The 137,169-nt window shown below is 41.3% G+C and overlaps 2 protein-coding genes across 8 annotated transcripts; both read left to right on the top strand.

Moving 5' to 3' along the window:
* The first annotated feature begins 513 nt into the window (after nucleotides 1-513).
* ADGRF2 (adhesion G protein-coupled receptor F2) lies at nucleotides 514-43,333 on the top strand. Its single transcript, XM_043591612.1, has 10 exons — nucleotides 514-741; nucleotides 16,066-16,166; nucleotides 20,953-20,992; nucleotides 21,697-21,848; nucleotides 24,290-24,523; nucleotides 26,122-27,483; nucleotides 33,457-33,498; nucleotides 36,347-36,406; nucleotides 39,076-39,152; nucleotides 40,591-43,333. The coding sequence occupies exons 2-9, from the start codon at nucleotides 16,095-16,097 to the stop codon at nucleotides 39,121-39,123; spliced, it is 2,010 nt and encodes a 669-aa protein (XP_043447547.1). The 5' UTR covers nucleotides 514-741; nucleotides 16,066-16,094; the 3' UTR covers nucleotides 39,124-39,152; nucleotides 40,591-43,333.
* A 1,405-nt stretch (nucleotides 43,334-44,738) lies between these two features.
* ADGRF4 (adhesion G protein-coupled receptor F4) lies at nucleotides 44,739-69,321 on the top strand. Of its 7 annotated transcripts, none has more exons than XM_043591615.1 (11): nucleotides 44,739-44,991; nucleotides 45,888-46,177; nucleotides 52,997-53,093; nucleotides 54,264-54,318; nucleotides 57,237-57,388; nucleotides 58,151-58,402; nucleotides 59,252-60,631; nucleotides 62,788-62,860; nucleotides 63,248-63,307; nucleotides 64,340-64,396; nucleotides 68,544-68,955. In XM_043591615.1, the coding sequence occupies exons 3-10, from the start codon at nucleotides 53,019-53,021 to the stop codon at nucleotides 64,369-64,371; spliced, it is 2,079 nt and encodes a 692-aa protein (XP_043447550.1). In that variant the 5' UTR covers nucleotides 44,739-44,991; nucleotides 45,888-46,177; nucleotides 52,997-53,018; the 3' UTR covers nucleotides 64,372-64,396; nucleotides 68,544-68,955. The 7 variants fall into 7 exon arrangements, with proteins under 7 accessions (XP_043447550.1, XP_043447548.1, XP_043447549.1 ...); XM_043591613.1 differs by having other exon boundaries at nucleotides 44,741-44,991; nucleotides 52,997-53,105; nucleotides 68,544-68,954; XM_043591614.1 differs by having other exon boundaries at nucleotides 44,741-44,991; nucleotides 45,888-45,927; nucleotides 52,997-53,105; nucleotides 68,544-68,954.
* The last annotated feature ends 67,848 nt before the right edge of the window (nucleotides 69,322-137,169 follow it).

Here is a 137,169-nt window from a genome sequence, read left to right on the forward strand (position 1 = left end):
ATTTCAGTGACTAAGAACAATGAGGAGTAACTTTTGCTCATGCCCATCAGAGGTCAGCAAGGCCCTCTGCTTTTCACAGTCATTCGGTGACCCAGGCTACCATTTTGAATTGCTGGTCCCCATGGCCAAAAACATGCATGACCCCATCGACCCACAGAGAGGTTAGGAACTGCAGTGCTACCTTGTGCCTGGATCTAGGGACAACCAGAAACAAGCAGAGACCCATAGTCCCATAACCCTAGTGACCAGAAAGTCAGCCAAAGACAGAGCTCCAGGCATAGATACTTGTGTTTTCCATTCCCCATTCTCAGGCTGAGGCAGATCCGTAAGGATGTCAATAGCTATAGTCAAGAACGAAGGATCCTGAGCCACCACTCTAGTCCTGAATCCATTGCCAAAAAGGGAAGCCTTTGCTTATTGTGAGAGTCTGTGAGTGTATCATCTAGTGTGTGACTCATCCATTCTCCGGTACTGTGCCCCTCCCACTGCAGGAGCTACTCCTATGCAGGACTCGTCTGTCGGGCTGTGGGGCCCCTGTATTTGGGGCTGGCACTAGGGCAGGGCCCAGCCTGAATGCCTCAGCTTGAGTATCCGCCATTCGGGGCTAAATTGACTGGTCAGAGGTACAGGAACGTGCTGATTTGTTGCCAGATACAACGGAGGAGAGCCATTGACACCTGTGTCTTCAGCTGCCACGGAGTGGGGCAAATGTGCCGGTGACTTTCCTGTTGGCCAGCCACAGTGAGTACTCCCACGTCCTCCTTCTCCCTCCAGTGACTTCCTTTGGAGAGGATTTCAGAGCTGAGCCATGCATTATGATTCTACACTTTAGAGGCTTTGTAATTTGGGATTTAATTAATAACATACACGGTGAATAAGTATTAAAAAGGAATTTGATCATTTGAAGGCACTTGACATAATTCATTAAGAGCTCCAGTCCGGTAGGAAAATATTTTGTTTTTATTACCCTCTGCTCCTCTGATTCCATCCAAGTATCAGAGTCCAGGAAATTGGATTCTTTGAAGACATCATTTTGTTTTCTAATGGCCTCAAAATGATTAAGTGCAAATAAGAGAAGCGAATTCACTGTTTATTAAATCATTATTTCCCCTCATCAACCTTTGTGATGTCTTCTCTATAATTTTACTTATTACTGGATATCACCAGCTTTCAAAGTCTCTCTGAAAACAGGAGTATTTTTACACTTTTTACAAAAAGGATCCTGCACTTCCAACGACTAACCTATGACATTGAGAATTTGATCCTGAATCTCACTTTCCTCAGATCAGACTTTCTCAGGAGGCCTGTAAACTTTGGGGACATTTCTCTCAGCTCATAAGCTCTTCTGCATTGCGTCAATCTCCACAGTGGGCAGGGGATGCCCAAACCCCTCTGTTTCCATTGACTTTCACATCCTGCTGTAAATTACTGTGGTGGCTGCTTAGCTCTTCCTGCCTTTTTCAGAAGGATTCTTTATCGCTATTTCTTGAATGTGAATTTTGAGAGTTTAGTTTTGCTTAAAAACTCCTATCCGTTGAATTTTGACAAAGTGTGTGTTTCTACAGTAAACGCACAGATGAAAGAGTGAGGCTTGAATTCATCTCACACTATCTCTGGTTAACTGCGTTAAATCTCTTTCAGAGTTTGTTTTTATTCTTCTAGTTTGGAAACATCAACTTATTTGTAGCTCAGAGAAATGATTTCAAGTACATTGCAGGGCAAATAATTAGCCTTAAAAGACTGCAAAACTTGTACGTTATGCCTGTAGGGCTAGTATCTTAAAATGGCACTAGTCCAAACCCTGTATTTGCATGATATACAGTTACAGCATCCTTGTTTTTTTTGCAAAATGAATGAACATCTGTAACACAAACCACAACTCTTATTCAAATGTATTGAGATTGGGGGGGGGGTGGGGGGCGGAGGAACAGCTCCAAGCCTGGTGACAGCTTGGTCTTTCTGAAACGTGATCACGAATGGGGCACCTGGGTAGCTCAGTCAGTTGAACCTCTGACTTTGGCTCAGCTCGTGAATCTCGCGATTCGTGGGTTCGAGTCCCACATCAGGCTCTCTGCTGTCAGCGCAGAGCCCACTTTGGATCCTCTGTCTCCCTGTCTCTCTGCCCCTCCCCTGCTTGCACTCTCTCTCTCTCTCAAAAGTAAATAAATATTTAAAATTGGACCAGGGAGCAGAGGTACAGGGTCTGGGGTGGGAGTGGTTCTGGGTCCAGGAGATAATGGGTTGCAATATCTATGGAGAATAATATTTCTAACTGTGTCTTAAAAAAATAATAGAACCAGCTAAAATTCAGTCTCCCTTTTATTATCAGCATGTTCTGGTGGTTCTGAACCACCTCACTGATAGAATACTTAGTTCCCACCATTGGGGCAGGGTACTCCCACAGCCACCACCCCCCTCCCCCTCTTTGGTACTGTGTCTGCATTGCACAAGACGGGACTTAATTCACCAGTGGAAAAACAGTCTGCTTTAGAACACCAGTGGCTTCTTCCACAGAGCCCTAGGTTAGCATGTGGCATTATCTGTGATCCCATTATCTCGGGAATTCATGACTTAAGTGCATGTGTGCGTGCGTCCGTGCGTGCATGTGTGTATGTGTTTTAATGTATTTGATCTCTCAAGTCAATAAACTCTGGTTTCATTTTTAGTTAGGGGCGAGTCTGTAGAATCATACTGTCTTTGCATATTATTCTTGAATTTTTTGATTGCACTGAACAAGCTCCTAAATCATACTACTTTAAGTCCCAAAGGTGATTTTATTATAAAGATACTAGGGTATCTCGTGGAACCCAGGGCATGAAATACAAAATTCTGAGCATTACCAGGACTCTCTTGTTTTAAAATCTTTTTCCTTCTTGGCGTATCTGCTTCATTTTGTACTGTCCTTTTTTGTAGTTGGATTCTTCGCAATTACAGATCGCTGGGCGGGGAGGGGGTGTGATCTCATTTCTGTATATTAGTATCAGCTGGGGAGTTTTTAAAAACTCATTCATTCTGAATATTAATAATTAATGTAATCTAAGTGAAGGGGTATATTAGTGTTCACTGTGTAATTCTTTCAACTTTCCAGTAGTAACGAAATTATTCAAAATAAAATAAATAGTTTTGGAGAAATATTAGTGCTGAGCCTTACTGCCAGAAGTTCTGATTCAATGGGTCTAGACTAGAGTCTAGAAATTGGCAATTTTTTAAAAAGTTCTTTTGGGAATGTGCAACCAAAGTCAGAAATTACTGCTATGGGTGGCTTTCTTTTTCAGCTTCTCTAGAAATGAGTGACTCCCATTCCCTTCCTCCTATCGAAGCCTGAAAGTCCCTGGGGTGAGGACTGATTGGCCCAGACAGGCTCAGCTCTGGCCTGGCCCATCTTCAAAATGGCTGCATGAACAGTAAACATGAATGACATAAGCAGTTTCCAGACATATGTGAGTGCTGTGGGGACGGCTAGGCAAATTATTAATAACAATAATCATAATAGGGGTCCAGTGTATTCCTCCAAAAGAAATGCACATTGAGTTCTGAAAGGCTACATTCAAGAACACCTGACTGTCGAGAAGTCAAAGCCATTATTTCCTATTGTTGGTATTTTTCAAATTATATGTCATTGTTTTAAAAGAATGGAATGATGGAGAATGATTCTGTTCTTTTGAGAGTTTTGTATAGGAAAGTACAAATTAAATCTATTTAACAACAAAATGAAAAGTCTGTCCATATCAAAGCAGGCCTTATAAGTTACTATGCATTAGACAACGTGTATGAGTAAATACCATTAAAGGCCCCATCTTGGGCACAATGTTCCAGTTGTGGCAAGCATACATTTTCCCCCAGAACACATCTGGTCTTTAAGATTTCATGTTTCCATATAGAAATTCTCTAAATTGGTTAGCAGTCTCTGAGTCACCCCTCCCCCTGCAATTGTCTTGCAGCAATTTCTATCTCAGCCTTGTCTTTGAAGGGGTTCCCTCTTGAAGAGTCTGGCAAGAATTTTGAAAGTCTTAAGCAGTCTTGGATTGTCTCATAGCTGGAAAGAGAGTGGCACCATCACTTCTGTGCAAGCTTTGTCGTGCAGATGTTTTGTGATGGCCCCTAATGCTGGGTATCTCAGCATTTAGTGCCCCTTGCCCCTGAGTACCCATGGAAGGTCCTGTCACCTCCAGGGGAACTGGGTTGCCAATGTCCAGGGAGTCTCTGTGCTCTGGGGCGTGGGGGTTGGGGAGGGAGAATAACTGATGAAGGAAAGCAGGAGATGCACAAAGCCAATGCAAAATGGCTGAATGGAGTCCTGCTTCCAGCTGATTCCAAAAAGAAGACTGGGCTTCTTCGAGCAAGAACTGGACCTTAGGGGAGAGAAAGATTGTGTTCTGAATCAGAGCAGGGAGAGAGAGGAGCAGTTCCCTGTGTCCCTGGGAAGTTGCAAAGACCGGACCTGATCTGGGTAGTTTTTGAACATTGAGAAAATAATCAGTGTGATCTCTGTGGACCTGGCTGCCAGAGAAAAGAGTGGGGCACAGATGTGCAGGCTGAACACCAAGGCCCAAAGACCAGCTGTGATTGTCCAGAGCAGCAGAAAGTAGCATGGCTGGAGGCTTAGCCTTGCATGCCTCTTTTCTGATGCTAGAATATCATCCCTGGGGAGAAAGGAAGAGGAAAAGAAGGAGCAAATGTTGAATTGCTCAAAAGAGACCTAGTTTAAACTGAAAATCAATGAGTTGATCTTGTATGGGCAAATTTTCCATCATTGGTTCAAATAGGGCTCCAGTGCTGTTTACATTCAATTGTAGTGCAAAACATAGTTACCCCCGTGCCAACCTGGTTTCATGACTGCTAACTGTGTGCCTGCTACACATGGTCATCACGGTCATGGTGTGCTTGTTCTAAATATAGAAAGTGCTGACTCCTCCCCGATGGATTTATCCAGAAGATCTTGCTTTCCTCCAAAATGCTGGCTATGCCTGAGACGTTCTGCCTCATTCACATGAGCTCCCTGTGCCTTGGTTCTTTTTGCCTGCTGTCCTTCTTGTGGGATCTCCTCCATGAAAGCCATTTCAAAACTTACTTGGTGCAAGTCTCTTTCTGTCCAAGAACCAAATTAGAAACAAATCACCCTTTGAATAGAAACACTGCTGCCTTAGGGCGCCTGGATGGCTCAGTTGGTTAAGCATCTGACTTCGGCTAAGGTTATGATCTCGCAGTTTGTGAACCTAAGCCCCACGTCGGGCTGTCAGCACTGAGCCCATTTCAGATCCTCTGTCTTCCTCTCTCTCTGCCCCTCCCTCTCCCCGCTGTCAAAAGTAAATAAACATTTAAAAAAAGGAAACACTGATGCTTTGATCATTACATTCATTGAATCATCCAAAATGAGAATAAAGTAAGAATATTTTTAGACATTCAAAGTTTAACAGAGTTTGCAATGCAGACATCTTCATCAAAGGAAATTTAAAAAGGGGTGCCGGGGTGACTCAATCGGTTGAATGTCAGACTCTTGATTTTGGCTCAGGTCGTGATCTCACACTTTGTGGGTTTGAGCCCCACGGTGGGCTCTGTGCTGACAGCCCAGAGCCTGCTTGGGTTCTCTCTCTCCATCTCTCTGCCCCTCCCCTGCTGGCTCGCTCTCTCTCTCTCTCTCAACATAAATAAATAAACTTAAAAAAAAAAAAAAAAAGGAAGTTTAAAAAGATACATTCCAGCAAGAAATGAAGTGAATATAGAGAAAAGGCATGTAACACAAGAAAGAAAGTAAAATGTAAGGAACCAAAAGTGGAAGGATTTTTAAAAAAATTTTTTAATGTTTATTTTTAAGAGAGAGAGAAAGACACAGTGTGAGTGGGGTAGGGACAGGGAGAAAAGGAGACATAGAACCTGAAGCAGGCTCTAGGCTGTCAGTATAGACCCGATGCGGGGCTGGAAATCATGAACTGTGAGATCATGACCTGAGCTGAAGTTGGACGCTTAACCAACTGAGCCACGCAGGTGCCCCAGAAAGATTTTTTTGTCCAATATGTAGAACTAAACAGGATGGAAATACCCTTTCAGGTTTCTTAGTGTTTTGTGTTTTTTTTTTTTTTTTACTGTTTTATTACTGTTTTATAGTTTTTGAAGATCTACTCAAGGACATTTTTCTTTTTCTATTTATGTTAGAAAAGAATAATTCATGACTCTTCCATACATATGAGTTATAGATAGTTACTTTCTTTTTTTAATTTATTATTTATTTATTTATTTATTTTTTTTAACGTTTACTTATTTTTGAGACAGGGAGAGACAGGGCATGAACTGAGGAGGGTCAGCGAGAGGGAGACACAGAATCCGAAGCAGGCTCCAGGCTCTGAGCTGTCAGCACAGAGCCCTACTCAGGGCTCGAACTCACGGACCGCGAGATCATGACCTGAGCCGAAGTCGGACGCTTAACCGACTGAGCCACCCAGGCGCCCCTAGATAATTACTTTCAAATATATGTAATATAAATGAGAGGGTACCAAATGTCAAACGTGAGACATGTAAAGAGCACCAAAAAAAAGCACGGACGTTTTTCATCTGAAATAACTATTTTCAGTTTGAAATAGTAATCAGAGGGGCTCCCGGGTGGCTCAGTCGGTTAAGTGCCAACTTCAGCTCAGGTTCTTGCAGTTCAGGAGTTCAAGGTCTGTGCTGACAGCTCGGAGCCTGGAGCCTGCTTCAGATGCTGTGTCTCCCTCTCTCTCTGCCCCTCCCCACTCACATCCTGTCTCCCTCTCCCTCTCTCTCCCTCCCTCCCTCTCTCTCAAAAAGAAATAAAACCATTCAAAAATAAATAAATAAAAAAAATAATCTAAAACTCCAACCTGTGATCTAATGAAAAATATCTCTGGTTGAATGAGTGTGCATATTTTAATGTAATTATTAAGGCACTGAGTCAAGAAATCCACATTTTTAATCCCTCCACTACCATGTTGATCAGAGTAAGAATGCTCTTTAAAATTTCTCACTTTAGGGGGCGCCTGGGTGGCTCAGTCGGTTAAGCCTCTGACTTCAGCTCAGGTCACCATCTCGCGGTCTGTGAGTTCGAGCCCCGCGTTGGGCTCTGGGCTGATGGCTCAGAGCCTGGAGCCTGCTTCCGATTCCGTGTCTCCCTTTCTCTCTGCCCCTCCCCCATTCACGCTCTGTCACTCTCTCTGTCTCAAAAATAAATAAACGTTTAAAAAAATTTTTTTTTAATTTCTCACTTTAATATTCTCATTTTGTGAAAAGAAAATGGAATTATTACTCACCAAGGAGCATAATTATGAGGGTTTATATTGTACAAAATTCAAATTTAATGCTTTTATTGACATCCATAGTTCAGAAATCATTCTTAGGTGATGAGACTTACGCTTTTTAACCATCTAAGAGTTGTTTTATAACGATTAGTTATTATGTGCTTTTATGCTGGGCTTGTTCACTTCTGAGCCTTCACTCTTGTGATGATACAGCTCTGGGAGGCTTTTGCAGAAGGATAAAGCATTTATGGCTCCATGTCGTCCACAGCCATGACAGTGGTGTGGCTTTTATAGAAAAAAATGCTGACGACTCCTGAAAGCTGAAAGCTGATAGAAGTGCTTTGGGAGCAAATTCACATTAATGGAAATACATAACTCTTGAGACATATTTTTCCAGGTATGTACTACCTGAATATTAGCTCAGCTGTCTCTTTTGTTTCTCTTGTCTTCCAGACTTGCTTCTCCTTCTGTACTTCCTCTCTTGATTAAGGTCACCCCAACCCACCCGGATGCTTAGTCTAGAAACATCCACCTCACGTTTTTCTCTACTACCTTTTTCACGAATGCTTTCTTTCCTAAACTTTTGCTTACTCTTCTAAACCTAAGTTTTAATAGTAGTCACTTCTTCATCCCTTCTTCTTGCTCTTTTGGTCATTGGGTTCTTTTTGAATCCATCCGAATGCTATTGCCATGGTCCTGGCTTTATGATTGGTCTCCTGGATTAAGGAACGGCCTCCCCACTGGCTTCCTGGCCCTCATCTCTGCCTTCTTTCCTACCCTCTACACTGTTGGTAGAATAATTTTCTTAAATGACTTCTGATACTGTCACTAAAAGATTTGATGGTTCCTCATTGTCCATGGAAGAATCCCATTGCTTTCCTGTGGCACATAACCCACCTCATTTTGGCATCAGAGCATCAGAGCTAATGAGCTACATATATCGCTTTTCCATCACACACCTGTTGTTTCAACTTTGTGACCTTCCCAGTCATCTCTGAACATGCCTGGCTGTTTCATGCTTCCTGCTTTGGACCTACTATTTCTCTGTCTGGAATACTGTTCTTCCTCACCTCCTGGCAAGATCCACACCAAATGCCACCTTGTTTGTGATGCTCCCCAAAGTCCCTGGAGGGAGAGCTTATGACTTTTTGCCATAGGTTTGTAAAGTATATTTTGTAGACCTCAGAGGGAATACTTACAGCATTAATGTATACCCTTTATATTTTCCATCTTCTGTAGTTAGACTTCCGATTCCCAAAGACCTTGTCTTGTTTGTCTTCCTTCATAACTGTCTCTGGATCCTCAAGTTTATTTGCATGAAACAGACCCAAGATAAATGTTTTCTGAAAGAATGAAGAAATGAGGCTCAGAGAAGTTCAAGATCTTGCCAAATTTCAGAACATGAATCATGACAGAATTGGAGGAAGAACACAGATCTTCTGACTTTCAACCTACTTCATGCTCTTTCTGCCACAATGCTAAAGAGTTTATTTTTCCCCAATTATAAATCTAATTAGTTGTGGAAAATAAAGAATGGAGTATGTGGAAAATTATTTGATCATTTTTTTTGGTAGTTGCTAATACTTTGGTGTCCTTCCAGTGTTTTGACAAAATATTATACTTGCCTTTATACAGATTTATCATACTTTCCTATCCCCTTCATTGTTGTTTGACATTGATACTGTTCCCATATTCTTTTTTCTGCTACTGTATGTACAAGTGCCATCAGCAAATTTGCACACCATGCTTTTTGCCTTACCAGCTCTTTCTATATGCTAGGGTCCCAGAAGTGTTGTAGTCCTACAATGATTTGGGTTTACCAGGCTTTTCAGCATTCCTTTCCACATTTTGTATACTTGTATGATCTCTTTAACTCATCCTGGCAGCCTCTGACTATTAGATAAATCCTCTCCTTGGTTTTGTGGTGACTCATGAGGGAGCTGATTCTCAGGGCACACCTATACCAAGTGCCTGACATCGATGCCCTCTGCACACCTTCATCCCTGTTTACTATTTATCTTTCAGGTATGAGTAATCATCCATTACTTAGCACTGCTTGAAACCTACATGCCTAAGGAGGAAAGCAGCCAGTTCAAAAAAGGTTTAGAGAAGCTGGCCAAGGTTTGGGGAAACCAATGAAAATGATTTAAAGTTTTAAAAAAAATTGGGTTTCAGGAGAAACCTGAGGGCTCATCTAAACATGTGAGTATGTAGCTCTGTGGGTGTGGTTTGGGGCATGGAGAGCCATCCTTACTCCCAAGAATCTGGCCTACTGACCTGGGTCCCTGCCTTTATTTCCTCCTGTGGGAGAGGTTACCTCTAGAAAAACCCTGTTAAAATGTATACTTACCTGGGATGACTAAATCACATCACCACTGGTATTCATTTTCACTTCACTGGGAGTCAGCTTATCTGATTGGTTAACTGTTCCTTCTTGTCAGTCAAATGAATTTCTTAAGACCTAGGAAAGAGGGCCTTGATGTGAGAAAGGTTGCTTCAGAGTGAGGAGTTTTGTCCAAGGAGGGAGCTTCTAGACTGCAGCTGAAAGCAAGAGCCTGAGCATTTGGGCACAGCATGGGACATGACTCAGGAAAAGCACGGAAGGAATTCTGAAGGCAATTCTATTTAATTTTTAAGTTTATTTAAGGTCATTTAAACCTAGATCTCTCTCATTTATCTGTCTATCTAATCAATCAATTAATCAATCAATTTATTATTATTATTTTTGCTAGAGATGATGGTCAGCCTTTTTATATCTTCATGACAAGAAGGAGGAAAGGACAGAATGATGTAGTTAAAAGAGCCTGGATTGGGGTGAAAAGAGTCAGGGTCTTCCAATAACTTGGGGTGCCACTGTGGGGAAGCTACTTGGTATCTGGACAATTTCTTCTTTGATAAAAAGGAAAATGATAACTTCTCTGCCTAGCTCATAAAATTTTATGATGGCAAGATGAAAGTTACCTGTGAAAATGTTCTGAGAGAATTAACCCCATACAAAGATCAACTCTTTCTTCTATTAGAAAAGCCATATGAGGGACGCCTGGGTGGCGCAGTCGGTTAAGCGTCCGACTTCAGCCAGGTCACGATCTCACGGTCCGTGAGTTCGAGCCCCGCGTCAGGCTCTGGGCTGATGGCTCGGAGCCTGGAGCCTGTTTCCGATTCTGTGTCTCCCTCTCTCTCTGCCCCTCCCCCGTTCATGCTCTGTCTCTCTCTGTCCCAAAAATAAAAAAAAATAAAAAAATAAAAAACGTTGAAAAAAAATTTAAAAAAAAATTAAAAAAAAAAAGAAAGAAAAGCCATATGACATACCAAAAAAAAAAAAAAAAAAAAAATCACAGACCTGGGTTCAAATCCCAAGTGTGCCACTTAGTACCTGTGAGGTTGGGCAGGGTCAACTTTTAGCCCCTTACTTTTGTAAAAACATGAAGTCACTTCAATGTCACAGAACTACTTGATGACATTAAAAGAGTTAATGCAGTGGCACCTTGGTAGCTCAGTCGGTTGGGTGTTAGGCTCTTGATTTCGGCTCAGGTCATGATCTCCCAGTCTCTGGGTTTGAACCCCGTGTAGGGCTCTGTGCTGACAGCTTGGAGCCTGTTTGAGATTCTCTGTCTCCCTTTCTCTCTGCTGTGCGTGCACGCTCTCTCTCAAAAATAAATAAAATAATAATAGTAATAATAAAAGAGTCAAGGCAGACATAGTGCCAGACACAGAGTAAACAGACAGTGACTGTTTTATTCTCCTCTTCCCTTCCATGATGTCTGATTCAGGCAGGACGGGTGGGATTGGTGAGTGACTAGGAGGTAAGACAGTGGGATGGCTAAATGACAGACGCAATGGGATCATCCACCCCTGAGATCATCTGAAGTGTATTCCCAGGCTGTTTGGGAGCTTTGACAGCATTTTGCAGATCTCACTGGAAGTCTCAGCAACTCACTGCAAAACCTAATTATGCAAGTAATAGCTGCAGACTGTCAGCTGACAGCTGGTGATTGAAATACTCCTGAGTGGCTGATAAAGTCCTGTCTGGACTTCTGTTTCCTTTTGTTCGTGATTGCCACGATTCGTATTCCAGTATACCTTTGTTTTTTCCTAATCAAGATTTGTTACTCCCTAATCAAGCTATTATAAAATAGCTCTGGTCTCCCTCGCTGATGTGTGTGCGTTTAAATTAAGCAAATGTTTGTTTCTGATGGAGCCACACAGAGAACATGTCCCAGCGTGCAGCTCACCTGCTCTTCCTGCCTGCTTTGTCTTTCATTAGTGACCTGTGCCTGTTGCCAGTCAACGCGTGGCTTTGGGCTGGAGGAATTTGACATAGAGATAGGAAGAGATATTTCGAAATTAAATTGTTAGCAAAGATGAGAATCTTTTTGTGAAATTTGGAACTTTGGAATCCTTGCTGTCATGCCTGTTTGACCAGCTTTGACTCCTAGAGTCTGCAGGACTTCTGGGAACAAAGCCCATCCAAGTTCCCAAACCCTTGGAGATGTTTCAGAAGCCTCATTAGCCTGTGGCTTCCCCAAGGTAGTGAGGAGACAGGGAAAGAAGTTATCTTTGTGGTTGTTTAATTTCGAGCTGTTAGGACATTGCTTGCAAATGAGGAGCTCATTTTCTGTCTGTTGAATAAACACATACATTAAACATCTTAGGCACCTTTTTCAGATTTCGAAAGCAGACAGCAGAGAATGGGAAAACATCTTCTAGTTTGGATGTTTTGGAAATACTATCTCTTTGCAGATCTAGCCAAGTTACCAGTACCTTTACTGTTCTCCTCCTCCTCCTTTATAAAGGAGAAGGGAAGTGGTTTCTTAACTAAACAATAAAAAAAAAAAAAAGTAACATTTTGTATTTGGCACGTTTTACCTTGTGAAATGTCAATGCTGATGTAATTGCCTTTTTTTTTTTTTTTTGGTGTGAATCGCATGAGATGACTGTTTTTTCAGGTTGTATGTTCTTGAGAGATAAGCCTCCTCTGAAGTCAATGTCTGTAGCAAATTGTTTGGCTTGGGCTACACGAAAAGTAACATTTACAAACATTTGTTTTAGAGGGAAGAGTTACATTCCCAACCCCCCCCCCCCACCCCCCACCTTGCATTTCAGAAAGGTGTGAGGCTGAGCTGGTGGAAGGAGGTCTGAACCATTAGAAACCAAAAACTTTTCAGAAGGAAATCGGAAGAAGGTGGGAGGCGGTGGGGGTCCAAAGATTGGATTCTTGCTGCTGTTTTGCCCCTATACTTTTGTCTTCTTTCAAACTTTTTGCTTTCACAGGATTGGAAAAAGAGCTAATGACTATGGCTTAATATCAACAAGTCTGGAAGAAAATTGATTTTATTGAAGTCCACTTTACTTAAAGAGCTGTGTTTAAGCAAAATGCCAAAAAAGCCAACTTTAGAAACTGTTTCTTCTAAGTAAAAGACTTAAGAAAAAGTTCAGAATGTACTTAAAGTTCCACTGTTGTTGAAACTTGGGCAAAGATAGCATTCCAGAGTTGTGGTCTCCAGTCCTTCCATGACAAGCTAGTCCCGGATAGCAAAGAAGTTGTTAGAAAATTCTGGGCTCCAAAATTTTTTTTTTTTAATTTTTTTTTCAACTTTTTTTATTTATTTTTGGGACAGAGAGAGACAGAGCATGAACGGGGGAGGGGCAGAGAGAGAGGGAGACACAGAATCGGAAGCAGGCTCCAGGCTCCGAGCCATCAGCCCAGAGCCTGATGCGGGGCTCGAACTCACGGACCGCGAGATCGTGACCTGGCTGAAGTCGGACGCTTAACTGACTGCGCCACCCAGGCGCCCCATGGGCTCCAAAATTTTAATAGCAGAATAACTATCAAAAAAGTCCATACTGTAAGGTCTGTGAAGGGCATTACCACATATAGCACAAAGTGCTCATTTTGCCATGCATAAAAATAATTTTATTAATAATCAAAATGCATATTGATAAAATTAAAACAGCTATGTTTAAAATTTAAAACAATGGGACCCTAAAATAAGGATCTTTTTTCAATATAACACCTTAACATTTTAAGCAAACAGTAGTTTTCATATTGTTTTGTTGAACTTATCTAGGTATTCAACTTCTTCCCAGCCCTTAAAAAAGAATCTATTTGAGTGTTTGGGCAGAACAGTGAAAGTTTGTTGTCTTCTATCATTCTTTAAATCTTTTTAAAAAGTAGTTTTAGTTAAAGAGAAAACGTTCTGTATAATGAGAATTTTAATATAAAACCAATGAAGGGGCACCTGACTGGCTCAGTTAGTAAAGCATGCGATTCTTTTCTTTTCTTGTTTTTTACATTTATTTATTTTTGAAAGACAGTGGGAGACAGAGCACAAGTCGGGGAGGGGCAGAGAGAGAATGAGACACAGAATCTGAAGCAGGCTCTAGGCACCAGGCTCTGAGCTGTCAGCATAGAGCCTGATGTGGGGCTCGAACTCACGAACTGTGAGATCATGACCTGAGCTGAAGTTGGACGCTTAACCATCTGAGCCACCCAGGTACCCCAAGCATATGATTCGAGCCTATTTAAAATGAAGTAAAATAGGGGCAACTGGATGGCTCAGTCAGTTAAGCATCCAACATGATCTCGATGTTCGTGATTTTGAGCCCCACATTGGGCTCTGTGCTGACAGCTTGGAGACTGGAGCCTGCTTCCGTTTCTGTGTTTCCCTCTCTCTCTGCCTCTCGCATGTTCATGCTCTGTCTCACTCTCTCTCAAAAATAAAATGAACATTAAAAAAATGAAATTAAATTTGTGTAAATCAGAAAAACATGGACTCCTGTTCTGATTTTATGAAAATTATGTTAACAAATTCATCAGTGGCTTTTAATTGTTTTTTAAATTTTGACGGTTTTACCCAAAGCAGTAACTGCATTGGTGATCATTGTGGTAAGACTGATGATTTTCATACTGAATTGTTATCCATTTGGAAGACTTGGAAAAAAAGGATGCCAACATGGCTGAAATTTAAAAAAAAATTTTTTTTTAATGTTTTATTTTATTTTTGAGACAGAGAGAGACAGAGCATGAGTGGGTGAGGGGCAGAGAGAGAGAGAGGGAGACACAGAATCCGAAGCAGGCTCCAGGCTCCGAGCTGTCAGCACAGAGCCCGATGCAGGGCTTGAACTCACAGACGGTGAGATCGTGACCTGGGCCGAAGTCGGAAGCTCAACCGACTGAGCCACCCAGGCGCCCCCAATGTGGCTGAAATTTATTTGAAATTGTATGCCCATGTGGGTTGCAACTAAATATACTTAAAACTGATGAGCAACAACATAATCCTTGTGCTTAAAGAACTAGGGACCTTCAGCAGAAAGCCTTTTTTTTTTCTTTTTATATCACAACATTGTTTATTATGTGAATTTTTTAAAACTATTTATTTTTGAGAGAGAGAGAGAGAGATAGGGAGTGAGCAGGGGAGGGGCAGAGACAGAGGGAGACAGAGAACCTCAAGCAGCATCCACATTGTCAGCTCAGAGCCCGACGTGGGGCTCAACCTCACGAACCATGAGATCATGACCTGAGCTGAAATCAAGAGTTGGACGCTTAGCTGACTGAGCCACCTAGTCGCTCCATTATGTGAATTTTTTACAATACAAACAAAAAAAATATATATGGAAATGCAATATCTGAATACAGCTAAATGCAGAATGTTGACTTTTTTTTTCTTTTCAAGAGGCCAGGATTCCATTTATAGTAAAACAAAGAGACTGCACATAGGTAGAAATAGGTTGGTTGTTAGCCTCACAATTAGAAAACCACTGAAAGAGGCTGCAGCAGGCAATGTAGAATATTGTAAATAACCTTTGGATTTCAGTGGAATTTCAGTTAGGTTAGTATTTCAACATAGGAAATATGGCTAAAAAGACATTTTGCCTAGTCTTTAAAATAATGGCCTTATTTGCTGTAGAATTATGCACAAATGGGATAAAAGCTATTCCTTTCTGGCTAAAAATGGTCAAAGAGCAAATATCAGCCATTGCAAAAGCTCCTGGCCTTTCTTGATGACGTCCAAGTCTTCTGAACCCTGCCGTCTAAAAGCAAAGAAATATCAAATACATTTCAAAGAGGATTTCACCCAAAATGAAAAATATTAAAATTATTAAAATTTACTATTAAAAAATAGAGATCTGATATAGATCAGATCTGATAGAGCACAGATCAGATATAAATCATCAGTGTTTCTTGCCCGCCTTGCCTTCCTCTCTTCTTTCCTCTTTCCTCAATGAGTATATTGTGGGCACCACCATGTTTCTAGCGCTATTCTAGGTGTCGACGAATCATTTTAGTTTTAAGATCAATTTTGGCAGAAATACCAGTAGCAGGACTTGTCTGAGATCAGTTTGGGAAGTTTGCTACCTACCTACAAAAATCCAGTTGGGTGGGAATGAGATAATAGGCCAAGCCTGGTGCTTACTCTCCTTTGAAAGATGTCTCTGGGCTGAGTTTGCACATAGGCACCCCAACTCAGCTTCCACCACAGCCACCCACACGTTTCTCAGGCCTGCCTAACCCAGGGAGTGAACCATCCTTCTGGATCCCTGAACGTGGGCTATTATTCATTACACCCCAGCAGGCAGCTTCCTTTGGAAGGATTCCTACCTCAGGTGTCAGGTTGCCTGTGCTTCCTGGCACCAGCCGCTCACACCTGCAGCCTCCTGGTGAGGTCCATGGGAGGCCACAGGGACGCCACCTCTGGGGCAGAGAAGTCTGAGTTGACAGCACTCAGGACAGAACCCAGACTTACGGGCTGACTGCAGTGAAAGACTTTGAAAGCTTCAGATTGGAGACACTTTGCTTTTTCATTTATTTTTATAGAAGCAAGAAAGGCAACGGTGTGGAAGACGATGACTCACATGCTTTTGCTCTACTGCTTAGTGTTTCTTTTGCCCACAGAATCCTGCAGGACATTATGCCAGGTAAGCAAAGGGAGGTGGGAGAAGGAACCGGTAGGGAGAGAGCAAATGGAAACGAAAACCCATCTGTCAGGCAGCTCGTAGTTACCTGTGCTCAAGTGAAGGGAGAAGATAGTGGTCCAGCCAGAAGAACTTACAGCTATGGGTAACCAAAACCTGTTTTAGCTAATAACCTCAGACTATTTTTCTTTTAATTTTTTTCTACAAGTTTCCGAGATGCAATGAGGCTCAAATGATTTAAGGGTGATAAGCTCTTTTTTTTTTTTTCATATCCTTTGACGGTGATGACTTTTCATTGCTCATCACTGGACAGTGCTACTTCCGTAGAGGCACTTGAAAGTGTGGGGGCAGTGAGGGATGTCACAATGACTGGGAGATACTTAATGGCATTTAGTGGGCAGGCCCTAGGAATAATAGGTCTGGCTCAATGAGGCATTGTCCCACCCAGAATGAGAATCGTGATAGTGAACACAGTGGATGGGCCAGAAGGAGAAATGAGGAACTCTGACAGCCAATGGTTAATCAAGGTTTAACTGGGGTAAGGTTTGTAGCAATGTACTATTTGTAAGTTTTGTGGGGCAGTGAGCCTTATGACTCTCTCTAGAATATTTTCACTCATACCATAAGTCATTTTAATGTCCTTAACAGTTACTTACTTCAAACTAGGTGTGGAGAATCATTGAGCGATTGAGAGAGGGAGAGAAGGACTAAGACTACTTTGACCTTCTTAGGAACAGTGTATTATTATTGGACTACAAGTTCTGGACAGGAGTTCCATCTCTTACATTCAGATAGGGAAACTGAGGCCCATGGTGTGGAATGTGATTTTCTTGAGGTTCCATATCTACCCAGCCACAGGACCAAGGCCAGGGCCCCGGTTTCTTCAGATTCTGTTTCCTGTTCTTTCCATTTTAATAAGTGCCTTCTTAGCGAAAGCCTCCTTAAAGGAAAGAATGACTTTGGAAATTCTTTCTGGGAATTTCCAAATGATATTTACTTTATCTTCTGAGTGGTGTGCCACTGGATGGGAATTTTCTCCATGACTTCCCTTTTCCCCAGCACTGAACTGGTGTCTGGCTTCTGGGAGAGGCTAAAGACCTCTTTCAGAAGACATCCCGACCCCACAGTTTGGTTCTCTTCCCCTTCTTCATTTCCTCATCCATATTTTCCCACAAGGCAGAACTTAAAGAGTAGGCAGAGCCTGGGAGTTTGACTTTGTCTTCTTGGTTATTGGGGATCAAGTTATGAGGATTCCATCCTTTTCTTCTCAATTTAGAAGTTGCTGGATGCTGAGTTTCTGAGTGCTACCCCTCTCCTGACCTGTCTACGCACTCAGGCAGCTTTTCAGATTGAGCAGATTACAGGTTTTCAAAGGGTCTTTTTCCTACTGTTATGTTGAAGATTGTAGACCTTTTTTTTTTCTTTTTGTAGATAGAGCACTAGTGGAGAAGAGGGGCAGAGGGATTGAAAGAGAGAGAGAGAGAGAGAGAGAGAGAGAGGGAGGAGCCCGACACGGGGCTCAATCCCATGACTCTGGGTTCATGACCTGAGCTGAAATCAAGAGCTGGATGCTCAACCACCTGAGCCACCCAGGCGCTCCTGAAGATTGAGGACATCTGAAGCTCAAGTGGCTCATATTGGATGCCACCCTAGAAATGAAATGACCAGGAGTCATATATGGATATGCTTTGGCAAATTCACTGGGAAGAAGTAAATCAGATCTTTCACTTAAGAAGGTAGAATTTCTAGAATTCTTTGTAAATAGCATGCCACGGTCTTCTGCCCACATATCTGATCAATACAATGTGACTTCACTGGAGTCTGTATAATGGGCCAAGTATTATCTGGAGTCATTCACTTTTTTTTTTTTTTAAAGGCTTTATTAAGTAATTTCTACACCCAACGTGGGGCTTGGACTTACAACCTCAGAATCAACAGTTGCACACTCCACTGACCAAGCCAGCCAAGCGCCCCTGGAATTTCACTTTTAAGTGCTTTATTGTGGTGTATTAGAGACCATGACCCTCTCAGGATGAGTTTAGAGCATCACCTCCCTACACCCTACATCCTCCTCTGCTCTCTCCACATGCATATGGGATGGCTTGGTGGAAAGAACAGTGTTGTAGGATTGAGAAGACCTGGGTTCTAGTTCCAACTCTAAGAGGAGCCCCCTGCATGGTTTTGTGTAAATCACCTCATCTATCAAAGATGCACTTTCTTTATTTATAAAATAAGAAGGTCTTTCTAAACTAAAAAAAAATATGCCATTTTATTATTTTTGTTGGGGTCAAAAGCCTTTGAGTCTCCCAGGTATGAAATAAGGCTTGAATCTGTAGACCGTAAAATGGGAAGTCAGCTTGCCTCAGTGCTTTGAAGGATATTGTAACTCATGAGTCCGCAGTGATACCCTTCACTTTAGACAGACCCTAAATGCTCAATTCAGATTCTCTTAAATTCTTATTTGGTAGAGAAAATGGAAGTGTCAGGCTTGCTTCTTGATAACACAGAGAGAAACAATATAGTGAAGGAGAGAGGGACATGACCTCTACATGTTAGTCACACAGTTGAGTCACTGAATTTCTAATTCCTTCCCCAGTGGTTTAGATCTTGGAATGCAAGTTGGAGAATTGGACCATGGCTCTTCCCAGCCACTAGAGAGCAAACTTCTGGTACAAACACAGGAAGTTTCAGTCTCTCTCTCTCTCTCTCTCTCTCTCTCCGTGTACACACACACGCACATGTATGCCAGTATATACATACAAGCTAATGTGTATATACACATATATGTACAAGACACAGAACTAGCATCTTAGGGGGGTATAAAAAACACAATACAACATCCATCCATGGATTTTGTTCCTAAGGAACATACAATTTAAATGAGATAATATGCATATATAAAAATGATTAAAGAGTCAAAGGCAGGAAGGTGAGTATATGTGAAGCATTGAATGAGACGTATAGTGGTGTAGACAACAAATCCTACAGAAGACAGAGAGGGAAGGATGTACCATTTGAAACTGGAAAGACTTCTTGGAAGGGACGAACTTGAGCTCTGTATGTAATAGACAGTAAGTTCATAGTCAGAGAATAGTAACAGGAGCTAAATCTTAAGTACCACTTACGATATTCCAGGCCCCATTCTAAGTGTTTTCCATAGCTGATCTCATTTATTCTTCATTAAAGTGCTCTGAGGTATCACACAATTCTAATAGTATCATTCTCACCCTGCTTTATCGATGAGGACCCTGAGGCCCAGAGAGACGAACTTTTTCAAGGTCTCAGGTAGTGGTGTTGGGATTTGGACCCAGGCGGTCTGCTCCAAGAGTATACCCTTCGACCACAATATGATACTGCTGCTCAGTGAGGGGTCTAGTCTGATGAATGGGTGGGCTAGAGAAGGGTTTTTAATCAGGAAGGGTGGGAAACGCTCAGGATAGGGGGAAGCCAGATGTGAAGAGAGTTCTGCAAAAGGAGAAGAATACAGGGGTTCCTGGATGGCTCAGTTGCTTAAGTGTCTGACTCTTGATTTCGTCTCACATCATGATCTCACAGTTTGTGAGATTGAGCCCTGAGTCTGGCTGTGTGCTGACAGTGTGGAGCCGGCTTGGGATTTTTCTCTCTCTCTGTCTGTCTGTCTGTCTCTGCCCCTCCCGCCCTCTCTCTCAAAATAAAATTAAAAACATTTTTTTTAAAGAAAAAGAATACAAAATGCAAATACAAGATTGAGGGTAAAGTGAGAATCTACTTAGGAAAGTGATTGCAACAAATTTCAAATTTAGAAATGCCGAAGAGAATTAGATTCGGTAATTACTCAGCATTATTCAGTAATAAGTCCAGTAAAATAGCAATATTTTAATTAATGAACTGCCCACATTTTTGTCTCTACATTGTTAGCTGCATACTTGCATGCCAATAATTTTGTAATATTTTTTCTAGAGAGAAAATAGAAAAATTATTCAGTTTTCTCTCTAGCATTGCTGATTCAATTTGTTTTTTATTATTGCTAGTTTAGAAGAATATCTTTCAGCTTCTCGTTTCATTATTGGTAACGCCATGTAAATATGTAAGACTTTTGTCAGCTTTGGGAAAACATCTAACGAGTTTCTTTCATATATGACCTGCAAAGTGTCCAGAACACTTAGAATTTTCTTGTTCTGTGACTGATTGTAACTACTCTTAAAGTAAATACCATTTATATGTTGATGTCCTCCTTGTAATGTGCTGATGACTGCAAATTACATAAATATATGCTATTAAATTCAAACTAGATGTATCCCCAACTCAACTGCTACTTCTCCAGATTCTCTAGTGCTATCCAGAATGAGGGAGAGTGTGAAGTAAGGAAAGGTGAAGTGGCAAAAAATAATGGTCTGAACAGATGGTGGTTAAGCTATTTTGCTTTTGAAATTTTAATAAAATACACGATCATGTGAACACATTGCTAAACCCTCTTTCAGTGCTTGGAAGGGGCCCATACACACAAGGAATTCTACAGCCTAACCTTCATTAATCTCCACGTAAGCTCACCTCTGCTCCTGGTGCATTTCTTGGATAGAATGTTGATCCTTCTTGCCAGACTGCTCCTGCTGAGTAGCAGTGGGAGAGAAAGCCGTCCAGGCTGATGAGGAATGGGGCCATTGGGGACTTACTTCATGGTCTCAGCTTTTGGAGGCATCTTGGCATCAGAGCTGAGTCCGATGTGGCTGTTAGTCTGTGACTACAATGAATCATTGGGCTGGCATATCAATAATTAATTTTCATGTGTATTTTGATTTTCCCTTTCTAGGTTGCTAACAAAAGCAAGGAGATGTCTCCCAGGCCACAAGGTATGTCGGCAGCGGTTAGTAATCAAATGGAAGTTTTTATGTTTATTATTGTAATAGCCAGGCTCAGCCCTCTGTTTATTGGCATGGCAGACGGGACGCCTGGATGGCTGGCATGTGGATTATTTATCTTTCTCCTATTAAATTGTACTTTTGACCCCTGCTCCCCTCTCCTCTCAGCACCTTCTGCTCCATCCTGGCCTGAGAGTTCTTTGCCATAAACTCTTTCAATTGAGCCAACTCAGATGGGAGCAGTGGCTAGGAACAGGTCTGTGAGAATTCGTTGATAACATACTCATTCCGGAGCTGGGAGCTTTCTCCAAGAACATCGAGCGCAGTGGCTTCCATACTGTGTTCTGGGAAGCTGGAGGGGTTACAGGACGTGTCCAGCGGGTTCCTGTGGAGTGTGACAGACCTAGTGAACTGAACACGGGCTCTTGCTTCTCACTTCAACTGGGATAGTTCCACTTTTATCTGCTTTATATGTGTGAGTTCTGGATAATGTTTTGTTGGAAGCAATAGGTGTTTGCCACCGAAATAATATGACAATCACTGATCTATTTCCATCTTCCCCCACTTTGCAAAGAAAACACACCCGATGTCCACAGGGTTTACGTGCCCTCGCTGTGCTGACGTCTTGGTGATTGTCCCGTGCAGCCCAGAGCCCCAGCCTCTCCATCTGATGCTGATACCTTTTATTTCCCCAGGCGTGTGCGATGGCGTCTGTGTGGACAATTCCCACTGCAGTCAACCTTGCCCTCCAGACTCGCAGGGAAATATGGGGTTCTTATGCAGGCAGAAGAAATGGCACAAGATCACTGAAACCTGTCAGACTCTTAATGCCTTCAACATCTTTGAGGTAATATCCTTTCTCTCGCACACAGAGTGGAGTCCCCACATTAGCAATGCATTGCATGGTCAATAAGAGAGAGGGAGAGCACAAGGCAGGGCTGGTAGGCGAGTGTGTTTGTACGTGAATACATAAACACACGCTCATCTTCTCTCCCTGCACAAGGAGGGAGATCCTAACTGTGGGCATCTAAAAGTTTGTGCTCTGGTCTCCCACACGCTTCATGACAAAAAGAAACCTGATCCTGAGGTCAGAGCTAGAAGGGCTTTCTGGAAGGATCATGGCCTACTTCTCCATCTTTGCTCATAGCTTTTTAAAATATTTTTATTTATTTATGTTGAGATAGAGAAAGTGCAAGTCAGAAGGGGGCAGAGAGAGAAGGAGAGAGAATCCCAAGCAGGCTCTGCACTGTCAGTGCAGAGCCCGATGTGGGGCTCGAATTCACGAACCGTGAGATCATGACCTGAGCCGAAGTCAGATGCTTAACCGACTGAGCCACCAGGCACCCCAGCTTTTAGCTTTTTAATACGGAGCTGTGATATTTAACATAGCTTTCGCTGACCAGAAGCACGGGCAACCCTGAAAACTTTTAGATATGCAGAATTCAGACCCCATCCCAGATCTGTTGAATCTGAATTTTCATGGTATCAATCACCTCAGGTGATTTCTGTGCTCAGTAAAGCATGAGAAGCAAGCTGACCTAAAGGGAAGGACTTCGTCATCAAACAAATGAGCACATTTCCATATATACTTAAGTAATTACACATTTAAAAAAATCACATGTTTGATAAAATCAGGACAAATACTTTCTGTTCTCTTTGTGTTTCATTTACTCCTCTTCTTTCTTGTTTTTTAAAATTTTTTTTAATGTTTATTTATTTTTGAGAGAGGGAGAGAGAGAGACAGACAGAGGGAGACACAGAATCCAAAGCAGGCTCCAGGCTCTGAGCCGTCAGCACAGAGCCTGACCCGGGGCTCAAACTCACAAATGGTGAGATCAGACCTGAGCTGAAGTCGGACCCTTAATAGACTGAGCCACCCAGGTGTCCCTTTTGTACTCTTTTTCTCCTAGAGGCTTTACCTTTTCTGAAGTGCAGCTCCTGATTCCTTCAGAGGAGCCAATGCTTTAGCATCTAGGAACATCCCCCTTCAGTGGTTTTGCAGGTGGCCACGGGGAGTGCCAGTGGATTCTTCACCTGAAGTCCCTGAGCAGACTTCAAAGGCTGCCCTCTCCAGGGTGTCTGTCACCGGCCCACCCCTAATTTGAGGGACATTTGCAAAGATACTCACAGAAAGCCACGTACCACACACTTTAATATCTAAATGCTTTCAATCAAGCTTACAGACCACTAAGTAGAATATATTCTGCTGACCTTTCATCCCAGATTCCGTCCTGCACCTGTAGGGTGGTGGAAAGCCAAGGCCACCTGTTCATAACCCTGGAAACAGAGGTCCCTGTGCCACCTGTCGGGCCTAGCGGCTAGCACCCCGGTGGCTTGGTCCATCCTTGGTAGCATTTCTAAGAAGTTCCCAGGGGATGTCTATGTTGTTGGATGGAGGGCCATGCAGGCCCTGGAAGTGGACTTGGGGTTGCTAAGCAGGGACTTTGATGCAGGGACATGAGTTCTGAGTAGGCGTATCCTCTAGGCCCATGCAGACTTTTTGTCTTGTGAAGGGCCAGGCTAGAGGAGGCCGGAAAGGGGTCCTTTGAAGTAAGGGCTGGCAGTTTTTTTTTTTCTTTTTTTTTTTTATGTCAAGGGCCAGACAGTTAATATTTTAGTCCTTGTGGGTCATGGGGTCTCTATTGCGAGTATTTGACCCTGCCATTGTGGCATGAAAGCCACCATAGACAATACTTAAACAAATGAGCAGACTGGGTCCCAATAAAACTTTATTTACAAAAAACAGGCAGCCAGTCGGGGGCCATGTTTGCCACTCCTACACAGAAGTGTGGGCCCCAGAGGCTGAATCTGTAGGCGATACTGTTGATCATTATGTTCAGTCATTCTTTTGCCTTGGTGTCAGTTGATTCATCTAAATCTAGTTCAGAATTTCCATTTTTTAAAATACGCTCGTGCCTCATGCTCTGCCCCTCAGGAATAGTAAAAATAAGCTTAAATGACACTAGAAATGTATCTACGTGCACAGGACATATATACGATATAGAGACACAGGAGGGGTCTGAAGTGGTATGCTAAAGATAACATTTACTCTCTGGAGGGAGGGGATTAAGGAGCAGGCAGCTGGCAAGCTGGGACTTTCATTTTCTGTCCGTGTGCCTTGGTATTGGGCAAGTTATTCCACAGCAGATGTGACTTTGAAGATGTGAAATTGAAAAACACGCTGCGACACACAATTGTGTGATAAGTCTGTCCTCACTTTTAGTAAAGGTGCTTTTATTTTCAAAACAAAAGTAACATAATCAAAACTTTCTTTTTGCCATTTCTTAGACAAATTTATATTCGATCCAACCACTAGGAGGAAATACAAAAGTAGATGAGTATGCCAGAAAGCCTGAGACCATCACAGACAGGCTGATGCAAACGTGTCCGAAGGATTTGTCCTGTGTAATCAGGAACATTCGGCAGTCTCCCCGGATCCCGGGAAACATCGCTGTCATTGTGCAGCTCTTACACAACATATCCACGGTGTTATTGACAGATGTTGACGTGGCGAAGATGAAGGTGAGTAGCCTTGATTTGGCAGAATGATACCTCAGTGGAAAGGAATGCAGGTTGATTGGAATATTCGGTGGGCTTTTGGGGTCCGAGGACCACCTCTTTCACATCAGTATCTGTAATGCGTAGCATAACAATAAGGGTTCAATAAATGCTCAATAAATGTTCACTGAACAAGGAACAAAAGACATAGAAAAGTGAACATGCTCCATCAGTAAGCATTTAGAGACAGCACTTATTGGGTACTGGATCAGATACCGAAATAAGCTTTCCAATGTGTATTTTAACTACTGGAAACCTCTAAGAACCATTCTGGTTCTTGCAGAGACTTTTCTTACTTTTATTTTTGAGTCAGAATAACAGATTGCTAAAATAGAAAATGACTGAATGCAAAGAAAACAGCCATACATATGTGCTGCAGAAGTGTGAAATGGAATTGGACTTCTTTTCTTTTCTTTTCTTTTCTTTTCTTTTCTTTTCTTTTCTTTCCTTTCCTTTCCTTTCCTTTCCTTTCCTTCCCCTTTCCTTTCCTTTCCTTTCCTTTCCTTTCCTTTCCTTTCCTTTCCTTTCCTTTCCTTTCCTTTCCTTTCCTTTCCTTTCCTTCCCCTTTCCTTTCCTTTCCTTTCCTTTCCTTTCCTTTCCTTTCCTTTCCTTTCCTTTCCTTTCCTTCCCCTTTCCTTTCCTTCCCCTTTCCTTTCCTTCCCCTTTCCTTTCCTTCTCCTTTCCTTTCCTGTCCTTTCCTTCCCCTTTCCTTTCCTTCCGCTTTCCTTTCCTTCCCCTTTCCTTTCCTTCTTCCTTTCCTTTCCTTTCCTTTCCTTTCCTTTCCTTTCCTTTCCTTTCCTTTCCTTTCCTTTCCTTTCTTTTTTTTTCAATAATGTGTTTTTTTAAAAGTTCTATCTATCTATCTATCTATCTATCTATCTATCTATCTATCATCTATTGAGAGAGAAAGTGCATGCGAGTGGGGAAAGGGCAGAGAGAGGAAGAGAGAGAATCCCAAGCAGGCTCTGTGCTGTCAGCATAAAGCTTGACGTGGGGCTCAATCTCACAAACTGTGAGATCATGACCTGAGCCAAAATGGGTGGCATGACTGTGCCACCCAGACACCCCTTATTTTTGATCTTTGAGGCAGAGGACAAAAAGCAGGTTCAGCGTCTGGGGTTACTTGTCAATTCGCTATGTTCCTGCACAGGGTCTTGCACACAGTTGAGATTTAATAGATGTTAATTGCATGATGGGTACGCTGAGCAGGGTAAGCGAGTTGCTGGCTTCACCAAGATGTGAAGTGGGACCGATGATGTCCATGAGCTGCCCACCTGGCTACCTCACAGGGAGACATTGCATATGTGACACGAGGGCAACTCACTCCTTGCTCTATCCTTCAGCTCACATTTTGGTGGTGTGTGGGTACCCTGGGGATTTCATTACGATGCTGATTATGACTCATTGGGTCTAGGGTGGGCCCTGAGATTGCGTATTTCTAAGAAGTTCCCAGGGGACGTCTATGCTGTTGGATGGAGGACCACACTTGATGAAAGTGACTCTTGACTGTTCTGGCAGATGCCCAGAGCAGCTCAGTACTAATGCTGGTTCTTCCTTGGCAGAGTTACAGCATCATGGCCAACCACATTCTTAACAGCAAAAGCATCTCAAACTGGACCTTCATCCCAGACAGAAATAGCAGCTGTGTCCTGCTACACTCAGTCAACTCCTTTGCCAGAAAGCTATTTATAAATAAATATCCGATTGACATATCAGATGTCTTCATTCATACTATGGGGACTGCCATATCCCCAGACAACACTGGAAAGAATTTCAGTTTTTCAATGAGAGTTAATGACACCAGCAGTGAGATCACTGGGCAGGTGTTGATCAGTAGAGATGAACTTCGGAAGGTGCCCGCTCCTTCTCAGGCCATCAGCATTGCATTTCCAACTCTTGGGGCCATCTTAAAAGCCAGTTTTTTGGAAAACGTCACAGTGAATGGGCTTGTCCTATCTGTCATTTTGCCCAAGGAACTTAAAAGAATCTCACTGATTTTTGAAAAGATCAACAAGTCAGAGGAGAAGAGGACACAGTGTGTTGGCTGGCACTCCTTGGAGAGCAGATGGGACCAGCAGGCCTGTCAAATAATTCAAGAAAACTCCCAGCAAGCTGTTTGCAAATGTAGGCCAAGCAAGTTGTTTACCTCTTTTTCCATTCTTATGTCACCCCACATCTTGGAGAGCCCGATCCTGACTTATATCACGTACATAGGCCTGGGCATTTCTATTTGCAGCTTGATCCTTTGCTTGTCCATTGAGGCCTTGGTCTGGGGCCAGGTGACAAAGACAGAGATCTCGTACTTACGCCATATATGCATCGCTAATGTTGCGGCCACCTTGCTGATGGCTGATGTGTGGTTCGTTGTGGCTTCCTTTCTTAGCGGTCCAGTGACACATCACAGTGGGTGTGTGGCAGCAACATTTTTTGTTCATTTCTTTTACCTTTCTGTGTTTTTCTGGATGCTTGCCAAAGCACTCCTTATCCTCTATGGAATCCTGATTGTCTTCCATACGCTGCCCAAGTCGGTCCTGGTGGCAGCTCTCTTTTCAATCAGCTACGGGTGCCCCTTGGTCATTGCTGCTATCACAGTTGCTGCCACTGAGCCCAGCAAAGGCTACCTACGGCCTGAGGCCTGCTGGCTCAACTGGGACATGACCAAGGCCCTCTTGGCCTTTGTGGTCCCAGCTCTGGCCATTGTGGTAGTGAACCTGGTCACAGTCACACTCGTGATTGTCAAGACCCAGCGACCCGCCATTGGCAGTTCCATGTTCCAGGAGGTGAGAGCCATTGTGAGAATCAGTAAGAACATCGCCATCCTCACACCACTGCTGGGACTGACCTGGGGATTTGGAATAGCCATGGTCGTTGATGACAGCAACCTTGCCTTCCACATTATCTTCTCTGTGCTCAATGCATTCCAGGTAAGTCTAGATGCTACTGGCCAAGTACTAAGTGAGAAAATTCAGGAAGAAGTTTTGTGATTGGGAGCTTTTGGAATCATATTTCTTTATTTCTGTCTTTTTAAAAAATTTATTTATTTATTTTGAGAGAGAGCAAGCACGAGCAGGGGAGAGGCAGAGAGAGAGAGGGAGAGAGAGAGAGAGAGAGAGAGAGAGAGAGAGAGAGTGAGAGAATCCCAAGCAGGCTCCACAATGTCAGTGCAAAGCTTGATGTGGGACTCAAATTCATGAACTGGAAGATCATGACCTGAGCAAAACCAAGAGTTGGAAAGTCAACCGACTGAGCCACCCAGGAGCCCCATAGAATCATATTTCTTTATAAAAGACAATAGATTTGGAATAGAATATTAAGTGAGGAAATAAACTCTTTTTCCCCAGAAAGGCCTGGATGCAAATCTTGACTCTCTCATTTACTGATATATAACGTTCTTTTGAGGTGTTTGATTAACTTTTCTGAGCCATATTTTTCTCACTTATAAAATGGGTATTACCACTGCCTGCCTGAAATACTGAAATAAAACAGTGGGTGGAAAGCATCAAGTTCAAAAATGACCTAAAGATCATGAATAGCACTACAGTAGGCTGAGCTGCTACTGTTCAGACACTAAATACCACTACTTCCCCCAAATCTAGGTACCTAACTGGAGGTATTAAAATGTGCACATTCATGGCATTTCTTTCCATTTAGAATTTCTGGTTCCCATTGGAAACCATCTTATTGTAATGAGGCAAGTCATACAGAGTGATATTAAAGATGGCTTCTCTTCTCCTCTCTCACCTCTATGAATTAAGCAATGTTCACAGTTTCACGGGTATCTTTGCCAAATTTTTTATGCTTATATACAAATATATTTTCACATAATACAGGGGTTAAAATATACATTATTATGCACCTTACTTTTTCACTTAAAAATACATTGTAGCATCTTACCAGGTTACCATGTAGAAATACGACAGGATAGTATGCTGTATTCAATAATCCTCTACTTGACTGAATTTTTTTCATTGTTTTTTTTTTCTGTCACAGGGTACCAAGGAGCCAAAATTTATTACACTGAATATTAAATATGTAGATAGGAACTAGTTGATAAGAAAGCTTTTATCTTTCTAAAGACCTTTAAAATAATCCTTTCTTCTGAGTGTATGCTTATTCGGAAATAAATGTTTTACCTAATGGATAATAGAGATTTTGGGTCAAATATTTTCTCCTCTTTCTATTTTAAGATTTGTGTATAAACAATTTCATTAAAAATTTTTTTATTTTTATTAAAAAAATTTTTTTTTATGTTTATTTATTTTTGAGAGAGACAGAGACAGAATGCGAGTGGGTTAGGGGCAGAGAGAGAAGGAGACACAGAATCTGAAGCAGGGTCCAAGCTCTGAGCTGTCAGCACAGGACCTGATGCGGGGCTTGAACTCATGAGCTGTGAGATTATGACCTGAGCTGAAGTGAGACGCTCAACCGACTGAGCCACCCAGGTGCCCCTAAAAATTTTTTTTAATGTTTATTTTTAAGAGAAACAGAGAGAGAGGGAGACACAGAGTGTGAGTGGGGGAGGGGTAGAGAGAGAGAGGGAGACACAGAATCTGAAGCAAGGTCCAGGCTCTGAGCTGTCAGCACAGAGCCCAACGCAGGGCTTGAACCCACGAACCGTGAGATCATGATCTGAGCCTAAGTCGGACACTTAAACCGACTGAGCCACCCAGGGGCCCCAGTGATTTCATTTTATAATAAGCATTTTGATGCCTTGGAGAACAAAGCTAATAATAATGATAATAATGGTTCCTTGTCTTTGGGATCTTTGTTTTTATGCATTTCTATAGAAAGTATGAATAGTATCCTATAATTTTTGTATAGCTCTTATCCATGTTTATGTGGCTAGTCATGCATAGGGCTGGGAGAACAACCTAGTGTTCTTAAATTTCTGTTCAGTATATCCCATGGCTATTTGTCAGGAACCCTTAAGGAGTTGATGTATCTACTCCTCAACATTTCCCTTTCCTTGTCACCCAGTGTTGGGGGCGCAGATCTTTACTGTGATTTTTGTTGGGACTAGGCTCAGAGCACTTGTATTTCGGTGCCATGAGTTCCTTTACCTGTCATGACAGGATCAACTTGTAATTTCAACTCAGTTTCTGTCTTGACTCCTGGCAAGGGGGATGGAGCTCATCCAAATGCCAGTACTGATGGAGGTGAGAAGCTGAGGGCAGGGTGTGGGTGAAGGGTAGACCCTGGGCACGAGGACTGGTAGGCATTAGGCACCGGTGTGCTGGAGCTGGTTTGTCCTGGCTCAAGAGAAATGACTTCTATTTTTAGGAATTTTGCAAAGGGACATCATTAAAAATTAAATATATAAACTTTTAATTAAATAAAACAACGGCTCTGTTTAAGGTCCTACATCCTCCAAATGCATTACTTCCTAATTATTTGTCTACATTTTACTATGCTTGTGAGGGTATTTGCATCTACTGTATCTGTACGGTGAAAACCCTGTATCATGATGTGTCCATCCCTTTCTAACTCCATCTTCAGTGATGTCGTGTTGCTAGACTTAAATCAGCCAGGGTGGGAGTATTTAAATGGAGACTGGTAAGTGCTTCAAATTAGGAGAGCCGGTTATTGCTATTTACCAGACCCGTGGACCAGGGCATCCTGAGGATGCCCAGTGTTGGAGGAGAGAAAGGAGAGCCACAGATCTGTTGAGGTGGGAGACACAATGAAGTGAGCAGAAGGAAGCAGTACAAGCAGAGTCCTAGGAAGAGCCAAGATGAGGGGCAGCTGGGGCTGATAGAGCAGAGAGGGGAGAGAGACTCCTAAACACGCTGGGAGGTCCAGAAGATGTAGGAGAAAGACTCTTCTGAAGCTTTCCTGGTCCTAGCCCCATGTGAGCACCTCCATTGGTTTTAAAGCTCAATCATCCCCATAATCATAATTATTATGTAGTCAATTGCTGATTTGACTGCTCACTTGTAATCCACAACTTCTGGTTGGTATCCTCTCTTGTATTTACTGAATACAACTGTAAATACAGTTCCTTTTGTATGCCTTCCATAGCAGTAACTGTAGGTTGGGTAAGCTGTGGGGCCCCCCTCATAGCTGTTGTGGCTAGAGAAAATAAATGTCTCAGTTCATTTGAGCTGCTGTAACAAAAATACCGTAGATTGGGTGGCTTACAAACAACAGAAATTTATTTCTCACAGTTCTGGAGGCTGGGAAGTCCAAGATCAAGGCACATACAAATGTGGTGTTTGGAGAGAGCTTGCTTCCTGCCTCATAGATCAATACCATCTTCTTGCTAGAATATCACATAGCAGAAGGGGCAAGGGAACTTTCTGGGGTCTCTTTTGTAAGTGCACTAATGCCTTTCATGAGGGCCCCACCCTTGTGACCTAATTACCTTCCAAATGCATGCCTCCACTTTGGGCATTAGGATTTAGCATATACATTTTGGCGGAGAGGATGTGAACATTCCTTCCATAGCAGTAAAGCATGTATTTTAAAACATGGGAGAACACCTTGACATTTATCTGCTCAAATTAAGCTTTATCTACTAGAAGAAATGCAAAGAAGCTACTACCAGTGTATTTTATCAATCAGATACTAAAACTTTGACTAATAATCTATCCAAATTTTCTGAATGATATTTCGTGTAACTTTTCCCAAGGTGGGACCAATAAAAAGTGATCCTACTGGAATATGTTCCTGTTACATATTTATGAGTGTACAAATTCAGGTTGCATAATAAAGCAGTTAAACACACACAAACACAGATATAGATGCACACACACAAAGAGAAACACACATTTACTGAGTACTTATTGTGTGTCAAGCATTATGCTAAATGTTGCAGATGTGAATATAATTGGTTTAGCCTCAAGAAATTGAAAATCTGGGGCGCCTGGGTGGCGCAGTCGGTTAAGCGTCTGACTTCAGCCAGGTCACGATCTCGCGGCCCGTGAGTTCGAGCCCCGCGTCGGGCTCTGGGCTGATGGCTCAGAGCCTGGAGCCTGTTTCCGATTCTGTGTCTCCCTCTCTCTCTGTCCCTCCCCCGTTCATGCTCTGTCTCTCTCTGTCCCAAAAATAAATAAATGTTGAAAAAAAAATTTAAAAAAAAAAAAAGAAAAAAAAAAGAAATTGAAAATCTAACAAGGAGAGAAATTCCTCTTAGTCCTTTAGCCAAAGGAATGCATGTTTTGGAAGAAACGGGCTAAACGTACAGTTCCTAGATATTTTAAAAACTTAACTCCTGGGCAAATTCATGGAGATTCTGATTTAAAATGTATTCCCGGTACCCAAACCAGACCTGGTTGTATTTGTTCCAGGCATCTTTATACGAATGATGCTTTGTCACCTATATGACCATGCTAGCGATGACATTTTCTTGGTAGACACAATGACAGATTTCAATAGTTATCTTATAGGCTAAGAGTGTCACACAGAAAAGCAATCTGATAGAAGGTCTCCAAGCTTTGGAGTGCTTGCTGGACTGGCTGAATGGAGAGGTGGATTTAGTATGTTTGGGGATTGGATGAGCTTCGTGGTCAGCACTGGTCCCTGTGAAATCCTCCACCTGTCAGCTAAGCTTTTACAAATAGAGGTAGCAGTGGGTTTGATATGCTGCTACTGAGTCGCAACATCTTTATGGCACCACTTGTATTAAACCCATGTGTCCTCATAGGCATCTGCTTAGCTAAGGGTTCACATTCGATTATGAGATCAAAGCAGCCTAACAGAGGGATGCCCTGCTAATCAAAATCATTATCTCACTTCTCCTCTCAGGTGGGCCAGGACTCAAGTAACCACGCCTTCAGGAGAAACTATCTAATGAATGTTGCTATCTGCTACATTTTGAAAGTTGAATCTCTGAGTTTCTTTCTACTTGTCTGAAAAATGGGATGAATACTTTTTCTTCCTTCTTCCAGGGGGGTTCTGTACCAATTCAAATGGACTGTAATGATAGAGGAACAGCCTCCTTTTGACTTTAATGGGGTCTCTTTTTGAATGGATGGTAAGGGATATGAGAGCTATAATTCCCTCTATGTCATATTTGGAGCACCTGTTTCTGAGCACCTGTTATGTGCTTAGAAGCTCAATCTGTTTTATGTCTTAGGGCCCATGTACTTGACTTTTCCTTAAAATTTTTTTTTTTTTTTGGTTTACTTATTTATTTTGAGAGAGAGAGAGAGAGAGAGAGAGAGAGAGAGAGAGAAAGCAGGGGAGGGGCAGGGAAAGAGGGAGAGAAAGAATCCCAAGCAGGCTCTGCACTGTCAGCACAGAGCCTGATGCAGGGTTTGAACTCACGAACCGTGAGATCATGACCTGAGCTGAAATCAAGAATGGGACGCTTAACTGACTGAGCCACCCAGGCACCCCTGTACTTGATTTTTCTTTTCAAGTTTTATAATTTTCTTTGGTTGTGGATGGGGGAAGGAAGTTGAGAGTGTTAACAGAAGCTGAGCATAGCTGCTTTGCTTTGTTTGTATGGAAGTTTCTTTCATTATAGTTTGTCCAAGGACTGCAAAACTGCTGTCCATGGCCTAACATCTCCTCTGAGTCTTGCTCAGACTGTGTTCTAGTGAGATATACGTTCTGGCGAGCTCCTGGTCAATGCTAAATGCTTTTAGTTTGCCCTACTTAAAAAGAAATCCCCATAATTTTCTTGTATGAATCACAGACCTTGGTCTGTTGGGTTTAGTGACGTATCCCAAGTGTCGAGAACAGTGGCTGGCACGTGGAAGAGGCTCAATGAATATTCATTGAGTGTATGAACCCAGGTCGTGTGGCCTTAACAGAGTCAAAGATTTAATAAATTGTTTTTATTTCGTTTGTTTTTTAAACTAGAAAAGGACTGATAAATACCAATATTTATTATTATTATTATTATTATTATTATTATTGTAAATGGATTTTCTTTCCTCTTCTGTCTTTCTCAGGGCTTCTTCATCTTGGTGTTTGGAACAATCTTGGATCCAAAGGTATTGTAAATCCTCCTCCCCCCCTTCTCCCCCTCCTCCTCCTTCTTCTTCTTCTTCTTCCCCCCCCCCCCCCACCCCGCCCCATTTTCTTCCTCCTTCTCCTCCTCCTCTTGCATTAACTGTATTTGGCCCTGGAATCCTCACTTGGAAAGACCCCTTACTGAGCATCTTTGAGCACACACTCAAACAGGGCATCACTCTTTTTTATGATGGAAGTAATATCTATCTTACAAACTCTTACAGAGCTGAGCATTTTATGTGCATTACCTCTAATCCTTAAAACAATCTTGGGTATTCTTATATTCCATTTTATGGATGAGGAAACTGAGACTCAGAGTGGTTAAACTTGCCCATGATCTCTACAGAAACCCACTCTAACAAGTTGAAGCAGAAAGAGGACTCATGAAATCTTACAATATCATCTTTGGGGACGTCCCTCTGGCTTAGAACCTTGGAGGCATCCCAGTTCCCCATCCATAGCATGGAACCAATGTTCCTCCTCATTTTCCTGGGCCCAGATAGCACAGCTTGCCAGGCCAAGGTCAGGTAGCAGATGGTAAGCTAGAATTGCTGCTACTGTTGTCTTGGAGGTCACCTTCACCCTGCCTGTTGGGGCCCCCTGGCACCTGCTTCTTTGCACTGACATGTCTGATTGGCTGAGTCCAGGTCACATGGCTGCATCTTAGCTGCAAGGGAAGTTGGGACAGTGAGTTCTACTTTATAGAGCGGTGGACCCAGAGAAGGGAATTTCCCAAATACGGATGAGTGTGTATAGGTGGTGAGTGGTGAAAACACATAAAAACTAAACATGAATAAAATATCAAATGGTTACCCAGCCTTCTAAGATCACCCTCTTTCACCCCCTGCCTCCTGGAGTGAGAAAAGCAAGCCACCCTCTCAAATGTAGTTGCAAACACTTTCCCTGCAGGGGCGGTTAATGAATTAATTTTTTATCTATGCTATTCTATTATTAAGTTAATGTCTGGGGTTTGTGAAAGGGGCAGTTCACACCGGTCCTTTCATTTTGTTATGAGGATACCATATCAACCTAACAAAAATTATTTAGAGGTGGCAGAGTATTAGTGTTTCAGTCTTTCTATATACTATCTCTGAGACACTGGGGAGTCCTTCACTCTCAGGAACCCAGATCCCCTAAACAGAATGCAGAGATAATGATGATTTTCCTGCCTCTTCTGCTAGATGAGGTAGAGAACCAATGTGATTTTGCAAGTGAAAAAACACACAAAGCATTTAAGGTGGTACACAGTTGCATACCGTATGATTGTGGTTTGTTTTTTTTTATTAACCATAATACCACAACTCGTATTGTTGTCAAAGCATCAGCAGCAACATTTTTTCTTACTGATTTACCAGGTGTTATGAGATGTGCAAAGAACTCTAAGACCTACAACTTTCTATCAAGATCAAAACCTCTTATATTTAAAATTATAATAGGTAAAGACTCAAAGATGTCACAGGACCATACATGATTAATTGATACAAAGCTGTACATGCCAGTAGTCAAATTTTTACATCAGTAAAAAACAGTGAGCATGTGTCCCCAGATGTGTTCATTATTAATTTACAAAGTATGTATTTTGCACACTGTGAAACATAAAAAGAAAGAATTGTAGGGAGAACCTCCAGTATGTCTTCTCATATCCCCATGGACCCTTGAGGGCACAGCCCCCAAACCCCGGGGGGTGCTCCTTCCTCTCTGGAGCCTGTGTGTGGCAAAGAATATCACATTTTCTGCGAAGGGTGAAGTCCTGAGCTGGAGGACTTTGGCATCCATTAACTGTCAATACAGAACTATAAGGCCTTGGAAGATGAGTAGCATTTTGTAAAGCAGAAGGGAAGATAGAGAAAAAACAAGAAGACCTGCCTGCATTCAGCCAGAGAGACTGAGGGAAAATGACAGGTTGGTCTGGAGTCAGGAGACATGAACTCAAGTCTTGGCTCTTCTCAGCAGTCAACTGACTTTTTGGCTCTTCTCAGCAGTCAACTGACTTTGGGTGTCCCTTCATCTCCTGAACTTAATGTCCTCGATTATAAAATGGAAATAATAGTACCTATTTGACAGGACTGTTTTTTGGATAAAATGAGATGGCAGGTGTGAAAAGGACTTTAAAGTGCTTTTTCAAGACAAAATATAAATATACAATAAAATACAATTAACGAAACAAAATATATTTAACACTAATATGCTATATTAATATTCTGTTAATTTATATTATATATTATATATTATATTAGTATTAATAAAGAATACATCATCATATATCATATAGTATTGAATATATATTAAATAGATTTACCTTTCATATTTATATGTACGTTAAATCTATTTAATATATATTTAAAAAACAAAACATAATTGTTATTTATTATTCTTATTATTCTCCATTCCGTGGGCTTTTGCCATGTTGCATAGCATTCTTTTTTTTTCTTTTTTTTTTTTTTTAGCTTTGGATTGACCTCTAGAAAGCAGGGTTTAAATAACTGGCAGCTATGGGAAATGTTCAACTATTCAAGGGCTGCAAAAAAAACTACTCCCAGTGCTAAGTCAAAGATTGCTCTAACCCGTGGCAAAATGTGTTTCTTAGTCACTGGGTTCATGTTGAAGGCCCCTGAGTATGAGTGTCCTGTGCCAGCCTCATCTTCCTTGTGCTTCCCCCTCTCTCCACCTTTTCCCGAACCACTCCTCCAAGTTCCTGATCCCTCCATGACCCACCGACAGGACCCAGCTGGTAACGCCCTCCCTTGCCAGAGCGTTCGCCAGGCCCCGGCACGTGTGATGGCCTCTCATAATTTTTTAAATTATTAACCCCTTTTGTTCTCTATCCAGATAAGAGAAGCTTTAAAGGGTCGAGTAACTTCTGCAAAATGGATCTCCAGAATCTCAGAGGTAAAGCCTTCACGTGCATTATTGCATTTAGACGTTTGACAAGATGACAACAGTGTTGGCATTTCTGGCGTATGGACTGTTAATAAACCAAGCACCTTAACGCTCTGTGGTATGGGTTTTCCAGAAGTGCCAAGGGAGCACCTCTTTGAGCTGTTCAGATTCTTTCCGGAGTGCTGGGACCACATCCAAAGAAAGGAAAGCAGACTTAAATGCATTTAGAGGAGAGTGGCCAGGCAGGGGGTCGGGAGGGGGCCTGGAGGGACAAACCGTGACCCATGCAGCGGGAGAGCAAGCCTGTGATGAGGCAGGGAAATGAGAGAAGGGAAAATCTCAGCTTCCCGTGATAGGCTGTTCGTTCTCCACGACTCCAATCGGTTGAACCACATCCACAGTGTGAAAGTCCAGGGAGACAAATTCTGACCCTCCACAAAGAACTTCCTCATAGCTTGATTTTCAAGAAGGGTGACTGCCATGGTTACCGGAATTGTAAGAGAAGGTTCGGGGCTGCTCAGCAGTGTTGTGGAGAAGGCTCTACAGTTTAGTAGCCCACAAGCCCTCTCCTTGATGTTCACTTCCTACAGTGTAGAAATCACGTATTGTTATGCAAAGGTTCGCTCCCTCAGCTATTCTGAGTGAGGGAAGAACTAAAAAATGTTTAAGTGACAGCACGAGGGGATCAGTGTTGGCCCAGGGAACATACCGAGTCACAAGAGAAAAGGCAATCTACAGTTTCCCATGCCAACATCGGATGGGATCTATACCGCCCTGCGTGGACTGGGTTGCAGGAGATGTGCATGGAGAGGGGTGCCCCATCACTGTAGACCTGGTACCCATGGCCCTGAGTAGCAGCATTGGCCCCCCATATGTCCTTTGCCTTTCTATTCTCTCCTCTTTAGGCCCCCTTTTATCTTCCCTCCTTTCTGTTCCCTCTATTTTCCTGTCTCCTTTCCTGTTACTCTTACCTAAACTTGGTCCTTGGTCTCCAAACCTGGCAGATTGTTGACCTCTCTATATCTTTTCCAGCTGAAATTTTCAAAAGCTAAGTTTTATTGAGAATGAACGTCAATAGTTACCCAAAGCAGTGGTTCTCAACATGACCCAAAGATCAGAATCAATTAGGAAGCTTCAAAAAATGTTGCTTGAGTCTCACGCCTGAAGATTCTAATTGGATCGGTCTGCGATGTGTCTGGGAGTTTTACAAGCTCCCCGGGTGGTTCTAACGTAGCCGATGCTGAGACCCTACCTAGCATTGTACATATTTGCCTCCCCGATCAGTCTGCCTGGCATAAGTATCCCCCTACCACCTCACTGGGTCTGTCCCCTGCTCTCAGGAGAGGCTTGGCTCTTCCAGTTGCTTCCAGTCTGTCACTGTTCCTTTCCTTATGCATTTCTAGTACTGATCCATTCAGCCACCACAGGGGTGAATTGCTCTCTGATCATCTGGCCCACTTCTCTTTGTGTCTGTACTTAAATACAAGTCAGGATTATACCCAGAACTTTATTACCAGTTTGTTGGTTGTTTGAATCCGTGGTTTTCAATGCTGGCTGCACCTCAGAAACATCTAGAGAACTTTTAAAAAATACCACGTACGTCCAAGAAAATTTAAAGCAGGGAGTAGGGCCTGTCACTTTTTTTGGTTTGTTTTAAAGTTTCCCAGTGATTCCGAAGAGCTGCCAAGGCTGTGAACCACTGGTCTAGGAACCTGGTAAATTTATCCTAATGTCTTACAATCCTTCCCCTGCCCGCTAGCTGTAGGCTGTTCCAAGTCGGTTTTATCAGCCCTCCTCAGAGGAAGTAGGGCTTATTGTCTGTCTTCTCTCCTGCTTTGCAGACCTCTGCTCCCCGCGTAGCAATCTCCTACAGGCCAGGCTGAACTCTTTCCCCTGTCACACCTGCCTGCGGGGCATCAGTCCCAGCTCCCCAAACTCAGGATAAGAAATGTGTTCTTTTGATATCCGGTGTGGTGAGTTAGTCCACGCTCATGCGGTAATCATTTCACCAGAGAGCTGATGCATCTTAAGCAACATTTACCTAAAACACGAGGATCTTTTAGACTCAGGTACATTATAAAAGGATGACTGTATCATTGGGGCGCCTGGGTGGCGCAGTCGGTTAAGCGTCCGACTTCAGCCAGGTCACGATCTCGCGGTCCGGGAGTTCGAGCCCCGCGTCGGGCTCTGGGCTGATGGCTCGGAGCCTGGAGCCTGTTTCCGATTCTGTGTCTCCCTCTCTCTCTGCCCCTCCCCCGTTCATGCTCTGTCTCTCTCTGTCCCAAAAATAAACGTTAAGAAAAAAAAATTAAAAAAAAAAAAAAAGGATGACTGTATCATGGAAGATTCCAGCAGGCCTGCTGAGAAAAGCTATTTGAGGGCTAGGAGGCATTCTAGTGTTGCTCTGTCTCTCCACGCCACTCAGCTGCCTTCTCCCCATCTCCCTCCCAAACTAGAGACCCCTCAGGACCGGGAGCCAGGCCAGATGGGAGCCGGGGGATCTCTCACACGGGCCTGTTCCTGTGTTGTACGCGGTGCTAATACAAAGAAGGAGGGGGTTAGAGTGAAGGGAGGAAATAAATTGCTGTGGGTCACAGTTCTCTATGTGCTTTGACTAGTTGTGATAATTGAAAACAGACTAATAATGATAAATGCAATTATGCCTCTGTCATCAACAGAATCTTTCTACTGATTTCTCTGGTCACCCCACCAAAGGGCCAAGCTAACACAGCCGGCTATACTCTTAACTTGGGAGGTGAGTGCAAAGGAAGGGGTTCCCAAATTCATGACATTGTAATTAAGAATGTTTTTTCTTTTTCTTTTTTTAATGTTTCTTTTTTTGAAATTTTGTTTTTTTAAAGTTTATTTACTTTTGAGAGAGAGAGAGAGAGAAGGAGAGAGAGAGAGTGCGAGCAGGGGGAAGGGGCAGAGAGAGAGGGAGACACAGAATCCGAAGCAGGCTCCAGGCTCTGAGCTGTCGGCACAGAGCCCGAAGCGGGGCTCGAACTCATGAACCTCTGGATCATGACCTGAGCTGAAGTCAGACACTTAACCAACTGAGCCACCCAGGTGCCCATGAATGTTTTTTTTCTTGACTGAAAGGATTCTTCTTATACAATCTATTCTCCTCTAGCTATGGTTGGAGTTACAGTCACACTTCTAATTCTTGCATTCCTGAAATTTTTGTTGTCGCTATAAAACAGTGAGGCGTGTCTGAGAATGGTTGTAAGTTAGCCTGAGTGTATTTAAAGGGGGGCATTTGCACAGCTCTACATGACTGCTGCCTCTCTTCTCTCTCTAATTCCCCATCCCCAGGACATGATATCAGTAATGTCCCCACACATCCTGCTGTGGCCCCTTTCGTTCCCTAGTGTTGAAAGATCAAGGAATTATCTTGTGAGAGGCTTCAGGGATAATGCAGAAGTTAATTCACTTTTGAGGTAATGTCTGAGAGACAGAGATGTAGAAACAGAGAGACGGGAGTCACAGGGGAAACAAGTACAGAGACACCGAGGGGCGTGGTGACTCTGGGTCGCAAGAGAGCCACCCAGACATGTGGACATGTGCAGGCAAGTCTTCCAATCCTCTGTGTCCAGGTCTCTATAGATCTAGAGAGAGAAGATCAGACAGAGAGATGGAGACACCCACAACAGGATGCCCACATTTGCGGTGAGTCAGAGAGATACAGAGAGAAGCCAAGGGTTACAGAGAGAGACCCAGAAAACAGAAAGAAACAGAAACATACACAGAGACTGAGCCTCACTCAGAGACACACATAGAGTGACAGCAACAGAAATGAGGACAGATGCAGAGAGAGGCATTCAGATACATAGACAGAGGCCCTCCCCTCCCCCCATCCCAATACCTGCTGGCTCCCATGAGCCTCTGTGGCTGAGACCTTCGGTGGCAGCCCAGGGCCTTGTACAAAGAAAGGGGTCTTTTCCAAAAGGGAAGGAATCAGTCCTGCTTACAGAAAGACAAGGTTTGTAGCTCAGCATTTGTAAGCTGTGGAAAACCAGCCTGTTCCCTGGATTCCAGAGTGACTTAAGATAAAGAGACTCTCCATTTGCTAAGGAGGCTCTACCCAAAGGGGCTTATTGTTCCAGAAAGAGTGAGCCTGTAGTGTAGTTGCTGTGAGGCTTTCGGGTCTTGCCACCTGTTCATTAAAGTTGTGGTTTTCTGTTCTTGACAAGGTCGTACATCCCGGGAATGGCAGAGCCCCAGGAAAAATGTGCTTACTCCTGTCTTCTTGCCTCTGGGGAGTATGAAGGAAGCCTCCCATGCTGTGGTGCTGATGGAGGAAGATGTGAAGTATGGGGAGGGTGGAAGACCCCTCTGTCCAAGCTGCTCTGTGATGCTGAACATTTCTCCCCACCAACTATCAATGTATATATACGCCATGCCGGGCATCCACAACGGGACAGAAAGACACAGTGGGCCGCAGCAGAGCCTTGGTCTTGTGGAGCCTCCAGTTCCATGCTGTTGGGTCATGTTTATCCTCAGGAAGAGAGTCTGGTTCATCGTGGCAAAGGTGGCCTAGGATGTCACCTGGCTGGATTCTGTGGGTTGCCAAGGGAGGGGCCCTCATGAATAGCCACCAACAGTTGGGCTGACTCTAAGTAGGTCATGGCTGGTTCTTTGTACGAAAGGAATCCAACTGCCAGCACAGTCCACCTGTCCAAATTTAAATTGATTACACGGTTAGCCTAGCTTGGGCTTAGAGGCAACTTGGCCATGAGACAAGTGAAAAACATAGAGCTTTTGAACCAGAAAGATGCTCATTGTAAGTTAAGGAGCCTGGAGCCTGGAGTGATGGACCACAGCTAATCAAGGCTCAAGCCAGAGCTAGAAACCCAAGTCTGCAGGCTCCCAGCTCTGGACTCATGTCACCTGAAGACATGGAGCCACCGAGGGACGCTGTCAACTCTGATGATGTAAGATTAACCCTCACCAACAATATGGTTTTTTGAAACCAGTGATGAGGAAGAGGAACCATCATATTTCAAGTAGAGAGCTGCTCATCTTCTTAATGTTGTATGTAAACAAATTTGACATTCAAACAAAGAGAGAAGTACAATAGATAGAAGCCCCTTCAGAGGGAAAAAGAAAGCTCCTTTATAAAGCAAGCACCCAGGCTGATGCATGAGACCAACATGAGTGGATAAAGGAAAAGGAAGCAGCGAGTAGCCCCTAATTATCCTACCACAAAGCCAGTGTTAATGATGTTATATAACAAATGGGAAAATGAGACTCACTTGTGAATGAGTAGGGGTCTCTCTCCATCTTTCTTTTTTTACTGTAAAAAACTTTCTCTAAGTAAGGAAGCTTGAAAAAAACAAAAAATACAATAAAGAAGTCAATCCAAAGGGAGAAAAATACACCAACCTGCAGAATAAGTCATCTTTCCAGTGGCATGGCTTATCTTGTGACAATAATCACATTTTTCTCAAATGAAGACAGAAAGGAATTTTAATTTGACATTTCCTGGTATTTCTGTAGAGTCTCTCCAAGGGAAGGGAGTGGGGCAGGCATAGTCCTGGTTTTCGTAATGCAAAGATCTCAGTACCAAGAAACGTGACTTACCCAGAGCCAAGGTATTGAAGTGAGGACAGAAGCTCATGAAACTAGATAGTTAGAATTAGAAATCTGGATAAACTTTAGAAAAGGTGGAGTCCAATGGCCTCATCTTGCAGACGGGAACTCTGAACACTAGCAAGAGAGAGATTGGTCTTTCGTCAGTATTATGTGTTAAGCACTTGACGGTCACATCTAGTATGAGAGCACATTCTGCTCCAAGGTGCTCACTTCCTAGGATGGGACGGCCGTAATGAAGATATTCTGTCTTGGGATTCTTTTTAACCAGGAAAGCGCCCATGGATGCTAACAGAGAAACTCCAGGAGTTTTTGGAACTCCCTTGAAAAAACGTGTGCCTCCGCTCCTATAGCACACAACCTGGTCTGCCCCCTCCTGAAAGGTGTCAGTGAACCGCATGTTTAGGTTGACTTTGGAAGACCCTGAGTGGAGACATTTTCAATGTCCTACTCACACCTCACGGAGGAAGGGCCTTGGTCAGGTGGCTCAAGGACAGATTGGTGCTAAGAGTGTCTAAGGCAGATTCATTGTTAGACACTCAATACATGGTGATCCTTGGGAAAGTTATTTAAATTCCTTAGATTTTGATTCTCTTATTCATAAATTGAACACAGTAGAGTCTACCTCATAGGGGTGTTGTACAGACTAAATGAATAAGTGTAGATAAAATACTTAGAATAGTACTTGGCCATTACAATGTCAGCTGTTTAATTTTATTAGAGTACCTGTGAGTTCACGGACACACACAACACACACAAACCCAAGCAAACACACAACTGTGGCCCTTTGCATGAGTCTGGAGATAGTCTCATGGAAGTTAGCTCACTGACTTCTCAATAAAAGAATGAAGCATTTGATTCAGTCTGTTCAACATCGAGGGTATCAGCCAGCAAAATCTGCCGAGCTTACCATTAGACTATTCTTTCATTCAGTGTTACCGTGGTGGTTGTAACACAGAGTCCCCTGACTGAGAAAGAGTATACATCATGGGGTTCTATTGAGGGTGCACCATGTCTGAGCTCTGCTTTACTTTTTGCCTTCTCTGTGAACTCTTCCCTGAAGAGTCCGGCCAGAAGTGCTGGTTGTCCTCACCTGATTTCCTATAATATTTATAATCTGTGCCGTGCACTTTAGATTTAGTATTTATTGTTTTATTGTTTGTTTACTTTTAGCCTTTCGGTGTACATATATTTTCTCTCTCAGATAATTCTGTAAACCTGGGGGGATGGCATTACTCACTTTATTTACTCACTATGTTACTCCCTCCTGCACGCCCAAAGTGCAGAGCAAAGTGTCTTACACACAGAACGTGTTCAATAAAGGCCTTTGATTGCACAACCAAAGGTTTGATGATACTGGCTTTTCTGATTCCCAATGACCCGGTGCTTAACTAGCAACCTCGGTAGAAATGACCTATTTTCACCTATTTCATGACCTCCTTAATCTTCACTACGGCAAAAAGATGTAACCAAACTGTCTTTCCCTTATTTCTCCTTACTGTCAACATTTCCCCCATAATATTTAAAATTTTTTTTTTTTTTCAACGTTTATTTATTTTTGGGACAGAGAGAGACAGAGCATGAACGGGGGAGGGGCAGAGAGAGAGGGAGACACAGAATCGGAAACAGGCTCCAGGCTCCGAGCCATCAGCCCAGAGCCCGACGCGGGGCTCGAACTCCCGGACCGCGAGATCGTGACCTGGCTGAAGTCGGACGCTTAACCGACTGCGCCACCCAGGCGCCCCTCCCCCATAATATTTAAAAGCAGGTTCGCATTAGATTTCCTGGCTGAGAGGGTATGTAAATAGAAGGCACTAGAATTGGGATGTGTGGGTTTTGGTGGTGAAGAAAAGCCAAATTGTCTATCCTGTCGGAAGTCAAACCATGTGACGTTTCCTTCAAGTGGAGACTGTACCTTCTGTGTCTGAATTTCCCTTGGCCGTGGCCCGAGGCTCAGTAACAACTGTTGGCCGGTTATTAAAAAAGTAAAACAGGGGCGCCTGGGTGTCTCAGTCGGTTAAACGTCCGACTTCGCCTCAGGTCATGATCTCGCAGTCCGTGAGTTCGAGCCCCGCGTCGGGCTCTGTGCTGACCGCTCAGAGCCTGGAGCCTGTTTCAGATTCTGTGTCTCCCTCTCCCTCTGCCCCTCCCCTGTTCATGCTCTGTCTCTCTCTGTCTCAAAAATAAATAAACATTAAAAAAAAAGTTAAAAAAAAAGGAAAACAGGGGCGCCTGGGTGGCTCAGTTGGTTAAGCGTCTGACTTTGGCCCAGGTCTGATCTCACCGTTTGTGAGTTTGAGCCCCACATCAGGCTCTGTGCCTTTGGATTCTTTGGATTCTGTGTCTCCCTCTCTCTCTGACCCTCCCCCACTCGCACTCTGTGTCTTTCTCTCTCTCAAAAGTAAATAAACATTTAAAAAATAAATAAGTCAAACAAAAATCTCTTTGGCGTAAGGTAGGGATTAGATCATGATTTACCCATCCATTTCCTAGCCAGTTTCCCCCCACGTTCACCATCAATACAGACAAAAATGTGATAGCCTTCTAGAATCATCTACAAGAGTGGCACAACTTCGCCTTCTGTCCCCTGTGTTCTAATTACACCAGTGCAGTAGATGCAACACAGCCTCATGTGATCATCCGAGATAAAGATGAGGCATTAAAGCACAAACAAGTGACTCATTTTAATGGATTTGCTTCAGACGAGAGAAACCTGTAATTTCTCTTAGGCGTGCTTGATGCACCCATTGTGGAGTGAATCACATACTTACACAAGCCTTGAAACCCCGGGCGGTTTTACTTCTCAGATAGGCTTCTCACAACAGGTGGCTGGTTTGCACCGGGGCCTCTTGGATTTCCCTTTCAAAAATGGAGAAGAGAGATCACAGCCACTGAAGGGGGGACCATGAGAGGTGCAAAGGCAGGCACGCATGATGGTGGGGCACAGCGGTGGGGAACTCAGTGCCGACTTCCCTGCTGGGCTGCTAGATTTCCTGGATGCGGTGAGTACACATGTCACAACAAAATCTTTCTCCTACCGAAGACCGGATTGTTTTGGCATGTATTCCGGGATGGGGAAAATGTGTGATTTATGGTGGTATTGTCTGGAATGCTTGATTGCTGCAGGAAACTTCCCTAACATTATTTACAAGTTGGCTAGCTCAAGGTTAAAGTATTTCCTAGATCTCTTTTGTGTTTGTTTTTCTTTCAAAAGGCATTTGTCAGGGTCCAGTTGCTCACTCCTAGGAGTGAAAATGCAAAGCACCAGGCGATTAGACTCTCTGTTCTCTGATTGTCCCTTGCTGGATAAAGTGGATGAGCAAACCAGCTTTCGATTGCCTTCCTTTAGGCTCATTGTAAAGTGTGTGTGTGTGTGTGTGTGTGTGTAAATAAATATATAATTAAGCATTCTTTAGTAGTTTTTCCTTTTAATGGGGCTGATAAAGCTGTCTTTATACCAACTTAAGACATTTCCTTGAGTTACTGCTGAAACCTCTTTGCAAAGGCACCTACCCTTGTTTTGAGTGGTCTGTAGTACCTTTGATGACCTATCTTCCTTATATTCTGAGGACAAGTGTGGCCTTTCAAGTGTGCGTCCTAAGGTGCTATTTTGTGTGTGTTGCAGTACTCCAGCAAACTTTCTTCCTGGAACAGAGCAATTGCCCCGTCTGTCAATTACTTTAAAATCATATAAATCTCAAGATAGTTGGCCAGATGCTAGATCCCTTCCGGACTCTGAAATCAAGTGATTCTTGAAACTTAACAGCATTTGAATCCAGACTGCAACTCTCAGAAAAGATACTGGGCTACAAAGAGATGGGCTGGAAGCCATCTAAAATAGGCGGGGATAAGATGCTTCTGATTCTAATAGATCTTTTGTATCTTTCTTTCCTCCAAGGCTCCTTATGAAACAGCTCCTCCATGGCAAGGGACAGCTGGTAAGAGTGACTGAATCCATCTGATGGCTGAGATCAAGAACGCACAAACAACTTGTTAGCCATCTGACTATATAACCAGAGTTCTAATTACACCAGCGCAGTAGATGGGATGCACGGTTATGAAATTCAGCTGAGGGGAACAAAACACACACACCCCAACATGTGGGTCAGCAGATTCTAAGGTCCTAACCCTCAGTTAACCTTTCTGAACTGGTTCTTCCCATCAAAGGGATTGGCCAAGGAGTGTGAGGTGAGTTGCTGCCTGGAAGGTTAGCCAACAAGTGGGTAGGCCCTCCCTCTCACCTTGGGGTGAAGTTCACGGAGGGGAACCCGTTGGGAAAGGGTCCACTTCGTTTGCAAACATTCCCACCCAGCTCATCTTAGGGTGTTCTGTGTGGAGGGGTTTGAGAGATCACGGCTTTCAGCACGTTCCTTCCTGGCTGACTGTGGTTACCATTCCCAGGCTGTGCCTTCTTAATTTGCTTTGAGAGTCCTGATGCTAGCCCTCGCACGGCGTGTCCAGGCAGGTGTGGGGTGCCTCCGTTTCATGAGTCATTCCCCACAACCCACCCCATGCTAGCGCATATCGGAAACAAGCCCTAGGACCCAGGCAGACTAATTGTATTATTTAATTCCAAGTCATTCAGAAACTCAGCTCTTAGGACAAGGGAGGTGGCACAGATAGGAGACGGTGTTTCGGAACAGCTGGGGTCCCCTAGGTCTGTTCAAGAAAATGTTTTGTGAGTTCTGACTGTGGAGACTGGGCAGAAAGGATGGCTGCCTGCCACGCCTGTGGCAGACATCACTAATCTGGCAGGACGTTGTTCTTTGCTGCACCTGGATGGGACCTCACCATCCTGTGTCGCATAAGGTTCCAGGTAGTATAACAAAGAGGTAGGCTGGGAGCATTTCTTTCTTTTTTTTTTTTTTAATTAAAAAAGTTTTTTTAATGCGTATTCATTTTTGAGAGAGAGAGAGAGCGAGCATGAGCAAGGAGGGGCAGAGAGAGAGGGAGACACAGAATCTGATGCAGGCTCCAGGCTCTGTGCTGTCTGCATAGAGCCTGAGGCGGGGCTCGAACCCATGAACCGCAAGATCATGACCTGAACCGAAGTTAGATGCTTAACCGACTCAGCCACCCAGGCACCCCTGGCAGCATTTCTACTTAAATCACCAGGTTTCAAAAGCATCTAGAGTTGCAAATATGCTTATCTTCCCATCTAAGATAGAGAAGTTGCCTTGTGATTTTTAAACAAAAGCTTCAGAAATTGGCATCATTCTCTGCATGGGTCATTCACTGATCCATCCATTTATCCAACACATGTTTATTGGGTATCAATTATGCATCTCACAGTCCGCGGGGTGCTGGGGACAGAGAAGTTATCCTGTGTTCGCCTCCTGACTAATGACAACCTGATTTTTTGGTCCTAATCTGCCAAATGCAGGCTAACTTCTCTCAGGCTCTGGGGCTGGGACGACCGAGTGTTGTGCTCTGCTAACCCCATGTCATCAGGGCCTCGAGCTCACACAGTGGTGTGGGAGGCATCTATTGATGTGACTGAGCCACTGGGACTACTGGGTCTAGCTAGCTACATTGTCATCAGCCTCTGGGGCCAGCAAAGGCTATTCTCCCTCTCTCTCTTTGAAGTGATCACTCTGTTAGAGCAGAGAGTCTGGCTTCCATTCAGTGGCCTAGAATTGCTGTTTATTCTCAAGTGAAAGACAAAAGTGGATGGTAGCCGGTAATTCAAGCTTTTATAAGGATGCACAGGGAAAGAGAGGCAGGTTGGGGAAGCAGGGGGGAGGAATTTGGGATGCTACTTTTCTAGAACCTGAGAAGCTGCCAATGCAGGCTGCTTGTTGCTTCCACCTCTGAAATAGGTCATCTTTCAGGCACTTTGGGAACAAGATGCAGGCCTTGTTTCTTCCTAAGCATCAGATGACCCTTTATTTACCTAATTACCATGGAGGCCTCAGGTACAATTTCTGCATCTTGTTTTCTCCTCCTCTTTTTAATTATCCGTTTCTGAGTCTGCCTTCCCCTTCCTGTGATCATCCCCAACATCTGACTGCCACCCACCCCTTCTGTGCCTGCCTTTCCTCAGCTCTCCAGCCGGAGCATTATGTTTCAGGATAATTCTGACTCTTTTCACTGTTGAAGATGACCTCTCCACCGCCTCCTTCTTTCAGGATTCACTGAAGGCTAGGTCTGTTCCTCTCGGCTGCGCTGCTTTGGGTCACGGTGAATGACCTTCTATGAAGGTATTAGCATAGGGACTGGCCTGTGGTAGACGCCCAACAAATGCTCGTGGAGCCTGAGTCTGGGTGAATTAACGTGTTCCAAGATGACATATGGTCCTCGAACAATAGCCTTAAATTCCCCCAGAGCACTTTAGACGATAGCGTAAATTTGGTCCAATAGGGATGAAACAGGTCTTTTTGCCACAAGGATGCCCAGAAACCGTGTCATGCATATATGTATGTGTGAGGGGTTGGGGGTGCTGGTGCTGGCACGTTCTTCAAACCATTTGACCATGGAACCCCTTGGTGTTTTATGAGACTCGCGTTCCACAGAAACCCACTTCAGGACGCAGTATCCCAGCCAAACGCAATTGACACGAAACTCTGTAGTGTTTGCCTACTAGGAAGAAAACAGGCAGATTTCCTGAAATCACAGAACACTTAAGTCAGTGTATAAAAATGCCTTCAGCGTCAGGTTTTTCTTCCATTCTTTTAAAATTCAACTTTGGTGCCTGCTACGAACTTGGCAGGCAAGCGGGAGATGGTATGTGTCAACCCTAGGCATAAATATGCGTTGTTATAGCGCTATTCTGTCAGAGTTACTGCTCACTATTTTTATGTTCCCCCACCAGGGACTAGGATCTTGATGTAAATAGCCAGTGACAGATCTTCCCAACAAAGTGTTTTCCTGCCGCCATACCCAAGGGGTTTAAAGAGGCAGGGATTTTATGAAAACACACGATTTTGCCGTTAAACTGAACACACTAAAACCAGAAGTCAATAAATGGTATGGAGGTAATTTAAGCATACTGGAGATAGAATAACTCTGGATTCTCCAGGTAGGATAGGACCTGGCATTGACTCCAGGCTCTCTTCACTAGGAACTAGCAGACCCTTGGGCCAGGCAAGTTGTCCTTGAATAGATTCACACTGGAAAGCTGCCTCTTTCGGTACTGTCCGCGTTTTTGCTGATGTTCTTTTGGACAGTCCACTCGTGTCACATTTAATATTTAGATTTTGTGTCCTTGTTCTTTTCCTCATTCTTTCAAGAGGTCACTTATCACATGCAGACACTGTGCTGGGTATTGGAGAAGTACTTTTCATTTGCAGAAAATTTTTAGCTTGGCATTACACAAAACTCAAAGTTCACTTTAATTAAGTCTTTAGCAATGATGAATCTCAGAAAGTATGTTTTTTTCCATTTTGTCCTATGAAATATCAGCCTCGGATTATGAATTATTCTGGAAATGCTTCTTTTTATTTTTTAAGTCTCCATTTTCAGAGCCCTAAAGCTCTGGCTCATAGTGTTCCGTGCAGAATGCTCTGGATTTTGGCTTCGGCTATCCAAATTGTGATAGGATGGATCCCATTCCACTCTTTCTGGTGAGAAGAGAAACAATCCAGTTGGGGCTAACTTGAAAACATTTATCCATCTGACCCATCCCTGCCAATCAAAATGGACACAAATAAGAATGCAGTGACTCCTCTCGGGTAACGTTATTAAACATCCCCCCCTTCCCATTTGTCATAATTGAAGGAAATTTACCATACAATTATCAGACAGAATGGTAGATGGGTTGCGTACATCAGACTATAAGAATGTGGTTGATGGAATAGCAAGTTTATCAGCCAAAACTCTCCAAACAGCTAGTTGTGCTCAGTTCAAAGTTTATGCTTCTTATGGTCATGCTTGTGATTTCACACTGCATGTGGATTGTCTGCTAGTAATTTTTTTCTTAAAAAAATGAATGAATCATTATTTCATAATGTTCCACATAGAGCATAATGATCTACAGAAAAGGCCGTGACTATTGGATCCTTTCCTCTCTGAACACTTTTGGGAGCTGTGGACTTAGAAGTCCTAGCACTGGTTGGGAAAACAGTTTTGGAGTTCCCAAATCACATCACATCACATCACATCATTGTGCCAGATATCTGATTTTCTCCCAGCAAGATTAACTTTAAAGCAAACTTCTTATATTGAAAACCGTACACAGTAAAATCTTCTTCCTGAAGCCTTAGATAGCAGGTGTTCTTATTTATAAGTGGCCTCCTGTGGGCTTGCCTTCACCCATTTGGCTGTGCATTCCAAACCATGCTCTCCAGGTGGAAGAGAATTGCATTTACTCTCAGCATCAGTCCTATTATTTGACCCTGAATGCAGGTATCTTTTTTCCCTGATGAATGCATCTTGGGAAGGAGATTTCGACAGAGTTGTGAAAAATAGGAAAGAGAATAGACCAAAGGGACCACTTCAGTGGGAGAAGTGAACGATTTTCGATTTGATAATGAAAATGAATCTTTTAGTCTGTATTTCTGCTTCTAAGATTGTAGGTCACAATCCATTAGAGGGTTGTGGAGTCAATTTAGTGGGTGGCAACCAATCCCTGAAAGAATGTCAGGTAGAGTGGAATGCAAGATAAAAATCACAGACATAGCAGAGTATCTTGCTCATAGATGGGAAGGATAAGTAATTTTACATAAAAGTTTTTGAAATATAAAGGTTATGTATTTTTCAATTTTATGTAGGCATCTCTAATGTGTCTGTACACAATGAGTCATGATTTAAGATCTTTTTTTTTTATTGTGTCAGGATAAAAAAAATTTTGAAATCCACAAGTATATATGTGAAACATATGGGTACTTCTAAGACAACTTATTCTGGTTCTTCTGGTATTTCCTTTTGTGATGACAGTTAAAAATCTATCCTAAAAATATTAATATTGCAAATTGCTTAGTGTATTAATCCACCAATTTGCTGCATACAGGAGAACTTCTTTCAACCACTCCTGTAAGATCATGAATTCCACACACATATCCCAACAACTATGCAAATCCATTACCACACTTTGCCTGTCATTCTGCCATGTTTCCTTTCCCTTGCTCAGACTTGCTCTGCAAGATGACAGTAGAAGTCAAAATACTTTCCCTATATGTTCATTGGTTAGGAACTCAAAGAATTTTAAACTCCAAGATAATTTGGAAGCCTTCCTGTAAATGCCTGTGGCTCATCGTCTCATGCAAAGGCTCACTGGAGTCGTGAAAGTCCATCGTAGTCTTGACTCTACCTCGGAAGGGTTTGATCCCTGATCACTGAGTTTTGTTTTCTCCCTGGCTACAGATTGCCTGGTGGGGCTAGATGGATCAGAATTCGTTCATCTCCATTGGAGCATAAAGGGATTTACGTTTGCTGAGGCTCAGTTTCTGCCTCATGTGCAGCATGTAGATTCTCACTATTGCTCACTATTGCTTTGACGTGTCTGTATTCCCCACTGGACATCCTTAATGGAAATGACAGCAACCTTTATTTCCATACCCCAGAGGCTGGTACAGTGCCTGGCAAATAGGAGGCACTTGAAAAAGGGTCATTGGTAGAATAAAAATCACCCTACATTTTATGAAATGAGTGAGAAAGAAAATGGGATCCGTGAAGGTCAAATAGTTCATCAATAGCATAAATATGATAACAACTTAACTCGTGCTGACTCTAAGACCCATGGTATTTTCACTTTGCTGCATTTGTACTACCAGGAAAATCATTCTAGGGAACTTTGTTTCCAATAAATGGTCTTAGTTTCCACTAGCCTGTAAGTATGATGGCGATGATCATGATGGTGTCCATGAATTCCAACTATTGTAAAGATGCATTCTTGGAGATCTGTCTTTGCAAGGTGGAACTATCAAGAAAAAGGCTTCATCACAAGAAAAACATTTGTAACCATGTGTGGTGACAGATGTTAACTAGACTTACCTATCATGTCGCAAAAATACAAATATCAAATCATGATATGTTTCCATTAATGTAGTGTTACATGTCAATGATATGTTAAAAAAAAGAACAAACAGGCAAGAAGCAGACATAGCCAGAGAACAGAGAGTTATCTTCTAGTGCTTCTAGTTTCTCTGAGTAGTAGTTGATCTATCTATGAGAGAGTTTCCGTGCTTGCTCCAGTAGCAGACAATAGTGTATATTCATTTCATTTTAAGTTACTTGACTCCATATGCCTAGAGAGACAGTACACTGTAGAACAGTTGTTCTTCACGGAGGGTGATTTTCTCTCCCAGGGCACATTTGGAGACATCCGGAGACATTTTTGGCTGTTACTACTAAAGAGGAGGCTGCTCCTGGCATCTGGTGGGTAGAGGCCAGAGATGCTACTATATATCCTACAATTCACAGCACAGCCCCCCCAAAACAAAGAACTATCCAGCCTACAATGTCAATGGTACCATTGCCGAGAGACTCTGCTCTCCAGCTGCGCCCTCTGGGTTGAACTCTGGGCTCCAGCATTTTTTATCTGAATGAACTTGGCTCAGAGCTGCTCAACACTTTGTACCTTAGCTTCTCCACAGGTACAATGAAGACAGTAAAGGAAGCACTCAGAACAGTGACTAAGAAATAAAAGTTCTTGAGAAATGTTACTATCGCAGAAAATTATCAATTAAATGACCAGAAACGATGTCTTGGTGAACATGTTTCTTTCCTGGTGCTTCCATCATTCCCATGTATTATTTGTAGAAAAGTTAACATTTGAGAAAAAGTCTTTCTTTTTTTTCTTTTCTTCCTTTCTCTCTTTCTCTTTCTTTCCTTTCTTTCTTTCTTTCTTTCTTTCTTTCTTTCTTTCTTTCTTTCTTTCTTTCTTCTTTTCTTCCTTTTACATGTTAGCTAACTTGAAAGTAGATATTGGTGTTCTTTCTTAGAGCAGGACGTTTTGGTGTGCATATCTCAGAGTACCCTGTAGGGTCACCAAGTGTTTTGTTAGTCGGCTAAGTTTTGCATTGTTCAGCCTTATCACCTTCAGCTGGATCCACCTTCATTCTCCTGCAGGTGAAGATCCTAATGTGTGAAAATGAAGTCCCAGGAAATGATGCTTTGCTGTTTAATGTTATTCCTGGCCACGGAATGTTCTCACTATAGATCCAAGGTGCGCATCAAAGTAAGTTTGATCCATTCTTACGTGGTCCCATAGAGAAATCTGTCAGTTCTCCCAGATAGCTAAATTTATGATACAGGACGTGATTTTAAATAAATGTTCAAATGACTACAGTTTTAGTCTTGCTAATAGTTTTTTGTTTTTGTTTTTTGTTTTAAAGGGAACAAAGAAACGTTGAGAGGTGGCTGGGCCTTGCAACAGTATATTTGCAGGGTGTGACATGGAACTATAGGAGAGTAGGAAAATGACTTTTCAAGCCCCAGAGAATGTAGACAGGCAGCCATTGGGAGGAGGAAGTACCAGCCTGGCAGCTACTGATTCAGCTCCAGACCTTAACTTTCCTTCTCATTAGCTGCACAAGTTGCTTTCCTTCTCTGAGTCTTAATTTCCTTATCTGTAACCTACAGGGTATTTTTTTTTTCTTTTAGATAATGTTTATAGCCCTTTATAGCTACAAAAGAGTTTGTGATTTTATTATTGTCACCTACTGATTATTCCTAGCATCTGCTCATCTCTACCTTTCTGGGGGATATAATGGTATCTGGAGGGGCATATAAGCTCCATTTCATAGTTACAGTTAATACAGATGGAGACCAGCTTAGTGTTACAATTGCTACATCTGTGTTCTCCCTGGGTACTTCAACTTTCCAGGGGCCCCTGGGTGGCTCAGTCGGTTGAGCATTGGACTCTTGATTTCAGCTCAGGTCATGATCTCATGGTTTGTGAGATCAAGCCCTGCACTGGGCCTGTGCTGACAGTGCTAAGCCTGCTTGGGATTCTTTTTCTCTCCCTCTCTCTCTGCTGTTCCCCCATTTGCACTTTCTCTCTCTCTCAAAAGAAATAAACTAAAAAAAAAAAGAGTAATGTTCATTGTTTTTTTTTTTTTTAAAGCTTTCCAAAATATGGATTCAGTCCATTAACCTGACCTTCAGAGCCCAAGTGACCACTGGCAAGCTTCTAGGTCTCATCAGAAAATAGTTTGTGCTTTGTCTGTGCTCACCTCTATGCTTCCCTCTGCAAGTTCCCATGATGTCATACATGGATGCCAGTTTTCTGGCCTAGTCCTGAACACGTTTTTACTTCATATCCACATGGAGCCTCTATGTTGAGATGAGAGAGGAGAGTCTAGTAAGCGGACCTTTGGGAATTTATGTTTTACAGGATGGAGATAAACATCAACATCCTGAAGGGAAACTCAAGACTGGAATGATACAAGGTATGTGTCTACAGAACAGTCTTCTTCCATATGGAGACTGGACAGAGTAAAGGAAGACTTGGCTGTCGCCAAGCATGTCCCAGACCACGAGCTTTCAATTAGAATAACAGTCTCTCTCTCTGACCCTCCCCTGCTCATGCTCTGTCTTTCTTTGTCTCAAAAATAAATAAAACGTTAAAAAAATTAAAAAAAAAAAAGGGGGGCGACTGGGTGGCTCAGTTGGTTAAGCGGCCAACTTCGGCTCAGGTCATGATCTCGCGGTCCGTGAGTTCGAGCCCCACATCGGGCTCTGGGCTGACAGCTCAGAGCCTGGAGCCTGTTTCAGATTCTGTGTCTCCCTCCCTCTCTGACCCTCCCCTGCTCATGCTCTGTCTCTCTTTGTCTCAAAAATAAATAAAACGTTAAAAAAATTAAAAAAAAAAAAGGGGGCGACTGGGTGGCTCAGTTGGTTAAGCGGCCAACTTCGGCTCAGGTCATGATCTCGCGGTCCGTGAGTTCGAGCCCCACATCGGGCTCTGGGCTGACAGCTCAGAGCCTGGAGCCTGTTTCAGATTCTGTGTCTCCCTCTCTCTCCTACCCTCCCCTGCTCATGCTCTGTCTCTCTCTGTCTCAAAGATAAATAAAACGTTAAAAAAAAATTAGAATAACAGTCTCTAACAAGTTCTCATTGTTTACCAGTATTGATAGACTCACTGACAATTGTACATTATCTATGACATAGTCACTGATGCAATTCAGCAAATATTCACGTGTGTTCTAGAGGAGAAGGCAAGTGTTCACTTTAAAACCCTGAAGGGAAATGTGTTTGAACTAATGAGCTCACAAGGCAGAAGAGGGAACAGGACAGAATTCATTCCTTCCTACAAAGATATTTTCAGAATGCTTAAATGTATGTAACACTGGTTCTGAGAGGTCTATTGAAGTGATATAAGATAGGTATCATGTTGGTGAGACTGGTTGCTCTCAAGAAGTCAGAGATAAACTATGGAGATAATCATGCTATGATAGTGCAAACATGTGGTTCTCCCCCAAATAGTAGAGACACCTGGATTCTCCACAGACATGGCCAACTATATTTTTAGCCCAAACACATCTCTACATAGATGCAGAATGGAGAAAAGAGAGAGAAAGATAGGTAACCTTCATTGAGTATTTATGACAACAGCGTTCTAAGTGCTGGACAGGATGCTATTTCCTTCAATGTTTGTAACAAGACTGTGGCATTGCCTCCAATTGTCTGGATAAAGAAATTGAGAAGCACTCAGCTTAAATAACTTGCCAAACCAGAGGCAGTTGGGTAGATGGTAAAGAAAAATGCAAACTTACTTGTTTCCTTTCTCCATGAATGGAGTCAACCACGGAGCTGTCCCAGCCGCAAATATAGATGCATCCCTTGACTCACCGCCACTCACTACATCTTATTGATTTCAACACCTTACCAGCTCTCATTATGATCTACCTCTTTTCATTCCACTACCACTCTCCTAAGGCAATTCTTCCTGGGACTACTTCAACAACTTCATTCTTGGGCTCCCTGCCTCAAGTCAATCCACCTTACCCCAGGGCCAAATTAGGCCTGCCACCAAGTTTTAGAAATAAAGTTATATTGGAACACAGCCATGCCCATTCATTTTACGTATTGTCTTTGATTGCCTTCATGCCACAAAGGCAGAGTTAAGTAGTTTTGACGGAGACCACATGGCCTTCAAGGCTGGAAATATTTACTCTCTGGCCACAGTCGTCATTTAGCAATTAAAAATATGGACTGCCTCGTTAAGCTTTCGTGTCGGACAAACAATGAAGGATATTGCATGGGTCATGTGTATATTAAAAACTTATTCATTGTGTAACTGAATGCTTTCAGTGGATCCCTGTTGTTTGTGGATTCTGTATTTGCAAATTCTCTTGCTCATTGAAATTCATTTGTAACCCCCCAATCTCTACTCACCATGCTTTCTGGATCATTCACAGACAGAAAAAAAATAATTTGAGTTAGCTAAGGTGCAAGTTCCGAGTCAAACGAGGTGGCTCTCTGCCTTCTTGTTCCAGGTCTCCTACTCTAAACAAGTGTTCTTTTTGTGATGTACGTAGTGCCCTATGTTTTGCCTTTTGTGCTTTTTGTTGGTGATTTTTTTGGTGATTGGTGCAGTTTAAAATGGCTCCTGAGGGTAGTTCTGGTGTTCCTAAGAAGCCTGTCATGTGTCTTAAGGAGTAAATGCATGTGTTAGTTAAACTTTGTTCCTGTGCTGTTATGAGCGATGGTGCTATTGGCCATGAGTTCAATGCTAATGAATCAACAACATAAATAAGGTGTCTTTAAATAGAAACACACAAAACAAGCCCATATACTGACTGGTTGATGAAAAGGCTGTGAGGAGAAGCTCGTAAGAACCTGCCTTGATTTCCCCTCATTCGATGCTTGTGGCAGTAGAACATAATTACTGCAAATAATGAGAATCGAGTGTATCTGAAAAATAAAATCAATATTTAACTGGGCTTCCTGTATCTTATCTGGCAACTTTATCTGGCCCTTTACAGAAAATTTGGCTGCCTACACTATCTTTAATTATGTTTCAAAAGCGACTCCAGTCATGTTTTCTGGTAACCCCCATATTAGCACAGAATTTAAGGTCCTTCATGCCTTGACCTCTGCTTACTTCTCCCATCCTTATCTCTTGCTACACCCCGCTCAGATGCTCTGACCTAGCCTTTCTGTATGACCTGTGATCTCTACTTTCTATGTGCTGTTCTCTCTGCCTAGACATCAGCTTTGCAGTCCGCCTGGCAAGCCTTACTTGGTGCTGAGGACACTGTTCCGTGTCACCTCCTCTGAAAAGCAATCCCCCAATCGCTGGAATGTTAGCTGCCTCTGTCAGAGTGCAGAAATGCTGAGTAGCCCCCTCCCCTTTCCTTTTCAGAGAAATGCCGTGGACCTTGCCTCACTGCTTCCAACTGCAGCCAGCCTTGTGCTCAGCACTTTCGCGGAGAAATAGGATTTACATGTCATCAAAACAAGTGGCAAAAGTCAACTGAAACGTGTACAAGCTTATCTGTGGAAACATTCTTTAAGGTGATGCATTTGCATATTATTGGCTTCTGGGGCTCATAGCCCAGGATGTGGTAAAGGCATTCTTCATGTGTTCTGTTCAGCACGACAATAAATCTCACATCTGGACTCGGGAAAATGGTGCAGTGGGTGCAATTTGTCTCTTCTCCTTCCTTACCCAAACTCTCCGGTACTCTTCCCCCCCACCCCCACCCCCTTCTTCTCCCTCTCAGAATCTTTTCTAAAAATAAGATCTGAAACTCATTCACACAATGGTGAATGCTTACAGGTTAAAGAGTGAGCTCTAAATATGGATTTGTGCTTACTTTCTCCTAATTAGTGAACTCGAAACTTCTTGAAATGATACTTTAGCAATTCTTCGTTTGACCTGCCAACTTCCAAAAACCCATTCCCCACCCCACCCCTAAATTCCATGGGACCCCCTTTAAAAAAAAAATCAAAAAGGCAAATTTTGTTTTTAGAATCTCTCCACATGTCTGGAGAAAACTGTCTTGTTATCATACTGGAGTTAAAATCACTGTCCTGGAAGCAACAGGTCAGTATCCTGATCTCTGGGGCAATTTTGGTGGAACCTCTGGTCTGTGCGTGACTCCACCTTCCTCTCGGTCTTTTCTGGCATCCCAATGACTTTTTAGGACCACTTGCTTCTCTGTTTTCCCCATGTGGCTTATTGTGCCTTTAGCTCCTTTACTCTGATATATGTTAGGTTCTTAATCACATTTGAACAAAGCAACTTTGTTTTTTTATTTTTTTTTTTAAAAACAGGACTTCAATAGTGCATTACGCCTTTCCGTAGCCGCAGCATCTGTCCCTCTGTATGTTCTTGACTTCCGAGCTCCAGAGCCCCTGGAGAGTGTAGCCCAAGGAATCCGCAGGAACTGTCCAGTTGATTACGCCTGCATAATTGATGTTGTGAAATCGTCAGAAGCCACGTCTGGAAACATTGCATTTATAGTGGAGTTATTAAGAAATATTTCTACGGATTTGTCTGACAATGTTACCCCAGAGAAGATGAAGGTATTCTTTGTTCGTTTCATAGAAAAAACTGACAGTCTTCTTCTTCTTCTTCTTTTTTTAAAACAAATCTTGCATTTGAACAGTTTCAAGTGTACTCTTCAGGGTACAAGGTATGACAACTACGGCAACCATAACAATGATGGGCATTTTATTTCAGCCTGGTGTATCAATTCACTCTAGTTTATGGAAGTGTTCGAGAAGTTAGCACATTTTTAATACATGTTTTTGTACAGACTATTTTCAAGGGAATGTCACAAAAGGATGGCTGTGAACAAGACTGTGTCCACTCTAGTGTTGCCCAAATTTCATTCTGGAGAACATAATTATTTCGAGAAATGTTAACGGAGATTTCTGTACATAACACATGTAGGAATTCTGGGTTAAACAAAGTTAAGCAGGTTTCCTTATGGCGGGACTTTTTAGAACCTTTTATATGTTAACGAAGTTTGGCCCTCTTTCTAAGAGTAGGGGATATCGGGATGTGGCACACAGTATTTCTGAAATGTAGGTTTTTATAGAATCTATTCCCAATTCCCTCCATTAAACAATCATTGCTATCTCACGGGAATCTTGGGTTATAGGGACTGCAGTTTACAAATGCTGCACCAGGGCACATAATAAAGCAAGTAAACTATACCTGTGACTTTTATTTGAGTTTAATTATTGTTTCACTTTTTTGCCTTCTCTGAAGGCTTATTAGCATGAAATTCTAATAAACGGGGAATTGGAAGAAAATTTTGTTAAATAAGATCAGATCGTTTGATCTTCACAAGTTTCAGATTTTAGAAATTGACTTTCTACAATAATGTGTAAATCCTTAGTGTAAATTTCCACTTTTGTCCATGGCAGAGTTATAGTGAAGTGGCCAACCACATCCTCGATACAGCAGCCATTTCAAATTGGGCTTTCATTCCAGACAAAAATACCAGCTCGGATTTTTTGCAGTCAATGAATCTGTTTGCAAGGCAACTCCACATCCACGAGGATTCTGAGAACATTGCAGATGAACTCTTCATTCAGACAAAGGGGTTTCACATCAACAATGATACCTCAGAGAAAAAGTTCAACTTCTCCACGAGCATGAACAATGTGACAGAGGGTATCATAGGAATGGTAGAAATTCCCAGGCAAGAGCTGTGGAAGTTGCCACCAAATGCATCCCAAGCCATTAGCATAGCTTTTCCCACCTTGGGGGCCATACTGAGAGAAGTCCACCTGCCGAATGTGAGTCTTCCTAGACCTGTAAATGGTCTCGTCCTTTCAGTGATTTTACCAGAAAGATTGAAGCAAGTCTTACTCACCTTCGAGAAGATCAATAAATCCCAGAATGCCCGGGCCCAGTGTGTTGGCTGGCACTCCAGGAAAAGGAGGTGGGACGAAAATGTGTGTGAAACCACGCTGGAGATCATGAACAAAGTAAAATGCCAGTGTAACTACACTGGCATGGTGATGTCCTTTTCCATTCTGATGTCCCCCAAATCTGTTGACAGCAAAGTCCTGGACTACATCACCTGCATTGGGCTCAGCATCTCCATCTTTAGCTTGATTCTTTGCCTGATCATTGAAGCCGCTGTGTGGTCCCGGGTGGTTGTGACAGAGATATCCTACATGCGTCACGTGTGCATCGTCAACATAGCCGTGTCGCTCCTGATTGCTAACGTGTGGTTCATCATAAACTCTAACTTTCACAAAAAGGCCCAGGACTCCAACTGGTGTGTTGCACTGACATTTTTCAGCCACCTTTTCTACCTCTCTCTGTTTTTCTGGATGTTCTTCAAAGCACTGCTTATCGTCTATGGGATATTGGTTGTTTTCCGTAGGATGATGAAGTCCCGCATGATGGCCATCGGCTTTGCCATTGGCTACGGGTGCCCGTTGGTCATTGCTGGCACCACAGTTGCTATCACAGTCCCGGAGAAAGGCTACATGAGACCCGACGCCTGCTGGCTTAACTGGGACAACACCAAAGCCCTTTTGGCATTTGCCATCCCAGCCTTGGTCATTGTGGCCGTGAACCTTGTGGTGGTTTTGGTTGTTGCTGTCAACACTCAGAGGCCCTCTATTGGCAGTTCCAAGGCTCAGGATCTGGCCATAATTATGAGGATCAGCAAAAATGTTGCCATCCTTACCCCATTGCTGGGACTGACCTGGGGTTTTGGAATAGCCACACTTATAGAAGGCACTTCCTTGATATTCCATATAATCTTTGCCCTGCTCAATGCTTTCCAGGTAAGTTCCAAGAGGGAGACTTATTTTTACTAATTATTATTATTAATTGTCTTACTCATAAGATATTTTTATTTCATAATTTCTTATTCTGGCTATACAACAAACTATGACCATGATTTAAAAATATAGAATACAAAATGTTCTTTTTAACTCTTTCCATGTCTTAGTGACATTTGGCTGTGGCCTCCCTTACCTTATTGGTTGTCAAGTTGGATTTAGCTGATCAGGCTGGTTAGGTGGGCATCTCCTTCCTTCCGTCCTCCCTGATCCCTCCTAACGTTTCAATGTCAGAAGAAGGTTACCTTCATTTATCAAAGACTTGTCTTTGGCCAAAGATGTGTGAGTCTACACTCACATATAATGCCTCAAAACAAGCACAGTTTTTTTATCCTTTCTAAAGGAGTTTAGGGATTCAGTGAAACAGTCATTTTCCATACTATGGAGAGAGAACCCTTGCCATTCTCTTTGAATGTTAACCAGGGAGGAGCTCTTACACCTCTTCCCTGCTTTCGCTGTGAAATAAATGTAGGCTGTGATTCCCTGAAATGGATCTTGCACATGTTGCCTGACCTTAGAGATGTCACTTTTCTCTGGGCCTCGGCCTTCTCCTTAGTAAGATAAAGATATGAATCTAAAATCCTCTATATTGTCTTTATCTTGCCTTAACCACACTTGGTTTGGCAAAATGATCCCTCTAAAAATTGTTGTACTCTATGTGACTACTGTGCATGTACTTTTGGGAAGCCGTCGCTAGCCAGACCACTTTTTATGCCTACGAATAATAGCAAATTGGGCAAGTTCATATCCTTAGTTAGGCTTTTAATCAGGGCTTGGCCAACTACGGCCTGCTGCCTGGTTTTGTAAGTAGTATTACTGGAATAGAGCCATACTCATTTGTTTGCATTTTGCCTATGGCTGCTTTTGAGCTACGATGGCAGAGTTGGCTAGCTGTAACAGAAACTGTAGAGCTCAAAATATGCATTACCTGGTTTTTCACAGAAAAAAAATTTCCAACCGCTGCTTTAAATATATAAATATAACTGCTTAGTAAAGCAACAATGTATTCCTATAGCATGTCCCCATTACCCTATTTTAAAACGTTATATAAAACAGAAAGTAGGCTTTTAAGAAATGCCAGCTCAGATCAGTTATATATCTTCCTCATACGTTCTTCAATAACTGTGGAGAACATTCCACTCTTTCCCTTGCATGGCTTTTAAGGAGAAACCTTTGACTTATGGGGTTTTTTTGTTTTTTGTTTCTTCATCTTCTTTTTTTTAATCAAAAGCTCTTGGACTCATGTAAATCTCTCCAACTCTTGAAGTTACTTTGGTGACTGATGATCTCGTTTTATTTTATTTTATTTTATTTTTTACTTTGCAACTTAATTAAACCCTGAAAGTTTTATTCTGTTTCTTTTTCAAAAGAAAAACACTGAAAAACTTTTAGGTAAATACACTCCAACTTTTCTTAGCAAGCTTTTCCTGTGACTCACATTTAAAAATTTCAGTCTTCTGAGTAGTGTTTCTTTGCCATGAAACTATCCTCAGAAACCCAGGCTCCTTCCACTCTCATGGAAGGATGCAGAATTTTCTGAAAGTTCAACTTCCACCATTTAGAAAGATTGACTATCTATTATTATGACTTCATAGGAAACCAAAGAATTTAAACTTGAACAGACCCTGGCATTTTATAGTTCTGTAATTTTCTTTCTTTTATATATAAACTTATTCCACCAGCTCAGAGGCCCTGCTATTTCTTGGCTTTTAATTCCAACTGAAAGTAAACTATAATACAGGTTTCATTTCTCAGACACCTTCCATGATTGTCACTGTGAACTACAAGATTCCATGTCATGTTGTGTCATGTTGCTGTTATTATGAGTAAGATCAGCTACTTAAGGTTTGGAAAGTAAACAGATACAATAATGTAGAAAATACTCTCTTCCATCTGTAGCCACTCAATAAATATCAATAACTCTCATGCACAGACGTGAAGGTGATCCTTTTTTTTGAGGTACAATCACAGAGAATACTTGCCAATGCATTTTTATCTGCATCAATAGAAGCTGAAGTTTCTAGTACCCAATAACTGTCCTTGAAGATATCTAGAAGAGTGATATTAAAATAACAGTTGGGATATTGTCTGCCTCACAGTCCCTCATACTTCGGTTGAATTTTGCCACAGGGATTCTTCATCTTGCTGTTTGGAACCATCATGGACCACAAGGTAATTTGAATTTGTTTCACTCACTGTAAACATTTTCACATGGCTCAGGTAGCAGGGGGATGAAGCAGCTTTGAGAAGAAAGCCTGGTTCCTGGGTGTGAATTTTATGGGGGTGCTTCAGGCATCAGCTTAGAGGAGGAAAACAGAGAACTATACTCCTTCCTTTCCTGCATTTAATCAAGTCAACAGGAGGTTGTGTATGAGTGTATCTAGAAGAATAAAAACCATAACCAGAATTTTAACTTTAATCGTAAATCCAATTATAACGACACCTCAGCTTTTATTGGCTAAGCATAGTGCTTCTGACGTTGCTTCTGCCAGGGTTATTGGTCTCGAAGTTCTGGGTTTTGGGGATGTTGTCGTTTCTTCACTGTCCTTGCTTCTTCAGATAAGAGATGCTTTGCGGATGAGGATGTCTTCACTGAAGGGGAGATCAAGGGCGGTAGAGGTAAGCCCTTCCTCTCAGTCTCAATACTTAAGGGTCAGTGTCCTCAGCAGAGTCATGAAGAGACAAATATTGTAGCTTAGTATTCAGGATTTGTTAGCAAAGAGAATTATTAGGACATGCATTCAATCATTCATTTCTTCACTTGACAAATTTGGAGTATCCTGCTAAAGCTTCAGGTCAGTAGAAAATCCCTCTCAAGAGAATTTTCCACCTTGGATGTATTTCAACTTGACATCTGGACCGTTGAGATGGGACAACATGAAACCAGGATCGTAGACTCATAAAACACTAGAGCTGGGAAATGAGAGATGAGTTAGAAATGAGACTCTAGTCCAACCTAGTCATTTCATAGGTAAGGAAACCAGGACCCAGTGTACTTATGAGATTTGCCTGAAGTGTCCCAGAGAATCATGGGAGTTAGCGTGCTCCTTTCTCAAGACTCTTCAGTAAGCCACATTCTTGGGCTGAAGTACATGTATATTGATCTTGAAGATGACTTTTGACCAAGCTGTCTGTCTTGTAAGGTACCAACTAAAATTACCATCATTGTTATATTAGTTAGAAAGAAGCCATTTACTCCACCAACAGTTTCTTAATAAGAGCTACTTTCTTAATAAACAAACAAAAAATTTTCTGCACACATTGAGAGTCAGCATTTACAGTCAGCTACTACTGAGTGTGACTTTTGGTACCATAGTCCATCAATTCTAAGATAGGCATTTTCTTCACCTTTTAACAATTCTAAAATTGGACTGTGTCTTACAATCAGTGGCATGCCATGATTTAATTGGTAAGATTTTTTTTTCCTTCCTTTTTCTTAGTGGAATAAAAAAATAATGATGTGGCTTACAATGTTAGGTTCAGTGAAATATGATAATTTAATTCTGTGTAGCTGTGTCAGTTTGGGTACTTCTTTTCATGTTTCCATTTTTACATATTTATATCTCTAGACAAGCATATACATAAATATGAATACATTTTGTCAATGCCCTTATTCACTGACATCAGTGTTCCCTTTTCCCTCCCATTTAGAATGCATCATTAAGCCCAACCAATGGATCTAAATTAATGAATCGGTGAAAATGACAGGTGAGTATTAAAAACTCAAGGAGAAGCTTTGCTTGCAAGTTGTGACAAACTCCTTAATGCTCCTTGTGAGCACACTATTGCCTATGATGTGATGCAGGAGTGAGGTGGGGAGGGAACAGGAGGATATATCTTTCAGAGATTAAAAACTTCTTCATTGCTCACCGCATAAATGAAAACATGCACATATTTAAAACCTATGTCATCTCAGTTTACATGACCATATCGTTTTTTTTTTTTTAAGTTTTAATTTAAATTTCAGTTAGTTAACATGGGGCACCTGGGTGGCTCAGTCAGTTAAGCATCTGACTTCGGCTCACGTTATGATCTTGCGGTTCACGAGTTCAAGCTTCACATCAGGCCATCGGGCTCTGTGCTGACAGCTCAGAGCCTGGAGCCTGCTTCAAATTCTGTGTCTCTCTTTCTGCCCCTCTCCCACTCATGCTCTCTCTCTCTCTTTCTCAAAATAAATAAACGTTAAAAAAATTAAAATAAATTCTAGTTAGTTAACATAGAGTGTAATATTGGTTTCAGGTGTACAATACAATGATTCAACACTTCCTTACAACACCCAGTGTCGTCACAAGTGCACTCCTTAATCCCCATTGCCTATTTAGCCAATCCCTCCACCCACCGTCCCTCTGGTAACCCTCATTTTGTTCTCTCTAATAAAGAGTCTGTTTCTTGGTTTGCTTCCCTCTCTCTTTCTCCCATTTGCTCATTTGTTTTGTTTCTTAAATTCCACATATGAGTGAAATCATATGGTGTTTGTCTCTCTCTGACTTACTTTGCTTAGCATAATGTTCTCTAGCTCCATCCACGTCATTGCAAATGGCAAAATTTCACTCCTCTTTTATGACTGAGTAATCCATTATCTATCTATCTATCTGTCTATCTGACTTCTTTTTCATCCATTCATCAGACAATGGACACTTGAGCTATTTCTGTAATTTGGCTGTTGTAGATAATGCTGCTGTAAACATTGGGGTGCATGTATCACTTTGAGCTACTATTTTTGTATTCTTATATGACCAAATCTTAGGAATCCTTTTCTTTCCTCAGTGAGAGGATGATATCATCGCATCTGTACTGATGTAGCATACACCCTTACTGTCTATGGCACTCAACACACCCTCATTTCATCTTGTCAGTGAGTGGTGACACTTAGAATAACCTCATTGTTTAGAAGGAAGACTTAATTGATTGAGATCACAAAGCAACAAGCCTGTCTCTCCCTAATGAAGTTGGAGCCCAAAATCATCCCTAAGGGGGTGTGGGTAGAACTGTAGCAAGTTAGCTGTCTAACAGCCAACCTATAAGACATATTTCTCCACAGGTGAAATGGAAGGAAAACAAATATTAGGCATCCATGAAGGGCAATTAGTCGCAGCATGGCAGCCAGAAGCCTGAGAGGTAGTGGCGGGTGTGGGCAGGGGTGATCAATCTTGGTAAGGTCTTCACGGCCCTTGTACATGGATATAGATGAGTCTCAGATTTTTTTTTTAAACACCATCTGGCGGCAGGCACATCTCCTTCTACATTTCATTCTCTGTCTGAGTCACAGCCAACTATTGAACAACGGGGCAAAGCAAAGAGTTGAAACAACCGCATGGCATCAAAGACATTCTAAGTTGGTGGGATCATGAAGGGACCTGCTGTGTTACAGGTCCCGCAAACCCACGTTGTGCTGCTGTGTGACATTGGTGCACGGTCCTGGGAGAGGGTGGGAGAGAAAGAGGGCTTTGTCATATACGTTGACAGGCATGTGTGGGGGGCCAGGAAAACACCACCATACTATTCTTTTAAAAAAAATTTTTTTTTCATGTTTATTTATTTTTGAGACAGAGAGAGACAGAGCATGAACAGGGGAGGGACAGAGAGAGAGGGAGACACAGAATCTGAAACGGGCTTCAGGCTCTGAGCTGTCAGCACAGAGCCTGACGTGGGGCTCGAACGTGATCATGGACCGTGAGATCATGACCTGAGCCGAAGTCAGAAACTTAACCGACTGAGTCACCCAGGTGCCCCCATACTATTCTTAATTAATCTTCCTCACATTTGGGCTTTTGTATTAGAACTTTAAAGGGGGGGAAGGAGAGATATTGTAGAGTTTTAAAAAAGTTAACTCTCCCACCTCTGCCCATTTCCTAGTCTAAAGAGTTCCTCCATAGTGGAACATGACTATAACATTCTTGATTAGTCACTAATCAAGAGGTGATTCAGATGACCTGTAAAGGCTGACCTTTCCATCAAGGTCCCAGTTTGACCTGTTTTCTGAAGTTCATTAGATATCTCAAGGGGAGGAGGCTCTGCCTCCTGGGGGGTACTAAATCTAACCATCCTAGAGAAGACAGGCATGGTTGAAGTCTAATCTCTAGCCAGTTGGGCATACCTGGTTGGCTGTAGTAAAAACTGGAGAAAACCAGTAGAATCCAGGATCTGGGCTGCACGACTTCCTGGAATCGGAGAGGTGCATAAAGCTTCCACTGGTACTTGGGGAAAGTGTAGGAAGGAGATGGGAATGCACTAACAGCTCCCCAAAGAAATCCTCATTTGATTCTTCAACACATGATTCTTCAACTTCTGTTATTTAAAAATATTTTTTTTAATGCTTCTTTAGTTTTGAGAGAGAGAAAGCGGGGAAGGGGCAGAGAGAGAGAGAGACGAAGACCCAGAATCTGAAGCAGGCTCCAGGCTCTGAGCTGTCCGCACAGAGCCTGACAGGGGCTCGAACTCATGAGCTGTGACATCATGAGCTGAGTCGAAGTCGGGTGCTTAACCGAGCCACGCAGGCTCCCCCTTCAACTTCTGTTTTTGAACCTGTGAGGTGGGGAATGAACCGAGGATCGCATTCTTTCAGTGTGTCCTCCACAGGTGGCTCTGTGCCTATTGAATTTTGTCAGGAATTGGAGCTGTGCCTTTTAGATCTGGATGGATGTGAAACCAGAAAGATCAGGAACAGCAGCTGTCACTGGGGCAGGCCATCTTAGGGGCCTAACAAGTTAGAGGTCAGGGACAGGAAATTTACAGCAAGCGAATGGAAACCCAGCAGAACCAGGGAGTTCTGTCAGCAGACAGAGGGCCTGCAGCCACGGGTTAAGGGCAGAGTTACAGCTCAGCAACGCAGGGTGTTTGGTAAGTGCAAGTCAGGTCGCAGCCCAAGGCAGGGCCCAATCACAAGGAGAAGAGTAGTATTTCTGGCCTTGATCAGAACACAAAATCAAAGGGTGATGCAGTCTGAGGAGATGGGCAGGATTTCATTGTTGAGAAAGGGGGCCGGAAGTCATAATGGGACTTGCAAAGATTGGAGACCCTGAGCCTGGGGGGCAGTTCTTCATATCCCAGTGACCTCAGGTTTGATTGCTCTTGGAAATAAGGTCCAGAAAGTTTTGTCAGGAGGTCTTGAGGTCAGGGAAGGTGTGGAGGTGTGGAGGTGTGGAGACCTGGCAGTTTGCTTCAGGTATAGATTCTAATTGGAGAAATCCCCTCCTGGAGGCTGAGGAGGGAGGGAGAAGACGGTCTTACCGTGAAGCCAGCTGCACAGCGCCCTCTGCTGTTCATAGGAAAGGCGGGCCTTTGCTACAACCCAAATGGAGCCTGTTTTTACCCAGTGTTATTCCAGGGTCACCAGGAAGTCTCTTCGGTTCCTGTAAAATCTCTTCCACATATTTGTTTATGCCTGAATTCACCTCAAAGGATGCAGAACTCTTCATTCCGCAGTGGGAAATGAGACTGACTGAACAAATACCTGGAGGAAAGCAACAGTGTTTTCTGTGTTAAGTTGTCCATTCAGAGTAGCAGCCATTCCAGAGACCAAGCTTAGATAGCTGGAGAGGAAGAAAGGGCACCGAGCCCCAAGTTTAGGGCTAAGGGAGCAGCACGGAGAAGACAGAGGGTGCAGAAAAAATGAAGCTTGGTGGGGGTGGGGGGTAGGGGGGGGGAACAGCCTCCCTACTGTGTGACTTTGAGGAGATTGTCCGGGCCTCGGTGCATATCCTCCTCTGTAAAATGAGGCTAACACATACCTCCCAGGATGGTTTCAGGACTCAATGAGCTAACATATTAAGGACTCAGAATAACTCCTGATTCGAATGAGCAGTAATTGCCTGTTGTTCTTCCTGTTAACACGAGTTTTGACCGTTTTGCCTAGGCCGCTCCATTCCTCATGGACGTTCCCTGTCTTGGACTGAGAGTTGAGGTCTGGGAGAGGGAGACTGGAATGCAGGGACAACCCGTGCTTCCCCGGAAGACTTTCTCTTCTTGCCAGGCATGACAGTTAAGCTGTCAGGGCGAAAATGTTTGCTGAGGAAAAAGAATACCGTTTGGTGACGGGGCTTCAAGGAGGTAGGACCACTGACTCTGCCCATGACTTTCAAGAGCCCGGCTTCTTGATCAGCCTTGGCAAGATTAAGTCAAAGAGCCATTTTCTGACCTGCTGGACACGCCTGGGGCTCTACTGGACATTGTGTGCTTTCACTCCCAAGGCCTGCTCTGTGGCTCCATAGGCCCTGTCATTGTCACTCTGGAGGGATCCTGGGCACTTTGGGGGACGGGAGTTAGATCCAGTTTCAGGGGTAGGGGGTGGGCATGGGTGTTGGGGGTGGGGTGGCAGCAGAAATACTGAAGTACTTTGGAAACAGTTAAGTTATGGCAGGTTTCCTAAAGATAGGCAACAGAGGCAAAATAAAAGGTCTTTTAAACGTGCTTATTATTTTAGTCTATTTTAGGCCTTGAATAAAATAGTTTAACTGCTAGGGTTTTAGTTTCCTCATTTGTGAAACTTAAAAAATATTCTTGTAGGTATTGTTATTTGCGTGTGTGTATGTGTGTGTGTGTGTGTGTGTGTGTGTGTGTGTATTTAAACCCCTATACACAAAACAGATTCTGGTTGTTACTTTACAAATAAAAATAAAAACATTTACTTTTCACAGCTGGCTCATGTGTGAGTTCACTCAAGGTAGATGGCCCCAGTGTACCACAACATTCTTGGGTATCAGCCCTTTTATCAGTCGACCTCAGCCCTTTGATCAGACACACAGGAGACCCCGGAATGTAATCCTACCATATGCTTACAAGGTGATAACCCGGGAAAACTTGGCAAACAGCATTACTGTTTTTCAGACATGCTCAGTGATATTTTTATCGCCAATTTTGGTTTTAAACAGTCAACTAGTCAATAGGTCTGAAGCTGGCCACGTGGACATGAGTAGTGCAATGTGACCAAAGCAGAAGACATAAAGGCCTGTTAAGTCATTGTTTTTCCACAACACACACACAAACAAGTACCTCTTTGCAGGCCTGCTTTCAGAGCCTTTAGTGTTGGTAGTTTGGAACCGGGACAGGGACTGGTTTCAAATCGAACAGCAATTATTTTAGTGATGAAAAATCTCAGTCATTTGGAAATTGTGCCCCTCTCCTGAAATTAAAATAAATTATTCATAATGAGGGGCATGAACCTAACCTCCAGATTTATCAAATTTCCTGAATATTATTTTTTTGACCATATTTCCTTTTTGACTCTAGCCATTATGGAAACAACTTCTTACTTCTCTCACCCCCGCCCCCCCCCCCCCCCCCCGAGATCTAGAAATTCCAGAGCTTCATGTAATTCCAAGCCCAATGATTGCCTTTAGTTTGGAAGATTTATTTGGTATTGTGTCAAGGTCAAATTAATAATTTCCGCATGATAGTGGCATTTAGTCTCTTTTCTTTTCCCTATTTTCCCAAGCTCTTCATCTTGTTAATGGAACTGTGGTACGAGTAGCCAATTGTGCAATAACAGAACACATTCATTTCGAAAAATCACCACACTAAGCAAAATTGGCAATAAGACCCACAGAACTTATGGGAAACGTGAGATTTGGGATATAATATGCCAACATCCAGGCAGAATCTTAGGCAGAAGTATCTTAGCCCTGAGCAGCTCAGCTCAAAGACAGATTTTCTCCTAGGAATTTATTTTCTCCTGCTGGTAATGCTCACCTTTGAACACAACTCAGTGCCTAAATGGTTGTACTTCTGTTGAGAAATCCATTTTTCAACTTCATTATGTGGCCAGGTGATATTTTATCACCCCTTCCACCTTCCCATGTCCCATTCATTTCATTTAGGAGTGTGCCTGAAAGTTTGCATGACAAACAGAAGGGGTGGCTTTTATTTGGTGTTTGCTTTGCCATCCCAGCTCCTCAAAAGGTAGCAATCTGTTTAGGGACTGGCGCCTTGGTTTCCAGAGAGATACAGAATCTCTGGGACACAGTCGGTCAAGGAGTGGCACTAAAAGAAGCAGCCAGAGAATGGAACTCATATCCTGTCCCTTTCCCTTAACTTCCCATGGGAGGGGGCTTGCTAAGATTAAAGAGCTCTGAGGGCAGGACCTGAGAAGCCAGCACAGGAAAGATTTTAGCTGATAAAACACATGAAGGATGTTGAAACTCATTAAACAGGAAACAATCAAGGTACAGAAGACGTTTTAAGACAGTGGATAGAACCTTTGTTCAGACACAGGCATGGGCTGTGACCTTCAGGGAGTAGGGACTGTAAATATCTCAGCCTTTGGCCTGGGGAGTTTTGGATAGAATAGGTGTGGACTGGGGCTCTGGGATGCCCTTTACACATATGCAGAGTAGACCAGTGGAAAGAAGACAGGTGTTGAAGACAACCAGATGTATGTTTCAATTCTGTCCTTTCTACATCCAAGGGGTGACTTGGGCAGGTTATTTAGCCTTCAGGGGTCTCCATAAAATGCTTATCCTTAAAGTCGTGGTAATCTAAACTATACCTTATGGTATCGTGGACAGCGAAGAAGGTGATGTCTGTGAAAGTACCTTCCTCAGTGTCTTAACAGATGGGAGACTTGAACTTCAGAAAAGTTAGTTCCCCTTCCCCATCCTTCTATTCATCTGGGGATGGAAGTGTGAGTACATTGCCTTTTCTCCAAAGGTGCTTTTGGCTTTGTGTAGCAGGTGGGGTGGGGGTGTGGACTGGAGAAGTGGAATCAAGGGCCTGTATGCTAGGATTTTCACTGGACTTGAGAGCAAGAGCTGGAAGAGAGCTTCAAACGTCTTTTCTAGTGGGTTGGCCCAGTCATAGGATAAGAATGGGGCAGGGTTTCAGAGCAAGTGATCTGCTTCAGGAACAAAAATCAAAACTAGATCCGGAGCCCGGTGCAAGAGAGTAAAGGATTCTGTGTGGGGTAACAATAATTTTCAGAGTAATGGAGAAGATAAATTCCACTTGTTTTAAAATTTTTATTTATTTATTTTTTAAAATGTTGTATTTATTTTTGAGAGAGAGCAAGCAGGAGTGGGGGAGGGGTGGGAGGGGTACAGAGGATCTGAAGCAGGCTCTGTGCTGACAGCAGGAAGCCCGACGTGGGGCTCTAACTCTGGAACCATGAGATCATGACCTGAGCCAAAGTCGGAAGTTCAACCAGCTGAGCCACCCAGGTAAATTCCATTCTTGAATGATTTTAGTCACTTAATTCCACAATTCAAAGCGAGCTTTGTGGAAGATTAGCAGTAAGGGCACTCCATGTGCTAAAACTAATGAATGTACTGAGGGTTCTTCAGGGAGAGGCGGCTTTACACTTCATTACAGTTAAGAAGTTCATGGGTAACATGGGCTGTGTGCAGAGCTATCGATAGCCTGGGCTCAGTTTCTCTAGCTACAGGATGGTAGTAAAAGTATGAGCCCTTCCCACATGCTGTTATTGGGCCAGTTGCGTCCCCTCAAAATTCTTTTTTTTTTAAACATTTTTTAAAATGTTCGTTTATTTTTTGAGTGACGGAGCATGAGCAGGGGAGGTGCAGAGAGAGAGGGAGACACAGAATCCGAAGCAGGCTCCAGGCTCTGAGCTGTCAGCACAGAGCCCGACGTGGGGCTCGAACTCACGAACCGTGAGATCATGACCTGGGTTCAAGTTGGATGCTTCACCAACTGAGCCACCCAGGCGCCCCACCCCTAAAAATTCTTACGTTGAGGTCCTAACCCCCAGTTCCTCAGTTTGTGACCGTGCTTGGAGATAGGGCCTTTTTAGAGATGGTTATGTTAAAATGAGGTCATCAAGGTGGGCCCAAACGAACATGACTGGTGTCCCTATGAGAAGAAACCATTAGGACACAGATAAGTACAGAGGCAAGACCAAGGGAACATGTAGAGAGAAGGTGGCCACTGCCAGTCACACAGAGAAGCCTCAGAAGAAATGGACCCTGCCACACCCTAATCCCAAACTTCTAGTCCCCAGAATAGTGAAAAAAATAAATTTCTGTTGTTTAAGCCTCATATATGTTGTGATATTATATCATGGCATGCCTAGCAAACTAATACACATGCCCAGAGATTTAAAAAAAAAAAAAAAGATAATTTTTTAGAGCAACTTTAAATTCACAGCACAATTGAGAGAAAGGTACGGAGATTTCCCACATACACACGTGGCCAGCCTCTCCCATTACTGAATCCCCAACCTGAGCACTACACTTGTGACAGCGGATGAACTTACATTGCTACATCATAATCACCCCAGGCTCACAGCTTACATTAAAGTTCACTCTTGGTGTTGTACATTCTATGGGTTTGGACGTATGGTCAACGAGATGTATCTATCGTTATAGTGTCATACGGAGAATGAAGTATTAATATAACAAAGTGCCAACAATGGGGCAGATTTCACTTAAGACAAATCTAATCCTAATATTTGGGGAAGAGTATCAGAGCAGCTAGTGGAGTGGGTATAGACCAAGGCTATGTGAGGCCATTCTGCAAAAGGTTGGCTGTGAAAAGGGGTCGCCCATGTACCTTCTTGAAGGGAGCATTTGTCGTGGAGGCCGCGGTGCACCGCTGGGACTCTCCCTTCAGGACTGAGAGAGACGTTTGCTCCTCCAGCCGCCAGGCGTGTTGCTGGCTGATGGCTCGCAGCAAGGTTCCTCTCTCACGGTGCCCTGCAAAGGTTGCCCTGCCTCCCCGGAGGTCATGCAGGAATCCGCTTGCATCTAAAGACTGAGTGATGCTGCATGGCCCAGCCCCCTTGCCTAAATTGGGAACGTTTTGAAGGGCTACCTACCTCCAGAATTCCTGTAGGATCAGCGGAGGCCTCTGTTGTGACTGCACCACAGTTTGATCCTCTCTCTGCCCTCTCTAGCTCCCCTTAGTCCCTCATGGGTGTTTCCGTGAACGTTCCCCAATAAATTTCATGCAAGCGAACCTCCGTCTCAGCGGCTGTGTTCCCGGACATGTGACCAATGACATCACACACGGTCTCCTATTGTTACTGATGCACAAATGCTGTTCTTTGTGAAGAGGAAGTTGAAGTATTTGCCAGTCTGAGCCTTCCGCAAGGTAGACTGAGGGAATGAATTGGGGAAAATTTTCTAACATTTAATGATAGGTCATGCCCTCTGAAAGGAAGTGTCACTTTTTTCTTAATAAGCCCACAGCAGCCAAAGTCACCTGGGATCCACACATTTCAAGTTCCTCAGCCATAATTAGAGAGCTGCCAGTCAATGACCTTGCGGGCTGCTCTAGGACCCTGTAATGTGGACCTTGAATGTGGCCACCCAACGTGTTTTGGGATGTGGTTGCTTACCCGAGGAGTGAGGCCACTTTGAAAGCAGTCTGGTGCTTTTCTTGATTTTTAGAGCGACTATATACTAAAGACAAACAAGGAAAAACTCAGGCTCTCGAACCTGCTATGAGCTCTTGAGAGCACCCGTGTGCTACGAAGCATGGGACCTAAGAAAAGTCAACCTTCCTGTTCATCTGTTTCCTCACCTATCACTGTGGACAAAGAGCAAAGAAGGTTGGCTGTGATCCCAAATCTCCATGTCTTTGACCAACTGTTGTCAGAGGCTCAGAAGCAAGGGGAATGCTTTGGCTATTTCTCTTCCTCATGAGCACTTCCTTTTTTTAAATATATTTTTTTAATGTTTACTTACTTTTGAGAGAGAGAGAGAGAGAGAGAGAGAGAGAGGGAGATACAGAATGTGAGCAGGGGAGGGCCAGAGAGAGAGGGAGAGACAGAATCCAAAGCAGGCTCCAGGCTCCGAGCTGTCAGTAACAGAGCCCGACGCGGGGCTCGAACTCACGAACTGCGAGATCATGACCTGAGCCGAAGTCGGACTCTTAACTGACTGAGCCACCCAAGCGCCCTTCCTCACAGCACTTCAATGGGCAATAATATTCCCACAGGGAAGCCAGACCCAGGAAGTGGGTTGGACCATGTTACTGGGAGCCTCAAGACACCTTTTTTTTCTGGCCCAAGGCCGCAGGTCTTTGGTTTCTTTCCCCTCTAATCTTGACTCTCAATGCCTAAAAGGAACTCGGAGACAAGCACCTCAAATATAAGCAAATATTTGTCTTTCAACCTTGGAATGGTGGCCCAAGCTGCAGGCTCCAGGTTCCTTAATTCTGCTACCACTGGGGTCAGTGGGGTCACCTCTGACCTGCGCCATCTGTAGAGGATCTCCGCTCCAGCCCCAGCATTCCAGCCTCTGTCGCTATGATACTGAAGCCTTTTACTTCTCAGTTCAGTTGTGCCCACGTCTAAGCTAAGTCCAACCATTTTGGAAAGCACGCTCGGAGAATCATGCAGTCTGGGGCTTAGGGCATGGGACTTTCAGCTATCAGTCTGGGTTAGGTATGCCAAGGATGAGTCCTGAGTCCTGAGGGTCTTAGCCTGTTCTATTTCCTTTATCCCCTAGATCAGCGGTGTCAGGTTTACCGAACATCTGTTGTGCCGTGACTGTTCCCTACTCTCTTGTCCACCTTGCAGGACCAGAGCCCTGACTTCTCTCTGGACAGTTCCTCTGTCCTGGCTGGAGCCCTGCTTCATTGGTCAGCCACTTGGGATCGATCGTCCTTGCCAGGCATGTTTGGCTGCTGCCCCCTGTAGTATCCTAGACTCCTTAGGGCTCACGGTCCAGGTCAAGCACCTGTTACCCAGCCCCTGTGAACTCTGGGAATCTGATGACTGCTCACTCCCTGTGGGTCCAGCCCAGCTTTGATTCCTCTCCTTCCCCATTAGCTTTCTCTACCGAGGTCTCAGAATACTGCAAGAAAGAGTTTTTTCTTCCTTCTAATCCTTATCCCTACCACCTCACAAGCTGCTATTGCTTTCTAGCCCTGTCCCAGAACAGAGCCCGGTAGAGAAGTTCTTAAAAATAACAAGTTCTCCCCAATAGATTTTTTTGAAAAACAGAAGAAGACCCTATTATTTTATGTCTTAATCAGTGTTGGTAGCAAGGCTCTCCGGTACATGATGGACCTACTTGGACTTTGGTGTTTTCTCCTAACTGTGGTCCCCTGATCTTAAAATTTAGGATCAGATGGGCTTTAGGCTTTAGGACTGATTTTGTTCTTAATCCAGAGGAAAGAAGCCTTGTGTCAACAAGCTGATTCAATAGTAACTAAACAGGTCTTTTTGTTTTGTTTTGTTTTTGACCATGTGCTCCAGTCGTGGCACCTGGGGTCCACATTTCTCCTGAGACCTCCTTTCCACAGTGTAGCAGGCCTAATAACAAGCCTGTGCCCTGTGTTGATAGACTTCTCTGACCTTAGGCCCACATAAAGCTGGGTCTCCACCTAGTTCCAAACCTTCTCCAACCTTCTCTTTTTCTCTAGCTCCTCCCTGACCATAGCCAATGTCTGTTTCCAGATGTTCTTTACCACGAATTCTGCCCATTACCCAGAAAACTCCCTGACCTTCCATAGGAACGCCTTCTTGCCCCGTATTTGCTCGAAGTGCCATCTATTTCCCATTTCAATATTTCCAAATACATTTATTACTTTAACTCTTGCTGAGCATCTCCACTGTGTTTATGATTGCGGGAAAAAAAACCAAACCCAGTCTCCACCTGCAAGGAGCTTATTGCGTACTAAAGGAAAGAGATAGTTCACTAGAAAATATTAATAGTGGGTAACTCTGCAAAAGATGTTATCTACATTGGCCCATTTTATTCTCGAAACCCTACGAGGGAGACGTTGTCTCCACTTTATAGACGTGGAAGGTAAGGTTCAGCTAGGTTAAGTAACTTGGTCCGGATCACACAGGCAGGAAGGGGTGGAGCTGGGTTTAGAGCCCAGGTCAGCCTGACTTTGCCGTACTAGTAACCCTCATCTTGTGCGACCCCAGGTCTAAGTACGGTGTGTCGATTCACAGGGAAACAACCGACTGACTTCTGGTTGGACTTCCACTGACCTGGGAGAGACTTAGTGGCTCTGCAAGATGGTGCCTTCTAACTCATTAGCGGAGTTCATCCTCCCATGTTAGGCTTTTGGTCCATGGATCTTCTTTATAAGTTTTTTTTTTAATATTTTTTTTATGTATTTATTTATGTATTTATGTATGTATGTATGTATGTATTTATTTATTTATTTTGAGAGAGAGCTAGAGAGCAGTGGAGGGACAGAGAGAGAAGGAGACAGAATCCCAAGCAGGTTCTGCACTGTCAGTGCAGAGCCCGATGTGGGGCTTGCACCCACGAACCATGAGATCGTGACCTGAGCCGAAATCAAGAGTAGGATGCTCAACCGCCTGAGCCACCCAGGAGCTCCCATGGGTCTTCTTTAAATTCTCTACATGTTTTATAATATTCTGTGTAGGCGTCTTGCATCTTTTTGTTATATTTATTTTTAGGCATTTGGTGTGGTCTTTTTTGTACATTGTTGGTATTAGTTTGAGGTATTAATTTCTAATTGTTAAGTAGAAATAACTGCTGTTAGGTAGAAAGAAAAGAATTGATCTTTGTTTATTACTCTTATATCCAGAATCCTTGCTGAATGTATTCACATATTCTAATGGCTTATCTTTAGATTTTTTTCCTGCATATGCAGTCTAGTTATATGCAAATAAAGACAGCCTCCCTCTTTTCTAATACTTAGATCTTTTATTTCTTTTTCTTGCCCTACTGTTTCCGTATTATTTCATTATCTGAATAAATGAAGCATAGTTAGGGCGTCATAAGGTACACTTTGACTGATTTCACAAGTTTCTGTTGTCTTTACCATATTAGAGCTGAGTCTTGTTCAGTAGTGGCCCTTATGCGGCCTACACTCTGATGTCAGCCAGCGTTAGGAGTGGGTGGCATCCAGAGTTGCTAAGAGTTGGATCCGTGTAGCTATAGGAGAGCTTCTATCTATGACTCATTTATTAGTAAGGGTTTCGTTCTATTCCGCATAGGTCACAGAAGACTTGTTAGCACCAGTTTGTGTTTATTTTTTATTCCTTTATGCACAGACAACACCTCAGAAGCTTGAGAGAGAGGAAGGAAGGGAGGGTCCTGGGAGGGAGGGAGACAGAGAGAAAGAGAGAGAGAGAGAGAGAGAGAGAGAGACTGCATTTGTTAAAAAGCTTTCTCAAGCCTTCTTTTTTTTGCAGTCAACACTGACATAATACCTTGAGAACCTCCTTAGTGTCCCCTCTATGCTGCTATGAGGCCTATATAGTTCCCATAGGGGCTACAGAATCAAGTAACGGTTAACTTTGGGTAAATCCAATGCTCACTTTGTTACTAGGCTGGAGAGGTCAGAATTACTGGGGTCTTACAAAGTAGCACCCAGCCCCCATTTCAGAGAAAGGCACACTATCATTTATCTTAGTAAATACTCTCCTTGAGATTGTCTTTAGTTGAGCATTAATGCTGATGCCTTACTCTATATGGCAATCCTGATATTCCCTTTTTAGTTTTTTCTTCCTTTTTAAAAAAAGTTTATTTATTTATTTATTTTGAGAGAGAGAGAGAAAGAGAGCACAAGCAAGTGGAGGAGGGACAGAGAGGGGGAGAGAGAATTCCAAGCAGGCTCCACACTGACCGTGTCCCCATGCAGGGCTTGATCTCATGAACCATGAGATCACGACCTGAGCAGAAATCAAGAGTTGGATGCTTAACCAACTGAGACACCCAGGTGCTCCTGTTGTTTTCTTTTTAAACCTGGGTAAGGGGGGTGCCTGGGTGGCTCAGTCAGTTGAGCGACCCGCTTCGGCTCAGGTCATGATCTCACAGTTTGTGAGTTCGAGCCCCGCATCGGGCTCTGTGCTGACAGCTTGGAGCCTGGAGCCTGCTTCGGATTCTGTGTCTCCTTCTCTTTCTGCCCCCCCCCCCCACTCATGCTCTGTCTCTGTCTCAGAAATAAATAAACATAAAAAAAATTAAAGAAAAAATAAACCTGGGTATTAGTGGGGGCAATTGTGGAAATATATAAGATTAAGACTCATAGAGTATAAGACTGACTACTTCAAATCTTCAGGTTTATGGACATTAGATATGTACTCCTCAAAGTAACTTCTTGACTTCATGGCTGATATTTATTGACCAGTAGAAATATGGAAAAAACATCATCATTTCTTTCAGTGAAGAAGAGGGTAAAGGCTACAGAAAGAAGGCTGGGGATAGTGACTGAGGATCAAAATTCAGGTTTTTTTAACTAGTACAAAGTTTTTCCAGTATATCATTTTTCACTTAGCATGCCAATGTGATTGCATAATTTTGAACAAAAAATTGAGATATATGACTTGATAGTTATGTTTTTCTACCTATCTAATACATATTCACATCTAATAGACATATAGTTTCAACCCACGTACTCAACTGCACCAGAAATAGCTTTTTTAAAAATCACAATTTAATCTTCCTTTGGGGCATTGCCTCATCTTGAGTAAAAATATATGTTATTATATATTATACATGATTTGTATATAGTTTATATTTCATATAAACCATATTTATATATGTATATCCATTTAAGGTAAACTATTCCCTCTAGGCCAATTTCAATCAGTTCAGGATATATTCTCCTTATCCCATCCCCATTCCTATCTTCCTGAGTTGCATTTAAGTTCTAGAAACTTCCACCGGCTTCATACATCAATGGAAAGAAAACCTTGAACTCTTAGGCATGCTGTATCATATATTGGCTTCTATTGTGTACCATCTGGTCCTTGGGCATAAGTCATCCTCCATGCTGGCATCTGCTGAGACTTCTGTGAATATATCTGGTTCTTGGCCATATGGCTTGTCCCACTTTCTTTCTCCTCTTCTCCTTCTCCTAATTTCCATGCCCTTTCCTCAGTTGTGAGAAGAGGATTTAGTTATTGTCCCATGACTCTCTGAAGTCATGGGAAACATAGAGAGGCTGCCTTATCCCTCCCTTCTGACAACTTCATAGCCATGCCTGCTCCAGACTCTCTGCCAGGATAGCAGAGGGAATGTTTGTGAGTCTTCAATTTCCAAGATTTCAGGTGGGACTATAAAGTATTTCTTTTGAACCCCCCAAACTTATCATTTGATTTTTTCCACACTATCTGTCCATCTAGGACTTAACCTCAGGGCCTAGGACTCAGACATCTTATAAGAATGAATGACTTTCCTTCTTCTCCATCTCTTCTCTCTCTCAGGCCTAGAAGAATCCTAATTTACTCTGTGGATGGAATAAACCCATTTTGAAATTGGAAAATAAATTCTTCATGTACTATTTTAAATCTTTCTGTTTTATCCACAGACTAGGTTTTTCACAACTGAAAGCTAAGAATTTGATGTTTGACTCCATGGTAATGATTCATGTCTGTAAGTCCAAATGAGATAGGGAACAGGTCATGAAGTTAAAAGGCATTTGTATGTGTAAAAAACATTGACTACACTTGTCTTACACTTGTCTGCATGTCTTTCCAAGCATCCATCCATCTATCCATCTGTCCATCCATCCATCCATCCATCTATCCATTGATCCTCTGAATATTTCAGAAAAGATGTGGACCATACTGTTTGACTTGAGCATGACAGGGAAAAATATGAAAAATGAAGGCATATTAGAAATTTCAGAACATATGGTAACTGTGGTAGGCGGAATAAGGACCCTGAAGAGATCTATGTTCTGTTCCCTGAAACCTGAGATTATGTTAGGTTACCTGGCAAGGGGGAATTAAAGTTGCAGATGGAATGAAATTTGCTAATCCAGGTGAGCTAAGAAGATTATCTTGCATTATCCAGGTGGAATATCCAGATCCTCACAAGGGTTCCCATAAGTGGAAGGGGGAGGTCAGAATCAGACATCTGAAGATTCTCGACTGTTGGCTTTGAAGATGGAAAAAGGGGCTGCAAGCCAAAGAGAATAGGCAGCCTCTAAAAACTGGAAAAGGCAAGGAAATGAATTCTCTCTTAGAGCCTCCAGAAGGAATGCAGCCCGCTGATACTTTGATTTTAACGCAGTGAGACCCATTTTTGACTTCCGACCTGCAGAACTGTAAGATAATGCATAGTATTGTTTTAAACCAGTAAATGTGTAGTAATTTGTTATAGCAACAATAAAAAACTAATATGATAGCTGTAACCATATAATCATAAATAATGACTATATAATGACTATATAGTCATGCATGAATTTAAATGAGTTTAAAATGTGGCAAACCAACAATGCAGAAAATTGATTTTAATAAATTAAAAAAATAAAACACTTAAGTGCCACCTGGTGGCTGAAATCTTGTAGTAAATGATGTGAAATGACCTCAGCTTATAGCTATTTCCTAAAGAGAATACAAGTGCTGTGCTCCAAGCGTGGCACTAAGCTGTGGTTTCTGGTCAAATGATTTTAAAAAGGTTGAAATGATTCATTGGATTGCCAAATAATACAGTGAAAAAAGGACCTCAACTTGCGTTTTATTGCAAGGACATGTGACAGAAAATAGGCAGCCTGTTGAGACCTTCCTAGGAAGCATTAGCCAGCGATGGTGACAGCAGATGGCTGGGGGTAATTTTCTCTCACTCAAACCTTACTCCATGAAGTCTATCAGACCTTGACTCTCCCGATATTAGTTATAGACAACTAACACTTTTCCAAACTCATATAAAATATGGTGAAAATATAGCATTGTTTCCACCTGAAAGCACTCCTTAACCTTTCTTATAGGGAAAATCTGGACCCATATTAGCATTCATGGCTGAGTTAAAAACCACCCTGTTGGGGTGGCTCCTGTTAAAAATGCCCAGAAACATTAGTGTTACTGGGAATGTGAAAAGAATTGAAAGCACCCATCAAGGCTAGGGGGAGGGGGAAAAGGAAGTTGTTATTTAACGGGCATGGCGTTTCAGTTTTGCAAGATGAGAAAGTTCTGGAGATTTGTTTCCCAATAATGTAAATATGCATCACCCTGCTGAACTGTACATTTAAAAATGGTTAAGATGTGGCACCTGGGTGGCTCAGTCAGTTAAGCCTTTGACTCTTGGTTTCAGACAGGTCATGACCTCATGGTTTCATGGGTTCGAGCCCCGTATCCAGCTCTGTGCTGACAGTGTGGAGTCTGCTCGGGATTCTCTCTCTCCCTCTCTCTCTGCCCCTCCCCAACTCATGCTGTCTCTATCTCAAAATAAACATGAAGAAAAAAAAATCTTAGGCGCACCTGGGTGGCCCAGTCACTTAGGCAGGCGACTTCAGCTCAGGTCATGATCTCACAGTTTGTGGGTTCGAAATCCTCATCGGGCTTTATGCTGACAGCTCAGAGCTTGGAGTCTGCTTAGGATTCTCTGTCTCCTTCTCCCTCTCTGTCCCTTCCCCACTTTTGCTCTCTCTTTCTCAAAAGTAAATACATAAACATTAAAATAATTTACATAATAAAATAAAAAAAATCTTAGTTAAAAATTAAAATGGTAAAAGATAATAAATTTTATGAGGTGTGTTTTTTACTACAACAAGGAAAGTGCAAGGTAGTGGGGCATGCAGAGCAGAGGATGACGGAGGGCGAATCCACCCTCCCACAGGGCATGCAGGTCTTTGGCTGAGGCTCCATGAAGGTCCCTATAGGCTGGAGAGGCATGTTGGTAGCTGTGGCATTTGAGCAGGACCTATATCTTGGATAGTGGGCCCTTTTCAGATGGTCCCAAGAGCTGCTTCCCTCATGCCATTTTTATACGATTCAACTACAGGGGCGCCTGGGTGGCTCAGTCGGTTAAGCATCCGACTTCAGCTCAGGTCACGATCTCACGGTGTGTGAGTTCAAGCCCCGCGTTGGGCTCTGGGCTGACAGCTTGGAGCCTGGAGCCTGCTTCGGATTCTGTCTCCTTCTCTCTCTCTCTCTCTCTCTCTCTCTGCTCCTCCCCTGCTTGTGCTCTCTCTCTTAAAAATAAACAATTAAAAAAAATATTATATGACTCAACTGCAAAAGCATAGCTTTAACCCTCTTATCTTCTAACCTGATTTTCTGCTAGTCATTGCAAAAGTCCAATTTTCCCATCGGCCGTGGGTCACTTCCTGCTGGTATAAATACACGGTCACATTATGCTCAGATCTTTCCATCATAATTTTTCAAATTATTTATAACTTTTATAACTTTTATTATAATTTATTAAAATTTTATTATAACTTTTATAAAGACCCCTGAGTCTTGAGGCTGAACTTAATCATGTTAACCCATTCTAAGGAAACCTTTCGGGATTTGAGCAGACTTAATACTCTTCGTCTTTTCACCAGCCTATAACCTTCCTTATAGTAACTTTCCAGAAACCAGGAGCAAGTGGAGGTGCAGAGCATCTGTGTGAAGTCAGACAACACACCTGCTCCCACCACTGAATCCTCTTTCCACTATTTGCCTGCTGTGTGAATTTGGACACCTCAGTTAGTTTAAGAACTGCCTAAAATGGTCCTTTCAGATTTGGTTCTTTTCCCCGCACAGTCTAGTGGCCAACAAAGTAACCTGAGTGATGTTATGAAATTGAGGAATGTTCCGCTTTACGTTTGTGCTTTTGAAGTTTTGTTTAAAGAAATTATTTTGTCTCTCTAGATCACAAAGGTGTTCTTTTACCTTCAGGCATTTATTCCACCTCTCAGAGTGGTTCTTCACTGGGTGTGATTTTGCCTCATGGGAGACATTCGACAAGGTCTTGGAGACATTTTGATGGCCATGATTTGTGTGAGTTGGGGGTGCTACTAGCATCTAGAGGTACAGGATGGCCTCTACAACAAAGAATTACCTGGCCCCAGCTGTCAATAGTGTCAAGGTTAAGAAACTCTGATCTATAGTTCACTCTTGAGCAATATGATGTTAGGTGGGAATCCAGTTTTATTTGTTTTTGCCCATAGCAATCCAGGTTTCCCCATACTTACTCTTCAGATTTCCATGTGCTTTCTATTTAATAAAATTAATGATAACTGCTCACAATTATTTAGATCTTAATACACACACACACACACACACGCACACAGAGGTCTTGTTTGTGCTGGTGTAAATATCAATGTCTTTTCACATTCCCTTCCCACCATCAAATCATACAGATCCACAAGGAGGCCAAATGAAATCACCTCTTACCCCGCATTTATCACATAATTAGAGACAGTACTGCAAATCTTCAGTTTATGTACCACTAGGGAAATATTCATTCAAAAACAGCAAGGCGTTTCCAGAGCATGCATTAGAAAGGTTGGTTAAGAGGGCTTTGCGCAGAAAAGACCAACAGGCAGTGGGTGTCAGTGGTAGAAGAGGACAGATCGTGTCAACTAAGATTTGACCCCAAAGGGCAGGGGTCAACTAGCCTGAAGCCCAGTGAGCAGAGAATGGGAAATGGGAGTCAGCCAAAGGAAAGAGTCTGGAAGGTGACTTGGAACAGTAATCTCAGGAAGGCCCTGGTCTGGGGGAAACAGAGAAACATAGCAGTGAGACAAGTCTCCTGATGCCTAGAGGTGAAGGGAAAAAAGGAATCGATTGAACAAAAGTCTCTAATGACACAAAAGAGCATCAAAGATTCAGAAGCAGGTAGATAAAAAGGACATGATTTATTAAAGAAATTGTACTTCACTGAATAGAAGATAGTTCTGTTCAAGGCTAACTTCCATTATATGTAAAGACTTTTTTTTTTAATTGGGAAGAAAAAATAAAGACATGAGATAAATATTTAAGAAGACAATTTATAGGGGGATCTGGATGGCTCAGTGAGCATCTAACTCTTGATTTTGGCTTAGGTCATGATCTCACCATTCCTGAGTTCAAGCCCCACGTTGGGCTCTTTGCCCAGCACAGAGCCTGCTTGGGATTCTCTGTCTCCCTCTCTCTCTGCCCCTCCCCTGCTTGTACATGCTCTCTCTCTTTCTCTCTCAAAATAAGTAAACAAACATGTAAAAAAAAGACAATTTACAGATAAAGAAACTTGGGGTCCTTAAACATAAGAAAAAGAGCCCTACCTTCACTCATAATTAGGGGAATGCAAATTAAAACTACACTGAGATACCATTTCCCAAAGATCAGACTGGCAAACATACAAATGTTTGACAAATGTTCTTGGTGATGCTGTAAAGAAATGGGCACTCTCACGCATTGTTGGCTGCAATAAAAAATAGTATGACCTCTACTTGGATGTAGGGGAAGATCAGGCAATATTTGACAAAAGTAATTGTGTGTTTACTGTTTTCCCCATAGAGCCATTTCGAAGAATTTGGTGTGATGAAGCACTTCCTCAACTATATTTTTTCCGAAGTTTATTTATTTTGAGAGAGAAAGAACACAAGTGGAGGAGGGGCAGAGAGAGGGAGGGGGGGTGGTGGAGAGAGAATCCCAAGCAGGCTCCTCACTGTCAGTATGGAGCCTGACATGGTGCTTGAATCCACAAACTGTGAGAATCATGACCTGAGCTGAAATCAAGTGTCAGAAGCTCGACTGACTGAGCCACACAGGTGCCCGGAAACACTTCCCCAAATATCAGACAACATACCTACCAAGTTATTAATCGAAACTCCATTTGTATTAGCAAAAGATTGGAGTCAACCCAAATGTTAATCAATAAAGGGCTGGTTGAATGAACGACGGCATACCCTCTCCCTGGACAACTGTGCAGGGGAAAACAGCCCCCAAGAATATATAGAAGTGAAAAAAAACAAAGGGCAGAGTTTCTATATAGTTCAGTGTCCTTTGTATAAGGAAGAAGGAAAACTTAAAGTAAACACATATATATATTTTAAAAAAATATATCCATAGGAAAGATAAAGAAGAAAGTAGGAAATACGGTTGATAGGTGGGGTGGCAGTGAGGAATGGGTTGAATTTAACAGGCATGTGTATTCCTTTTCTGTAGCTGTTATAAAAATTTGCCACATATTTAATTGCCTAAAACAACATAAATTTATTATATTACAATTCTGGGGGCCAAGGTCCTTAAATGGGTTTCCAGGGGCTAAAATCAAGATGTCAGCAGGGCTGTGTCCTTCCTGGGGGCTCTAGGAGAGAATACGTTTCCTTGCCTTTTCCAACTTCCCAAGGCTCCCACATCCCAGACATTCTTTCATCTTCAGAGACAACAAGAATGGGTTAAGTCTTTGTCCCGTGGAGTCACTTTGACCTTCTCTCTTGTAGTCATATCTCCTTCTGACTGCAGTTTTTTTTTTATTTGTTTGTTTGTTTGTGTTTTTACTTTTAAGACCTTTAGTTTACCTTGGGTCCATTCAGACAGCGCAGGATGATCTCCCTGTATCAAAAGTCTTCATCATGAGGCACCTGGGTGGTTTAGTCTATTAAGCCTCTGACTCTTGATTTTTGGCTCAGGTCATGATCTCACATTTGTGAGATCAAGCCCTGTGTATGGCTTTGTGCTGGGCATGGAACCTGGTTAAGATTCACTCTCTCCCTCTCTCTCTCTGCCCCTCCTCCCCCCCAAACATGCTCTGGCTCTCTCTCTGTCTCAAAAAAAAAGAAAAAAAAAGCTGAATCACATGGGTAATGCCTTTTCTCCGTGTAAGTGCCACATTCACAGTTTCCAAGGATTGAGACACGGACATCTTCTGGTGTGTGTGAGAGGTGTGGGAGTGAGCATTCTTTTGCCTCCCACAGTGCAGAAATGATATTATAATTTTTTGTAGCAGTTAAACCACGTAAATGTTTTCCATATTTAAAAAATGAACAAATCAAAACAGGAAAAAGAAACCCAACATGAAAGGAATACATACAAGGCACATTTTATGTGATTCAATGCATCATTCCATAAAATACATGAGGCAGCGCAATCATGTACATGACACTGAAAAAAAACCTTCGCTATTTCATAATTTTCCCAAAGCATAAAACCAATTGGTGGCAGAATTATGATTCAAGCTCAAGTTGTTCTGACCCTGGAACATTTCTCAAGGTGATTCAGCACTAACATTTAAACTCTAAACAAATGTTCTTTCCACTACAGCTGCCCATGGTCAGTTGCAAGGCTCACACAAGTGTTGGCTCTCCTCGATCTGTTGTCTCTATTAAGAATAATAGTAAAATCTCCTGTCTGCCAAAATGCTGTGAAATGTCCACTGGGAGTTCTCTCAGAAGATTCTTGCACTTGGGAAATATCAATGAGGGTGGCAAATATAACACTTCTCATAGGTGTGATCCAGTATGTAGAGATTGGGGTTGACTTCAGATAGTAGCAGATCTGATAGCAAGTACAAAGGCAGCATCATTGACTATAGATGCTGAAGGGTGGGCAGCAGGGATGGTAGGATTTTATGTAAGTTCTTTCCTGGTTGCCTCAAGTTTTTCAGAGAAAGGAAGAAAGGTCATTGGGTGAGAGGGAAGATGGGGAAGAAGGTGTGGGAATTTGGGAGGAGAGAATGCACGGCGCTTTCATTTTGGAGAATGAGTGGGGTGTCTTTTGGCTGCCAGGCAGCATACAGGGGCTACTTGCTTTTTATGGTCCTACGCTGAAAGAGGTTGAGGGCAGAGAAGGCAGTGAGTGGGCTCTAATCAAATTTGTGGCTTGCCAAGCATGCGGGAGCAAGGGAGAGATGGAGAAGGGAGCAGAGTGTGCAGGTCAAAGATGGACTATGGCATGTCAGCCTGGAAGGGAGGGGAGTGAAACCATCAAGAGGATGAGGAATACTAAAGAGGTTTAAGAATCAGTGAATCGGGGGTGCCTGGGTGGCTCAGTTGGTTGAGCGTCTGACTCTTGATTTTGGCTCATGTCACGATCCCAAGGTCATGGGTTTGGGCCCCACGTCGGGCTCTGCGCTGACAGTGCAGAGACTGCTTGGGATTCTCTCTCTCTTTCTCCCTCTGCCCCTCTCTCCCACTTGCACTCCCTCTCTCAAAAAGAAAAAAAAAGAATCAATTAATGATAGTTGTCAATGGGGTGGAAGGATGGTTGACACAAAGCATCAGGGGACAGAGATGAGAGACACCCACCTGAGGTTGTACAGCTCTGTAAATAATGGTGATGCTGAGGTCTTAGGCTCTGCCATGGGAGTGACCCAGGAAAAGGACCTCTCTACTACACGTGAATTAAAGTTACTAGGGATTAAGACCAAGACAGCGAGCCAATCCTTGGAAAACAATGATGGATGACATGGCATCAATAGATGACGGTGACCGTGAGATTCAGAATTGAAGAGACGCAAGTGGCCAGAAGGCAGCGATGGAGGTTGGGGCATGGGCGAGGAGGACACTTACTCCCTTCCAGGTCTGGGGGAAGCAGCCAATACTGGAGTTTTTCGGCAGGGAGCAGCACCTCAGGATATCCCTCCGAGGATCAGGTTTGTGTTGGAACGAAAAGGCGAGGAAACATTGGAGAAGAGAATGACAAGAGAGAGGATTTATTCTCTATGACTTGTCATGAATCTAGGCAGCACGGTGGAAAGATGTTGGGATCAGAGCAGAAGTGCCAGAGATGGACAGAACTGGGGATACACAGAGCCTTATGGAACTTTAGTGTGGGAGATGAGAGGTGACCTTGGGGTTTGGGGATTTTGAGACAATTCTCATGAACAGAGATAAAGTGAATAGTGTGGACCCAAGGGAGGGATTGGGGGGAGACTTTCACCATGTAGGGTTGGAGAAGGTGGGTGTCTGGAACTGCCTTTTTCTCCTTGATGATGGGGGTGGGTAGGTAGGTAGAAGGGAGGCATGTTCTTAGACCAAGTATGTCAGTTCTCCCATACTCCACCATTACCCCAAGGGTGTCTGTTCAGTCTGCCTCCTTACTGATGTCCTGGAAGATTCCTGGAGAAGCAGGTGTAATGTCAACTGCAACTCTCTTTACCCATAATAATAAGGGTTGAAGGCATCATCTTGTTTCCACAACAATAAAGTATGAAGTTTGAGTAGCCACAGGTCAGGAGACAGAGTTAAGCTCTCTTAGAGAGGGCCCACCCAAGTGATGGTATCTGCAGAAAGGAGGAAATTTACATTACTGTCATCGGAAGTGTTCAAAGGTACTGAGAACGAGAGAACTCTGAGTTCCTTCTCGACAATTGATGCTGAGGGTCCTCTACATGCCTAGCACTGTTCAGGATGCTGGAGGACACACAACAAAGGGGTAACACGGTCTGCCCTTGAAGCCGACTCAGTTAGAAAGCAATGGAAAGAATCGTATATAAAGCCAGTGTTGTCCTGAGGAGCGCAGGCTACAATGGATATTGTTGAAATCTATCTTCTATTATTTTCCTAGAGTCTGACTTTCATAAAGTATCAGCTCGTCAAAAGCCGAAAACAAAACTAAAACCCAGAGATTGATTTCTGATTCTTTGTATCGTTTTCCTGGAGGCATTTTTGAGTTTTAATTTTATCATTATTATGCGGGTAATACATACACAGCAGCCAGACGCCGATGTGCCGTAACGGAAATTTCTTCCTGCATCCATAAGATGAATATATTGAGAACTGAATAGTTGTATTTTATACGTGCATTGTAAGAGACCATCACGAATAGCTAAAAAGTGATCGATCGGGATTTAAATTCATTGATTTTAAAACCCATATGGCCCATTTTGTGTCTCCTGTGATTTTTTTTTTCCCCCCAATCTGGGTCTTGCCCTGTACCGCCAATCTCTCTTAATGCCAATTATACTGCTGAATCACTGTCAAATGTAGGGACTCATGTGAATGGGTCATCTGGCAACGTTTGTCCTATTTTAGAACAAATTAAAAGTTGCCTCAGTTGGTGGTGTCTAACCCCTTAACTTAGAAGAGAGAAAATATTAATAGGAATCAACTCGGCTTATTTAACAGGTCGAGTTGGTCTGTGGTGTCCATGGGGATGCTTGAGGACAAGCCGATTAACATCGAGATTTGCGGAAACCGGATCAATAGTTTTCAGTAACTGAAGAAGATTACCAGAAGTCAAGGGAGCCTTTAGCAGGGGCTGTGTGCCCAGGCCTGTCGGGCACTTGGCAGGCGATTGAGAAAGTCTAATTGTGGCTGCTGATGAGTCATTTTACACTACGGTCACACCTCCGTCCTCCAGGTTCCATTTTAGGAACAGTATACCTTGCCCAGCCAGAAATTGCCTAATTTAAACCCTGACTCTTACCTGTGTGAATCAAAATGACTCAGAAAAGTGCAAATAAAATATTCCCAAGGAGTCAGTGACGGTTTCATATTTCTCATAGCTGCCCTTCTCAGAACTGAGTCCACCTGTGTAGAAGAAATACAAGCACGAGAGACCTGAACTTGGGTGGAAAAGAGGAGTCTCACAGGACACTCAATCGGAGCCTACGTTTTTCTCTGACATCAGAATACAGGATAGGCTATTTTAAAATTTGCAATCAAATTTTAATTATACAGAAAATAGAACACTTATTCTTTTTTTTTAAATGCTTATTTGTTTATTTTGAGAGAGAGAGAGAGCACGCACACGGGAGGGGCAGAAAGAGAGGGAGACAGAGAATCCCAAGCAGGCTCCACACTGTCAGCGCAGAGCCCGATGTGGGGCTCAAATTCATGAACTGAAAGATCATGACCTGAGCTGAAATCAAGAGTCGGACACTTAACTGACCGAGCCACTCAGGTGCCCCTAGAGCATTTACTCTTTTAAAGAAGAGACAACCGCTCCCTTTGAAATATAGTTAGAATGTTGATAACAAAAATGAAGGGTGTATGTGTATACACACACGTACATATAAACTGCAATCCTCTGTCACCTCCTACCTGCTGCCTATCACCTATCCTCCAGGCCTGAACCATTCCCCACTGTCCAATGGCTGTAGGTAATTCCTGGTGAAATGAGTAAAACTAACCTACTGTCCTTTGCTGAGATTAATTTTGATCCTTTTTAAAATGTATTTAATAACCAGAGCCTAGATGCTAAAAAGAAGACTTCTAGAATTCACAAAACCATGGTGTGTTGGCCTATGAAGTGAAGAACAAGTAAGCACTGAGCAGTTAGACAATTCATGACATTGTTTGTGCCAGTATCCAAAAAATGTTGGTATTTACAAAAGCCCCGAATCACCTAGGATATAAGGGTTAACATTCCCTTTAAAAATTTTTTTTTAACGTTTATTTATTTTTGAGAGACAGAGCATGAGAAGGGGAGGGGCAGAGAGAGAGGGAGACACAGAATCCGAAACAGGCTCCAATCTCTGAGCTGTTAGCACAGAGCTCGATGTGGGGCTTGAACCTATGGACTGGGAGATCATGACCTGAGCCAAAATCAGACGCCCAACCGACTGAGCCACCCAGGCACCGCTAAGAGTTAACATTCCTTATTTCTGTATGGTAATTTCCAGTTTTGAAAACGCTTTAATATATATTTGGCTCTCACAAAAACCTTGAATGGTAGCCAGAGTATAAATTTTTATTTGTAGGTTACAGGTAAGGAATCAGAAATACAAAAATCTCAAATGATGTGTCCAATATCAAATAATCCTACAAATCATTTGTTTTACTCCTAATCTAATGATGGGTAGAAATGCATAGTACATTATCCAAATATTTCCACCATAAACGTATTAATATCTCTGAAGTAGTAAGAATATAAATTGAATGTCTTCAATTATCTAGTCCCCTGACTAATAAGGTGCCACTATGTTTTAAAAATATTTTGTAAGTATTTTTTTTTTTTTTTTTTTTTAATTTTAGAGAGAGAGCAAGCACGCAAGTAAGGGAGAGGGGCAGAGGGAGACAGAGAGAGAAAGCAAGAGAGAGAGAGAGGGAGAGAATCCCAAGCAGGCTCCAGGTGCCCTCAAATTATTTTGTAATTCTTAATGTGGAGATTATTTCTTGGTTCCTTTCATTGTATTTTACCTCTAAAGTTATGTTATTTATTTGAGATTATTCTTGTTTCTTACTGTAGGTGTTTGTAACTATAGACTTCTTAGAACTACTTTTGCTGCACCCTGTAAGTTTTGTTATGCTCTGTTTCCATTTTCATTTGTCTCAAGGTATTTTTTTGAATTTCCCTTTTGATTTCTTCTTTGACCAAAGTCTAATGTTTCCCTCTGGATTTTCTATCTGGATGATCTGTTCATTGCCCCTGTAGGGCACCAAAGTCCCCTACGATTATTGTATTGCTGTCCCTTTGTCCCTTCAAATCTATTCACATTTGCTTTATGTACTCAGGTGCTCCAATGTCGGATGCATAAATGTTTACAATTGCTATATCCTGTTGATGAATTGACCCCTTATTATTATATCATGATCTCTTTTTTGGCTTAAAGTCTATTTTGTCCGGTAGAAGTATAGCTACCTCTACTTTGTTTTGGTTTCCATTTGCATAGAATACCTTTTCCCATCCCTTCCCTTCAAGCCTATGTGTGTCTATAAAACTGAAGCAAATTTCTTATTGGTGTATATTTGGGTCTTGTTTCTTTGTTTTGTTTTTGTTTTTAATCATTTCAGTCACTCTAAGTCTTTTGACTGGAGAATTTAATCCATTGACACTTTTGTATATTTTAATTTCTGTTCTTAAAACATTATTTTTTTTCAAATTGTTATTTAAATTCTAGTTAGTTCACATAGAGTGCAATATTGGTTTCAGGAGTAGAATTTAGCGATTCATCACTGACATACAACACCCAGTGTTCATCACAACAAGTGCCTTCTTTAATGCCCGTCATCCATCTAGCCCATCCCCCTATCTTCAGTATGTTCTCTATCTTTAAGAGTCTCTCATGATTTGCTTCTTTCTCTCTTTTTTCCCCTTTAATCTACTGACATTTAAAGTAATTATTGATATGTATGAAATCATAATTGTCATTTAGTTAATTGTTTTCTGGTTCCTTTGTTCCTTTCTTGCTATTTTCCTTGGTGATTTGATTATCTTCTGTAGTCATATGCTTAGATTCCTTTCTCTTTAGAGTATTTATTTATTTATTCATTTATTTATTACTTATTTTTAAATTTTTTGATCTTTTGCGTATGTATGATAAGTTTTTGCTTTGTGCTTACCATGAGGACTACATAAAACACCTTATGGTTATAACAGTCTATTTTAAACTGGTAACAATTTAACTTAGCATACAAAAGCTCTACATTTTTATATACCCCCTCTCTGGCTCAGGTCATGATCTCACAGTTCTTGAGTTTGAGCCTTGTGTTGGGCTCTGTGCTGATAGCTCAGAGCCTAGAGCCTGCTTTGGATTCTGTGTCTCCCTCTCTCTCTGCCTCTCCCTTGTTTGTCCTCTCTCTCTCAAAAATAAATAAATAAATAAATAAATAAATAAATAAAAATCTCTCTTTGTCTTTAACGTTTGGCAGTTTAATTATAATGCGTTACATTATGAGTATCTTTAGATTTGTCTTATTTGGAACTCTGTGCTTCCTGGATCTGGATGTCTGTTTCTTTCTTCAGGTTAAGGAAGTTTCAGCCATTATGTGTTTGAATCAGCTTTCTGCGCCCCCCCCCTCCCCCATCTCTCTTCTCTTTCTGTGACATATGCCTGTATTGGTCCTCTTGATGGTGTACCATAAGTCCCTTAAGCTATCTTCATTCTTTTTCATTCTTTTTTTCTCCTCCTTTGATTGGATGGATTCTACTGACCTGTTTTCAAATTTGCTGGACCTTTCTTCCACTTCATCTGCTCTGCTGTTGAACACTTCTATTGGATTTTTCAGTTCATTTCTTGTATTCTTCATCTCCATGATTTCTGTTTGGTACATTTTCATATTTTCTCTTTGTTGAAATCATCACTTTTTTATGCATTGTTTTCCTGACCTTGGTGAACATCTCTATGATCACTATTTTGAATTCTCTATTGGGTGAATCATTTATCTCCATTTCATTGAGATTAGTCTCTGGAGATTTACCTTGGTCTTTTGTTTGGAACATATTCTCCTGTTTCTGTGTTTTCCTTGACTCACTGCATTGGTTTCTGAGCATTAGACAAAAACAGTCACCTCTCTCAATCTTGACAGACTGGTCTCATGTAGGAGATGAACCTTGTCCGTCACCCCTGACTGAGTTCCTGGTTGTCTCTCAAACTTTTGTGATTGTCCGAGCTACATCCTTTGTTCTTCATGGCTCCCCATATTTGGGAGTAAGTCAAGATCTGCCAGTGTTCTGAAGGGAAGGATCTCAATCAGCCCCTCAATGCAGGCTGATTAGATGCCACACCCTCAGGCAGCAGCTGAAAAAGTAGATAGTTAAGTTGCTTCTGGAAAGCAACTGGGAGATGCGTGTTTTTGCCTGCTCCTTCTGGGCTGGGCCCCCGTGTATAGCCACAGGAGGTTCTCCTTCTTTCATTGAGAAACTGCTTCTCTGTTTGCTACAGACCCGGAAGAATCAAATGGAAGCCCCATTGGCTATCAGAGCTATGTAATTTGGGGGTCTGTACCTTGGGCAGCAGTTGTAAAAATTGGGGTGCTAGGTGTGTGAATAACCTCCTTCAAGGGAGATACTGGCAACTTGGTTTTATTGTTGGAGTGAGCAGATGGTAGACGTGTCCACTGGCTTCTCTGAGCTCCGGAGAGAATCATGGCCAACCCCACGATGCGTGCTAGATTAGAAGTGGACCCTCAGGCAGCAGCCTGTAAATCAACCTCATTCAAACCTCATTCAGGGAAAGATTGGGAGATTGGTGTTTTTGCCTGCTGCTTCTACACTGAGCCCTACAGGCATGGCTTCTGCAAGTGCTTGCACGTGCCTGGAGTTAGAACCACTTTTTTATTTATTACAGTCCAATGGGATTCACGAATGCAAGCCCCATTGGCTACCGAAGCTCGACAATCCAGAGGCCCATTCCACAGATGACAGCTGTGGAAGCTGGGGTGTCAGGAACGTGTATGACCTCTTTCCAGAGAGATGTTTGTGACCCGTGTTTACTGTTGGAGTGAACCCCCTTGATTCCTTTCAGATTGGCTCCTTTTGTTATATGTCAGGGGGTCCTTTTCTCATTAGTCATCTGTTTCCATATTGAATTCTGGCGTGGGTTGACAACATAATGTTACATTTATTTTTACTAATTGTAAAGGTAATCCATGCTCATTATGGCAAATTTGGAAAATAAACAAAGATATTTATTTAAAAAATAAAAATTACTCAGCTAGAGGATAACCGTTTTCTACATTTTATTGTATTTTCTACTGATTGCCATTTGATTCCTATTCAGATATTTCCTTAAAGATGCTGTGAGGATGTACTCTTCATAAAAATTGTGTGTTGTTATTATGTTTCTTATTAATCCATAATTATTTTCCTATGTCATTAGCATTTCTTTGAATATATTTTAAATTGCTGTATAATGTTTCATATACAATTTACAAGCTACATCATTTATGTAACCACACCCCATCATTGGATATTTATGTTACTTCCATTAAAAAAAAATTATAAATAATGCCATGATGAAAATTTCCAAATTTATGATTATTTCTTTGGGGTGGGGCCTAGAAGTGGTACACCTGGGTCAAATAGTCAAATAATGCAAAGATTTTCACTCTGTTGACATATATTGCCAATTGCTTTCAACAACTTAACCACGAGTGATGAAATTATGAAGTGGGGTTTGTGAGCAAATGGCTAAGAAAGAATTCTTGAGACATTTTTGGTGCAAAAACGTGACTTGATGAGAGCACGGGAGGACCCGTGGGCAGACGGAGCTGCACTGGGCTTGTGAGGAGGGACTGATGATATACTTTTAAGTTAGTGGAGGGATGGAGGGTGGGGATAGAGATCATGTTAGTTTCCAAGGAATTTGTGTATGCTGAAAGCAGGGTCTTACAGGAACCTGAAAATGTAGCTATTGTCAAGATAAGGTTGCTTCTATTTTTTAATGAAATGTAAACATTAAGGCATTAAGGCATCCATGAACTCACTGAGGAATGTTACCGCTGCAGGTATCTATCAGTGGTCTGCAAGCTGTAAGCGGATTTAATTTAAATTTTAAAAAAATGTCTCTTATTTTATTTTGAGAGAGAGAGAGAGAGAGAGAGAGAGAGAGAACGACCAGGGGAGGGGCAGAGAGAGAGGGAGACGCAGAATCCAAAGAAGGTTCCAGGCTCTGAGCTGTCAGCACAGATCCCGACACAGGGTTTGAACTTGTGAACTGCAAGATCATGACCTGAGCTGAAGTCAGAGACTGAGCCACCCAGGCGCCCCAAGGGGATTTAATTTAAACTACATGGTTTTTTTCCCCCTTTGTTTCCCTCATCAGCTGTGTAGAATGTTGCATCGTCCTGTGTGGAATTATGTGAATGGAATTAATGTTGAAAGATGTATTGCTGTTGTAACAAATTACCAGGGACTTAGTGGCTTAAAATCAAACAAATGTCTGATCTTATAGTTTGGATGTTAGAAGTCCTAAAATGAGAGTGTCAGCAGGGCTGCCTTCCTTCTGGATGCTCTAGGGGAAAATTGTTTCCTTGCTTTTTCTAGCACTTAGAGCTGCCTGAAGCCCTTGGTTGGCATCCCCTTCCTCCATTGTCAATGGCTGGAGTGCAGCGTCTTCAGATCTTTCTGTCTTTGATCTGCTTCTGTCACTACATCTCTTTCTCAGATCCTCTTGTCTCCCTCTTCTAAGAAGACTTGTGTTTACATTGGTTCTGCCTGGTTAATCCAGGATACTTTTCCCACCTCAAAATCCTTTATTCTTAGTGATGGCATCTGCAAAGTCTCTTCTGCCATGTAAGAGAACATATCCACAGGTTCTTGGGATTAGAACATGGGCATCTTCGGGAAGTTAGAATTCAGTCTATCACGGAAGATAAAACATCATTTGACTCTCTGTTCTAACATGTTTACAGAACTGCTAGCAAATGTACTAATCTTCATGTCCTGCTAGTTCAGAAAAGTTTTCGTCGGGAGTTTCGCATTGTTGAAGATGTAAAGCAAAAGGGAATGCCTATTGAATTCCTTCTGAGGAAACTGAGATTTAGTGACATCATAAAGCATCTCCAAAGTCACATGGTTGGAAGGTGGAACCTCTGTCTGGTTTCCTAGTTCATTACCATGTTTTGGTTGTTTATCTGATTTTGGTTACATTATCTTCAATCAAAAAATGAATGATCTCTACATCAAGTTGTATGTTGCATGTTGCATAGCTCAAACTTGTACAATGTTTTGCATATCTCAGTAAAGGGAAAAAAAAACCCTACTGATATCAATGTCAAAAGGTATAGGAAGTTAGTAGCTAATTCTACAATATCATTACTGCTACGAAAGTAGCCTATGTCATGTCAGTGATACTAACACAGTCAAGAAACAAGAGAGTGTTCAAGCACACTGCTTCTCTGTAGCAGGGGCACAGTGGAACCATCCATAGCTGCCAAGGTCAATACGTATTTTGGCCTGTTTATCTTTACAAATCATCTATCTTTCAAGAATTTCATACATTTAAACTTCTGGTAAGAATATGTGTTAGTCACTAGAAAGCAGATTTCAGTGGGTTTCACAGGTCAGGAACAGGAGAGTGTTTTATAATTCTTCTCATGCCATTAGCTACTTCTGTGAAGGTTTAAGTCCATGTAAGTATGCAAACTATAGAGTGCCATTTTTATTTATTTATTTATTTATTTATTTATTTATTTATTATCACTTTGTTTCAAGTGTATTTTAAAATTATAAATGGGGGGCGCCTGGGTGGCGCAGTCGGTTAAGCGTCCGTGGTCACGATCTCGTGGTCTGTGAGTTCAAGCCCCGCGTCGGGCTCTGGGCTGATGGCTCAGAGCCTGGAGCCTGTTTCCGATTCTGTGACTCCCTCTCTCTCTGCCCCTCCCCCGTTCATGCTCTGTCTCTCTCTGTCCCCATAAATAAATAAATAAACGTTGAAAAAAAAAATTTTAAATTATAAATGGGATTTTGTAATCCAGGGTGGAAATATTTCTTCTTCACAGCTTCAGAATGTGACGAGCAATTTTCAGACCTGGCTTTCCAGACCCAGTCGGTCCTCTTTGCTCTTTTTCAGACTTCTGACAGCTAGTATTTAAGCTACTCCCTTCTAAACATATACTTTTAGACAACTATTGTACATTTAACGTTTTTCTGAAAACAGTCCATCAAATATAAAGAATCGTTTCTTTCTTTAGGGATCAGCGGTGAAGGGGGTAGCTGGGTGGCTCAGTGAGCTGAGCGTCTGACTTCAGCGCAGGTCATGATCTCTCGGTTTGTGGGTTCGAGCCCCACATCAGGCTCCGTGCTGACAACTCAGAGCCTGGAGCCTGCTTCAGATTCTGTGTCTCTCTCACTCTCTGCCCCTCCCTGGCTTGCTCTCTCCCTCTCAAAAATAAGTAAACATTAAAAAAATTAAAAAAAAAAAAGGAATCAGCACTGAGGGAAGAAATATTAAAGCTATCAAAAATCATTTATTCATTTAAAAAATAACAGAACCAGTGCTGTTCTCTGTCATGAACGAGAACATGTAAAATTAATTTAAATTACTTCTGTAGGCTTTGGTCATATTTTGTTACCTACACAGACCTTAATCTTAAAGATCTTTTAGGCAAAGTCGCCACCAAGATTTACTGAGTAAGAGTCCTGGACACTACTAACATGGACCAAACATGATGCTATTCCAAAAAGGAATAGGTTACTACTTTTTTTTTTTTTAACGTTTATTTATTTGTGAGACAGAGAGAGACAGAGCATGAACGGGGGAGGGTTAGAGAGAGAGAGACACAGAATCTGAAACAGGCTCCAGGCTCTGAGCGGTCAGCACAGAGCCCGACGCAGGGCTCGAACTCACGGACCGCGAGATCATGACCTGAGCCAAAGTCAGACGCTCAACCGACCGAGCCACCCAGGCGCCCCAAGGAACAGGTTACTACTTTTGAGGAAAAGAGCTGCCATATCAAGTTCCCTCAAATGCTGATTTTAATAAAAAGTTAATGGAAATATTTTTAAAGTCAATTTTCGGTACACGCTGCCCACCAAACAAGAACGCAAGTCAAACTTTCCTATTTTAGGATATTTTCCAATTTTATTTTTAAGATGGTAGCCTTTTCACCTTCTCTGGACTGTCGAATAGAGTATTTAATTTTTTTAAATTCTGCATTTTGACGTGGTAAGAGTTTTCAAATGATCTACAGCCCAGAACATAGGGAACCCAGCAACACCCAATAGTTACACTGCTTAACCATAATGGGATGAAAATGGACAGATATCTGAAAATAGCTATTCCCTTTCATCGAGCATCATTTCCAAAAAAAATTTTATTTACTTTTGCTAGTGGGGGAGGGGAAAGAGAGAGGGGGACAGAGGGTCCGAAGCAGGCTCTGCGCAGATGGCAGTGAGCCCAATGTGGGGCTCGAACTCATGAAATGTGAGATTGTGCCCTGAGCTGAAGTTGCACACGCAACCGACTGAGTCACCCAGGTGTCCCTCATAGAGCATCGTTTAAAAAAAAACCTTACAAGGATCTTAAAGGACAGCCCACCCGCTTCTATTACTTTAAAGCATTAAAGACAAAAATTAGTAGTTGGCCATGACTTTAGTATGTTTCAGAGAAAACACACAAAAAATGATCTTTAGCATTTCAGATCTGATGAAGTTACTAAGTTTTATATCTGACTCTGAGGTGCCTCCTTAGTGCAGTAGGCAGGGCGTCAGTCTCATATCTGACTCTGGTCCTGTGATTTGGTATAATTATGTCTCTTTGCATTAAGCTGTTCTTGCTAATATTAATTCATTTATTTATACTGCTCTTGCTATTATAAATGATATGAGGATATATTTTACACTTTGGAAAAAATCCAGCTAGTATTCAGCATACATATGTGAAGCCCAAAAAGTAACTTCTGATCTCCTCTCAATGGATGGTTTGTAGCCGGGTTATTGGCTATCAAGATGATCATCAAAGATTTAAGAGAAGCATTTGTGCCTTTCAATGAATGAGCACAGGTGGGGGCATCTTGTCAATTAGCCTGATGCAGTTGTTAAATCTTTTGTCTGCTGGGCTTTCTTCAGGTAAACAGTCCATGCTGAGTTGTTCAAATTCATAGCAAGTTGAATGGAAATCCAAGAAGGTAAGGATGAGAGTTCTGGTCCTATGGTAACTTGGCCCAGGTATCCGCTGATTCAGGAATGCAGGATTACTGTACTAATTCTAGACTTAGAATTAGTCTAGAAGAGAGGTTACAAAGTGGCTTTTTTAGTCAATTTTGAGAGCATAAAGAAAGACATGACACACTGCAAAGAGGTGTTCTGGCTCTTCCTGGAACCACTGAGAAAAGAAGTCTACAATATCCTGGTTGAGGAGTAGATAGTAATTAATGGAACTGGTACATGCCATTAACAGAGATATTTTTTAAAAACATGATACTTATTTTTTAAAGTTTATTTATTTATTTTGGGAGAAAGAGAGAGAAAGAGAGAGAGAGGGAGAGAGAGAGAGGGAAAGACTGAGAATCCCAAGCAGGCTCCACACCATCGATGCAGAGCCTGATGCAGGGCTCAAACCCAGGAATCATGAGACCACGACCTGAGCCAAAGTCAGGAGTCGGACACTCAACTGACTGAGCCACCCACACATCCCTGGCAGAAAGATGTTCGGAATTGTCCCTTTAGATCTTTCTATTATGCCAGGCAGCACTGATCAGGCCATTTTATAAACAGAAACACTATTACTATTTAGGAATTACAAATTAGGAATATACAAAATTAGGAATATACAAATTAGGAATATACAAAAAATATTTACAACACTCATATGACATTCCTGCATTCTTGACCAGAACACCAATCTCCACTAATTATCTTCTTTTAAAAATTTTTAAAAATTTTTATTTATTTTTGAAAGAGAGAGAGAGAGAGAAAGACAGAGAGAGAGAGAGAGAGAGAGAGAGAGAGGGAGCACGTGCAAATGAGTGGGGGAGGGGCAGAGAGGGAGACACAGAATCCCAAGCAGGCTCCAGACTCTGAGCTGTCAGCACAGACCCCGAGGAGGGGCTCAAACTCTGAACTGCAAGATCATGACCTGAGCCGAAGTCGGATGCTTAACCCACACAGCCACCCAGGTGCCCCTCCACTTATTATCTTCTGATTGAAAGTCAACAGCAATGATTCTTGTCTCCCCAGTGATTTTTTTTTTTTTCATTCTTTCACTGGAAATCTGGTTCAGTTTTCCACATCCACATCCACAACATCCACAGTTGTGATGTGCTGGTGAGCATATCTTCATTCCATTCTTTGCCAACTCTTCTGCATACATTTTCCAATTCTGTAAGTCTACCTGTGAGGACTGCCTATTCAATGATCCCCACTCCTACCCTCGCCTCTTTACCTAATGCTTAGCCCCCAAAAGGAGTGAAGAGTAAGGGATATGCATAGGGCCAGTCGGCCATAGTGCTGACACCCTCCCGGCACAGAAGACAGTGGCCAGGACAGCACTCTCCATGGCATCCTACCTTCCAATTAAGCATCTTATCTTTGTGAATACTAATTGAATGAATGAATCCAAGAGGAGGCATCAGCCATAATGGTGATGATCACCATATTTCTAAACTTGTAACATAAGATAAGTCAAGATAAGAAGAGAAAAAAATGAACAATGTTTCCTGAGAAGCAGAACTAATAGTTTATTTTACAGGCTCTTGACAGTAAGGAAAAGAGGCAAATTTAATATATATTCAACTCACTTATTGTGAAATTTTTCTTCACCAATTGACTATACTATTCCACAAAGGATTTGAGGTAGTCTAAAGAAGATAATAAAAGAAACATATACATAAAAAAAATAAGGCTAGAAAAACATTGATAATAGAGCAAGGACAGCTGGAGGGAAATTTAGAAAACAGAGAAATCCATGTTCTTTGCCATCCTGAAGTCACAGGGAAAGAAGAAAAGTGTTCTTTTGTTCTTGCTACAAAGTCTCTTCCAATGCGTTAATGGGAGCCTGTTCTCTGGGGAAGTTTACTGACATTCACTTTACTCTCCCTAGTAAGCCAATTTAATCTTTTCCCTTTAAATAAATATAGCTTTTTGATGGCTTCTTGCTTATTATCCTTTTTACTTATAATATTGAACTTTCTGATTACTGCAAGTGATATTTTTTTAGCGTCCAATTAAAAGTTTAGGCTACTAGTGACTTTGGAGAGCACAGCTCTTCTAAATCAGCCAACTGGTGGACAATATTCACACATTCTTGGTCTTTGTGAAACAAGTACTGAACGTGCAAATATAAAGGAAAGTGTCAGTTTCTATAATGGCTTGTTTCCTATCCTATCTCTGCATGTATTGAACCCAAATGAACCTGAATGGTTCATTTTTTTTTTCTAAAAGTAGCGTCTGTTTTATTTTCTTAAAAAAGAAATAAAGAAGGAAAAAAAAAAGAAAATCCCTTTCAACTATCTACCAATTGACTCAGAAATTAAAGAAAATATATTTTATCTATTTATGAATCGTGATACTTTGTGAATGCATTTATTACAGAGCAAATCCCATTATTATATTCCAGGGGTAGAAAGTTCTGGTTTTTGTAGGTTAATACTAAATGATCATTTCAGAAGTCTCACCAGTGTCAATTAGAAATTAAGTTGAACTTAAAAAATGTCTAATTGGAACATTTAACATTTAAATTATAGCTGCTCATGATGCTATCGTGTCTTTCAGTTTTTGTGCGACTCAGGAATACCATTAGGTAAGATCCCATTTTTCCAACCTAATCAAAAACATGTTTTAAAAAATTGTTTAAAATAGTCTTTAACAATTTCCCTAAAAAATATCAAAAACACCCTTTAAGTTCCTTTTGTATAATAGTTATTTGAAAAATACATACTGTTTACATATGTGTAGGTATATGTCTTACTTTGAGTTCTGTTCTTATGCAAAATTTATTTCTCATGCGTAACTTTGTATTATGCTCTTCATACTTTCCATTTATTTTTTTATTTTTTTTCTCAACGTTTTTTAAATTTATTTTTGGGACAGAGAGAGACAGAGCATGAACGGGGGAGGGGCAGAGAGAGAGGGAGACACAGAATCAGAAACAGGCTCCAGGCTCCGAGCCATCAGCCCAGAGCCTGACGCGGGGCTCGAACTCACGGACCGCGAGATCGTGACCTGGCTGAAGTCGGACGCTTAACCGACTGCGCCACCCAGGTGCCCCCATACTTTCCATTTTAATGATGGCATAATCTATGTCCACCTGGCATATTTCTGTTTCCTTGAGCGTTATATTGGCATTGGGTATTTTTTTTCTCTGTCTTTTTTTCCTCCACTATTATAAATGTACAGCAAGTATACTCATAAGCTTTAGAACATACTTTCGGTAATTCCAGTTCTGGAAAATTATTGAGACTAGTGTAAGGGCTCAGTGTATGATAAATTTTAGTAATGCACGTGAAAATCTGTGGGTTCTGCAGGTGAATGCGGTCTTCTATACATGTTAATTAGGTGAAGTTGGTCATTCTTGCTATTCAAATCTATGTTAGCACAGTCCTTATAGAAATATGATGTGGCCCACGTGTATAATTCTTAATTTTTTATTTTAGTTAACATAGTGCAATATTGGTTTCAGAAGCAGAATTCAGAGATTTATCACTTACATACAACACCCAGTGCTCATTACAGCAAGTGCCTTCCTTAATACCCGTCACCCATGTAGCCTATCTCCCACCCCCCTCCCTCTGTCAATCCTCAGTTTATTCCCTATCATTAAGAGTCCGTTGTGGTTTGTTTCCTTTTCTTATCTTCTCCTGCCCCTGCCATATGTTCATCTGTTCTGTTTCTTTAATTCCACATATAAGTGAAATCATATGATATTTGTCTTTCTCTGATTGACTTATTTTGCTTAGCATAGTACATTAGAGCTCTATCCATGTCATTGCAAATGGCAAGATTTCATTCTTTTTTATGGTTGTGTAATATTCCATTGTGTGTGTGTGTATGTATATATATATATATACACATATATATATACATGTGTATATACACATGTATATACATATGTGTATATACATGTGTATATATACCACATCTTCTTTATTCATCAGTCAGTGGACATTTGGGCTCTCTCCGTAATTGGCTATTGTTGATAATGCTGCTATAAACATTGGGTGCATGTACCCCTTCAAGTCTGTATTTTTGCACCCTTTGGGTAAATACCTAATAGTTCAATTGCTGGATCATAAGGTAGTTCTATTTTTAGTTTTTTGAGGAACCTCCATACTGTTCTCCAGAGTGTCTGCACCAGTTTGCATTCCCACCTATTGTGCAAGAGGGTTCCCCTTTTTTCCACATTCTCACCAACACCTGTTGCTTCTTGTGTCGTGTTGTTAATTTTAGTCATTCTGATATGTGAGGTGGTATCTCATCATGGTTTTGATTTGTATTTCCCTAATGATGAATGATGCTGGACATTTTTTTAGTGTCTGTTAGCCATCTGGATGTCTTCTTTGGGAAAGTGTATATTCATGTCTTCTGCCCATTTCTTAACTGGGTTGTTTGTTTTTTGGGTGTTGAGTTTGATAAGTTCTTTATAATTCTTATTTTAAATTTTCTCGTAAGCACATTGCAAAACAAAATAATAGGTGAAATTAATTTCAATTATATATTTTATTTAATGTAATATAATCAAACATCATAATTTAAATGTGTAATTAGTATAAAATTAATGAGATTTTTTTCATATTTATCCTCCAATTTGATGTATATTGATATTTATAGCACATTTCAATGCAAGTGCTAGATTTTGATCCTTATTTAGATTTCACAAATTTACTGTTTAATAAATGGATACAGACTCACATATCTAGGTTGTTCCAGCCAAACTTAAAAGTTTTCAATATCTTAATTAAGTGCCAAAAAATAATTTTTCTTTCATATTTATATTAATTTCAACAAAACTGGCTTCTCTGTTTTAGAATATTTGATTTAACTTTTGAGGTAAAAGTATATAATTTTCAAAACCATATCTTTTCAAGTTTCATAAGTAATTTACTAACTTTTGTGACAGCTCAATGATATTAATATTAGTTCAAAGACATATTGCTAAAGTTGAAAAGCAATTTAAAATTTATCAACACCAGGAAAGCATCATTCAGATTTTCTTTAGTGTTTGCAGCCAATTTATATAACAGTGTTGATTACAATTAAAACTTCTGTATGTTAATTCATGTTAGAAAAATGTGTAAAACTATTACTGACTTGTATCATGTAAAGTTGTGATACTAACAGAGATGATCATACCTTTTTTAGCTAGATTACAATAAGCTGTTTCTTCCGTTGAAACCTGAAAATTTAGCTCATTCATATGCAGTGTGATATCAGTGAGAAAACATAAATCACACTCCTAAATTTTTGTCTTTGATTATGGGGTATTTGAAAGGCATTCTTTTTGTTTCAAGGAAATCTTGAATTAGAGTTAATCATACAATCAACATTTGTGTTCCACAATGAACATTGGCAAAGAACACAAGATAATTAAATTCACTGTCTTTTATTTCTTTCAGTAGGTCATAAATGAATCCTACCATTTGCATATATATATATATATATACACACCCTTAACAATTTTAACTTGTATGCATCATAGAGACTCTTTCAGAAAGGTGAGCACAAATATTTTCAATATGTATGCTATTAAAATGAATAAATGAAGAAAGCGTGAATCTCTTCTTTAAAATTCCAATAAATATGGATTTTTGATCTGAAGTTACTGGAGCACTATCTGCTGTGGCAGAAACTAATTTTTATTTATTTATTTATTAAAAAAATTTTTTTTTCCAACGTTTTTTATTTATTTTTGGGACAGAGAGAGACAGAGCATGAACGGGGGAGGGGCAGAGAGAGAGGGAGACACAGAATCGGAAACAGGCTCCAGGCTCTGAGCCATCAGCCCAGAGCCCGACGCGGGGCTTGAACTCACGGACTGCGAGATTGTGACCACGGATGCTTAACCGACTGAGCCACCCAGGCGCCCCCTAATTTTTAAATACTGAATTGAAAATTTTCTTTGACAGGTGTAAAAGATTTCAGAGTATTGTGGTGACCAGGTAGCTCAGTCAGTGAACCATTCAACTTCGGCTCAGGTCATGATCTCACAGTTCGTGAGTTCGAGCCCCACATTGGATTTTCTTCTGTCAGAGCAGAGCTGCTTCAGATCTACTGTCTCCCTCTCTCTCTGCTCCTCCCTGGCTCACTTTCTGTCTCTCTCTCTCTCAAAAATAAATAAAACATTTAAAAACATTTTAAGAAAAAAGGATATCTATGCCATCAGTACAGAATTTTAGGTTGCGAATTTCCAACTTTTTTTTTTTAATTGGAAAGTCCTTTGAGATAATACATGCCCAAAACATTAATTGGGCAGAATCTGTTATATATGAGTCATATCACTCATCTAAAGCTAAAGAAAAGTGTTTGCATTTTATGGTCTTGTATTTTATGGGCAATGGTTTGGTGGCTAATCAAAGATCTTTTACTTTGTGTAAATAGCTTTCTAGCTAAATTTCCATATTTAAAATTTTAATTTTCTCATTTCTCTATAAATGATTTTCCATTTTGTGCAAAATCTCAGCTGCTTGATAGCTGGACAAAGTTACAAGTCTAGCTCCTATTAAAAATCGTTTAACACTTTTTATTGGACATGCAATTCTGATTTCAAGTGGCTAATTTTGCCAATTCTTTTTTGACTGTTGAAAGTGAACTTCTTATATAATGCTGAACATGTCTCTTAATATCTTCACTTTATCTTTAAACATTTTTAAAAATCCAACGAACAGCTTTTTTCTTTTGTTCTGTCACAAAAAGTTAAAATTGCCATTTATTGTGAAATTTGCAGCATCTGTTTTCCCATTTTTTAAAAATTACTGTATTAGTTATAACATTGGTTTCTGCATCTACAGTCATTTCTGCATCTGTGAGATGCCTTAATTTTATTTATTTAAAAAAAATTTTTAACGTTTGTTCATTTTTGAGAGACAGAGACAGCATGAGCAGGGGAGGAGCAGAGAGAGAGGGAGACACAGAATTGAAAGCAGGCTCCAGGCTCTGAGCCGTCAGCACAGAGCCCCACGCGGAGCTCGAACCCATGAACCACGAGATCATGACCTGAGCCAAAGTCAGATGCTTAACTGACTGAGCCACCCAAATGCTCCTGTAAGATGCCTTAATTTTAAATTTAAAAAATTGTTCTTGCTGACTTTTTTAAAGTAAAAAATAATTTAATTACATTATAACTAATTACTGATGCAATCTGTAATAATTATTACTGTCTCCATCAAATATTCAAATAAACACATTAAAATGTTACATTGGCCTACAGAAAACCATCGTTCGAACTTAACCAATTCATTGACCCCAACTCTATCAATATCTTCATGTATTATACTAGAAGTGAACCAAACACCTGACACATTTACTATATACAGCAATAATATCTTGCTTAATACAACAGTTAAAGGTGAAATACAGCTTTACCAAAACACAATTGTGTTTGAGAACAACAAAAATTATCATCGTTTGGTTATAAAGCTTGTATTAAATTATTTCAAATGATATATAAAATGAAAAATTCAATTCTTCAGTTATACTAGCCACATTTCTTTCTTTTTCTTTTTCTTTTTTTTTTAAATTTACATCCAAGTCAGTTAGCATCTAGTGCAACAATGATTTCAGGAGTAGATTCCTTAATGCCTCTTACCCATTTAAGCCCATCCCCCCTTCTCACAAACCCTCCAGTAATCCTCTGTTTGCTCTCCATATTTCTCTTAGGTTTTGTCCCCCTCCTTGTTTTTATATTATTTTTGCTTCCCTTCCCTTGTGTTCATCTGTTCTGTGTCTTAAAGTCCTCATATGAGTGAAGTCATATGATATTTGTCTTTCTCTGACTAATTTTGCTTAGCATAATACCTTCTAGTTCCATCCACATATTTGCAAATGGCAAGATTTCGTTCTTTTTGATTGCCGAGTAATACTCCATTGTATATATATACCACATCTTCTTTATCCATTCATCCGTCGATGGACATTTGGGCTCTTGCCATACTTTGGCTATTGTTGATAGTGCTGCTACAAACACTGGGGTGCATATGCCCCTTTGAAACAGCACACCCGTATCCCTTGGATAAATACCTATACTAGCCACATTTCAAGTGTTCAATAGACACAGGTGGCTCATGGTTAATAAATTGGACAGCACAATTCTAAGTTGTTCTATATATTTTATTGCATGTTCTATCAAAAATAGAGATAATGCTGGGGTGCCTGGGTGGCTCAGCCGGTTAAGTGTCCGACTTCGGCTCAGGTCATGATCTCACGGTCCGTGAGTTCAAGCCCCACGTCGGGCTCTGTGCTGACAGCTCAGAGCCTGGAGCCTGCTTCAGATTCTGTGTCTCCCTCTCTCTCTGACCCTCCCCCATTCATGCTCTGTCTCTGTCTCAAAAATAAATAAACATTAAAAAAAATTTTTAAAAAACCTTTAAAAAAATAAAAAAAATAGAGAGTATGCTAAGATCTTTTACTATGATTGGGAAAATTTATTTTTTCCCTTTAATTCTGTCAGTTTTAAATATTTGAGGCAATGTTAGTATCTAATTTGCTCTTTATTGCATTTCTTTTTTATAAATTTTTATTTACTTATTTTTGAGAGATAAAGAGAGAGAGAACAAGTGAGGGAGGGGCAGACAGAAAGGGGGACAGAGGATCCCAAGTGGGCTCCGAGCAGACAGCAGAGAGCCTGATGTGGGGTTCGAACCCACAAAGTGTGAGATCATGACCTGAGCCAAAGGCAGCCGCTTAACCTACTGAGCCACCCAGGCGCCCCTTTCTATTGCATTTGTAATTTCAGTTATTATATTTTCAGTTCTCGAACTTCCCATTTTATACCTCTTCTTATTGATTCCAGTTATTTTGTTCTTTATCTTGTTATTAAATTTTGAACATGTAATCACAGTTGTTGTTTTTAACATGACTCTGTTCATTAATTCCAATATCCTGTATCCCTGTATTTTTATCATCTATCCTATGGCTTTTCTTTTCTCTGCATATGTACGCCTGGTGATTTTTTATTGTGTATGAAATATTGTAGAGGTTCTGGATGATTATTTTCTTCCAGAGGTTCTGGATGCTTATTTTCTACTTCCAAAAAGCAGATCATCTTAATTTACCCAGGGCTTAAATTGATTCTAAGTTTTATTTCAGTTTTTTAAAAGACCTTAATTTCTAGGATGCAGTCCTTCTGAAGCCTCGGATTGTTTATCTCTTCAAGGAAGCACAGATGTAAACTCCAGTTTTTATCTGCTCAGCACAATGAGATTGCCAATGGTTGTGCTGAGATTATCAGCGTCTTAGCAAGTACTCTTTGTTGACCATAGATGTCAAGTTCACTTTTCTGAGATTTTCCTCTCTATAGGATTTTGGTTGCTCAAGTTCTGATTGAATTGGTAGCCCTGAGCTCGAAATATGTCTTTCCAACCACTGGAAAGTCTACTCAGATTTTCTTCTATTATCCAAGTTTTGCTCAGCTTCTGTCTCTTTGCCTGTATTACTTATGAACCAGCAAATACTTTGAAGGGAAAAACATTGAAGAAGGTTTGATCTCTGCCTATAAAATCCTGGCTGTCTGGGTAGCATTTTGATACTTGCATTCAGAGTTTTCTTCTTTCTTTCTTTTTCTTTCTTTCTTTCTTCTTCTTCTTTTTTGTTTTTTTTTTTGTTTTTTTGTTTTTTTAGTATTTGATAAACTTCCCAAGTTATTCTCAGTAGATTTGGTTTTCTCTATGTTAAACCTTTATAGCTGGAAGCAAAAGCCTTTCTAAGCCACAGAAAATAGCACTTGCTATAGATTTTTTCCCTCTTGATTATGTAAAGGATACATTATTTGTTGTAGCCACTGTAGAAGACTCAGAAAATATTAAAATAAGTCATTCATCTTCCAGATAATTACTTTTAACATTCATGTATTCCAAGGACTAAATGTTTGTGTCCACTCAAAATATATATGTGATGCCTTAATCCCCAACATGATGGCATTTGGACAGAGGCCTTTGGGAGGTAATTAAGTGTTAAGGGCAGGACCTTGGTCTGAGGGGATTAGTGCCCTTCTAAGGGAGATGCCAGAGAGCTTTCTGTCTCTCTTCCTTTCATGTGATGACACAGTGAGAAGGCAGCTGCCTGTAAGCCAGGAAGAGAATTCTCACCAGAACCTGACCATGCTGGCACAACCTGATCTCAGATTTCCAGCCTCACAAAACTGTGGAAAATCAATTTCTGTTGTTTAAGCTACCCACTCAGTCTATAATATTTTGTTATGACAGTCTGAGCTGACTATCTATCTATCTATCTATGTAGTCATTATCTCTGCTATATACATATCTTGGTTTTTGACTAAATGGAATCCCATATATACTTTTTATAATCTGACTCATTTAAATTTAGCAATATATCAAATATTTTTTTGTTTCATTAAATAATATGCTACTACATATCTTAGTAATTGCAGAGTATGAATGTGCCCAATTAGATTTTTTCTGCTTTTTTATTATTTGAAGTAATGCTATGATGAACAAACATATGCATAAATTTTTTCTATTTCTCATATTTCATTGTGATAGATTCTTTGACGTCCAATTTTCTTAAATAAGTAGTTATGTGCGTATATGTGTATGTGAATATACACATATATAAACTTTTTATTCTAGAAAATTTTAAATATATGAAAAAAGTAGAGACAATAGTACAATGAACCTCTAAGTACCTGGAATACAGTGTCATCATTTCTGTAAGCTTTTAAAATATGATTTAGTCCTTAATTTCAATAGCAAATAAATAATTGATTTCTACATGTTAGGAAACTTCAGGAAGGGTTAGGATTTTGTTTTTCCACTCCAAATATTTGCCTTTTTAATTTCTTATATTGTCAATGTACAGCGGCCTCAAACTTCTAGAAGCCCAATTGCTGTCTATTTTCCAGATGGCCTTGAACATTTGTGGGGCTAAATTTACATTGCTGCTTCAAGAACCCTAGAATGTAACAGCAGGACCTCAGGTATTTTGTTTCTCCTTGGGGACCCCAGAGGGCTTGGGAGAAGAAGAGAGAAACATAGAAAGGGCACGTTGGGCTCAGGTCATGTTCTTGGAAACTAGAAGAATTAAGATGCATACATGCAGGAGAGGGGAAGGGTTCTTGTGGAAGAACTGGGTCTGATTCCTGGAAGTGTGAGTGAAGGGATATATATTTTATTTGGGAGACTGGTCCAGGTTCTGAGAAGAAGTTAGTTAGGAAATGTCATTTTGAATGTTTCCAGATTCAGGTTCTATGGGACCTGAGAACTGCCCCTCAAGGGAACAGATGCAAAGTTCAAAGCTAAGGGTTACCTTTTGAGGGCACAAAACCACTTAGAGCCTGATGCCTTAAAACTGGCTGAAAGAGTTGCATCACCTGAGGAAACTTTTTGCTGCAGACTGTCAGGGGCTAAGAAATGAGGCAGTCATCAATGCTGGAGACAGACAGAACGAAGGGGAGGAGTTGGAAATGGTCAACAGAAACAGAGCAGATCGTGATGGAACAGACACTGGAAAGAGTCCTCAGAGAAAGGTAAAGAGCAGCGTTGGTGAGAAGAAGCAAGAGTAGCAGATCAGGGCGACACGCTCCTGAAATTTGCAGCCTGAGAATCTGAGGGAGGTAGGGTAAGAAGGAGGGCTCCGGCGAGCTTCCTCCTGCTTCACAGCCTGGGCTCTGGATTTTCTCCCATGAACAACGGAGCCTGAGACAATCATATGGGTTTTGCTGTTACTGATTTCATTCCGAGTAACTTGAGCCTGTTTTCCTCCACCTGGAATAAGCACATTACTCCTCAACAAAGTAGGACCATTTACACATTAAGAAAGAAGTCAGCTTGCTGGGTCACTCTTCTAGCAGCCTTTCTCCCAGAACGAACTCACTGCCCATGATCAGTGCATTAGATGTGCGAGGGTCGACATGGGAGAAATGGGGGAAGGGCATAGGAAAAATGCGCAAGCAAAAAGTGAAGCATAGAGGTGGCAACGCACAGGAAGTTATAAAGACTGGGGAAAGACATCTCCAGCTGGGCAAGCTGAAGGGGTTTCATGAAGGAGGTAGCTCTTGAATGTCATGTAGGATTATAAGGGTAATGGTAGAAAGAATTCTAGACCAAACTACATGTGCAAAAGCTTAGAGGCACAAAAGCAGGTCAGTAATTACCAAGCAGTGAGATACCTGGTGACTGCACTATAGGTTTTCAATAGGAGGTGAGAATCAACCGGAAAACGCATTTGAGGCCATATAGCAGAAGACAGCAATGCAGCAAGAACTGGGGAATTATCGGAATCATTTTGGGAGAAATTACTTTCTTCTGATTTCTCAGAATAATAATCTGAAATCTCCATCCTCATTTTAAAAAACATTTTCTTTAAAAACATTTTCTTTAAAAACATGTTTTCTTTAAAACATTTTTTTCAGTTTATTTATTTATTTTTTGAGAGAGAGAGAGAGAGAGAGAGAGGGAGAGAGAGAGAGAGCATGGGAGAGGCAGAGAGAGAGAGGGAGAGAAAGAATCCCAAGCAGGCTCTGCTCCCCAGTGTGGGGCTCAATCTCACGAGCTGTGAGGTCATGACCTGAGCTGAAACCAAGAGTCAGAAGCTTAACCGACTGAGCCACCCAGGCACCAAGTATTTTCTTTGATTTAAAAATCAGTAGGAGAGTATAAGATATTTGGGAAAATAGGACACGAATAGAAAAAAAAAAAACACCCATAATTTTACCACCTAGAATCAACCTTTTACATTTGCTTCCACAAACTTTCATTTACGTATTTGTGGCATATGAGCATTTATTAAGCTTGAAAAGCTTAATTTGTATGTATAATATTACATCTGAAGCATTTCTTCATGCAAGTATCCTGTTTTCATAAATACCAATTAATAGCCCCCAGTATTCCATCATATCGGTATATCATAGTGTAATCATTTATCTCCTGTTGGATTTATGGGTTACCCTTTTTTTGGAAGGGTGAGGAGCTTGCAAAAGAGTGATAAAAATGATCGCTACAGTTCAGAGTAATAACTAGAAAAAAAGAAATTTAATAGGAAGGTATAGTTCCTTTAATAAATTAATTTATATTTTAGTTCCAAAAGAATACCAGATAAACCAGTATGAAAAGGACCCAGAGCTTCATTTAACTGGATTCTCATTGAAATGGTAATTGTGACCTCTGATTGTGATTTAAAATAAGAAATATATACTTGGTCTTCATTCCTATTTGTGGCTGGATTTCCTATAAACCTTGGAATTTCCTAAGTAATGAGAACAAGTAAAGATATCTTTTGTAATGTTAATTAAGTGGCTTTTGGACTTGACTTAGGGTTTGGGGCTGGTTGCCAGTGGAGTGACCAGTCTTAACCCCTTCCCCCCCTCAGGAGAGGAGAGTGGCCCCGAATGACCAGTGTTTAAATTTTTTTTTTTTTACATTTATTTATTTTTGAGAGGGAGCACAAGTGGGGAGGGGCAGAGAAAGGAGACAGAATCAGAAGCAGGCTCCGAGCTGTCAGCACAGAGCCCAACGCGGGGCTCGAACTCACCAACTCGAACTCAGACCATGACCTGAGCCGAAGTCATATGCTCACCCGACTGAACCACCCAGGCACCCCGCGAATGACCAGTGTTTAATCAACTATGCCCATGTCATGAAGCTTCCACAAAACTCCAAAAGGACAGGATTTGGAGAGTTTCCTGGTTGGTGAACACGTGCACATTTGGGGAGCGTGGCGAGCTGTGGGAGAGCATGGAAACTCCGTGCCCTCGCCCCATACCTTGCACAGGTGCATCTCTTCCATCTGGCTGTTATTTCCTTTTATGATAAAACGGTGACCTAGTAAGTAAAATGTCTGTCATAGTTTTATGAGCGGCTCTAGCAAATTAACCCAACCTGAGGAGGACTACCCCTTGTTGGGATTTCCAGTTTGCTGTGGGTTGGTCCCACATGCAGATAACAACCTGGCTTTCAACTGGCCTCTGAGGTTGAGGGGGGCAATGGGGGAGCAGCAGTCTTGTAGGAGCGACCCGTTACCTGTGGAATCTGATACTGTTTCTGGATAGATACTAACAGAATTGGTTTGAATTGTAAGACACCTTGTCGGTATCTGGTGGATTGCTTGGTGGCGTGGTGGGGGAAGTCATCCTCCTACCCACATATTGGAATTTGTCTCAGAACCAACAGAGACCAAACAGCTAATGGGATCTTAGGTTTTTAATGTAAAAAATAGTGCCACAATAAAAGTAAGTAAATGTCCCTCTGGACTCTGATTAGTTTATTTAGGAGAAAAGAATTACTTGAGAATAGATGAGAACAAGGCAAAGTCAATACATCCCAAGGTGATTGCCTTGGGAAGTATATCTATAATGATGAGCTCGAGATTTCAACCTTTAAAGGTAAATTGGTGATGAGAATGAGTAACATCACTTTCCAGGAATGCTTCCCCCATGACATCATGCTAATAATTGTCTTGGGGTCTACGGTTGTAAATTAAGGAAGTTGTCGCACACCAAATGCTAACTTCCATTTTGCACATTAGATGAATCAGCAGAAGGCAATTAGAGTAAAATTCTTCACATAAAACCTAACCACTCAGGTCCTTGAGTTCCGTCCATGAGTTTATAATGTACGTACAATATGTAGATGTCAGCAATGAAGGTTTAGAGATCTGGTTGAATGGAAATGAGGACCCTGGTGTATTACATAGTATGAAATGTTAAATTATTATTATTGTTAATTCAATATGCTTTTTTTGGGGGAATGCTTCCTAGGAGGCAGGCAAGGTGAAAGTGTGAAGCATACAAACATGATGAACATAACATTCTCTGTTTAAGAATTACACAGTCACATGGGGTCAGCAAGGGCACAGGGGATTAGCTGAGATACAATGGGATGTGTGCTTTAATCGTGGTTGGTACAGGAACCATGAGAACTGAAATGAATGAGGAATTAGTGACTCTCTATTGGAGTATGAGGATAAGAATGGAGTGATACGTATAGGTGACACTGATCTGGTTTTGGGGGACAGAGGATGAATATTCCAGAAAGCAGTTGCAGCATATGAGAAGGCAGAGAGCGATCATGTCTTTGACAAAAGTCATATTCTAGCTAGACAACAAGATAAGAGGTTTCTGGGTCTATTCAGTCTCAAAAGGAGATAAATATATTTCAGAGGTCTTTTAAATAAAGTGGTTGTAATCAAAGACATTTTCTTCCTTTAGGTAGCCAGAAATTTTTACATAATTTTGTTGAAAAGTGTGTGTTACAGGCCAAATATCGTTTATTCTTCGCAATTACTCTGTGACGTAGGCATGGTATTGTTATTTCCATTTTGCCTCTGGGGCAATGAGGTTTAGAGAGTTCTAGTATCTTTTTTAAGGTCACTCAGCCAGACCTGTTATTTGAACCCATCATGCACTTGTCTCTGAGAGCATTCTCTCAACTGCTCTTTGTTTTGTGACCATTCTGTTTGAGAGGTTTTCTCTATAGTGTTAGACTTATTTTCAGTGTACAAACCTGTGCGGGCAGATGCACATACACGGTTGTTGTTTATTATTGCCTGACCACATGGATTGTATTTATTATTCATTTTGTATATATCCTCTGGAATCACTAATCCTCATTCTTTTCCTATTCAACTTTTGACAGCAAACATTTCCTTGTGCTGTTCTAAACCTTTTGCCTACATTAATTCATTTAATCTTAAGAAACTTGCCCATAGGCACATACGAGGAAGTTGTGCAGCTGGAGTTCGAAGCCAGCAACTAGCACTCTAGAAGCTCTGCCTGCAACCACTGCAGTATATTCCTATTTAAATCTTAGTTACCCTTCAGATTCCCACATGTGAGTTCATCTTGCCTATTAAACTGTCTCAGACCGTGTGAGGCTGAGATCCCAAGTGTCTAACTTATGTCTCTGGAACTATGGTGATGGAACTTTTCTACGTTGAGTAGTTAGTTATTGTACTGCGTATTGTGATTCTTTACCTTCCCCAGACTAAAAGCCCATCTAGGTAAGCATCTGTGACTGACATCATCATAAGCCACATCTTCCCTCCCTTCAATATTTGTCACCTGGAAAATGCTTAATAAATATTTGTGTAGTTACTAAGATCATAATCATGCATATTAACATTTCCTTATTGCATTGTGCTAGAAAACACCGATGATCCCAGGTGCTGTCACCATATGCAGAAATGCTTATCTTGACCCTAAGAATCCCTGCATCTTAATCTTCTAAAAAATTCTTTATTTGTTATATATATAGTATATATAATATATATTATATATGTATTATATATAATATATATTATATATTATTTATATATTAATACATAATATATAAATAATATATAATAATTATATAATAATGTATAATATATAATATAATATATTATATAAATATAACACATATACTATATATTATATATATTTATATATGTTATATATATAATATATAATATATATGTTTGTCTTTCCCTTGCTGGCTGGTGGCCTGCAATCATGTCTTCTTTTAATTGACAAATTCAATTTTTTTTCAGAGCTGTTTTAGGTTCACAGCAAAATTGAGCAGAGAGTACAGAGTACTCATATATCCTCAGACTCCACATAGACACAACCTCCCTTACTATCGACATCCCCAATGAGAGAAGTACATTTGTTACAGTTGAACTTACATCGACACTTCATTATCATCTATAATCCATTGTTTCACTCTTGCTGTTGTACATTCCATGGGTTTTGACAAACGTACAACAACATGTATCCACCATTTTAGGATCGTGCAGACTAGTTATATTGCTCTGACGATCCATAGTGCTCTATTCTTCCTTTCCTCCCCATATCTCCTTTTTACTGTCTCTATAGCCCTGCCTTTTCCAGAATACCGTATAGTTGGAATCATACTGTGTGTGATTTTTTATTGACTTATTTCACTTTGTAATATGCATTTACCTTTTCTTCATGTCTTTTCATGGCTTGATAGATCATTTCCTCTAACGCTGTATAATAGTCTGTTGTCTGGAGGTACCACAGTTGTTGTTGTTGTTTTTTACCCATTTACCTAATGAGGGATAACTGGGATGCTTCCAAGTTTTGGCATTTATGAATAAGCTGCTATAAACACCCTGTGTTCAGGTTTTTATGTGGACAATAGTTGTTAACTCACTTGAGTAAATAAGGAGTGTGATTGCTGGTTCATCTAATAAGAGCTTGTTCAGTTTTGTAGGAAACTACGAACTTGTCTTCCAAAGTAGCTGTTGCAACCACTTCTGTTTCTGGGGTCTCTAGTTTTCCTCTGTACTCTTTTTTATTGTGGTAAAAACACATAAGATTACCCTCTTAACATTTTAAGCGTACAGGATAGTATTATACACTAAATGCACATTATTGTACAGCAAATCTCTAGAACATTTTCACCTTGCATGACTTAAAGACTATCTCCATTGAACAGCAACTCCTCGTTTTCACCTCCCAGCAGCCCCCCTGGCCACCGCGATTGTAGTTTCTGCTTTTATGAGTTGACTACTTCAGAGCCTCATATAAGTGATTGGGCAGTAGTTGTCCTTATCTACCATACACCCAGAAATCCCATGTCTGAGTATTTATCCAAAACAGTTGAAAATAGGATCTCAAAAAGATGTTTGCACTCCATTGTTTATCGCAGCACTATTCACAATAGTCAAGAGTTGGGAACAATGTAAATGTCCATCAACAGATGAGTGAATGAAGAGAATGTGGTATCTGCATACAATGGGGTATTATTCAGCCTCAAAAAAGAAGGAAATTCTGTCATATGCTGTAACATGGATGGACTTTGAGGACATTATGCTATCTCTGTACTTTTAATGTCTTGCAATCAAGGAAGCCAGACAACTAAGCTTGTTAGAATCGTCTAAAGTAAGAGTAAAAAGATACACAGATCTGATCGAAGAGGTTTTGTGATGCACACGCCCACATCAATAGGTATGAATGTAGAGACTTTTCTTGACTATTCTTATTTTATATTTTATTCTTCATGTTATACATTGTTACAAAATTATGGTCAATGTAGAGACTATAACTAGAAAACAGGAATAAACAAAAAATGTTTGCATGTCACTTGGTGTGGAAGATATATGATGAACAGCAGTAATAGTTTATGTAAAATTTGTAAATAAAATCTATTGTTTAGAAGTCATTATGTCGAGGTTCATGACACCCACTGTTATTAGCTGACTGGCTGTCATAGCTATGTCCCTGATTGACAAGAGAGAAGTTGGGAAGTTTGAGGTTTAAATAAATTTCAGGGCACCTGGGTGGCTCAGCCAGTTGAGCGTCCGACTTCGGCTCAGGTCAGGATCTCACGGTCCGTGAGTTCGAGCCCCGCGTCGGGCTCTGTGCTGACAGCTCAGAGCCTGGAGCCTGTTTCAGATTCTGTGTCTCTCTCTCTCTGCCCCTTCCCCCTTCATGCTCTGTCTCTCTCTGCCTCTCAAAAATGAATAAATGTTAAAAAATTCTTTAAAAAAAAAGAAGAAAAAAAATAAATTTTGAGAGTTGATAGATTTAAAAAATTCTGTCATGTGATAACACTAAAAAAATATTTATTTACTTATTGAGAGAGAGAGAGAAGAGAGAGAGAGCAGGGGAGGGGCAGAGAGAGGGGGAGAGAGAGAATCCCAAGCAGGCTCTGTGCTGTCAGTGGGGAACCCAATGCGGGGTTCAGTCTCACAAGCTGTGAGGTCATGACCTGAGCCGAAAAGTCAAGGGTCGGTGCTTAACGGACTGAGCCACCCAGGCACCCCTGTGATAGCATTTTTTCACTGAGTAGAAGTATCACCTGAGGGATTCTCCAGTGATGCCTGAATGGAAACTTCGGTTGCTACTAAAATAGCCATGTCTTAAAAAAATATTTACTTCACTCCCTTATTTTCCTCTTTGAAAGTTTCTGTGAAAGGAAGTATTTCTACACTTTGCTCCTTACAAATCTCTGGAGAGCCAATTCCACGAGAACTTCTACAAATTCCCTTCAAAACACACACCCACACAGCTCTTTTTCAAGTTAAAAAAAAAATTGTTTTATCTGACAGGCTTCATGTTTCGTCTATTCACCACACTCGGCATATTCACACATGTGCTGGGAACTTGCACTGGAAGTCATGCGTGTGCCCAGTAACACGTCAGCCCGTTTGGACTCCATGTTCCTGGCTGCTTCACTTGGGCAGGAAGCTGTACAGAATCAAGACTGGTGGCTGGGGTGCCGGCCACCCTTGCTTCATCTTCTCTGAGTGCTTTTAGAAGCTCGTCTTTGGATTCTTGGATGGAACAGCCCTACCCCACCTCCCTGTTGGGACTTAAACTGATAACCCAGGAGAGTTCATGGAATTTTATGTGGTTCAAGCAAGCAATAATAATGTTTAACAACCTAAAATATGGTTGTGATGGGCATAATTGGCTTGTTGACCTAGGGTGGAAAATGCTTGTGAACTTAGCTTTTGGGACTGTTTCCTTCCTCATACTCACAAGGCAAACGCCACTATTAGGCAAATAGAGTCCTTCTCTCTCTTCCTACATACATGTGCATACACTCACACAGGTATAGGTTGGGCATAGGGCAGCCACTCGATAAACAGTAGGGCTTATCGGGGTGCCTGGCTGGCTCAGCTGACAGAGTGTGTGACTCTTGATCTCAGGGTTGAAAGTTTAAGCCGCATGTTGGGTGTAGAGATTACTTAAAAATAAAATCTTAAGAAAACCAGTAAGAATTATTACCATCATCACCATTGTTCTTTAACTATCATCTTAGTCATACTCATCGGGTGAAAGAAATTTTCTTTGGGTAGTTGTGATAAATTTCTCCGTGAGGTACTGTTGGATCTTTATTTCTTTTGATAAGAAATTTGTTTTGTTCTCATTATTTTAGAACATGCAGGCCCTTACTGATATTTCATCATGTATGTAGATGATTTCCTGGTTAGTTGTGTTTCATATTCTATCACATCATGTTTTAAGCAATTACCTGGAGGGCACTGGGTTCTCCTCTTGGGAGTCACGAATAGCATCTTATGCTATGACTTGGGGCATGTTGTGATGTGAAGGGTCTAACGCTCTTTCCATTTCCTACTCTTTTGATGTTTTGTTACTGCTTACACATAGTCATTTCTGGGGAATTGTTTGCTTTAGGAGAACTCTATCTCATTACCTCATGAGATGTGTGTTCATAAGAGTCACAAGGGGTGCTTTAAGTATGCATAATGAGACCTGAATTAGAGTCCCCAGTGGGACCCAGGTACAAGCATTTTAACAAGCTTGACAAGGGATTCTAATGTTCAGTTAAAGTTTTAAATCACTGAGCTAAGCCTTCATAATTATAAATTTCTTCCTCCCACTGTTCAATCATTCAGTGAGGCAAATGCCATTGGATACACAATTCCACGGACTGTTCTTTCTTTCAGGGAACATTTTAATGGCCATTGCTGGTTTTATTGTTTTTTCTCTACGGTTTTTCTATTTTCTATTTCACTGATTCTCATGTTTATTATTACTTCCTTTCTTCTGTTTATATTTGCTTGTTTCATCCTAGTTTCTTAAGATAGAAACGTAAGTCACTGATTTGAGAAACTTCTTTATCAATTATGTGTTTATGTACTTTTGATGAATTCAACTCTTTATCATTATGAAATGACCTTCATTCCTTGCAAGTTTCTTTGCTATGAAATTTACTTTTTCTTTTTTTCTGATATTAATATAAGCACAATAGCTTTCTTTTGATTGGTTGGCATGATATATCTTTTTGACCTTTAATTTTTTAACCTATTTATGTCTTTATATTTAAAGTACATTTCATGTCGGCAAAAAATAGTTAGTTTTTGCTTTATTATCCAATCAGACAATATTTGACTTTCAATTTAGGTGTTTAGATCATTTACACTGAATGTGGTTATTGACATGATTAAGTTTATATCTCTCATCTTATTATTTGTTTTGTACCTGTCCCATCTGTGATGGCTAATGTCAACTTGACTGGGCCACAGAGTACCACATATCTGGGTAAACATTATTCTGGGTGTGTCTACGAGGGTATTTCTGGATGAGATCAACCTTTGAATCTGTATATTGCGTAAAACAGATTGCCCTCCCTAATGCAGATAGGCTCCATCCAATTAATTGAAGACTTGAATAGATCACAAAGGTCCTCCTGCAGTAGAGGAAGATGGCCTGTCTTCAGGCTGGGACTTCAATCTTCTCCTGCCTTTGGATTCGGACTGAAACTGGCATCATCAGCTCCCCTGGATCTCAGGTCTTCAGGCTCGCACTGGAACTATTTCATTCACTCTTCTGGTTCCCCAGCCTGCCTACTGGAGTTCTTGGGACTGATTAGCCTCCAGAATCATGTGAGTGAATTTCTAAAAATAAATCTCTCTTTCCTTCTCACACACACACAGACCCTATTGGTTCAGTTTATCTGGAGAACATTTACTAAGACACCATCTAATCTTTGTCCCTCCTTTCCTCTTCTATTTTTATGATATCTTCTTATTTCCTTTGTTGGCTTATTAGCTGCAACTCTTTGTTTTGTTATTTTGGTGGTTGCTTTAAGAATTATTATATACACCTTTAACTGGTCATAGTCTACCTTCAAGTGATAGACACTTCACATATGGTGTAAGAACCCTACAATATCATATTCTATTTCTTCATTCCTGTTCTTTGTGACATTGTCATTCACTTTACTTTTACATATGCTATACATCCTATAGTACATTTTTATTATTTTTGCTTAAGCAATTAAATGTTTAGGGGATTTAAATAATAAGGAAAGTATCATACATTTATGCTATAATTATATTTCTGTTGTTCTTCATTCCTTTGTAGGCTCGTATTTCAATCTGGCATTTTCCTTCTACCTTAAAGATTTCCTCGAACATTTTTTGTAGTGTGGGTCTGCTGCTGCTGAATTCTTTCAGCTTTTGTTATGTTTCAAAATGTCTTTATTTGCCTTTGCTTTTGAAATGCATTTTCTCTGGTCATAGAATTCTGGGTAAATACTATCCGTCTCCCCTTACTACTTTGAACACTCTGTTCCACTGTTTTTGCTCTTGCATTTGTTTCTAGTGAGAAATTTCCTATTATCCTATCTTTGTTCTTCTGTGTACAACGTGCCCTATTTCTCTGTCTGCTTCTAAAATTTTCTCACAATCACTGGCTTTAAGAAAATCAGTTGTGATTGCTTTGATGTAGTATTTCTTCGTGTGTCTTATACTTGGAGTTTGTTGAACTTCTTGGCTCTATGAGTTTAGAGTTTCACTCAAATTAAAAAAAAATCAGTTGCTATGTTTTGGAACATTTTCTTGCCGAAGCAACTCCAATTACACATCTATTAGGCCATTTGAAGTTGTCCTACAGCCTATTGACTTTGAATTTTTTCAAAATTCTTTTTTTTCTATATGCCTTATTTTGAGTTTCTATTGCTTTTTCTTCAAATTCACCTGTCTTTTCTGATCTAGTTTGTCTAATGCACTGTTACTCTGAACCAGAGTTTTTTGTTTGTTTGTTTGTTTTAATCTCATTGTAGCTTTCATTTTTAGAAGTTTGGTTAGAGATATTTTTATATTTTATGTTTTCCATGCCTCTAGCTAACCTTCGAACATAGATATATATTTCATACATATGAACCCAGTCATACTGTTTTAGTGTCCTGGTCAGCTAAATTCTAACATCTGTCTCAGATCTGGGTCAGTTTTGATTGGTTGATTTACCTCCTCATTGGAGATGGTGTTTTCCTGCTTTTTAACCTACCAATTCCATCTCTTCAACTCAGGGAGCCTGGATTCTTCCTCCCTGGGTCACACGTGGAAACTCTCAAGGCAGAAAGTAGTGCCAGGGAAGGACACATCATAAACGTGTCATTGGCTAGAGTGACGTAGGAATCTTATAGTCTCATGGGAGGTGAGAGGGAAATCCTTGAAGATGTCTGTGACATGAACCTTCCAGCCACAGAAAGGAAGGCTATTATTTCTGAAGAGGAAATAATAAAAATTGAAAAATAGTTAACTATGGGGTGCCTGGGTGGCTTAGTCGTTTAAGCGTCCAATTCTTAATCTCCGCTCAGGTCATCATTTCATGGTTCTTGAGATTGAACCCTGCATCGGGTTCTGCATTGACAGTGCAGAGACTGCTTGGGATTCTCTCTCTCTCCCTCCCCTCGTTCTCTCTCTCTCTAAATAAATGAATATTAAAAAATGAAAAATAGGTAACTATCATAAGACTTAAATGTTGTACTACTTTATTTATCAAGTAATTTGTTATGGGGCAGGGATATCTGAAATGATTATTACATCCCTTGAAATTATTTAGATAAATTCAAGTTTTTTCACAGCTGAGATGGAAGGAATCCTTCAAAACCATGGTTCCAGAAACTGAATCCAGGCTAACATTGTGAAAATAAAATTTTGTTAGATATGTTATTTATTGTAGTTCAAGCGACTAGTTGGATTACCTCAGTTTAGTTTTTGCATAGTTGTTTTTTTTTTTAATTTCTGTATGAAAGGAACATTTATCGAGATGGATTTTTACAGTGATTGCTTTCCTTATCTAAATGGAGGAACAATTCTACATCTTTCTTGATGCCCAAGTTAATGTGTTTAATTCCAGGGATGCAGCATTAACTTGCAACCATCTGCTTGAGTGTTGGTGGTGAGTCAAAATGACAGTCAGAGGAGATTAAGGAAAAATGAACAAACAAGAATATCTTCCTTTATCAAACTCTGGAGCCCGAGGCTAAACACAGAGCTTATAAATAAAAAGCTGTATTGAAGGATCAGAAAAATAGCACCATGACTAATCATCTGAAGAATTTAGAAGCAAGAGAGAAGAGATAAAAGTAAACTCAGATTCTTACTCTTTCGTTTTTTTCATGAGGGGACAAGTGAACACTGGAGAGGATCTTTCACTGCAGAGGATCTCGGCAATGTCATCCTGGTGCCTTACCTCTTGTTCTAATTCTAACGCAGAACTCTTCTCCTTCCCCCTTTTCACCATCCAACAAATATTTACTGAATGCCTACAGAGTATGTTTCTGTTACTATGCGTGGCCTTGAGAACACTGTCAATGATCAAGAGACATAGTCTCTGTTCTCATGAATTTTCCTGTCAGGTACAAGAGACACACATGAAAAAGGTAGTTGCCAGGTTTACAAAGGAGAAGTTTGAGATTATTAGGGAATTTGTAACAGGGGATCACAGTTTAGCGGACCAGATGTTGGAAACTCTTGTCTTGGTGGTGGCATTGGGATGCTTTTGACTGAGACCCTGAGATGTGTAGATGCGCACTGTACATGTTCTTGTCTTGGGTGGATACTGGAGGTCCCAACAGGGGGTGCTTGATCTGATAAAGGGAACTTTGTGCTGGGTATAATGCTTTTACCAACCTCAGTACCCTTAGGAAGCATACCTTCTCACTTCCCTTAGCCTATTTATTTCAGAAATAGAGATTTGTTGCCACAAGATTTTGGAGACATTTTAAATTCCTATTAATGGTTGTTGGTTAGGTACTCGTCCCATTGTAACTAAAAATTTTTGTGTAGTAGAATACGAAAATACTGATTCAAACGGGAATGTGCATCCACATGTTAATAGCAGTATTATCAACAATAGCCAAAGTATGGAAAGAGCCTAAATATCCATTGACTGATGAATGGATAAAGAAGATGTGGTATATATATATATATATATATATATATATATACAGTAGGCTATTATTCACCCATAAAAAAGAATGAAATCTTACATTTTCAAAGACGTGGATGGAGCTAGAAAGTATAGTGCTAAGCGAAATAAGTCAATCAGAGACACAAATGGTGTATGATTTCACCCATTTGTGGAATTTAAGAAATAAAACAGAGGAACATGAGGAAAGAAACACCAAGAGAGGCAAACCAGGAAACAGATTCCTAACTATAGAGGAAAAAACTAAGGGTTACCAGAGGGGAGGTGGGTGGGGGATGGGTTAAATAAGTGATAGGGATTAAGGAGGGCACTTGTGATGAGTACTGGGTATTCTGTGTAAGTGATGAATCACTAAATTCCACATGTAATATTACGTTGTATGTTAACTAACTGGAATTTAATTTTTATTACTATTTTTTTAATTTTTTAAAAAGTTTATTTCTTTATTTTTAGAGAAAGAGAGTGAGGGTGCTAGCAGGGGAGGGGCAGAGAGAGACAGAGAGAGAGAATCACAAGAAAGCTCCATGCTGTTAGCACACAGCCCAAAATGGGGCTCGTACTCACAGACTGTGAGATCATGACCTAAGCTGAAATCGAGAGTCAGCACACTTAACCAACTGAGCCACAACCCCCCCACCCCCCCACTAACTGCAACTTAAATAAAAACTCGGAGAAAAAAAATTGTGTAGTGACCTTGCATGTCCATTAAAATGGAAGCTCTGTGCAGGCAAGAATAAACTTTGTCTTTTTTTACAGTTGTATCCTGAGCACCCAGCATATATCCTGGGCTCAAAGTGGAGAAACTGATATTATTTTCTTTTAAAGAGAGAATCTTACCCTTTTTGTCATATGGACACTATTATATTGCATAGATGACGTCAACATCTTCCAAACAATTGGTGTCTTCTTCCTTGGAATTCCGATATTTGGGCCTCTCCTTGGACACTTAACTCTGACTTTCTGTAACCATTAGTTAACTTGTCATATAGACTATAACGCTGGAACTTGGATCTGCTGAATCTATGGTCAGAGATTTCATTTTGTGCTGAGCCTGAATTTATACACAAGGTATAGTAGTTTAGCATTAGCAGAGCATCTGCAGACTAATCAGGAAGTCAATGTTCTTTGTGCTGTTCTGTACCTACCCCCGCCCCCCATCATTTAAACATCTTTTCATTATTCTCATTCAAACATCATTCTTTGGAGAGACATAATGACTTTTTTGTGTGTTTTGTTTTAGAAATAGAGGCAGAGAAACAGGGAGACAATGAAAGAGAGGAATGCTTTTAAGTTTTTTTTTTTTTAACGTTTATTTATTTTTGAGAGACAGAGAGAGACAGACCATGAGCAGAAGAGGGACGGAGAGAGAAGGAGACCCAGAATCTGAAGCAGGCTCCAGGCTCTGAGCTGTCAGCACAGAGCCCCAAGTGGGGATTGAACTCAGGAACCATTGAGATCATGACCTGTACTGAAGTCGGATGCTTAACCGACTGAACCACACAGGCACCCTGAAAGGAATGATTTGAAATGTTTATTTATTTTTTGGGAGATAAAGAGAGAGAGAGAGAGAGAGAGAGAGAGAGAGAAAGTGGGAGGGGAAGAGAGAGGGAGACAGAGGATCAGAAGAATGTTCTGCGCTTTTAGTGCGGAGCCCCATGTGGGGCTCTAACTCACATGACCTGAGCCCAAGTCGGACGCTTAACCAACTGAGCCACCCAGGCTCCCCAGAGACATAATGACTTTTAAATAAAAACAAAAAATCGCATATTCCAAGAAAGACAAATTTGTCCTCCAAGACCAGGCTTTTGAAACCTAGGTATCTTAGCTCCAGGTGAAGCATAAGTGGGTGAATGGGAGATGAATTGAAGCATGACTTACAAGAGTCTTTGAAAAAATGGGATCATATGAATAGCCAAGATATGGAAGCAGGTGAAGTGTCCATCAAGGGATGAACAGATCAAGATGTGACATCTATCTATCTATCTATCAATCAATCTATACACACACACACACATGCACACACATATAAGTGTATATGTATGTGTATATATATATGGTATACACATACCATGTGTGTGTGTATGTAATGGAATATTATTCAGCCTTGAGAAAGAAAGAAATGCTTTTGTGACAACATGGATGTATCTTGAGGGCATTATGCTAAATGAAATAAACCAGGCAAAGAGAAATACTGATGGTATCACTTATATGTGGAATCTAAGAAAAAAAGTAAAACAAAACTCATAGAAACAGAGATTAAAAAGTGGTTGCCAGGGCTGGGTGTTGGGAGAAATAGGAAGAGGTTGGCAAAAGGTACAAATTTTCAGCTACGAGATGAATAATGCCTGAGGATCTAATGTAAAACATTAGTTGATACCAATGTAGTAGACAGTTGAAATTTGCTAAGAGAATAGAACCTCAATGGTCTCACACACACAAAAAATATATATGTATATATGCATATGTATATATGTATATATATACGTATATATGCATATACATATATTTTTTTGTGAGACCATTGAGGTTCTATTCTCAGCAAATATATTTATTTGCTATTCTCTTAGCAAATATATATATGCATATATATATATATATATATTTGTGTGTGTGTGTGAGGTGATGGAAATGTTAATTAACTCAGTGAAGGGGAATGTTTTCACTATGCATATGAAATCACCATGATGTCCACTTTAAATATCTTAGAATTTTGTATGTCAGCTATACCTCAATAAAGTTAAAATAAAAAAAAATGAGAACATATGATTGGAAAGGCACATTATAGTGTTGATAGGATAGGATATTTAAAACAGATTATATTGAGGACAACTGGGTGGCTCAGGAGGTTAAGCACCTGAGTTTTGTTTTTGGCACAGGTCATGATCTCAAGTGTTGTGAGATTGAGCTCTGTGTCAGTTTCTGTGTTGGGCGTGGAGCCTGCTTAAGATTCTCTCTCTCTCTCTCTCTCTCTCTCTCTCTCTCTCCCTCTCTCTCTCGGTCTCTCTTGCCCTCCCTCTACCCCTCCCCTACTCACATGCTTATATTCTTTCTCTCTCTCTAAAATAAATAAATAACTCCCCCCCCCCCCAAAAAAAAACAGACTATATTGGAAAATCTGGGAATATTTCTTTTTGGGACCTGGTCTGAAATCATCTTATCTTTTAGAAGGCTTGCCTAAAATGATTGTGTTTATTGACATGTTACATTTTTTTTTCTTTAACAGAATTTCCCACTTTTTTCCGTGAAAACTTATTTGAGGCGATGGTATGTGTAGTTAAGGGCTTCATTGATTTAGTCAGCCAACCTTTAACAAGATTCTACTGGGAGCTGAATGATATGACTTTGTGGAGGTGCTGAATATCTCTGCACTTCAGTAGTCTCATTGACAACAAAAGTGATACCAACAAAACCTTCCTCAGAGCACTGTTGCGGTGTCGTATGGAACAATGCATGGCAAACGCTAAACGCGGTGCCACTTATGGGAGTGAGCGAACTGGTTCAGCGCTAGACATAAGATCCCGTGGCTGCTTAATGTCAAAGAGCCAATGCCTCGTTTTCAATCCTGAAATACCATTAGGGCTGTAACCCAGGTCAGGACACAGTGTGTCAGTACAAAATGATGTGTGAGTTTCTCTTTTCCTATTTTCGTGGTCTTTCTCAAGCAATTATATTAGGTAATCAAAGAGAGTACGTTTTGAATAAAACAAAAAAGGACCTAAGAAGACAAACAATTAACAAAAGCTTTAGGATTTAATTCTTGATTTTTAAAAGATGAATCTGAGATGTTTAAAACTGAAGAGCAGGAGCGAGTATATGATGTTTTAAAGCACGGTCAGCAAAGAGCGCTATTCTAGTTTCTGATCAATATAAGGGCCAGGTAGCTGCGGCAGGTTTTTTAATCACCAAAAAGTGAAGCTTCCAAAAATTGCATCTCTCCTCATAATTCAATAAGATGAGATTATTTTTTCCAAAGATATGATTGGTCCTTTCAGCAGAGGGGTGGAGAGAGTAGGAAAGTCTAGAAAATGAATACCTTTCCCTTGACAACGTTTAAAAGCAGCTGAAGTGCCCGGTGATAGAGGTTGCTTTGGAAAGAACCAGTAAGAAGACATCGCAAGATCTGAGCAAACCCAGCCGGAGAAGCCCAGGGAGAGAAACTTCTTTTTGGCAGTCCCTTCAATTGGTGAGTTTTAACCAGGAGATGAAACAGCTAAGAAACAACAGATTCTATCATTTCCTGTTTGGAAGAATAGGACCTTGAATCGAATGGTCGGTTGAAGGGAATTATGAGGATAGGTGAGGCATGATTCACGGGGAACAGACACAATGGAATCCCCCCTCCTCCCCTTTTTCTCTGTGTCCGTAAGGACGGGGAGCAAGTAACAGTCCTTCCATCTGAATCTTTCTTCTGAATACCACTGTGTAATTGATGACGTTAATTGGACTTTTTTTCTCCTGTTGAGTTTAGGCCGAAATCTACCAAGTAATGCTTATCAGCTTTATGCTCGGAAGATATCTCAGAAACCCAATTTCAGATCAGGAATAAAACAAGGCAGGCACCGAGCAGCAGAATAGTGAGAAACTGTAAAACTGCAGGTTCTGATCTGTCCCAAATTACTCTGAATTTCTTGCCAAAAACTGTATCTTCTCGTCTACTTGTTCCTCCCAGTATTTTTTTTTTTAAACCTTGTGTGGTATGGTTTATTTCTCTTCGAGAAGGAATGCATGGATGGGGCTGCTTAAATTCTGCATATGCTTCACGTTGGCCGTCATAATTACTGAGGGCAACTTCATGACTACATATCACAGCTAACATGGTGTATAGAGATGTGTGAGCTCAGGGCTGGAGTGTTAGAATTTGAGAAGTGAGAAGGGAATTTCCGACCCTTTTGTAAACATTCCTTTATTTCATCTAAGTGTCCTTTTTACACTAAAATTTGAGGTCTGGAGGGGGAAATACCATGTCCCCAGTGAGGGTGCAAAGTTTTCCCAGCCTGATCAGGATGTGCACGTCTGGTGTTCTGTAACGATGCTGACAGTAACCCTGAACTTCTAGTTTCATTTCTCGGGTTTACAATTTTGAGGCCAGGTGCTACCTTGATTATCTGCAGATGTTTGGGCTGTTGGGTTGCTTCCTTAGGAGGGGCTGGTGGGTGTATTGGGTCCCCTGGGAGAGGAAGAGAATGCACCCCAGTCCACAGCCTACAACATTATCTGGAACTTGAGCTGGAGGGGCCTCTTGTTCTGTGAATGAAAAGTGTCACGGGCTGGCAATTCCAAGAGTCATCATTATATGAAATTCGGGCCTCGTCCCTTTTACCTGGGGGAAGTGACTGGGTTGGAGAGAATGTGGGAGTAAATTAATGTGAAACTTATTACTCAGCAATTCAGAAGAGGAGATATGGTTGTAATAAGGAGTTCCATGACGGTTGATACTTAAAGGAATTAATGTGAACAATGTAAGATAATATTAAAGCAGGCTTTTCTATGGCTCACAATTTTCCCATTACCCGAGACTTGCCAATTTGCTTCAAGCTGAACTACTTAGGAATAAATTGACTCGGTGGCTATTATTCTGAGCAGACAACTCTGCCCATTTTTTACTTGACTTAGAAGATATTGAGTTGAATTGATTGCTCTCTTGCTGGCTTGTTTCTGTAGAGGGACAATATTTTTTTCTCCTTCCTTTTTGCCTCCCTCCTTCCCTTCCCATGTTTCTTGCTGTATTTCTAGTTAAGCGGGTTGAAAAAATTTGAACTGTTTTATTTTCTTCTCTAGCATCATATTTAACTATGGTGGAAAAACCCGAACAGTGTATGTGCATTTCTGTTTGACAGCTAACTTCAGCTGATCAAAAGTTTTCTTTGTGGTTGTGAACAGTTCCCCTGTAGAGAGGGCAAGGATCTCATTAGCACCAACTAATGGATAAAGTTTCCCTCTCTGGAGACCTGGATTGGGCTTTTTGAACCCCCAAATTATTTATTTTGTTTCTTAATTGCTACTTTGCCTGGTGGAGTGTTGTAGCTTCCTTTTTAATGTAGAAGAGAAAAATACAATATCCTTATATAGACCCGGAATCCAAAGATTTGGATTATAGATTTGCTCTACAACGTAGTTGTATGGGTATTATTATTGCTCGATGCACATTATGCACCTGTAGCTGCTGACACAGAAAAAAAAAATCATTATGAAGAGCACGGCTTGTGCTTATTGAATTTACAGAACATCCAGTGAGCAAGAAGAGACACAATTACTAGGGAGAAAAATCCCCAAAGTGTCACCTGGGGCTCTGGCCTTTGGCTGACATGCAGCCAAGGCAGCGCCGGCACAAGATCAAGAGCACGGATTTGAGCTGCTACCTGTGTGGTAGGATTTCAGAGCTCTGAGTAGAGTCCTTTGCAGAGAACTCTATCTCAGCTCCTGTTAGATACACTGTAAATGGCAAAGCCCCAGGGGAAGTAACTCATGGTCTCAACAGGGGCCTGCCATATAATCTGTGGTCATTAAATATTTATACAAATGAATGCATGGATGAGTATAAAATTTTCACGGATGTTATAAATAATCTGACACAAATCCTTTATTTAAAATATGGGCAATAAATATGAAAGTAACATAGCTATGTAACATAATTAGAAAATGGATGGATCATCAAGTACCCCCACCCCCAGAAAAAATAAAGGAAAAATTGCTCCTAACATCACTCTACAGGATAAGTCTCCTCACCATTCATAATAAAAATGGAATCTCTCGACATACATTTTTGTAAATATTTCTCTCTCTACTTTTCTTTATAAAAAGTTTTATAGCTCTTCAATAGTTTCTTTTCTTTTCTTTTCTTTCTATTCTTTTCTTTTCTTTTCTTTTTTTTACCAAATATATTGTGAACCTCCTACTATGTCAACAAAATAGATCAACTTCAGTTTTTAAGAGAAGAATTTGACAGGAAAGGAAAGGGGCCATGGAACGAGACACCTGTGTCCAATCGAGAGGCAGAGCGTGAGGTAGAGAGGAGACTGTCTCAAGAGGAGACAGTAGAAGAAAGAGCCAAGGAAAACTCCACTTCCTTGTCCTTAGCAATCTCCTTCCTGTACCATGATGGCCGATCGCTGGGGGTGAGGGGCAGAGATGTTTGGTTCTGTGTTGTTGCTACCTCATCATGAAACACTAGCCTAATGAGTGGCACAAATTTCTGGAGTTGATGTCAAAATGAATCTAGACACAGACCCTTTCTCCTGCAGGCATATTGTGGGTAATCCTTGAGTCAGTAGTAAAAATGGGCAAACCCCTACCTGACAAAGACCTATGGAAGCCATCCATAGGACTTTTAAATTTTTAAAAGAATTGTGTTGCCTTGCATACATTTTATTTAACGCTAAGAAAATTTACCCCTCGAATTTCAACTTTCACTGTTTCATCTTTCTTTGACATCCTTCTCCTAGCTCCTGGTTGCCTCTTTGTTACCTTTTTGGACATTTCATCATCTTCATGCTCTTTCAAAGGTACCCATAGATTGTATTGTTTCCAGCTCCTTTCTCTGGGCTGTAATTGATGACAGCCGTATCACCCCTAATTTCAGCTCTATTGGCTGTTGCAGTGTATCAAGTAACTAATTTCATAAACTCCCTCATGTTAGTCTTCACGGGTGCCGATAGATTAAACTCTTTTATTCTCAGATAACATGTATCTGGCAATAAATTTGAGGGTGATAATCCTGTAAGGTAAAAAAATGGCAAAACTTTCAGAGGCCAGAGTAGGATAAAAGCAGGTGGGCAAGCTCTTTTTGGGCAGAGAACTCTTAAAACACTTTGCATGAATAGCCATCCACATGCCCAAGCTTTTTGCCAACTCCTGCCCAACCCCAGAGAAAACTTAGCGGACCGAAGGGAAAATCTATTGCCTCACATTTTTTGAAGATAATCAATTGTAAGACTGAATAAGCTTCAACAGAACTGCACTGTCATCCTTGATACTAATTTATTTGTGTTTATCTCCTCATTGGAGGGGCCTCTTTGCTGTTGTCTTCTCCATAGCTGTTAAATAGCTGTTTTGTAAGTCCATTCGGTTTGGACGTGAGGACTTGGGTCTGCCTATGCCTCAAGTTACCTTTCAGTTAAAATTTTTTTTAATGTTTATTTATTTTTAAGAGAAAAAGAGAGAGAGAGAGAGAGAGTGAGAGGGGGCGGGGTTGAGAGCAAGGGAGACACAGAATCTGAAGCAGGCTCCAGGCTCTGAGCTGACAGCACAGAGCCTGACGTGGGGCTCAAACTCACAAGCCGTGAGATCATGACCTGAGCCGAAATCTGCCACTTAACCAACTGAGCCACCCAGGTGCCCCACCTTTTAGTTTTTATTGTGGAATCATAAAGGATTTTTTGTTTCAGGTGAATTTTAGTAACACAAAATATTTAACATTTTTATGAGTGATGAGGAGTGGGGATGTTTTCAGATTTTTCAGTAATAAGGCTGTTATGAGAACAGTTTTAACGAGTATAACTCATGGTCAAAAGGACCATTAATTAGCAAGTGTGAGAGCAGTAGAGTATATTTTATTGCTTAAAGGCTTATGCTGTTGTGAATAATGTGAATAATAACATATAATTTACTCCAAGAGGTTTACTTTATATCTTCGCAGAGAATCATAAATTCAGGGGGGGATCTTGAGAAGCCATTTATATTTTCTCCACTTTTGGACAGGAGATTTCTCTTGTAACCTTCTCACACCTTCCCTGAAATATTTAGTCCCTTCAAATAAGTACTTACAGTGTTATGCGGTTTTTCCACAGTAGCCAAAAACTTCTGTATTTCAATTTATTTTATTTTATTTAAAAAAAATTTTTTTTAATGTTTATTTATTTTTGAGACAGAGAGAGACAGAGCATGAACAGGGGAGGGTCAGAGAGAGAGGGAGACACAGAATCGGAAGCAGGCTCCAGGCTCTGAGCTGTCAGCACAGAGCCCGACGTGCGTGGGGCTTGAACCCACGGACCGTGAGATCATGACCTGAGCCGAAGTCGGACGCTGAACCGACTGAGCCACCCAGGCGCCCCTGTATTTCAATTTAAAGCTAAGTTTCTCCACATGCCATATACTTTGAGAATCTCGTCACAGATGTGTTATTTTAATCCTCGATTCTTTAATGTGGTTTACTCCAGCAGCATTTCCCTGCGTATGCTGTCTCTCAGAACGCCAATACCAGAAGACGGTATTGTGACAGAAAAGAAGAAGTTTCCATGGTTACAAAATTTGGTAGGCCCTGCATACTATTGGACTCTCTTGGACATGATCTTATTGTAGCTATCACAGTCTCCGGAAGTTGTCCGTGGACCACAGTACTTAAGGAACAACTAGAACGCAGTCAGCAACCAACATATCAAAAAGCAAAAATAAGTGTACAGGTGATTCAGATGTGCAGCTGGGCGAGAGCCGTCGGTTTTGATTGCAGGATCCTATCCCAGGGCATGGGAGATATGGGGATGAGGGTTCTGAGTACGTGGGAAGATGGAATGGGAAGCTATGCGTCATGGGTGGTCTTCAAGCATAGGAGGTAAAATGGGAAAACAAGTACCCAGACAGCCTTATTGGATTTACACAGTGACGTAACTCAGTCCTATTCAGTACTGAAAAAGAAATTCCCTAAGGCAGATCTTTGAACAAGTAGAATCATGCCTATATGTTGCAGTCATTATTTTAAGTAGTACAGTTAGTGTTCTGCAGACAAACTCGTGATGGTCACATTGCTACATCCTGCTTTGATCCTACTCCAGTGATGAAACATCACCTCCACAGAGTAATGACAGTGATCCCATTGCCAGGGGTGCTCTTTTTCTATGCATTGGTTCCACTACCTTTCTCCTTTAGGGCTAACAGTTATTCTGCACACGGGTAGGTAAACCAGAAGAATGAAGTAGATTAAGCATGATGAGGGACTGCTCAGAGAACTTTAAGGAGTGAAGAGAGGCTCTTTTTTCAAGTAGGTTAGCGAAGGAGGCAGATTCACCTTTCGAAGGATGTGGACTGTGGGCAGGGCCCTGAAGGTCAACTGGAACATAAGTAGACTAGGAAGAAAGGGAACAGATGCTACACGTAGGGGGAACAGCATGTGCAAAGGGGAGAGTTGAGAATGAGCTTGTAGTGTATGAGGAAGAGTGAAGAGTCCCCAGACAACCAATGTATTTAGGGGTTTCTACTTCCTCTCTCACTCTGCCTCAGGAAACTACGTAAGTCATGTTTTTGAAAGGAACCGGAAACACCTACCCTCAAGTGTTTTATTGTCAAACTTGAATAATACAAATTCTGATCAGTGGGTCCAGAAGGAAATAAGCTGACCTATGATGCATCAAAAGCCAGTCTTCTGCCAGGCATTTTAGGCCCTACAGAACAAGATCCCATTTACCAAGCCATGGTGGCTCTCACTTCTCACCATCACAGACTCTATTCCAACAAAGCAGACGTCTTCCAGTCCTTACACACTTTATGGTCATTTTTGCCTCCAAATCCTTGCTTATGCCCTCCATGCACAGAAAACCCTCTGTGGTTCTCATTGCCCATTAACCTGCCCATCTAGTTAGTTTCTCAGATTATAAAATTATTTCCTTGCCTTATGTTATAAAATATTATTGTCTAAAACCGAGTATGTCAGCATTCCAGGGGCACCAGGGTGGCTCAGTTGGTTAAGCGTCCAACTTTGGCTCAGGTCATGATCTTACCATTTGTGAGTTCAAACTGCTCACTGGGTTCTCTGCTGTGAGCACAGAGCCTGCTTTGGATCCTCTGTCCTCCCCCCTCTCTCTGCCCCTCCACAACTAATGTTTTTTCTCTCTCTCTCTCTCTCTTTCTGTCTCAAAAAAAAAAAATCAAAAACATAAGTCAGCATTCTACTGTTTTATATTCTTATATTATTATTTTCTGATCATTAATTGCATCTTGTTTTTTTGTCTGTCCAAAATGATATAGTCCTTCAGGCTAGCTAAATCTATGATACATATCTCTTATCCTGCCTTCTCTTGGGTTAGTAGATGTTCAATAATTACTTCAATTGTTACCAAAGCATACATTTATTTAGCATAAGACCCTGAGGAAATTTGTCATTCAATAGCTGCATTCTCATGGCTAAGCAAGTTTCAGAAAAGTTAAGTGTCCTAGCACCGCAATAACTAGATGGCACTCCCCATGTACAGCGTGCTTTCATATCCAGTGTCATACTGTTTCTACAAGAAGCATGAATGGTGGGTAAGCATGATATTGCCCATTTTATAGATGAAGTGACTGTGGTCCAGAGATTTGAAATAATCTGCTCCAGATCAGAGGGTGGATGTCACAGCAGGACTCAAACCCTCATCTTATGGTTCTGAATCTAGAGTGGAGGACAGGACTGGGCAGGCAGTGGGAATGGGGAAATCTGTGGTGAGGAGAGAATTTACCGGAAGGAGGGACAATCAAAAGGGTATTAGGAGTTCTAAAGATGAATTTGGACGTGGGGCAAGACTTGAGATGGTGGGGGGTGGGGGGGCGGGAGGTTGGCAGCCAGAGATTTCTCCTTCCAGAAGCTCCAGTTCTTACAGCTCCCAACAAGAAGGATTTTGAATGAACACTAACCGTGTGACTGTCCTCAAACTGTGCGTGATAGGAGACAGTAGCTCCAGACTCCGGTTCATCAGGAGGGTCACGGGTGGGTGGAGAAGTCCCATTTAGGCTTTAAGTTGGAAGTTAGGAAAAGGTTAGATCTGCGTCTTTTGGAGAGGTTGAATGGCATCCTTAGATCTCTGCTCATCAGTCTTTCACCAACTGTGGGGCACAGGACTCTAAGTTCAACTTGCAGGCTGATGGGTTCTGTCCCAAATGGCTTCCTAGGGGGCTGAACAATGACATCTATTGGTTCAATTTGACATAGGTTCAAAAGTGGTAGAAACATCCATGCTTAGTATTCCGCCCCCCCCCCCCAAACAAATAATAATAACCATACTAGAGGAAGTTAAGATATCAACAGGATGCTCTATCTCAGGAGCATCGCACCAATCAACTTCCAGCATTGGGGATATTGTGTAATGTATACATATATTTTTTTACAGGGCCCATCAAAGACTTTCTGTAAGGCTTTTAAAATCAAAATTCAGTAGAAACACTGTGTGTTTCGGGAGTTTCTCATTGCTCAAGAGCTCATCCTGGAGCAAGAATAAGATAATTTAGGAAGTGGATTTGAAGGGGTGATGGAATAATGAAATTGCTTTCTGCTTTAGGAAACTTGAACCCCAAATCTTCCTGTGCATGAGCCTTGTGAGTTACAACCAGGATTGCACTCCTCTCTAAGAATGTCAATACATCCTTTAAAATCTCCTAGTTGTTAACTTCACTTAGTAAAGAGTCTACGTTCTTTTGTATTCAATGCTCTAATAACTAATGATTCTATTTCTTCTTTTAGAAAAGTGCCAAAGTCCGCTGAACATATAACTGATAGAGATGCTCTTTTGGGCAATTTGGATAATTAAAAATATATCATACTCTGTCAAATTAAAAAAAACATTTTATATATTTATAAAATATATATTTAAAAATTAAAAAAATGTTTATTTATTTATTTTGAGAGAAAGAGAGAGCACACGCACATGGGAGGGGCAGAGAGAAAGGCAGAGAGAGAAAATCCCAAACAGGCTCCACAATGTGAGCACAAAGCCCGATTTCTCACAAACTGTGAGATCATGACCTGAGCCAAAATCAAGAGTCACCCAGTTAACCGATTGAGCCATCCAGGCACCCCTATATTTTAAATATTGATGGAATGTTTTCCCTCTCTTCCCCTATATATATATATATATATATATATATAATGTATACTTCCTATAATATCTTCTCTTAGCTCAGATCTTTATAAAAATTGCTAAGAAACAGTAAAATGGATGGAGCTTGGTTTTCAATGTCTTATTCACCCAAGGGAGGGGTGAAGTGAAGTGACAAGAGAGTAGCAATGATAAAGAAGTGAGATAATGCAGGCTTGAATAA

Source organism: Prionailurus bengalensis, chromosome B2 (genome assembly GCF_016509475.1).
Source record: "Prionailurus bengalensis isolate Pbe53 chromosome B2, Fcat_Pben_1.1_paternal_pri, whole genome shotgun sequence".
In the NCBI taxonomy this organism is placed as follows: domain Eukaryota; kingdom Metazoa; phylum Chordata; class Mammalia; order Carnivora; family Felidae; genus Prionailurus; species Prionailurus bengalensis.

Bases quoted from the DNA above. Each gene is read 5' to 3' on its own strand.
- ADGRF4 (XM_043591613.1), top strand. From the start codon at position 53,019: ATGAAGTCCCAGGAAATGATGCTTTGCTGTTTAATGTTATTCCTGGCC. The intron at 57,389-58,150 runs GTGATGCATTTG...TTTTAAAAACAG, and splicing joins CTGTGGAAACATTCTTTAAG to GACTTCAATAGTGCATTACG. The intron at 58,403-59,251 runs GTATTCTTTGTT...TGTCCATGGCAG, and splicing joins TTACCCCAGAGAAGATGAAG to AGTTATAGTGAAGTGGCCAA.
- ADGRF2 (XM_043591612.1), top strand. From the start codon at position 16,095: ATGACTCACATGCTTTTGCTCTACTGCTTAGTGTTTCTTTTGCCCACA. The intron at 24,524-26,121 runs GTGAGTAGCCTT...CTTCCTTGGCAG, and splicing joins TTGACGTGGCGAAGATGAAG to AGTTACAGCATCATGGCCAA. The intron at 36,407-39,075 runs GTAAAGCCTTCA...TGTCATCAACAG, and splicing joins GGATCTCCAGAATCTCAGAG to AATCTTTCTACTGATTTCTC.